Source organism: Mesoplodon bidens, assembly GCF_964165515.1.
Source record: "Mesoplodon bidens genome assembly, contig: HAP1_SCAFFOLD_544, whole genome shotgun sequence".
Taxonomy (NCBI): domain Eukaryota; kingdom Metazoa; phylum Chordata; class Mammalia; order Artiodactyla; family Ziphiidae; genus Mesoplodon; species Mesoplodon bidens.
The window spans coordinates 3,881-148,059 of record NW_027671197.1 but is presented as its reverse complement, the minus strand read 5'-3'; the positions used below and the strand labels follow the sequence as shown (position 1 = coordinate 148,059).

At 39.9% G+C, this 144,179-nt stretch overlaps 1 long non-coding RNA gene across 1 annotated transcript; it reads left to right on the top strand.

The window, feature by feature from the left end:
- The first annotated feature begins 22,724 nt into the window (after positions 1 to 22,724).
- On the top strand, positions 22,725 to 142,520 carry LOC308611701. Its single transcript, XR_014015015.1, has 3 exons — positions 22,725 to 22,993; positions 62,531 to 62,595; positions 142,193 to 142,520. It is a non-coding gene; the product is annotated as an uncharacterized lncRNA (long non-coding RNA).
- The last annotated feature ends 1,659 nt before the right edge of the window (positions 142,521 to 144,179 follow it).

Sequence of the window (144,179 nt, the reverse complement as noted above, 5' to 3'; positions counted from 1 at the left end):
TCAAGGAAATAATATAACTTCCCCAAAGTCACACAGCTATGTTTTTAAAGAAAAACAAAATGACACAAAGGAAATAGTAACAGAGGCATTAAAGAAACCCAGTAAGTTTCTGGAGCAGTCAAAGTAGGGTTTAAAAGTGCATACTTAGCTGTTAGCAGGGTTGAAGCTCTTGATGGTTGGTAAGATCTACCTGCCTGAATTTGGACATTAGCATTTTATGCAATGAATTAAAAGCAAAAAATCATTTCAACGTGTGGCTGCCAGCTCCATATTTTTAGCCACTGCCGTGCTTCCAGATTATGTTTATCACTTTCATATACAGGGCACCAGTGTGAAATGTGATGGTGTATCTGACCCCAGAGAAATCAAGAAATCTTGTGGGGGCTATGGCTATATTTGAAAAGGTTGATTTTTTAAATGCATCATGCAGACTGGCTCTGTTTTAAAAGGGATTCCTGCCATCAAATAATCAAAATGTAAACTCTCTTCTCACCTTGCAAAAGTCAAAGATAGTCCCTGCATCTTTATTATTTCCTTGAAATCCAAATAGTATTTTTCCATTCCCTAACTTGTTTTCCTCACAGTGTGATCAACTATTGCCAAGGAAAGAAAGGTTAGATTTATCAGTCAAAGTTTGCTAAAGGCCCCCTAGGTAATTGAACGCTCAGGAGAAACAATCCTCATGTATTCTTTTTCTGTTGTTTCAATAGCTTTGTAAAGAGTCATTTCAGTATGTTTGGTTCTGTAGCAGAGGTTCGGTGAAGCACTTATCTTCCTCAGAGGTCCAGAAAGCCTGCGAGTCTGCGGGTAAAGATGGGTAAAGAGAGAGAGGGAAGGAGGATAGAGAGTGGCTCAGGGCTGAGATAAGGACAGTGTTCTACAGCCTCCTGGGGTGAGGCTGGGGTGCACAGACACCCACAACTAATCTAGACAGAAACTGAATAAACAAGGGGACGACCACTGTGAAGTCATGTGGTCACCTCTCCCTCTAGAAATAAACATTGCCCTCAGTAAGTCTCCTCCCACCCCAGAAGAGCATTAGGAAGGTCTGGAGAGGGGGATTATTGGCAGAAATGGAAAAAGCAGATTGAAGGGATTAGCCTGGAGCACAGAGACCAAGAAACCCAAGCCAGTAGGTGGAAGGCAGACTTTTCATGGAAGTCTCCAGGCCCAAGTCAAGTTCTGGGACCACCAAGTACAAGTCAAAGAGTGCTCATTTAACCCCAAAGGGCCCCCATGGGAGTGGAGGAAGACTGGACAGAGAGGGAGAAGGGGCCAATGAAGGTACAGTATTTACTATGGGATTTAACTCCTGAAAGGCCTCCCAGTAGCTTCAGATCTGCTCAAGAATCCTTCATGTCCTGCTGGTTTGCAGTGAGTGGCTCACAGCTTCAAGGCCTCCTCTGCCAGCTAGAGAACTATTTCAACCATCCTGCCTCTATTTTGGACTGTAGCAATGCAGACAGGAAACCTGACCCCATTTTCAGGTTCTAAAGAGAAATTCTAAGTACCTGAAAGACTAAGGAACATGGTGGCTTTTATTTAAGATGGGGAGCTAGAGAGCACATACCTGGACTTGGGCCTGCAGCAGCACCAAATTGCACCAAGAGTTCCCTTTAGTTTCTCTCGCATCTCTGTTTCTCCTTTTCTCTCTGCTGGATTAGCCACGGGGACTCCAAGTTCTTCATTGTGTGGTCCCGGTACCAAGATTCTCCTGGGAATTATAAAGCTATTCACCTTCTACACCGAGCACTTCTTATTTTTTCCCCAGCAACGTTAAGTCATCCTTAAGAGGAGTCAGGTGCTAGCTCTTAAATATATTTTAGTCATCCCTTTGTACATTAAGTGCTCTTTCTTGGAGACTGCTCCTGACGTGGCGTTCACCGTGCTCTCAGCTGGCCTCCTGAAGTTCTGCCCTGCCTTCCCCACCAGGTACAGTTCAGGAGCTGCCTACCTCAGGGTGATAGGTTATCTTCTAGTTGCTTTATTCCTGTCCCTTTTACATTTAGAGAATATAATTTGAATACATAAACTTCTCTGTGACCACAGCTTTATTTGCAACCCACAGGTTTTGTTATGGCATATTTTCATTATCATTCAATTAATAAAATTCTAACTCCCATTGCGACTTTACCTTCGACCTACATAATGATCAGAAGTATGTTTTTAATATCCAACTATTTGGTACAATATTGGTTATATATTTTAAAATTTCTTGCTTATTCGGAGTCTTGTTTTTTTTTTTTTTTTTTTTCCTTTTTTTTTAATTTATTTATTTATTTTTGGCTGTGTTGGGTCTTCGTTTCTGTGCGAGGGCTTTCTCTAGTTGTGGCAAGCGGGGGCCACTCTTCATCGCGGTGCGCAGGCCTCTCACTGTCGCGGCCTCTCTTGTTGTGGAGCACAGGCTCCAGACACGCAGGCTCAGTAGTTGTGGCTCATGGGCCCAGTTGCTCTGCGGCATGTGGGATCTTCCCAGACCAGGGCTCGAACCTGTGTCCCCTGCACTGGCAGGCAGATTCTCAACCACTGCGCCACCAGGGAAGCCCCTGGAGTCTTGTTTTATAACTGGAATATAGTCAATTTTATAAATGTGCCATGTGCACCTAAAAATTTCTGCGTAATATATATATTCCATCATTGTTGGTGCAGTGTTTTATGTAAATGTAGGCCAAAGTTTTTAATGATGGTATTCAGATCTTCTCTAATCTGCTGATTTGTTCTTGTGGTTCTACGTTACTGATGTAGGTAATTTAGATTTTTCTATTTCTACTTAGATTTTTGGAATTTCCCTTCATCTATTGCATTGAAGTTTAGATTTATAATATATTCCTTGTAAAGTAACAGTGGGTTTTATTATCCTGCCTTATCACCAGTGATACTTTTTGCTTTCAAATCTATGTTAACATTAAAAAATCTTCTTCAATTTTACTTATTGTTGTTAGGACATAAGTTTTGAATCCTTTAATTTTCAATCTGACTCTTATCTCTTGTAGGTGGCATAGAATTAGGTTTTTTGTTTGTTTCAATAATCCTTGTCCTTTAATTTGAGTATTTACAGTTAATGTATTTTCTTATAGACCGTTTACTCCTCGTTTACTATTTGTCCCACCTTGTTATGTTCTTTTTTCTCTTCTTTCTTCCTTTTAGATTTCTTCAAATTCCATTTTCCCTTGTATTAGCTTGTTATTTTTACATAAGTAGCAGTTACAGATGTACCATGACTTATTAGCTCTTTTACTGCTTCTCAAGCAATGCTGAGATCTTAAATTTCTTTTACTACTTTTCCTCTTCCATTTGTTTTAATGCATTCTAATTTTTGATATATTTTATTATTACTCTTTTGTGCTGTTAGATTTTAGTTAGGTTTATCCACTTATTTATCCTTTCTGTTATACATAATTCTTTATAAATTCCTTATTTTCGTCTGTGATAATCTTCCTTCTACCTGCGGGTCTCCCTTTATAATTTAATTCAGTCAGTTCTGATGAGAACATATTTTCTAAATTTTGTTTGTCTGCAAATTTCTCATTTCATCTTTCCTTCCAAACAACATTTTCTCTGCCTCTAGAATTCCCAATGGGCAGTTCTTTTCTTTAGCACTTAAAAATGTTATTCCATTATCTTCTAGTGTCCAGTTTCATTGAGAAGAAAGCTGTAATCTTAATCCTATTGTTCCTTTGAAAGTAATCTCTCTCTTTTTCCTCGGGCTGCTTTTAAGATGTCATGTTTTTCTTTACTATTCATGAATTGTACTGTGGTGATCTTAGGTGTGCTTTTCTTTGTATTTGTTCTTGTTGCATTCTTTAGTGCTTATTGAATTTATGGCTCCACATATTCTTTTTAGTTTTAGAGAACTCTCAGCTGTTAATATTTCTGAAATATTGTTTTCATCCCAATCTCTCTCTCCTTTTTTCTTTGGACTCCAGTTTACACATATGATAAAAATGTTTACTGTGGCCCATATGTCTCAAATGCGCTTTTGTGTACTTTTTATTCTTTTCGTTTCCCATGTTTTAGTCTTAATATTGTTACTACGCTATCTTCCAGTTCACTTACCTCTCTTTACCTGTGTCCAATCCACTACTGAGTTTGAAATTTCGTATAATTTTTAATTCTATCAGTTCAACTTCAATCAGTTTATAGTTTCTAGTTGTCAAGTTAAGTTCTCCACCTTGTCATCTATTTTCTTGAACTTGATAATATTTACCAAAATATGTATGAACTTTAATGTTTAGGTCATCTATGATTCTGATTCTGTTTTGTTTTTTATTCTAATTCTCCTTTTCTTGGTAGTCTTGGTGGTTCTTCAGTGAATACCAGACTTGGGATATGACAAGTTGTAGGGAACCTGAATGACGTTACAGTTGCCCTTTGAACAACCTGGGTTTGAACTGCACAGATCCACTTATACATGGATTTTTTTCAATAAGTAATACAGTACTACATGATCTGTGGTTGGTTGAATCCTCAGATTCAGAACCACAGATAAGAAGGGCTGACCATAAAGTTATATGTGGATTTTTGACTGTACAGGGAGTCAGTGTCTCTAACCCTTACCTTGTTCACGGGTCAACTATATTTTCTTGAGGAGACAATTTCCTATTCTTAGGTAGGGAGCAGAGGGGAAGATCACCTCAGTCACTGGACCAACTTCATACTCATTTTCCTTCTTTATAAGGTTCAGTGTAGATGTTGCATCAACCTTCCTAACACACAGACACACACACACACACACACACAGAGACACACAGACACACACACACACACACACATATGTAGAGACTTTCAATGTCCTAATTCATATCATTCATTTTCCATTGGGCCACAAATCTTTCATAGGTTCTGAACCCCAATTTTGTCTCTTCAGCATTATGAGCCAACTAAGTCTTTGCTTTGACTTCAGTTAGCTTTTGTTTGACTTCTTAGCATCTTGCCTTATCTACCTATTATACATGGAAAATACTGCAAGGGAACACTGTTGCTGAATCCAGCTCTGTTCTCTGAATCTTTACTCTCTCTGTGATTTTGGTCCTTAAAATTCTAGCTGCCTTGTTATTTCTCAATTCCAACTCTGGTTTCCTTAGTCCTATGACATTGTCCTAAGATCTACTGGCTTTTCTACCTCTTAGGAGCCACATTTGGTTTCTCAGACTTTTGCTCTTCATCAGTAGTTTCTAAATGACTGGGCTAGAAAAGCATGTGCAGAATATTGTTCTCACTTCAGTGAGTTTCTTTCTCTATTTTACTTTTCTAGGTCATGGCTACCTCAGTAGCTTTCTAATGCTCACAGTCCAATGTTGCTTATGATTTATTTGGCCTTTCTAGTACGTTTTCCTAAGGTAAACTGATATAGTTGGAAACAGAAGTTTGTACCCACCATTTAAAAAATTCTGTTTTGTCTTTCTATGAATTCTCTTTTTGTCCCATCTTCTGTCACTTTTTCCTACCCAAACTTCCCATTCTCACAGATAGATTATTTTAAGATTAAAAATTAAGATTTTTAATTTTTAATTATTTTAATTTTTAATCTTATTTTAAGATTAAAAATTAAGGTAATATGATAATTTTGAAAGGAATTAATTTTGCTTTGAACAAGAACACAGATTGGTGAATGGAATACGGAAGGTTCCTTAAGAGCTTTCTCATCTCTAAGAGTAGTATCCAAGCATCGGTACCATTATAAGTTTGTCAACTATGGAATAAAGCAGTCTTTATAAAAGCAGCATTATTCAATAATCTCAAAAACTGCTTCACTTTCCTGCTCACGCCACGAATTTCCAAATGTTCAATAGGAGCAGAGAATCATGGGATGGGACGTGGAGAAATGGCCTGTCATAGTAACTATAAATATTGGAAGAATGAAATTACAAATAAAGAGGTTTTTCTATGAATATATTTGAAGTGTTTGTTCCTAAAGAACTTCTAGAATAAGACTCAGAAGTTTAACATAGAAACACCTCTTGATAAGTATGAAACTCAGTAAAATTTATCTCATCATAGTTTTTTCTTTTGTGTTATGTGACTGTCAGAGTCACACAAAACTGTGTTTTTCTGGACTTCACAGATCTTCTTATTTTTACTATGGGATCAGTGACCCTACATTTTTGAAACGTGGTAAAATCATTAAAATTGGAACATTTCCCCAGAATCCAGGGCATGTGACTTACATTTCTGTAGAAGGCAATATTATATTTCTGTCTAGTTCTGGGGTAAACATTTTCATACCTGCCAAATCCAATTTGACTAATGTATCGTTTTTACAGTGCATTAGTGTAAATTAAATGGTAAATTCAGTCAAACTGTCATTTCATACATCAAAAAGGAAAATCAGTCAACACAACTGTCTGACTGAAATGAACGAAGAAACCAATTCAAGGCAAACAACTGTCCCAGTAGACTTGTATAAATACAGTAGTGGTGTCATGTGCAGAATTAATCTTCCCTCACCCTTAACTGGAGAACACTCTGCCAGCCAATTCAGTCACTCAAATGATACTGAATTATAATATTCCAGTTTCATTTACTCTCAGTTACTGGTGACTGCCCTTCCTTCTCCTTCATCTGTCCATCAGTGGAGAATGTCAGAGCAGGAGAATAGTAATATTGGCCTATTGTAATGTACTGTCTTGAATTCTACAGCTTCAAAATTCTTAGGCTAACTCAATGATCTTAAAGAGTCTGGTGCAGAAAGGATATGTGAATTAAATCGCAGACCTCTGGCTGACCCTTCCAGCACTAACACCCCTTATTCCTGATTCTAATATATCACAGAATACTCAAGAGGAAGGTTTTGAGTGGTCAGCATAAATATGGCTCCAAAGTAGGCACATGGAAAGAAATGTTGTCATCTCTGATCCACTTTAAAGTTGACTTGTCTTTTACTCATAAACCAGATTCAGTGTGAATTCTGTTCTGCTAAAGGTTAGAGAATCTGTTGGAGGAGTGTGGCCAATTCTTTTGAATTTTTTTACTCTCTTACTTATTGTTTTTTTAACATCTTTATTGGAGTATCATTGCTTTACAATGCTGTGTTAGTTTCTGCTTTGTAACAAAGTGAATCAGCTATACATATACATATATCCCCATATCTCCTCCCTCTTGTGTCTCCCTCCCACCCTCCCTACCCCACCCATCTAGGTGGTCACAAAGCACCGAGCTGATCCCCCTGTGCTATGCGGCTGCTTCCCACTGGTATCTATTTTACATTTACATATATGTCCAAGCCATTCTGTTACTTCACCCCAGCTTACCCTCCCCCCTCCCCGTGTCCTCAAGTCCATTGTCTATGTCTGCGTCTTTATTCCGGTCCTGCCCCTAGGTTCTTCAGAACAATTTTTTTTTTAGATTCTATATATCTGTGTTAGCATACGATATTTGTTTTTCTCTTTCTGACTTACTTCATTCTGTATGACAGTCTCTAGGTCCATCCACCTCACTGCAAATAACTCAATTTCATTTCTTTTTATGGCAGTAATATTCCATTGTATATATGTGCCACATCTTTATCATTCATCTGTCGATGGACACTTAGGTTGTTTCCATGTCCTGGCGATTGTAAATACTGCCGCAATGAACATGGTGGTACATGTCTCTTCTAATTACGTTTTTTTAAGGGTATATGCCCAGTAGTGGGATTTCTGGGTCGTACAGTAGTTCTATTTTTAGTTTTTTAGGGAACCTCCATAGTGTACTCCATAGTGGCTGTATCAATGTACATTCCCACCAATAGTGCAAGAGGGTTCCCTTTTCTCCACAGCCTCTCCAGCATTTATTGTTTGTAGATTTTTTGATGATGGCCATTCTGACTGGTCACACAAAGAACTTTGGCATGGTGTTCATCATCTAGCTTATCCTAACATGCAGACATTTCTGAGAGTAAAGTCAGGTCTTTGCCAGAGTGGGTTGCTTATTTGGGCAACTGGGTCCAATCAAGAAGGACAAATGTAGGCTGCCAGAGTAAATAAGGAGAGGAAAAACAAAAAGAATGAGACATATCATTCATCAGTGATTTCCCCCCAGTATTCTTAGCCTCCACCTATCTCCATGTTACTGGTAACACAGGAACTAGACTGAACTATCAGGTAAAAGGTCTCTACAGAAACTGAGGTAATATAGAAAATAAAAAAATAAAATATAAAATTGTAAATTTTCTTCCTAAGGATAATTGAGATGATACTTCAATAATAACATGAGATCAGGGGAAGTCTCAAGAAATTTTAGAAAACTTGGATAAAATAAGAAAACATCTGTTCACCAGCATCCGAATGTTTGAGAGACACCAAGACATGGGGGCCAAGTTCTGGAGAGAAGGGAAACACAGATGCAAGCTTGACATTTGGTGCAGCTTTTCTCCTTGGGGCATTTGCTGATTCAACTCATACAGCCTAGGAGCTGAAAAGCCAAGGAGTTCAAAAGACTGTAACCACAGAAGCCAAACGGCAAGAGCTCAAGCTAAAAGCAACAACTAATGGAATGACGAGCTACACGTATCCTTAGTCTCACGGGGCTGGGGGAACCATTACATTTAAAGCCTAACAAATACAAGGGTAGTTGGGAATAGGGAGAATCCAAACTTTCATATGGTAATCCCAAAGGGCAACACCCGTAGAGGAAGGACAAGACAGAAATAGAGCACCCTTCACACAGACTGAAAAACAGCTTTGAATGAGCTCAAACTGAGAATGGACTAAGGTTTCCAGTCCCTATAGTAACTGTCTGCCATGGGCAAAAGGAAATCTTTTCAAGAGAACAATAACAACATCCAGAATGTGGAGGTATCTTTATAGTTTCCTAAAATAAGTTAAGCCCAATTTTAATATACAAAATAATTGGACATACCAGGAAAAAGACTAAATGATCAAAAGCTCAGAAAAAAATAAAAGAAAGAAAGAAAAAAGACAATATAAATAGACAAGGAGGACAAGAGTTAGTAGGCTTTGGTTAAAAAACAAAAAACTATGATCAAACAAAGAAAATAGACACACGGCAAATATGCATATGAAAAGATGCTACACATTCCATGTCATCAGGGAATTTTAAATTAGAACAATAATGAGATACCACTACACACCTATTCAAATGGCTAAAATCCAAATACTGAAATACCAAAGTTGTTGACGATGCAGAACAACTGAAATTCTCATTTGCTGCTAGCAGGATACTTGTCAGTTTCTTACAAAACTAAACATACTTTTACCATACAGTGATCTAGTAATCATGCTCTTTGGTATTTACCCATAGGAACTGAAAAGTTATGTCCGCATAAATCCTGCACATGGATATTTATAACAGTTTCTTTCATAGTTGCCAAAACTTGAAATCAACCAAATGTTTTTCAATAGGGGAATGGATAAACAAACTATGGTATATCGGTACAAAGGAATAGCATTGAGCAATAAAGAGAAAAGGCTATGAAGCCATGAAAAGGCATGGAAGAAGCTTAAATGCATATTGCTAAGTGAAAAAAAGCCAATCTGCAAAGGCTACATGCATATTATATGATTGCAGCTATATGAACTTTTAGGAAAAGGCCAAAGTGTGGAGACAGTCAAAAGATCAGTGGTTGCCAGAGGTGGTGGGGAGGGAGAAAAGGATGGGTGAAGCACGGAATTTTAAAGGCAAAGAAACTCCTGTGTATGGTTCTGTAATGGTGGATACAGGTTATTGCACATTTGTCAAAAAATCATATAATGTACAAAACAAAGAATGAAGTTTAAAGTAAACCATGGACATTAGTTAGTAATAATGTATCAATATGGGTTCATTAACTATAACAAATGTCTTACGCTAGTGTAAGATGTTAATAATAGGAGAAACTGGGTAGAGAGGTAAGGAGGTATGAGAACTCTGTCCTTTCTGTTTAATTTTTCTGTAAACCAGAAACTGCTCTGAAATAGTCTGTTAATTGAAAAAACAAATTTAGACCTGCATACAAAACTTGCACGTAAATCCAACCACAGCAGCATTATTCATAAGAGCCCCAAAGTGGAAATAACCCAAATGGCCATTTACTGTGAATGGGTAAATGAAACATAGTAATATCCACACCATGGAATATTATTCAGCCATAAAAAGACATCAAGTACTGATGCATGCTACAACATGGATGAACCTTGAAAACGTGCTAAGTAATTGTATGATTCCATTTGTATGCAATGTCCAGTCTAGACAAATCTGTAGAGACAAAGTATATTAGTGGCTGCCTAGGGTTTGGAGAAATGGGGGAGTGAGTGACCTATAATAGATTCTTTTTCTTTTGGGGGGTGGATGAAAGTTCTAAAGTTGATTGTGGTGGTAGATGCATAACACCTTAAACTGTACACTTTAAATAATATGGAAAGTAAATTATATCTCAATGAAAGTATTATTTAAAATTATGATTAATGTATTAAGAAAAGGACAACATGTACAATTTAAGCAAAAATTATCTGTGAAATGCAACCAAAAGAAACTTCTAGAATTAAAAAAGCTGAAATTAAGCACTCAGAAGATCGGTTGAACAGTACCTTAGTCAAACAAAAGAAAGGATTACAAATGTCAATTAAAAAATAACTACACAAAAATTTGGAGGGAAAATGATGGAAAACAGAGAAATAAGTACTTAAGACATATAGAGTATATGTAAAACACTGTGTCTAGCCAGCCCCAAGTCACACAGCCTAGGGAGGAGACACACAGCCTACCTGAATCACAAGGACTTCTCCAAAGTAAAAATGAGGTTCTGATGCCAGAAGTGGAAGGAATGAATTACAAAGAAATATAACAATGGTAAACTATAATGTAGATATACATCGGTAAATACATAGGTTCCCTGGGGTTGTGATCTGGTACAACAATTAAAAAAAAAAAGATAAGACTCATAGTAGAGGCTGCTAGATTCTGCTGAGGAAAATGTCCAGGGAGGGGAGAGTTGATTTATTTCATTATTTTTTTAGAGTCCACATATAAGTGACATCATGCACTATTTGTCTTTGTCTTATTTCACTTAGCATAGTGTCCTCCAGTTTTACCCATGTTGACTTAAATGATAGGATTTTCTTCTTTTCTAAGGTTGAATAATATTCTATTGTATATATATACCATATTTCCTTTATCCATTAATCTACTATGGACACTTAGGTTGTTTCCATACCTTGGTTCTTGTGCATAATGCTACAATGAACATGGGAGTACAGATATCTCTTCAAATCATGATGATGTTTCCTTTGGATATATACTCAGAAGTGGGAGTGAGGAAGAACTTATGACACAAATCGACCATGTGTAAAAGATGTTGTAGGAATGAAAAAGTCTGAACACCTAGGAAGAGTGTGGAGTATTTGGAAAGGTCATTGTTCCAGGTCATACAAAGTTTAAAATTATGACATTTCAGTGAGCCTGTGTGCATGAAGGCTTGCTTATATTTTGGGATTTGAATACAGTGCAAAGAAGTGTTGCTAAATTTTCGATCAACATCAAAAAAAGGGTGGAAATGTTTTTTCTTTGATTATGAAACTACCGGAGAGGCAAGCCTAGAATTCTAGGCCCACTAGAATTTTCCCTGATGATAGTGCTAATTTAGGAGAAGAAGAAGGATCCAAGGCTATAGAACAATTTTGAAAGCAAAATAAGACTGCTGAGTCTTCACCCAGTGTATGAGATTAAGTTTTAATGGCATATGATGAAGTGGCCATGACACAGCCGGCAGAACTCGTTGAGTTGTTGAAAATGGCTCTTGAAGCTATAGGAAATGGACAGTAGACATAGAAAAAGAACAAGGTAAATCCCAAAGAGTGGAAGGACAAAATTAGTCAAGAGAAAAGTCAAAAATAGAGAAGAAAAGCAGTAAACTTGACAAATAAAACCAAAAGCTTGTTCTTTAGAAAGACCAATAAAATAAGCAATATTTGGCAAATATGATAGAGATGGGACTAGCTATAAAACAGAGTGATTTTTTTTTTAAATTACAAAAGAATACTATGGTAGCTTTATACCAACACATTTGAAAATCTGGACAAAATGGCTGATTATTGATTAGTTACATGCAGCCATTATTTACAACTGTTTTGAGTAGAGAATACAAGAAGCTTTATGAAAATAGAAAATATAATCAAAGATATACACCTTAGAAAGACATGAGTTATTTTCCAATGTATATAAAAAATTAGAAGAGTCCTAATACAAAAATCAGATATGGGGCTTCCCTGGTGGCGCAGTGGTTGAGAGTCCGCCTTCCGATGTAGGGGACACGGGTTCGTGCCCCGGTCCGGGAAGATCCCACATGCCGTGGAGTGGCTAGGCCCGTGAGCCATGGCCGCTGAGCCTGCGCGTCCGGAGCCTGTGATCCGCAACGGGAGAGGCCACAACATGGAGAGGCCCGTGTACCGCAAAAAAAAAAAAAAAAAGTGAGTGACAACTTAAATGATATATGGAATATTTTGCTGACTTACAAGAGCATGCAGAATTAACTATGACCCAGTTGAAATGTTAATTTTATTTTAATGTGTATGTTGGGGTGGAGTCTTCAAGGTGCCAGAAAACAAGCATTCACCCATCCTGTTTGGAACTGCAGCACACAGACACCTTCAGTTACCAGTTCTGTTCATTCCACAGAATCATCTTGAGAAAACATACTGTTTTTTATGGACCTGGTATATATCTTAATTAGTTTGAAGAATTTCCCAAATACCTGTTAATATGTAGTTCTCCAATTCCAATCTTGCCACATCCTGTACCAGTGACAGCACATACGAGTTTTATTTCTCTTTCTTTCTCTGGGTTGTTCAGAACCCAACGAAAGAACAGTGGAATGTCATCAAAGAGATCAGGGTTCTTGACTCAGATTTACCATAAAATAATAGTGTCCTCTTGGGAAAATTATAGTTATTCTAGGCCCTTTTCCTTTTCTTTCCTTTGACAGAGCTGCACTAGATGACCCCAAGTAACATTGCACTCTTTGCAGTAGTAGCTTAGATGTTATTGGTTTTCTGAAACAAATGAAGACAATGACACATGAAACTGTGCAACATCTGTGTAACTATGTGTTCTTAGAGTTGCCTCCATTTTACAGATGATAAGATGGCTGAGCACAGAAGTAAATGTTTTGACCAGAGGTTCCAGAGTAGATGGAACTGAACCACAAGTTTCCTTCTTTCCTGAAGCTCACTTAGCCAAAACATAGGCTTCTGAATATTAAGCTGTAAAGCATATTATCAGTATGCTTTAAAAGAAGTGGTTCTTCTGGGATTTCCAATTAATAGCAGGAGGTTTTGAAATTCTTCAAAGATCATCTAATTTTGTGAGATTTACAGCTTTATTTTCCTGTCAAGCAAGTTGTATTAGTGCCAATCATCTGAGCTTCTGGATGCTTCTCTGAACCTCTTGAAGTTTTCTTCTTGCTATCTGAAATTCATGCCAGATAAGCCTTTTTCTAGAGCGTATATACAGACTTGTGTATTTTTATACAGAAAAGCGATGCAGTGAGTCAGGACGGGGGTTAAGCCCTCATTCTCAGAGTGGTATTGAGCTCCTGGTGAAATATAATCATCATTTCCTCAGAATCGAAAAGCAGTTATCTCTAGTTTTCAATCCCCTTAACTATTTATACATTTATGTATGATACATGTATTTATTGTACCTACTAGGTGTGTTCTCTTTGGGAAGTACAAAGATCTTTGAGACATAGGTTGTTCATTTTTTTGTTTTCCCACAAATACTGCAACCTTTTGAGCAGGAAGGTCTATATTTTACTAACATCTAGAACCAGCAGTTAACAAGGTGTCTAAGATGTAGTCAATAAATATGAAATACATAAATGAACACATTTTTAAGGAAGGGCCAGGACATGAACAAATAGAAATTTTTCATTTTCAGTCACAAAGAAACCAGAGACATAAAAATGATACAGACAACAAGTGCTATGGTCATTCAGAGAAGGCATAGAATAGATACAACAAGGATCTCCTCTATGGCACAGGGAACTCTACTCAATATTTTATAATAACTTACAAGGGAAAAGAATGTGAAAAAGGAATCACTGTGCTGTACACCTGAAAGTAACACAACATTGTAAATCAACTATACTTAAATTAAAAAAACAAACAAACAGACAACAACAACAACAAAAAACCAAAGAGGTCTTAGAAGTTTTTATGAGATTCCATAAGAGAAGCCATATGAGGATGGGAGAGACGGCTTTTGAATCAATTCAGAGGAGAAGTCACAGAGAAACTTGTCTTTGACCTGAACTTGAGTTTCCATTAAGACTGCAACTCAGGGATATTACAGATGAAGGTAATCACATAAACTTACTATACTGAAACTTGCAGAGGTTATGAGCATTGTTCAAGATCCCAAAGCAAGGGCATTGTGGAATCAGAATTTTTAAGTGAGGCCTAATGAACTAAAAACAAACAAACAAAAGAACAAGCCCTTTCTGTGATACCATGTTGCCTTTGAAGTCGTTCTATTGGTGGGTTGGTAGAAACTGGTTCCAGTGTTTCTGGCAGGAATGACTAGCTCTGTCCCCCCACTGTCCCCCGCCCCCGAGTTGATCCTCAAAGTTTCCTTTAGAATGGACTTGCTAAAATGCAGACCTGCAAGTCTTCATGACGCCTGTGTCCAAGCATTTCTCCTGCCATTGCCTACTTCACTTCTGGATTATATGAACAATTCACTGTCTTCTTTTATGCTTTTCCCTCCTCCAAGAATTCCTTTCTCCCTATGGGGCACCTGGGAAACCCACTTCAGTTTTCAAACCTCAGTTTACATATTATGTGTTTTGTGCAGTCTTCTTTTTAGTGTTGTGATCACACGCTCCTTTTTGCTACCCTTGCACTTCTGCGTGCCTGACTGCTGCACTCGCTACACTGTATTATAATTGTATTTTTTACAGATCTCTGTCTTCTCCTGGGCAACATTCCTTGGGGCCAGGGACTACCTTTTTTCATCTATTGATGTTGCCTTAGCATGTTATTTGTTGTGAAGTAGTTAGTTATAAAAATGAGATTTGATTAAATTGAAAATTGTTATGTACATATTAGTTATTATCATTTACAGATATAACAGGAAAAAATATTAATGTTGGTGCTGAAAGTTCACTGCTAGTAAATGGTGGTGGTACTTGACTTCACATATTATTTTCCCCACTATTTTATATCTTTCTACCTGATATGTCTTCTTTATTTCCATCTATGTTTCTTTATTACTACACCAAGAAAAACAGGGATAAGGGTAGGGCTAGGCCATACTTGGCTGGAATAGTAAACAAATTGTGTGGGGTTTTGGTGAGAAAATCCTGAAGCATACAGGTCTGCATCTTCCCTTTGCTGCATGTGGAGGGTTCTGCTTCTAAAGACTTTTATTAGCAACTAATTAAGATGGTTTTTTTTTTTTTTTTTTTTTTTTTTTTTGTGGTACGTGGACCTCTCACTGTTGTGGCCTCTCCCATTGCGGAGCACAGGCTCCGGACGTGCAGGCTTAGTAAACATGGCTCATGGGCCCAGCCGCTCCGAGGCACGTGGGATCTTCCCGGACCACTGCGCCACCAGAGAAACCCAATCAAGATGCTTTTGCACAAGGCTCCTGATAAGCTTTTGGTATACTAAGAGTAAATCAGAGTTAACGTAGCTTCTGATTTCTTTTACATTGTCAGTGTGGATGATCATTTTTTACTGCTGGGGGTGGTGGTGGTGGGGAGTGAGGGAATGTTCCTTTCCTGCTCCTGATGTTTTAGTCCTGTCAAGAGAGCTCGTAGGGTCCTATTAGCGCTGCTTCTTTACTGACTCTGCCCCAGGGTGATCAAGTGACTTATATTGAAAGCTTGAAAAGAATTAAGCGTGCATGCTTGCCTTGACTAATTCTGTTCTCTCCCTTGAGAGTGTGAGTAAGTGTCTTCTGTTTCTCTCATTCTGTGTATTACTAGTTAGTAAATCTGCCCCATTCTGGGGTTCAGTTATGTGATCATTTCATTCAAACTGGATTCTCAAGCCAGGGTTATCAACAGTAACAGGAATATTCGGCCCTCCATCTTTTCTCTTATTTTCTAATTTATGCCAAACCAAATGGAATTAAGGCATTGTAGCTGCTGAAAGGTAATTAAAAGACCCTAACATTGGGTGCATTACCTGGGAACACTGAGAAATGAAAAGAAAGGAGCAGACATTTTGGAGAGGAAAATGTCCATGTGGAAAATCTTTTGGTACTGCCAAGGAAGGTATTCCAGTGCCTTGGTCTTTAATGTATGGTGGGATGTTGGGACCTTTGACTGTTTGAAAATATTTAAGTTTGTGCAGTAAACTGCTGAAGCCTAGAAAAGGTTTAAGACATGCTGTATTATTCTCCCGTGCTTATTGTAACAGACTACCACAAACTTGGACGCTTAACACAATAGAAATTTACTATCTCACAGTTGTAGAGGCCAGAAGTCTGATATCAAGGTGTCAACAAGGCTGCTCTCCCTACAGATGCTTTAGGGGAGATTCTATCCCTTGCCTCTTTCAGCTTCTGGTGGTTGCCAGCTTCCTTGGCTTGAGGCCACATCACTCAGTTTTTGTCTCTGTCTTCACATCACCCCCTTTCGGTGTCTGTATCTTCTCTTTGGTGTGTCTCAAATGTCCCTCTGCCCTTCTTATATAATAAGGACAATTGTCATTGTATTTAGGACCCATCCAGACAATATAGGATGGAAATCCCATCTCAAGATGCTTAATGACATTTGCAAAAACCTTTTTTTTTCAAATGAGGTAACCGTCAAGGATGAGGACATGGATATATCCTTTTGGGGGCCACCATCCAACCCACTATACTAGCCGTAAGATACTTTGATTGTGGCTGATGGCTGCAGCTTATGGTGTGGGAAAGTGGCTGTTTCTTTAGAGCCACTTAAGTAAAGGTCTGACATAAAGAAAAGGGGCATTAGGGAGTTGCAGGTGACTGAGCAATACCTGGAGTGGAATGAATAAGGCACCTGGAGGGTCTTTAGTATACCTGGCACTTGACTTGAGAGTGTGCAGGAGTTTACAGGGCAGAAAAGTCTCAGGCAGCTGTCCATCAGCCAGCTGCTGCAATAGCAGCCACAGCCAACTGTACCCTTCAGGTACAGTTTTTCCCAAGCAGGCTTGACTGAGACAAAGACTCAATTGTAAGGAAAACATGTTTTATAGAACTTGTCGGCATTGACACATATGGTCTACCGTAGGCTCAAGTGACTCCCCTTACATGTGGACCCAAGCTGACACTGGATTTGTCAATTATGTTGGAGAAAGAAATGTTCTCTTAAAGGCAGCTGCCTTTGGTCTAGGCAGTTCCATAACAAAAGGCAGTGAACATGGCCATGGCGGCATAGGACTGTCAAATCTACGCCTCAGAACTGGAGGTGTAATGTCACTAGACAGAACCCATAATTAGTTCAGTACTGCAGTATGAACCACAAGGTCATCAAACAGGAAGGATAGCTCAAGAGTCCACGTGTGATAGATGCTCAGGGCTGTGCACTGCACATGGCAAATTCACAGTGACAAATCAACGTCAGGCTAAAAGATTCCTCCTGGTTCGAAGTTCGCAGGTCAGAAATTTCAAAGAAATGGCCTAGACTAATGGACATCCTAGTGAGGCTAAAGCCAAAGAGACTTTCTCTTTCTCTCAAATGCCATTGAGTTTCTGCTATGTTCTTTGGTCAAATTCTGTACTGGATTCTGGGAACAAAAATGTGCCTAGTTTCACTCTTCCAGGAGTGGGGGATTGGCTTGCTTTTGAGATTGTTTTTAAATTTTGGGGATAGTGCTGTAAAATCAAATTGTATCGTAGTAACTCTTCAGACTCAGCATGGTTCATGAGAGGCTTGATAAACTGATAAAACAGCCAAGGCCCTGAGAGACCCAAACCCGTATCAGTCTGTTCTCTGTGTCTGTGAGTCTGTTTTTGTTTCATAGACAAGTTCATTTGTGCCGTATTTTAGATTTCACATATAAGTGAGATCATATATTTGTCTTTCTCTTCTGACTTACTTCACTTAGTGTGATAATCTCTAGGTCCATCCACGACGTTGCTGCAAATAGCATTATTTCATTCTTTTTATGGCTGAATAATATTCCATTGTATATATGTACCACATCTTCTTTATCCATTCATCCATCAGTGGACATTTAGGTAGTTTCCACGTCTTGGCTATTGTAAATAGTGCTGCAGTGAACATTGGGGTGCATGTATCTTTTCTTTCTTTCTTTCTTTCTTTTTCTTTCTTTCTTTCTCTTTCTTTCTTTCTTTTTTTTTTTTGGTCACACGGCATGTGGGATCTTAGTTCCCTGGCCAGAGATGGAACCCATGCTCCCTGCACTGGAAGTACGGAGTCTTAACCACTGGACCACTAGGGAAATCCCAGGGTTGTATGTATATTTTTGAATTAGAGTTTTCTCCGGGTCTATGCCCAGGAGTGGAATTGCAGGACCCTATGGCAGCTGTATCTGTTCTCTGCACGTCTCACATCAACCACCTGCACTGCAATCCTTGCTCTCAATGTCATCTTCGGGGAACCCAACCTGTGACAGGGACCTTGACAAGAAGAAATGGCTCAGGGAAAAGCTACCTGCACAGGGAGGAGATAGAGGCCATCGACCCTGGGGTGTGGCGGGGAGCGTGGGCACAGAGATTTGTCATTTCACCCCTGATACTCAGCCCTCCTGGCTGCCCCACTCTAGGTCACCTCGGGATACAGAGGTGACCTGGTTAGAGTCCCTGCCTGTGCAGGAATCTAGGGGCACCAGCAGGTCTGAATAATATTAGTGCAGGGTCTCCCCCACGGCACTGGGGTTATTTGGGGCGGGTCATCCTCTGCTGGGGGCCCCTCCTGGGCACTGTGTGGGGTTCAGCAGCATCCCTGGCCCCACTCATTTGATTCCAGGGGCCTCTCCACCCCAGTTGTGACCACCACAGATTTTCCCAGACATCACCAAAAAACTGGGGGAGGCGGGGGCAGGATGGCCCTGGGTGAGGACAGCTGTGTTGAAGCAACCAGCCTGGCCCAGGGCAAGGTCTGCCCCAATCCCGTCAGAGCCTGCATTTAGAACTGCCCCTTCCCTCTCCCACCTCCCCTGCCCTGCAGTGGTCTCCGAGACATCATCCCCATGTAATCAATCACACCTTCTCAGTTTACTGTCCCCAGCACCTAGAGGAGTGTCTGATGTGTAGTAGATGCTTCATAAATACTTGCTGAATAAAGGAGTTGAATAAGGGATGAGTGGATGAATGAATGAAGGTTACCATGGAAGGAGGGGGGAGATTCCCTTTCTGGCTCTCGGGGGTTGGGAGATCAAGTGAAAGATCCATCCTAAATAGGCTGACCAGCCTTCTGGGGTTCCCCAGGAATGAGGGTTTCCCCACAGTTCCAGCGCTCAAACCTGAGCGGTCCTGGGCAAGCTGGGGGCGGGTGTTGGTCACCCTATGTAAACAGTAAGAATTCCAACTGCAATAACAATGGCCAAGGACCTCTAGGGTCTTACTGACCAGGCAGAGTTCTTTACCTGGCAGGGAAAGTGACACAGGAGGGAGGGAGGAGTCTAAGGAAGAACATCCCACACGACAATGTGTGCCAATGGCCCTGGGCCCAAGGTCACACCTGACCAGGGTTTGCTTTTTTTTTTTTTTTCTGGTTTACCTTTTCCCACATGGGTATGCAATTGTCCAAATGCCATTTATTGAAAACTCCTTAATTTCCCCACTTTCTGTCATATCAAGTTCTCATATAGCTCTTTCTGGACCTTTATTCTATACCATAGAGCTTTACGTCCCATTCTTGCACCCCTAGGGCTGTTTCATCACTCTAACTTTATTTTTTATTCATTTATTTTTTTGGCCGTGCCGTGCGGCATGTAGGATTTTATTTCCCTGACCAGGGATCGAACCCGCGCCCCCTGCAGTGGAAATTCGGAGTCTTAATCGCTGGACCTCCAAGGAAGTCCCCAGGGCTTGCTTTGACATCCATCGAATGGTGGCGGGTGGACACGGGGAGCAGCTGTCTGTGAGCCATCCTGTGTAGAAATGCAGGGTGGAGAGCAGGACAGCTGGAGCGGGAGGGGAAGAGGCGGAGGAGGGAGGGAGGGTGGGCGGGCGAGAGACAGACAGAGAGTTTCCGGAGACAATAGCTCTGGCCATGTCCTAGGGCATGAAAACTGAAAATAGCTCCTAGTGCCCGGAACCTTGGAGCCGCAGCCTGTGAGCCAGGGTGACTGGCTCTCCTCCCTGGTGTGTGTGTGTGTGGGTAGCTCTGGGTTTCTCAGGCTGGGAATGGGGTGCACGGAGCAGGGACGGAGTAGGGACCCTTCTCTCTGGGACCTCGCGGGCCATCCTTAGCTCACAAAGCTGAGCCACTCCTGGCCCTACGAGTGGGGGGCTTATCCTCCCTGTCCACTGGATCACACCCCCTCACACACAACTTCCCCGTGTGTACTCCCAGCAGCCGAGAGTCTGTTTTTAAAAGATTTGGGGGTGGGGGAGTAAACATACAAACAAGAGCAGAATGCATACTTTTTCAGAATGGGAATGGCTCTGTGTAACCCCACCCCCAGGGTAACCACAGTCCTGACCTCTAACACCCTTGACGAGTCAGCCTTGGTCTGGGCTTGCGGACCCACGGAAGCTTCCTCATCCCCTCCTTCAGACCCCGTCTCTCCCTCGGCGTCTTTGTGAGAAGCACCTGGGGAGGTGGCACTGCTAGGCTGTACTGCTGCTAGAACTCCACCTGGGCTCCACCAGGCTCCAGCCCCCCGCCCTGTGCGCCTCTCTGACCCTGAGGCACCTCAACTGGTAGGAGCGGCATCACCTTCCCTCCCGGGACTTGTGACACTTAAGGGAGACACCGAAAAGACAAGCGTTTGGCTCCCTGGCTGGCAAAGAGCAGGTGCTCAATTGTCATAAGTGTCCGTATCAGTGAGGCTTCTCCAGACAAACAGAATCCATAGGGTGTGTGTGTGTATACACACACACACACATACATATGTACACGCATACAAAAATATACAGCTGTGTATATATGCAGTATGCATACAGACATATACACATATAGTATATGCAATACACACATACATATATACACACGTATATAAAATGCATCGTTTGTATATATACAGTATGTATACACACATACAATACACGTATACATATACACTATACATACACACATATCAAATGCATAGTTTGTATATATACAGTATGTACACATACATATAACATATGCAATAGACACACCTAGGTACATATATATCATACATATATACACACATACAAAGATATTTAGATGTGTATATATACAGTATACATACATATATAATATATGCAATACAAGTACATACATATAGACACATATATACACCTACATCTAAAAGCATGTAGCATAAAAATATATATGTACTGTACATATAAATTCATCGTATATATACATATATATCATATATATAAGATATACACATACATATACACAATGTATACACACACATACACACCTATATGTAAATATGCGCATGTACATACACATCTAAATACATATGCAAGTGTGTCTATATATAGTATATACATATATACATATAATACCTATGCAACATATACACATACAGGTATACAACATATATACACACCTATATATAAATATACACTGTATACATACATACGTACAGTGTACATATACTGTATATATACACACACCCATATATCAATATATGGGTGTGTGTATATACACAGCATGTTCACATTTATAATATGTATACTATATATATACACATACATACATGTATACAATATATACACACAAATATATAGGCTTGTATGTATACTGTATATAGTACTTACACATATAATACAAACGCACGCACATATAAACGTGTATACATATATATAATATGAATACACACATATACAAATTAATAGGCTTGTATATATTCATCATTTTTACATATATAGTTTTGTTTTAAGGAGTTGACTCATGTGACTGTGAGGCAAGCAAGTCCGGGCAGGACTCTGGGCTGGAGACACAGGGAAGAGCTGATGTCCCAAGGCCATTGGAGGAACAGTTCCCTCTTTCTAGGGAACCTCATTTTTCTCTCCAGTCCTTCAACTGATGGACGAGGCCCACCCACGGCGCGGCCTTGACAGTCTCCTTTACGCAAAGTGGACCAATTTCAGTGTTAATCTCTTCTGAAAAATACCTTCCTGGCCACATCTGGAATAAGGTTTGTGGTTGCCGGGGCCCCACGCAGTGCGCACATGAGATTAACCATCCCCGTGGCGATGATGACACTTTATTTTCTCCCTTGAACATTGTCCCTACTATTCCAATTAAAATGGCAGTGCCATGAGGGCAGGGCATTTCCTTTTTTGCCAGTACTGAGCGTCCGCGGTCTGGTGCCTAGCATAGGCTAAATACACGGCATTTTTGTGAACAGAAGCCGGGATTCCAGCTGTCATATTTAATGAGGAATTATAGTCTTCTTATTGGGGGGAGGGGAGGGGTGTGTCACGGTACGTCAAGGGCGGGAGTCGAACCCGCCATCCCAGGCCCCGAGGGGTCTCCTCGGGTCCCCACTTCGGGCCGGTGGGTGTGGCTGGGGGCAGCCGAAGACGTGCGTGCGTGCGTGCGTGCGTGCGTGAGAGCGGGCGTGTCCACAGGGTGGGCCGCGCGCGCCGCGAGTGGTTCGGCCCGGTCCCCGGCTCATTGTGCTCGCCTCACGCAGGCCTGAGTTCTCAGCAGCGCTGGAGGCCCGGGGCCTGTGATCACAAAGAGGGAGCCGGGGGCCGGACGGGAGCGCGGCGGCGGCGGCTGAGGCCCAGGCCAGGCCCCCTCCCCTCACCGCCCGCCTGCCTGTCTGTTTGCCCCGCCCCCGCCGGCGGCGCCGCGCCCCTCCCCCAACCGCCGGACTAGCACGGTGCGGGGGCGGCGCGCGAAGACATGGGGGAGAAGCTGCAGCTGAGGCTGGAATCGCTCGTGGGGGCCGAGCCCGCCGTCTGCCCGTGGCCGCTGCCGGTCTACGTAAGTGCCACCCGTCCCCTCCTCCCGGACCCCCGCCTCTCTTCCCCCACGGCGCGCGCTGAGCCCACCGAGAAACGGAGCGACTCGAGTCGCCAGACCTTCTTTGGAGCCCCCCCTTCCCGCCCCGCCGTGGTTCTCCGCGGCCGTTTCCAGCCCCCGCGCGCAGGGTGGGCAGAGGGGAGCCGGGGCCGGCCGGGGGCGCAGACTCGGCCGCGGGGACCCCGCGCTTCTGAGGGGCGCCCGAGCCGGTCTGCGGTTGGCTCTGCAGGGCTGGGGACCCCGGTCTCCCCGGGCCTGGACTGCCGGCGGGCTTCCCTTCTGTACTTTAGGATTTGACATGTAGGGTTTCTTTTGCCTGGTAGTTTATTCTTATCGCTGTCAACGTGCTTAGGTGTTTTTTTTTTTTTTTTTTTGAGGGCACCCTTTCCTCCCTCTCTCCAGTTTTTTGTGTTTCTGTTTTGTTTTGTTTTAGTTAGGCATTTTGTCTCTCTGATCTTGAGTGGGTGGGCTGGCAGGACACTTGGAGAGGAGGCGTGCTGTCCCCTGATCTTGAGTGGCCTTTGGAAAATGACACGCCAAAGGGAAATTTACACACAAGTCCGGTGATTCCAGAAATGCAGGGTGTCCGGCCAGGTGGGCGTCCGGCCTCTCGTCCCCTGTGGCGGCGTGGTGCGCGTGTACCTTGTCTCAGGGTTTACGCTTGGGCCCCGCAGCCCACCTTCCGGAGGGAAAGCGCAGCGGGCGCCTTGGGCCGGCGCCTTTGGGGCGCCCTTTCGTGCGCTCAGCTTGCGGGGGACCGGCCTCCAGGCGACCCGGCGGGGAAGCCCGCGCGACCCGCGCGTGTGTGTCAGTTTTGTGGAAAATGTGTCGCGGCCGGGGTCGGGACGCTGGGACCGCCTGGAGCCGACGTTGACTCCGAGCCCAGGTTCTCCGCAGTTATCTGAGGTCCGAGGGTTTCCAGCCCTCCACTGCGCACTGGCGCTTTCTATTTTTGCCCTTCCTGTGCCTGGAGGCGCGGCTGAGCCTGGGCTCTGGCTTTTCCGGTTGGGTAACTCCAGGCGGCCCGGGTGGGCGGCCTGAGCAGCAGTGGGCCGGGCGGGGAGACATGCCAGGGGAGGGAAACTGAAAGTGGGGAGAACCTTCAGAACTCCAGCTGATCCACTTGCCTCGCCTCCCCGCCCCTCTTACTGCATTTGTCATGCAGGGGATGGCTGGCCGGCACATTTTTCAAACTGTAATAATTTGTGTCTCCTTAGTAGCCGTGAAGCATAGTTCACTTGTAGTGCACAGTTGTAGGAGTTTTGATCGCCATCAGGCGGCAGAGCAATCCTGTCATGCCATTTGCTGCCCTTTGGCGCCAGGGTGCCTCTAGCCTCTTGGCCACTAATCTCCTCTCCGTCCCTAAGGTTTTGGCTTTTCCAGAAAGTCAGATAAACGGAACAACAGCATGTAGCTTTTTGATTCTGGCTGCTTTGGCTCAGCAAAAGCTTTGTGAGATTCCTCCCGGGTTTGTTTTGTTGTTGTTGTTGTTTTAAATATTTATTTAGTTAGTTATTTACTTGGCTGTGCTGGGTCTTAGTTGCGGCACATGGGATCTTAATTGCCGTGTGCAGTATGTTTTAGTTGCGGCGTGGGGGATCTAGTTCCCTGAGCAGGGATGGACCCCGGGCCCCCTGCATTGGGAGTGTGGAGTCTTAGCCACTGGACCACCAGGGAAGTCCGTCATCCCTGTTGTTGCGGGTATGAGAAGCCACTCCTTTTTCTGGCTGTGTTGTATTCCATTTTCCGTTTGTCCATTCGCCTGCGGGTGGCAGGACTTGTGGGATGTTTCCAGTTTTGAGGGGATCAGGAATAAAGCTGCTGTAAACATCCCAGGGCAGGTTTCCATGTGAACTTGGGTTCTTACCTCACTTGAGAAAATACTCAGGAGTGGGACTGGGGTCTGTGCTAAGTGTATGTTTAATAACCCTTCTGCATCTTAGAAATTGGTATTTTTGAATATTGGAAGAGTTTAGAAATCCACTGTGACCCAGCACCCAGGCACTTGAAACGAAGTTGAAAGTTCCTCTGGAGATGGTCACGTTGTCCCCGTCACTGTCTTTTATTCGAGGCAGAGCGAGGCCACAGATGTGTAACCCTTGTAAGGAAGGCCTCGTGTGTCCAGGTCCTGGCAGGACCTGGCTTTCTGGTGGTGGGCAGTTCTGAAGTGGAGAGCGTCTTTCCCTTGCTGGCCAGACCTCGCTTGGCAGGGTGCGGGGTGTGCTGCCTGCCTGGCCGGGCGCTCTTTCTGCCGGTCAGCAGCCGTTCCTGGTGTGTCTGTCCTACTACCAGGCAGGCGGTCAGGGGCCCTAGTAACGTGCTCAGCGAGCCGCAGCCTTCCTAAAGCTTTGCGGGTAATGTCTGCTACCCTCCCATTTCCCTGCTGAGGAATTTTGCTTTCTCAGGGGAAGTGAGGGGGCCAGTACTTTATAAGAGTTCCTATTTTGTGATGACTCGATGCTGAATACATTAAGAAAATGGGCTCCTTCGAGAAGCTTAACTTCTCAGAAGGTCAGATTTCGCATGTGACTGCACGTTTGAAACGAGTGAGCTTGTTTGTTCATGGATTCATTCATTCTGTAAGCACCTCCTGGATATGTACAGTGAGTGTTCCAGGGGGCGCGGAGGACAGTAGACAGTATTCTTTTTTTTTTTTGATTTTTGAATTTTATTTTATTTTTTTATACAGCATGTTCTTATTAGTCATCAATTTTATACACATCAGTGTATACACGTCAATCCGAGTCGCCCAGTTCAGCACACCACCATCCCCACCCCCCTGCGGCTTTCCTCCCTTGGTGTCCATACGTTTGTTCTCTACATCTGTGTCTCAGCTTCTGCCCTGCAAACTGGTTCATCTGTTTGAGACAGCTGAGACAGCTTTGTACTTCCCGCTTCCAGGGGCTCTCGTGTGGGCGCTGCGAAGCGGGGTTTTAGATGGTGCAAGGTGGAGGGTGGGCACTAGAACCGGTGCCCAGTGCCCGGGTGTGCGTGCGCTAGATGGGGCGTGCGGCCTCGGACTCCTGCCGGCTCGGTGACCCCGGCCGAGTGCTCTAAGGCTTCTAGGTCTCAGTGTTCTCATCTGTAGCATGGGCTGAACAGGACTCACTCTCTCTGGAGGTTACAAGGTCTCACTGTGTTAATGCTTGTAGACCCTACAATGTAGGACTTAGGACAGTTTGGAGCATCGTTAATTGTTCCACAGATATTACCTGGTCTGTTGAACGACTTTGCCTGGTACACGCCAAAGCGATTAGGAAACTGGTATATCCCAGCTTCATTTCCTTTCCATTAAAACAGGGCTCAGGGAAAAAAATTCTGTTTTTCAGTAGTCGTATCATATAGTGGAAAGGGCAGGGGTGTGAAGGCAGCTTAGGATTTGAATTCCAGGGCTTATGCTGTCTGTGGCCTGGGCAGGTTACTTTTGAACTGCAATCCCCACACTTGTAAAATGACATTAAAAACCACTCTTTCTGTGGGTTCTTAGAATTAATTAAGCAGGTTATGTGTGTCAAGTATCCTGGCACTTGAATGAGTTGTCAGAACCAAGGGCTGCTGGAGACGATGCTTCCGCCCTAGGTAATCTCCCCTCCTACTGGGCGGCAGGTAGACACAAGCACAGTAGTCAGTGCTCTGGAAGAAGTGAGTTCTGGTGCTACAGAGCACAGAATCTTTTTTTAAATTTAATTATTATTTTATATTGGAGGTTAGTTGATGTACAATGTTGTGTTAGTTTCAGGTGTACAGCAAAGTGGTTTAGTTATTCATATATCCATTCCTTTTCAGATTCTTATCCCATACAGTTTGTTCCAGGCTATGGAGTAGACTTCCCTGTGCTATGCGGTAGGTCCTTGTTGATTATCTGTTTTATACAGAGTCGTGTGTCTATGTTAATCCCAAACTCCTAATGTATCCCCCCCCCCCACCTTTCCCCTTTGCAGAGCACAGAATCTTGGAAGGGAAAGTTCAGGGTAGGCTTCTTGGAGGAGGTGCCATCCTTTCTAAGGATATGTAGAAGCTCCTGGCGTGGCAGGAGGGAGCAGTGTGTGTCAAAGTTTGAGAAATATAAGAAAATATGGCAAAACTAAGGTATAGGACTAGAACTCAGGGTTTGGGAAAGAAATGAGAGTTGATACTGGAAACCTAGTGGGGCCCAACAGAACGGGGCCTTGTTTGTCCTGTCAGAAGTTTAGATGTTTATCCTGAAGGCTGTGGGAAACCCTAAAGAACGGTGAGATGGACTTCTGGTTTAGAGACTCACTTGGACCTCCATGTGCAAGGCACTTGGTTGGGTGCAGGGTGAATTGTAATCTAAGGTTTCCACTTAAGTTATAAAAGGTTGGACTGGATTTTGCAGATCTGAGAGAGAATGGGTGGGGCCTGGTGACCAGTTAGAAAAGGGAGGGCAGCAAGCGTGGGTGACAGTTTACAGCTGCATCTTTTTGAGAGATATAGAGCACAGTAGGAAGGTATTGGGGGTTGGGAGAGGATCTTACTTCATCTTCAGTGCTTTAGAGGGGCCTGGTAGACAGGTCTGGGCCCAAGGTTCAGATCTGGGCTTTTGGGGAGGAGAGGTGTTTGAAGGCATGGGAGAGACTTAGGTTACCCACAAGAAGATCCAAAGAATCATAGGTCTGAGGGCTTTTTAAGTGGGTATACTGAGGAAGTTTATAAGCTGAAAGAAAGCAGCCAGCAGAGAAAGGGTGTGAAGATCTAGGAGAGGAAATGATTGTTCATTTGTTTTCAAAAAGCTGAATACTTATCGTGTGCCTGGCCCTTTTCTATGATCTGGGGTTCTCACCATGTGTTACCTCTTCTGCAAAGACAGTTCAACTCATTCCTTGGTGAAGAGAAGTCAGATTATTCTTTGCATCCCATTCAGGTGTAGGAACTGTTCTGTACCTCTGAAGGGACTTTACTTAACCAGAGTAATAAGTTAGAAATCAAAAGAAATTAGAGCTGGAAGGGACCTTAAAAGCCACTGTACTTAATTTTGCCTAATATTTTACATTGATTGTAAGAAAAATGCAGAGCCCATTCTCTTCAGAATTCCTTCACTGAACTTTCTTTATGACTTTCATCCAGTGGGTCTAGCTTGTAAATTTTGGCCTCCTCCTAAATTTGCTTCTTCATCCACATTACATTTTGCCCCGACTATGGTAGAAACTCCTGGGTGGTTTCGCGGCCCCTGGTCTCAGTTCCTCTAAGTTCATCTGCCTACCCGGGTTGAGTGATCTTCTAACATGACAGGATATGCCTAAAATAATGCTGCTAATGGCTTGCCCACACAGAGTTAGTGCATACTAGCCGCCCAGCGTGTGCTCTGCACAGAGGCCTGTAGTCTGAACTGTGCTTTGCCAAGCCTCCTGGGGCTCTTTGCCCTGAGGAAGGGGAGCTTTTTGTGATCACTCTCTTTATCTAATTGGTTCTTCAGCTGCGGGGCGCCTTTTTCTCATCAGCGGAGGCACCCTTACTCAGCCAGTGGTAGCCCCAGGCCTCATCACTTGTGGGATACAAGCCATGCTCTCTCCCAGGCTTGCTTGGGCCAACATCTCTATTTTTATTTCTGTCTCTTCTCACACTTGGACCGCTGGTCTTTAGTCATCCCCACCTGCAGTATTTACAGTGCCCAGCAGGTGTCAGGCTTGAGTGTATTTGCACATGCTCCCTGTGCAGTTAATGCACCTCCTACTCCAACTCTGCATAGCCTCATCTTTCTAGACTGTACTCCAGGGTTATCATGAAGCCGTCACTTAGATATAACTTTTGGCCTCCATAGGCACTTCTATGCTTTATGTCATGTGATTGAAATTTTGACTTTATAGATCTTCCTCCTTAATGAGGCTTTAAGGACAGGAGTCATTTCTAATCCTTAGCACAGAGCAGATGCTTTTTAAAGATGATAAAATGTATGGTTTAAATGACTCATTTTACAATACTTTTGCTTTAGCTTCTGTTAGAAATAAAGTTTCCAGATATTGTGTTCCTGCAATAAGAAATAACGATGTGACCTTCCAGTTGTGTAAAGCTCATCAATGCTGTGCAAGTGCGTCAGGTGCGCTAAGGAACGTGGAGCCAAGTGTTCTAGTTGTGAGAGAGACTTAACTATGTTAACAAAGGTAAGCCTTCATTGTGTCCTGCCAACATTTGACAGTTGCTTTTGGGCAAACTAAATTTATAAAATTTTAAACTGTTCCTCCCCTTTAAAGGGATTGAATATTTGGCCACTTTGGTGCACCTGTGTCTTGTGAATTGTCCAATTGGAGATGGAGGTTTAGAAAGTGAATTTTAGTCTTGTTTAAGTCTCTTCCCATCAGACTGGTCTCGTGATTTCCTACACACCATGTTACTTCCTGTCTACCTTTCCTTGGTGTTGTTCATGCCTGGATTGTCTCCTGTACCTGCTCAAACCTTGGTCCATTCTCATTTGTACCATGGAAGTTTGTCATGCCGGATACTGTCAGAACTAATTTTACTTAAGTTTGTGTTAAGGTGCAAAGCACACGTTTTGTATATTATCTGTTTTTTGTGTTTGTTTATATTTTTATGGTTTCTCTTCAAGAAATATTATGAGTAGGGAAATAACAAGATGTAAAGAAAAAAAAGTCATCATTCTCTTTTAAGTTGTTAGAACATCTACCTGCAATCATAATGCACCGTGGTATGTGTTAAAATAGGAAATATGTGTCATGTCCCGTAGGAGCAGGAAAGTCAGTGGTGTTAATGGGGGTGTGTCATGGAAGTAATCACAAAGCAGGTGACTGCTGGTTGGGGTCCTGAAACATTAGTGTGTGTTCCCTGTGTCCAGTAGTGGTGTGGAGGGGTCAGGAAGCGTGTCTTTCAATTTGAGGGAACAGAGGGTTTGAGGTCCTCTCTGTTCTATTGCTCTAGTATAGTATACTGCATAGCAGCTCATAAAATACTGGGTTTATAGTTGATATTTAAATCGCTGATTGATCATCAAGATTGGGATGTATCATTGGAAATGAAAATAGGAAGAGTCTTATGCTTTTTAGGTTTTTCCTTTTTTTCTGATGTCTCAGAAGGCTCTTTGACGGGGGACTTTTTATTCTCCCATACAATTTCATGAATACTTATACCCTGGCACTTATTTTAATGGCATTTTCAATTTATAAATGTCTCTGAAACACATACTGTAAACTATTTGAGGCTAATGACCATGGCCATTGATGGCACATCTTAAATGTGCATCGTGTTAATGTTTGAGTGTCAAGTGGTCTACCATCAGTGCTTCCTTCTTTCACCCAGTTTTCTTCCTCATTTCTTTCTCCAAATTTGTCTCATTTTTCTACTCTCCCTTTTGCTTCTCTATTCTTGCTTTCTCTTTCCCATTGCATGTGTCATTCTTCTTCTTCTTCTCCTCCTTCTGACTTCATTATTACGGCCAACCAAAACCTTTTCTAGGATTGTCTCTATCTTCCTTTCCTCTTCTTTGCCATCCACAAACTCTTACAGAATATTCTTGCTTGACTCCGTTACTTCCTAGCAAACCCATGTACTTCCTGGTCACTTTAGAACATTGAAAAGTGTTGGAATTTTTAAAAATAGGTAATTATAATCAGTCTTCTTTCACCTCTGGCATAAGACTCTTCTTCCTCAATCTGACCATTCTTAAATCTAGAAGTACTCCAGCTCATTGGTCTCCCTTACCCCCATGTTTAGGCCAAAGAACTTGTGAAACCATAGCCCTGTTTAATACTTGAATTTATCAAAACATAAGAGGGCTAATTCTGCCTAAGGGCACCAAAGAAGAATAAAGACGCCACAAATAAACGTTTAGTCCAGATTTATAGTGGACTCTTAAGTGCCTAGTTGAGTGCTAACCGTTAACTCACTTGAACAACAGGGAGGTCATGACACAAACTAACATGTTAATTGTATAGACACTTCACTTCACCATTCCTCAATGTAGCTGATAAACTGCATCCAGTTAGCTTAAATAACATGAATGATGAATTTCCCTGTGTATATAAATGGGGAGTTTCTAAAGTTTTTGTTTTCCCTTTGTACAACTACTGACTGCCACCTCGCTTGGTCAGTGCAATAGAAAATGATGACTAAGAAACACATTGTCTCAGTATCAGTGGACATTATGTCCTAGTAGTGTATAAAAATCTCAAAATTCTTAATCTAAAAGGTAGTTCTGCCAATCTTATATCCTTTTCCTTTGTTAATATATATATCCAATCTATGAAGGTCTCGGTTTCCTTACTTAGAATATGAGGTGGATAGATTTGCTGATATCTAGAGACCTTTCCAATTTTAATATTCCCTAGTTATAAGGGCTGAGCCAAATACAATGGCTCCCTTAATCATTAACCTTGCTCATGTTGAAAGTTATCAGCAAGTTCTACTTGTAAGAGATCAAACATTCATATAGATGTATATTGTAGCACATTGACTTTTACAGAACTCAAAGTAACACAACATAGTTACATTCATAGACTTAAGGTCACTGTGGTATACTTTACAATTTTTCTTTTCCCTAGTAAGGAAATGTAGATCCCTAGGAAGGGATTTCTTTCTCTGCCTTTCAGTAATGTAAGCCTTTTATTATCTCTTGGATCCTAAAAATGGGTAGGGTTTTGGCAGATGGAGCTTAGGACAGACATTCCAGGTGACAGGGACAACACGAGAAAGGGCAGAAGGAAGAATGGATTTTCAGAAAGACTTGATATCTTACATGATGAGAGCAGCGTTTCACAATCTCTGTCCTGCAGAACACTGGTTTTAGATAATGTTAATGTAGTTACAAGACAGAAGCATTTGAGAAGAGCTGTACTCTACATCCCGACATGAAATTCAAGTTTCACTTTGTTACATTACATACTCTGAAAAGTTTTGGAGGAAGGAATTGATTTATTTCTGTTTAATTCAGTCTTACTCACAGTTACTTGACAAACCTATATTCAGCTGATGGGACTGTATTTTGTGAAAGGCCAATCGGAGAAATGGTGAGATGGAGCTTAGGATATTTCTCTGTTGGGACAGGCATGTGATTATTTTTCTTATAATTCTTTACTGTTTGTCGTAACAATTGTTACTTTGCAGGAGTCAGGTTTTGTTTTTTTTTTACATCTTTATTGGAGTTTAATTGCTTTACAGTGTTGTGTTAGTTTCTGCTGTATAACAAAGTGAATCAGCTATATGCATACATATATCCCCAGGATTCAGTTTTAAGCCCTCTGTTTTTTTGTTTGTTTTTTTTTTTTTTTCGGTATGCGGGCCTCTCACTGTTGTGGCCTCTCCCGTTGCGGAGCACAGGCTCCGGATGCGCAGGCTCAGCGGCCATGGCTCACGGGCCCAGCCGCTCCGCGGCATGTGGGATCTTCCCAGACCAGGGCACGAACCCGTGTCTCCTGCACTGGCAGGCGGACTCCCAACCACTGCGCCACCAGGGAAGCCCAAGCCCTCTGTTTTTACCTGAGTTATTGGGACTCTTAGAAAGCTCAACAGTCCTGGAGTCTTCATCTCTGATGTAGTTTCCAGACGCTCCTGGCACTTACCACTATTTTCTCTTGATTCTTTTCCTCCGGCTTCAGACTTCTTACGATTATGAGCTGATGGTTTTCTCAGCCTCTAGTGTCAAAACCAGCTACCTCACTCATCTTCATTGTCTCAGTTACAAGGTGTAATATTTCCCATGTTTATATGTGTCAAAATATACGTCAGGGATTGATACATAGCATATGCATAATAAAAATTGTATTTCTTTTTTTTCTTTGTTCAGAGGTATCCAAACACTGGCCAAGTTTTTAAATTGAAAGTAGAGTGATCTAACTTATTCAGCTCATCCAACCATCAATGTTGAATATTTGTCTTTTTTCTTACACATGTTTCTTGTATTCCAATTGTGACATTCTAGAGCACAGTGAGTACATTTATAACTTATTACTGCATTACTACCTTGGCTATTCCTTGACCAAAATTTACTTCACACAACTGACAGCCTAATTAACCTACTAGATTTTTTTTTAATGTACGCATACATTAAAAAAAATCTAGTAGGTTAACTTCATTGCTAATAACTGAATTTTTACATCTCTATGCACCCATGTATGCAACACCAGATCAAGATATTATAAAATATTTCTAACACCCTACACGGTTCTCTGTTACTTCTTTGTGTTCCATACTCTCCCAGGGCAACACCTAAGCTGACCTCTATCACCATATATGACATACATGGAAAGACACAGTGTGTATTCTTTGGTATCTGGCCTCTGGGTACATATCATTCTATCAGTAGTTTATTGTTTTATTGTGTTTTCCTGATTTTTTAAACCTAGACATTCATACAGTGTCAAAGTACCACTGAGTTCTTCATATTATTATGCTAACCTCCATCTTCAGGGGCTTTCCACAGTCTTCCATGTGTCTTTCCACCTCCTTTCTCTTCCGTCTAATTATGTTTCATTTAACCAACCTCAGCCAGCCTTCCCCCATATTCCCCAACACGTAGCACTCCTGTGTTCAGCCAGTTTTGTCCCCTATTCCATAAGCCCTTTGTGCCATTCCTGACACTGTGCCTGTTCCCTGCCCGGAAGGCCTGTTCCCTACCCTCTATATACTTGTTCAAGACTCAGTTTAAATGCTACCTGTTCTGAGAAGTCTTCTCAGAAGAAGCCAGTACTTTTTGGAATCCTTCTTTAATGAAATCCCATAGCAAGTGTAATCTGTCCTCCCTGATCTGGTATTTAATTATCCATTGTTCCTATCATATAGTGTTTGTTTTCCTTGTGTGCTGTTATTATTTATTGAAGCAGATTACAGTGACTTGAACCAGGAACTGGGTCATTTTCCTCTTCATTTTAGCGCAAGTTTCTGTGATATGAAGTTAAACTCTTTTTCCCTCACTTCCCATTCACCCTCAGCAGTTGTTAAACATGAAGTACAAGTGAAACTTATTGGTTAACAGGTTTTTGTGGTCCTTGTTTCTGGTCCCTAGGTCTAAGCTGCACTTCTGTAGTGCTAATTTGACTGATTTCTTATTGTCACATAACTCAGGAATTAACTAAATCATTACAAATTTAGCTCCATATAAGATAGTATAAGAAAAACCCAGTGGATATCAAAAGTTTTGGCCTGGAGGAGAGTGTTGTATGAGTCCTAGTTTGGTGGGACTCACACTTAATGATCGAGCCTTCCAATATTCCACTGTAAGTAAGAAAGAGGTATGCAAATATATGGTTAATATTTACCAGTGTTGATAGAAAAGAGAAGAGAGAAAGGGACGACAGATACTTTGAGGGCCTTTTGGAATTCATGAACAATTATGATTGGATGGGGAAAAAGAAGAACCGAGGGCTAACCTCCCACAAGTGAGGTCAGGAAAGAGAGAAGGGCTCATCTGGTACGCAGGTAGAGAGGTTTGACCTACAGAATCTTAGAAAACCTCAACAATCTGAGCAGCGTTGGCAAGAGGCAAACTCAAGGGCTAACAAAAGTCTGCAAAAGTCTCACACAAAGAACTCTGGCATGGTGTTCATCATCTAGCTAATCCTAACATGCAGACATTTATGAGAGTAAAGTCAGGTCTTTACCAGAGTGGGTTTCTTATTTGGGCAACTGGGTCAAATGAAGAAAGGCAGGTGTAGGCTGCCAGAGTAATAAATAAGGAGAGGAAAAACAAAAAGAATGAGACATATCATTCATCAGTGATTTCCCCCCAGTATTCTTAGCCTCCACCTTATCTCCATCTTACTGCTAACACAGGAACTGGACCGAGCAGTGAGGTAAAAGGTCTCTACAGAAACTGAGGTAATATAGAAAATAAAACGTAAAATTGTACATTTTCTTCCTGGGGGTAGTTGAGATGACAGTTCAGTAATCGCATAAGGTCAGGCGACGTCTACAGGAATTGTAGCGAAGCTGGACAAAGCAAGGAAACATCTGTTCGCTGGCATCTGAACGTCAGGGAGACACCAAGACGTGTGGGCCAAGTTGTGGAGAGAAGGGAAACACAGACGCAGGCTTGACATTTGGTGCAGCTTTTCTCCTCTGGGCATTTGCTGATTCAGATCTTACAGCCTAGGAACTGAAAAGCCAAGGAGTTCAGAAGACTCTAACCACAGAAGCCAAAGGGCAACAGCTCAAGCTAAAGGCAACAACTAATGGAATGACAAGCTAAGTGTATCTTTAGTCTCACAGGGCTGTGGGAACCATCACATTTAAAGCGTAACAAATACAAGCGTAGTTGGGAATAGGGAGAACCCAAACTTTCACATGGTAATCCCAAAGGGCAACACCCGTAGGGAAGGACAAGACAGAAATAGACCAACCTTCACACAGCCTGAAAAATGGCTTTGAATGAGCTCAAACTGAGAATGGACTAAGGTTACCAGTCCCTATAGTAACTGTCTGCCATGGGCCAAAGTAAATCTTTTCAAGAGAAAGATAACAACATCCAGAATGTGGATGTATCTTTATAGTTTCCTAAAATAAGTTAAGCCCAATTTTAGTATAAAAAATAATTGGACATAACCAGGAAAAAGACTAAATGATCAAAAGTTCAAAAAAAAGAAGAAAGAGAGAAAAAAGACAACATAAATAGACACAGGAGGACAAGAGTTAGCAGGCCTTGGTTAAAAAAAAAACAACAAAACTACTATGGTTAAACAAAGAAAATAGACACATGGCAAATAAGCATATGAAAAGATGCTACACATTCCATGTCATCAGTGAATTTTGAATTAGAACAATAATGAGATACCACTACACACCTATTTAAATGGCTGAAATCCCAAAACCGAAATACTGAAGTTGGTGATGATGCAGAACAATTGGAATTCTCATTTGTGGCTAGCGGGATACTTAGCAGTTTCTTACAAAATAAACGTACTTTTACCATACAGTGACCGAGTAATCCTGCTCTTTGGTATTTACCCATAGGAACGGAAAAGTTCTGAAAAGTTATGAAAGTAAGAGCCTTTACAGTGAGAAAATTCTATGATTCTATGGTTTTTCAACTGATTAATTTGTGTAGTTCATCCATTTTACTCATTGAATACACTTAAGTATATTGTTCCTTGAAATGGCCATTCAAAGTTGTTTCCTGTGCCACACACTATTATTGTTAGGGTTGGTCCTGTGTAAATCTTACCCCCACTGAATTAGTATTAACCCTAAACAAGCAACTTTCTTCCATAAGGAAACAAAAAAGAGGTTCAGAAATGTCCAAACAAAGGTTTTATAAAACTGTGTTATCAAATCTTATTTATCAGAAAACTTCAAACATAGCAGTACGAGTTCCCATATACCCTTTACTCAGCTTCCCCAAATGTTAACATTTTATATTACTAGAGTATAATTATTAAAAGCAGAAAGTTTACATTGTCACAATGCTACTAACGATTTATAGACTCGTATTCAAATATTGCCTATCGTCTTGTGGTCGAGATTCAAATCTAGGATCCCTTATTGCATTTGCTTGTCATATCTCCCCATTCTTCTCTAATCTAGGATAGTTCCTCAGTCTTTTTTTGTCTGTTATGACCTTGAAGTAATGGAAAATCCTAGCCAGTCATTTTGTAGAATTTTTCTCAAATAGGATTTGTTTGATATTTTCTCATGGTTACACTGAGGATATGTATTTCTTGACAAGAACACTTCAGGAGAGATATGCCATTTTCAGTACATATTAGAGGTGCAAACAAATCTGTATGTCTCACTACTGGGGATGCTAACGTTGATGACTTAGTTATAATGATAGCTGCAAAATCACTATTTTTCCCTTTGTAATTATTTGAGATTGTTCAAATATTCTGCTTCTTGTTTAATTTTCCCATACTAATCTTAGCATCCATCAATAATTTTTGACTCCATCCTTTACTGTGGTGTTTGATGATTGTTCATTTTCTATTCCCATCATTCCCTCTACATTTATTAACTATAATTTGAGTATAAGAAAGAGCTGTTCTTCTTCTTCATTTATGTATTTATCTGGTTATTTGTTTATATATATACATACATCAGTGTGAACTTGTGGATATTTATTTTATTCTATGGGTTAAAATTTATTACTATCATTAATAGTTTTGTTTCTCAAAGTGTTCCATATTTGGTCACTGGTACTCCTTCCAGCTGTCTCCTATATTTTTCCTACATGGCCATACAATTTTTGGAGTAATATCTTACTTTCTGACACCACAAAATGCTCCAGACCCATCTTTTACTTTCCTCTGTCTCAGCCTTGAATCAGTCGTTTCTCCATGGAGTTCTTGTTTCTTGCATTAATAATGGTATTCAGAAACCAGAATCTTGGTATGAGGTGGATTTATCGCTGTCCAAGCTACCTCATTGTGTTTTCAGCAGAGAGAGCTAAAAATATATATACGAATACATAAAAATACACAAGTATCTCTATTTTCATATTATCTATCTGGGTGTGTATACGCACACATTATCTATCATCTGTCTACATATATATATATATATATATATATATATATATATATATATATATATATATATAACTTCAAATTGATATATGAATTCAACTTGATACCTTGATTCCAATCTAACACCACAGGGTTTATTCTAGCCTCCCTTACCCTTTCCTTATTTGTAGCTCTTTTCTTTAACAATTAGAAACCTGATTCTCATTATTTGCAGTCTATTTATTCATTTGCTCAATTCTGGAATACACATAAAATATTTTAAAATCGTTAACCTGTACATGTGTGAAAAATAAGTTTACTAACAAGTTCAATATTTGTGTACATTTCTTTTTGTCTTTAGCTTTTCAGTATATATTGTGCATGGTTAATTACAGTATATTAAAATACTATTTTCCAAAGTTACTTAGGTTAGCTCTTTCCCACCTCCTTCAGTGTGTTTTTTTTTCTTCTGCAGTGTGAGAAAATCCAGTACTTTGTGTTCAACTCAGACTACCAAACCAGAAGTTCTAGCAGAAAAGGTGATAATCCATATGTGCACTAAGATCCCCAGGTGATTCTTTTCATTGGAGAAATATGAGGAACACTGCTTGCCGTCTCTACAGCTAAGATGTCTAAAATGAAACTTCAGTTATTCCTTCTTCCAAACTGTCCCATCCTGCAAATCTTTTCTTGCTCAGTGAATGGTGCCATGATTCACACAAAAAGTAACTCAATGCAAAAACCTGGGAATGGTCCTCAATTCCTTCCTTTTCTTCACTTTCTGCATAGACTGCATCATTAGGTCCTCTGGAATCTCATCTCTCTCTCTCTCATCACATTTATAATGTTTCTCTTCATCTTCATTGCCACCATCTTAGCCACTACCATTTCTCCTTTGCTCTACTTGAACAGCCTAGTATCTACACAACTATCTTTTCATTTAATTGCTTTCTCTTGCATCTAAGATAAAGTCAAAATCCTTAGCCTTATAGATTCTGGCCTTGCCTTTTCTTGTAAGTTGTATTTTCATACTTATAAGTACAGGCACACTCACACACATGTATTGTTGGTATTGTTAGTTTAGGTTTTGTTTGCCCTCCCATCCTAGCATGAGAAAATTAAGAAACAAAGTCAAACCAAAAAAAAAACTTTAAAAATAAATTTGAATAATATCCTTTCCCTCCAGAACAGTTCTCTAAAGCAGTATTACCATTAATGGCAGTACAGACCAGAATTTTTTCCCTTAGACATAAAGGCATGGTGAAGAAGTCTCATTAAAAACTGGAATCTAAGCTTTCAATGTCAAAGTCTGTCTCTAATCTTCTGCAGTAAGCCATAATGATTAAAGTATAGGAATCTGAATCAGAGGTCTGGTTTAGTATAATCTTTTTTGTAATAAGCTTTGTACCTTAGACAAGTCATTTACCTCTCCATTCCTTAATTTCTTCATTTATAAACGGAGATGTTAAGAGTATTGATATTCAAGGCTAATGAAAAAAGAATGCATCTGAGTACTGTATCAAACACTTTAAAAAGTAACCAGTTCAGGTTCTCTGCCCATTTTTAAATTGGAATATCTGGGGGGTTTTGATATTAAATTGTATGATTTCTTTAGATAATTTGGATATTAACTCTTTATCAGATATATCATTTGAAAAAATCTTCCATTCAGTAAGTTACCTTTTCATTTTGTGATGGTTTTCTCCTCTCTGCAAAAGCTTTTCAGTTTGATATAATAACACTTGTTTAATTTTACTTCTGTTGGCCATGCCTGAGGAGATAGACCCCCCAAAAATATTGCTAAGATCGATGTCAATGTATTTTTCCTAGGGGTTTTGTGGTTTCAGGTCTTAAATGTGAGTCTTTAATCCATTTTAAATTTATTTTTATGTATGGTATAAGGAAATAATTCAGTTTCACTCTTTTACAAGTAGTTGTCCAATTTTCCTAACACCATTTATTGTCTTTATTTCATTGTATGTTCTTGCCTCCTTTGTTGTAGATTAATTGATCACATAACTGTGGGTTCATTTCTGGGCTCCCTATTCTATTCCACTGACCTGTGTCTGTTGTTATGCTAATACCATAACGTTTTGATTACTATAGCTTTGTAGTATAGTCTGAGATCAGTGCATGTCATACCACCAGCTTTGTTTTCCTTTCTCAATATAGCTTTGGTTATTAGAGGTTGTTTGTTTGTTTGTTTGGATGATTCTATACAAATTTTAGGATTATTTGTTCTAATTCTGTGAAAAATGCCATTGGTATTTTGATAGGGGTTACATTGCTTTGGGAATACATACAAATAACCAAAAGACACATGAAAAGATGCTCAATATCACTAATCATCTGGGAAATGCAAATCAAAACCACAGTGAGATATCACCTTACACCTGTCAGAATGGCCATGATCAAAAAGGGAACCCTTGTGCACTGTTAGTGGGAATGTAAATTGGTGCAGCCACTATGGAAAACAGTACAGAGGTTCCCCCAAATGTTAAAAATAGAATTACCATATGATCCAACAATTCAACTTCTGAGTATCTATCCAAAGAAAACAAAAACACTAATAAGAAAGGATGTATGCACCCCTCTGTTCATTTGAGCATTACTTATAATAGCCAAGATATGGAAGAAACTAGTGTCCATAAATAGATGAATGGATAAAGAAGATGTGGTGTATATATACACATATATATAATGAAATATTACTTAGTCCTAAAAAAGAATGAAATATCTTCACTTGCAACAACATAGATTGACCTAGAGTACTAGGTGTGCTAAGTGAAATAAGGCAGACAGATAAGAACATATACTGTATGATTTCACTTATATGTGAAATCTAAAAAATAAAACAAAAAACCAAAGAGAAACAAACTTGTAGATACAGAGAACAAACTGGTGATTACTAGAGGGGAAGGGGGATAGGGGACTGAGAGAAATAGGTGAAGGGGATTAAGTGGTACAAATTTCCAGTTATAAAATAAATGTCTTGGGGATGCAATCTACCGCCTAAGGAATCTAGTCAATAATACTGAAATAATTTTGTATGGTGATATATGGTTACTAGACTTATCATGGTGACCAATTCAAATGTATTTAGATGTTGGATCACTATGTTGAACACTTGAAACTAACATAATATTGTATGTCAACTCTACTTCAATAAAAAAGTGACCAGTTAACATTAATTGGTATTATAATTACATTTTCTCTGCATCAAGGCACATTTTATTGATTTTTTCATTATAAAGTATAAAAGTACCTTTTACTTTCAAGATGAGTTCTAAGATTACTTGCTAATGTTAATGTGGTAATTTAAAATATGTCTAGATATAATTTAATTTTAATTGCCTAACACAAATATGTCTGATATTCACCATTATGAATTCAAACCTATGAGTAAAGATGTCAAATGAGTCACCAAAACATTTTTGTGTATTGCCTCTCATTGAACCCTAAATGCTAACAAGACTTTTTGTTGGAATGAGGGATCAAAGTTTTATACTCTTTAAGAACTAATGCCATAGCTGTTTTATTTTTATAAATAAAGCTCTTTCCGTTTACTTTTTATTGTACAATTTTTGAATGGCCTGGAAAGAGAAAAATTATTCTTTGGGCTGACAAAAATGAGAAAGAGGCTCATTGCTGATGAAGGGAAGAAGACAGAAGAATAGAGAAAGAAGGATTTGTTCCTCTTCCAAAAGGGGGGCAAGATACTAGAGCTTTCTGCAGGGAAACTGAAGCACACCTTTCTTTCTGAGATTTGAAAGGAAGAGATCCCCTACATTTAAATATCTAGAGTATATCTTCCATTTAAAAATGAACCTAGCTAATCATCCAGTGAGGAAGAAAAGAGTAAAATAGCCTTTGACCAAGTCCTTTCTGTGGTGTTAAATGCAACTAATTATAATGAATATCACATATCTAATGAGTTCAAGAATTCCCCTTGGAAGAATTGGTCTGTCCTTTACAAAAAAGAGAGTTCAAGTGAGTTATTTGCATTTGGTAGGGAAGCTCTACTGTCTAAATCATACTCATTTAAAGGTGAAGTTCAGGGCTTCCCTGGTGGTGCAGTGGCTGAGAGTCCGCCTGCCGATGCAGAGGACACAGGTTCATGCCCCGGTTTGGGAAGATCCCACATGCCGCAGAGCGGCTAGGCCCGTGAGCCATGGCCGCTGAGCCTGCACGTCCGGAGCCTGTGCTCTGCAACAGGAGAGGCCACAACAGTGAGAGGCCCATGTACCAAAAAAAAAAAAAAAAGGTCCTGTTCAAAGTCTGCCATAATTTGTTATTATATATGTAATTTTTGAATGTAATATACAGTTACATATGTATATAACATCAACAAGAAAGTGACCCACTTTAGAGTCAAGAAAACATATAGGTGAAGTGTAAAAGGGTTGGAATAGATATACCATAACAGTAACAACAAAACAAACCAAGACAACAACAACAAAACTGGAGCAGCTAAGAAAATATCAGAAAAAAATATATTTTAAGACGAAAATTTTTACTAGAGACAAAGATATTTTAAACTCATAAAATGATTATACCATCTAGAATGTATAATAATTATAAACTTATATGCACCTAACAACAGAACTTCAAAATACAATGAAGCAAAATCGACACAATGGAAAAGAGAAACAGACAGTTCTACAATAGTAGTTGGATACTTTAATACCTTTCTTTCAATAGCAGAACAGACAGAAAATCAACAAGAAAATAAAAAACTTGCACAACATTATCAATCAACTAGACCTAACAGCCATCTATAAAACATTCCACCCAACAGCATCAGAATATACATTCTTTTCGAATGCACATGGATATACTATATGCTAGGCCATAAAACAAATTTCAGTACATTTTAAAGGATATAAACAATACAAAGAGTGCTCTCAGATGACAACAGAATGCAATAAGGAATCGTTAACAGAAAGAAATTTGTTGAAAATCACAAATGGAAATTAAACAATATATTCCTAAATAATTCATGGGTCAAGTAAGAACTCATAAGGGGAATTAGAAATAATTTGAGATGAATTAAAATGAAAGTATAACATATTAATACTTGATTGGTCACACATAGTCTTTTGAAAAGCAGAAGGGTTAGACAAAGAGATCTAAATTAATTACAAAATCATTTATTATTCTGGGAATAAAAAGAACTGGGCTTAGTCTCAGTTTTGCCTTTCTTTATCTTTGTGTCTGTTGATCATCTTGGAATAGTCATTACATAGTCAGAATACAGTTGCCATCTCAGGAATCAAATACTGTTATCTCTAGGGCTACCATAACAAGATACCACAAACTTGTTAGCTTAAAAGAACAGAAATGTATTTTATCACAGCTCTAGAAGCCAGAAGATCAAACTCAGAGTGTTGAGAGGGCCATGTTCTTTCTGCCTCAAGGGGAGGATCCTTCTTTGTCTTAACCAGATTCTGGTGGTGGCCATCAATCACTGGTGTTGGCATTTTTTGATTTGCAGCTGCATCACTCTGGTCTCTTCCACTGTTGTCACATGGAATTGTCTCTGTGTGTTCCTGTCTCTGGAAACAATTTAAATAGAAATTTCTATTTTTAAAAAACAAACTGTTGATTACTATGCTCTATTTAGATAGTTCCTCTAACCCACACCCACCTCCATTTCCCCATATGTATTTGAGAAGGAAAGAGGAACTCCTGTGAGCTATCCTATTGGAAAAAATCAATGATACATTGTTTTACTAGAGATGTCTCTTACCTAAAATATTTGAATTAAATATAAAATCTGGGGAAATTATCACCCAGTTTCCCTCTTCTAGAGGCATGATCTAAAAGATAGGCAGCAGAATATTTTATACCCATGAGGTTTGCTGACATTATTGATTTGATCCAGAATCTGTATTTTCTCTCTAAAGAAAACAGTATTCTCTCTTTCCTTTCTTTAATTTATAATGTTGATGTCTTAAGATTATTGTCAGAGAGGATGCTTGTAGTTCAAATGATTTGGCTGTATTTCACCAGTATTATTACAAGATAGTCAAACAATGGCTGGGCTCCAGTATAGACCTCAGTCCCTTTGTTCCACTGGGATACGGATGTGAAAGCCAGTGTTTCCTTATATTCCAAAGACCAAATAAATAAAACAAATAAATAAACACACAAAAAAACCAAGTAAATGAAACTATCTTAAAACCAGCTCTCTTTCCTTCCTCATCCATGTTAATTCTCTTCTACCTAAAATTACTTCCTGGAAGTGATTTTTATGTTTCTTAGAGCCTCTTTATGTATATATCCACACTAATGCATATAAAACTGTTCCTTTTAGATCTTTTACTTTTTCCATTTGAAGAATTATTTTCACACGTCATATAGAGTTTATCCATTGTCCTAGATATGCATTTTTCCTGTGTATTTGAGCATCATAGGAAGATAAATTCTACTCTTGAAAATGTTAACTGGTGACTGAGACACAGAAAGCTATTCTTCTTACCATTTTTCAATAGTGAGTAGTAGATTCTGTAGGGGTGGAATTTTAAGATGTAAGTATACTGTTTTTCTACACTCCAATTACGTTCCCCTTATCATAGAAATTGACCAGTGAAGTGTCAGAATCCATGTATATACAATCCATTAAGTTATTAGATATAACGTTGGTCAGAAAAGCATACTGTGAAATGTTGCTTTTATTTAAACTCCCACTATTTTCACTCCATGGTTTCAAGATTTGACTTCTTTATTGCCCTCTGGTGGTGGGCTCTGTGAACTGCATATTTACGGGTCTGGAGCACATATCTTCCCGGAGGTATTCAACTCCTCAGGTACAAGCTAAAGAGTAGATGATAAGAAGCATTCAGATTTATTAAAACTAACTAAGAATATCAGTAGCCTGACTGTTGTTTCTAAAAATATAAAATATTTATCCTTCTGTTGTCAAACAACCATATTTCATGAAAAGAAGTATAAATCCTTTTTTGCTTGCAATAAAAGAACAATAATTGAAGGTATTCTTCATTTGGACCAAATACCTTCTCTGAAAATATAAGTTCAAATAGGAGTTGAACTTTGCAAAATATTCTTTAGTAAATAAAACTCCACATATAATTTCAAATTATCATTTAATTTTACCTTAAATTTAAATATCTATATTGACTTAAATGGTGTACTCTGTAATTTTGGATGATTCCCTCCTTTATATCTTCTTCCTCTCTTCAACAAATAAAATACATATGAATGCCTAACGTGAGGTAGGGTATTCTCTGTGAAATAATGATGTTGGTATACTTGATTTTGACTTAGCAGAGGGATTGAGCCTCTGTGTTGGTAAATTCTCCCCAGGTGGTGCGTGGGGAGAGGGTCAGGCATGTCTCTGTGCTCCTGAAGTTTTCTCTGTGAAACTGTCAACCTCCAATATCAGAAATAACTTCCTTCGTCAGAAGGGATTTTCAGACATTAAAAGTTTTCTATTAAAGTGCAAGTATTTTTAAAATTATAAAATATAGGGCATTATAAATTTTCTTTAGTTACTACAAGCTGAATTTTAACTGAGAAGACTGGGGACTCCATGTATGTGTACATGCATGCATGCGTGCATGTTTGTGTGCTACACACGTGTCTGTGTGTGTGTGTGTGTGTGTGTAGGTCGACTGAGGATACAGAACATATTCTGGACATGAACGAGCAGTGGTGTATCAGAAGGGAAAAGAATATAAAGGACCAGCTTCACCTGCTTAATTTGTCCCCTGACCTGGTGTCATCTTATTTTCCACCATCCTTTGCTGATCTGTATACTAAATACCCAGGGTTCCTGGGTACCCCCAGGTACCTCTGTAAGTTTTACAAGCCTATCAATATCCCATGTACAGTGGATGGAACCTGGACTTTTTGCCCATCTAGTTTTCCTTTCCCTCAGAGTTTTCGTTTGAGTTATGTCATGGGGTAGGTACTGTTGTGAAAATTTGTGCTCACTTGTTAAATAGAAACTACTTATTTAACTGTTTAAACAAATAAACAGTATCTTAAGTCAGTTGCACGGCACCTCCAGTCTCTGCAAAGCAGAGTTACTTTGGGACAGGAAGTTCTTTTAGTTTCCCCTTAAATCAAAATACAAAGTTATTGAGCAATTCTAGGACCAACCCTATAGTTGCAAACTTGGGAAGAGATCACAGGATTCTGTAATCGTCTGCTTATCCCCTTACTGGGACAGCAAATAGCTCAATAGTTCTTATACTGAAGTTAAAAGGAAGAAGAATACCGGAACAAAGTCTGCATTTAAAGTCTGTGTCTTATTTTTATTTTCTCTTGGCACATAGTAGCTAACCATTAAATGTTCTCTTGATAAATATTAAAAACGCACAAGATACTTCATATACTAGGGGTCATAAAATTTCAACTTTTCTTTTGGTGTAGGGGTTGATGATGAAAAGTTTGGAAACTTCTGATCCATGTTAATGTTCCTGCTTTGAGAACTGCAGGGCGCAGCTTTTAGGTGGAAAAAGTTGCCAAGAGGACCAGAAGTAGAATAAAGGCATTTATGTAATTGTTCCTTATAATTTCATTTATTGGTTTTCAGCATCTAACTTTGAAAAGTTGCCTGAGGCTGCCTAGGGTCTGCAATAAGGATCACAGCTGTGCTGTCCTACCCCCTCCCCACACGTGGGAACAGAGCCTCCCCAGCAGTGCTAATAGAGCCCCATGGCTTTCCGCCCACCTCGGTACTGCTCAAGGCAGTGGCTTTTTTCTACCAGCCTCACCCTTCTCCATTTGAATCTTTTTCTTCTTTCCAGTTTTATTGAGATGTAATTGACATATAACACTGTATAAGTTTAAGGTGTACAGCATCATAATTTGATACATGTATATATTGCAAAATGATTACCACAATAAGGTTAGTTAACACATCCATGACCTTACACAATTAATTACGTTTTGTGTGTGTGTGTGTGTGTGTGTGTGTGTGATGAGAACATGTAAGGTCTACTGTCTCAGAAACTTTTGAGTATGCAATAGAGTGTTGTTAACTATAGTCACCATGCTGTACATCAGACTCCCAGGATTTATTCATCTTATAACTGGAAGGTTATACCCTTTGACCAACAACTCCCCATTTCCTCCACTCCCCAGCCCTTGATGGCCACCATTCTACTCGGTTTCTGTGAGAGCAGCTTTTTTAGATTACACGTAAAAGTGAGATTATGCAGTGTTTGTCTTTCTCTGACGTATTTCACTTAGCATAATGCCCTCAAGGTTCATCTAAGTTGTTGCAAATGGCAAGATTCCCTTATTTTTTAAGGCTGAATAACATTCCATTCTACATATGTGCCATATTTTCTTTATTCATTTGTCTGTCAATGGACACTATAGAAACAGAAACCCACTCAGTTCCTACAAGTGTCCAAGGTAACAATAGACAAAATATGGATGTTGGTGGGTGTAGATCCAGGCAGTAGGTTAGACTACATCCCACAGACAGGAAGGCCACTATTTTAGGAGGAGCTGCTTTGAATATGAATCAAATAATAATTGATTTATATGTCACCAGTTCAGAACTAACTCATCTGTTTTAGACACCTCACCATAGATATGAAATGAGAATGAGTGGAAAAGGAGGCTTCTGAAGGCAAACAGTCATAAAACCCATTATTCTTCTGTAAAAAGGAGACTATACAGTCTTACCTTTAGAACCTCAAATCAAACAAAGACATGTAGCAGCCTCAGTAGGATATAATCACCACAGAAAAAATACAAGCAGAAGGCAGAGGAAAAAGAAGTGCCATTTGGTATGGGAATAAATAGCTCTGTATGTCTCAAAAGCCTCCTATAAACATGTCTGGGTGTCAATATAGTGTAATAATTAATATCCATAAACCCTGAGTCTTAAGAAAAAAGAACTGTATCTTTTGCTTTCTTTTAGAAAGGGACAGAAAGGTAACTATATTTGCTTTAAGAAATACAGAGACTTAGTGCACTTAAATATTTGATCAAATAATTTTAAAAATGTTTCTTACAGTATACATCATTTTCTGATGAAACGGGTAAAATAAGGTTCTAGGGTGTGAGGCAGGCATGAGGCATTATACACATTTTCTTTTCTGTCCTTTTGTAGCTGAATATCCTTTTCCAGGCCTAAAGAAGTAGTAAAATTATGCATCTAAGATTGCATAAAAGGTTTCATAGACATATTTTACATATATGCCATTAGATTTCCACAGAGTTATTTCAGGCTGCTGACAGGCTGCTTGCTTGAGCTGAGACCCCTCTAAACAAAGCCCAGGAAGAAACTAACAACCGTGAAAGCCAACTTATTTATTCTGTGAGTAACTTGGCTGCAGAGCAGACTAATTACCCCTTTAACCACACTGTTTGAACTCATTGTACTTATCTGGGAATCACTATTCTGAAAGTAGAGAAGGGGACTAGGGAAGTTAAAAGAGACAAAAGATGTAAATATGGTCTCTTTGCAGAATCTCAAAGGTCAGGCAACAGGCTTATTTCTGATGGTTTTAAAAAGAGAAGATGAGCTGTGGTTTAAAGGTCCACTTTGGAATTCAAGTTCTACCTCAGATGTAGCCTGAATGCTAGTCTCCACCTGGAGTGAATCACTGAAGGATCATTTCTCAGCACATAGTCAGTGTTTTTAAAATTTTCATATGATTTTATCCCAGTGAATAATATTGATGAGGGATTTTGAAACTATTAAATTCCGCCAAAGGACTTAATTTTGTAATGATACCAAACCTTGGAAAATAAAGGAAGTAGAGATTGGTGAATCCTTGACAAATGATTAGAGTTATAACTGATTGTTTCATAAGGAAAGATAGGGAATGGATCATTTAGGAACCTGAATGAATACTTGGAATCTCATCTATTTCTGTTAAAACTACAGGTTAGTTGAGCTCAAAAATTGTAGGTATAAAAATTGTGTTTTTTGGTAATAAAATTTGTTTTAACCCTTCTCTCAATTATGCATTTAAATGTTGACCAGTTCACAAGTAACTGTTTACCGTCAATGGATTGGCAAGTGGCTTTGGGATCATTCATTTTATAGTCTGGGATTTCCAGTGTTATCTTTATTTTCCCATGTATACTCTATTTCATACATTTTATTAGCAGTAGTAGTAGAAATAGTAGTAGTAGTATCATTATTATTTAGTTAGAGTAGAATTGTCTCTATAACTTCTTACGGTCAGACATATACTAAGCAACACACATTTTGAAAGCACTGGTGTTGGAGTAAATTCGATGTTGATGAGACTAGGCACTGCCCTTAAAGGAGCTTGTCTTCTAGTTGGAAAGATGTGACATATACAATAATCTGAGGCATTAAGTAAATACATGGGTCTGAGGGCAGAAGATCCTGAAGGAAGCAAGCTGCAAAGAACTCATTTTGAATCCTGGCATTAATATTGGCAGATCTCCTCACACCTTTTTAGGACAGTTATAGACAAAGCAGGTAGGACTGGAGAATACACTACAATGGCCAAAATAAGATTTAATGTCATTTCAGCCTAGGGGATTCTTTCTAGGCTTTGAGTATATGATAATTTAAATGCCCCCTAAATAGTAAATTTACTTTAATGCTGACAATGTAGAAAAGATATTTTGCTGCAAAAGTATACACAGTAGTAACAAGTGGATTTTGGAAGAAACTAATATTTTGTCTTATACTGATACTACACTATTGCCCTAGACCTAGCAGCAGCCTTTACTCTTTGTTGTTTTCTTCTAAGACTAAAGAGCCTCTTTATTTTTTTCCACCAACAGATCTCAGAGCAATCTGAGTGCACTGGCCAGTTGGGACACAATTATCATTAGAATTCTTGGCTAGAGAAGAAAGCTCCTAATTTAAGAATGGCTTTTTGCCTCCTGAGAGCTCAGAAGAGCAAATTGCAAGCCATCTACATTTATAAAACATGTTTTAGTATGGGAAATTTCAATCATCTACAGAAGTAAAAAGAAAGAAGTAGAAACGTTCCTCAATTGTTCTCATCACATGTCCATTTCAGGCCAATACATTTTCTCTGTACCCTCTCTAACTACTACCACCATAATCCCCAGCAATTTTAAAGCAAATCCCAGGTTTCTTTTTCTCAGTGAAAACGTCAGTATACATATTTCTAAAATGCAAGAACTGCCCTTTTTAAGCTCAACTATGTCATTATCACACATCCGCAAATAATAATAATTCCTTAATATCAACAAATAGCCAGTCAGTTCATGTTTCCTTGATTGTCCTATAAATGTATTTTCATTTTAATAACCATTATTTATTTGATTGCTGATCCAAACACAATTTCTTTCAAAGTATAGGTTTAAAAGAACTCAATTTGCTCATTTTTCTTGCAAGTATTTGTCACTGAATTCAAAGCATTCATCCAGTAGGGTTCCCAACTGTCTGGATTATGCGGATTGCATCCCCTTTATGCTTATATATTTATCATGCTCCTTTGGCCCATGTATTTACTGTCAGTTGGTAGATAGATCTAGAGCACTGACATAATTCAGGTGTGATTTTTTTGTCAAGTTTACTTCATAGATAATATTGATGAATTCCAAAAGGAACTATAAAGTGTCTGTCTTACTGTGACGTTGCAGCCATTAATGATCAATGTCTAGATCCATTAATTTATTAAGGGTACCAAATGGTGATATTCTACTAATTAGATTATTATCCATTTACTAGCTAGAAGATGATTTCATCAACTACTTGGTTGCCCTGAGTTACAGTTTAATTAGGAAAGGAAGAATAAATGTTTCTTTTATTTTATTTACCAGTTTTACAAAAAAAGAAAAAAACAGGAGAGAGAAAGGTTGACTCCAAAGTAGCTTCCGAAGATGACTAATGAGGTATTTTCTTTCTTTGTTGTTGTTTTCAGTGAGGTGGTTATAAATATCGATGCAGAGATTGTCCCCTCTTAGGTTCACGGATCCTGTTCAAGTTGGCTCCTGAGTCCTTTCCACACAACCACAGTAGTCTTTGAACTCTTCCCAGCTCTCTTGTATGACAAGGTGTAACAGGAACATCTTGTTCGTTTCTTATGCTGGATTTGAAATCAGCTATTTCTCCAAGGAGGCATTATCCACTGTGTTTATTCAAACTTGTGTTCCTTCTAGTTTAACCTTCTCTCGGGACATGATTTTTTTTAAACAAATTACTTACTGAATTTTTTCACCTTTTCAAATCTTGCTATTCTCCAATCACTTCATTTCTGAATTTTTCTAATTGCTTTTATGTTTTTCTTAAAACCAGTTTCTATTCCTTTTAAAATTTCTTTTACTTTTTCCGCAATATCAGGCAATAAATTTCATTTGTTCTGTGGACGTGTCTTTCTGTCACGTTTTCAGGATTTGCTGGAACTTTCTTTTCACCCTTCTTTTTTCTTTTCTCACTGATTTTCTACAGGATGTGAGTGGAATACTCTTCTGTCACTCATTTTTAAGTGAAATAAGTTTCCACTTTAGGAGGGAATCATAGATCAGAATATAATTTCTAGCTTCAGAACTCCAGGGCTCACTATCTTCTATTATTTTCACAACATAATTTAAAAAAATGACCTTAAAATTTCTAAAATCTTCCTCCTCGGCCCTCCTCTGCCCATTTACCCAGGGCTCCTCTTTCTTGTCCTTGTTGAGTATGGGGATTTGTTCTGGAATGGTGCTTTGGTTTGCTAGGTGTCAAGGTTTCACAGACCCCAGAACACTTGGCATCCTCAGAACATTTCAAAGTTCTTGCACTCAGCTGCAAAGTGGAGCCTGCAACGTTCACTCCCGGTTTCTGCCGCTGTTCTCAGTGAGTTTTTCAATCTCAGTGAGTTCGTGAACCATAGTAACCTTTGGCTCTCCTGAAAGAGAGAGAGAGTCCTTCCCTCGTCTTCCTCCCACACACCTTGGGATACACATATGTAGGTCTTTTTCCTGTTGTTGATTTGTTCCTACCTGGCTGTATGTTGCAGTTAATGTGGACACCTTGTTGTAGATGTTGTCTGTGGGTTTTTGATCTTGCTATCCTAGATGCTTTTCTTTCTTCTTTGTGGGGGTGGGGGCTTGTGTATTTAGGGGAGGGGTGGCATATTCAGGGATAAAAATCTTCTCTGTAGCCACCATCATTTCCCCAGAATCCTCTGCCATTAATATTTAAAACAAAATCATAGGAATCATTATCTGGATCCTTAGGATAATCATTACATTGTATCTGTCTTTTTTCCAGGCTTCAAGCTGCCTGTGGCTCCCCACGTTAGTATACTGACATGACTGGGCAATGCCTAATTTGACAGGTTCTTTCTGTACTACCTTCCTCCTAATCATGACAGTCTTGTACACTATACGTAGTCTTCTTTACTGATAGGGAATTTAGAAAATACAGGAAGCCATGGGTTTAATAGCTGAAAGTGGAATTAATATATTATTTTTCTCAGGTAAAATATCATAAGACTCCTTAGGCCAAAGTTGTAAAATGAAATCGCAAATTTCCTGGAATCACTTTGCAAACGTGAATGCCCACATAAAGTACACTAGGACTTGAATCCAAGGAATAACACATTTTTAGAGCCTCCAGATTTATAAACTTAGTACAATTCTGCATTACTTCTTAAGGCAACTGAAGAAAATAATTTTGTGATCAAATAAATATTGATTTTATTAACATAGTTATTTTAAAAGTTTATAAAGCTTTTAAAAAATGTTAAGGCTCTATCCGCCTCATCAGTTGTTATTTCTTTTCTAGAATCTTGGATAAAGGAACAGTCATTTGAGGGGAAACATGGTATAAAATGGGAAGAGAATCTAACAGTGAAGATAGTTATATCTCTTCCTGTGTGATGAACTACTGCTATGCTTGGTGGTTTAAAACAGCAGGCACTTTGTCTCCTCACAATTTGTGAATCAGCAGAATGGGCTGGGATCCCCTGGGTGGATCTATCTTGCTTTCACCTGAGGTGACTAGTGAGGCTGCCATCATCTGGTTGCTGGTCTGGGGCTGGTTGCTTTCACATGTCTGGCCATTGGTGCTGGCTCCACTAGGTTAGCCAGGCTTCCTAACATGTCAGGTTTCCATGAGGACGAGCCCTAAAGCACGAGTACTCTCCAAGCTTCAGCTCTTGATATGCCATTGGGCCAAAGCAAGTTATGTGACCAAACCCAGGTCAAGGTGGAACAAAACTACACAGGGTGAGAAAACGGGGGGGGAGGGGCATTTGCGCTGGGGGTCAGTAGTCTAACAAACTGCTGCAATAACTATATAAAGAAAAGCACCCCGGAGGACAACTGGTAAAAAATAAATGCGTGCGGGGTGGGGTGGGGGTTTGGCATGGGGGGGCAAAGGCAGTAAACAGGGGCTACCAAAATCCGAAGATTCTGGAATTTTTGGAAAATCCACTGGGATTAAAGGAGTTACACAACCATGTTCTGACACCAGAAGAAAGGTCCCAGTTGAGCCTCAGGGAAGTCTAGCGCTCTTCCTCCATCGCATCAATTTCCACATTTCTTTGACTCAGCATATTTGTAGAATGAATCATGACTTTCTATAAATTTTTAGTTCAGTTTTTCAAAGAAATAGTGACCTCGCTTCTATCTGCTGTGCCACAAAAATGCCGTAGAAAAAAATTCCTTCTGTTAAATTGCTCACTAGGTGAAATTGTATGTGTAACCTAGTAACAAAGAGGTATTAAGAATCGCCACAGCCGAGCCGGCCCTCCGCACCACGCACCCTATAGCAGCCAGTGGGTGAGCCGGGAGTCGAGGAGGTCACCGTGGGAAGGAGGGGCGCGGGCAACGTGTCAGCCTCCTTCCGTCTCCGTGGAGCCACCTCCGGCCTCTGGTACAGGGAGTCGTCTGCGGCAGCCGTCGGTGGCCAGCCTTGCAGCGCTGTGTTCTAGGTCAGTATCTTCCGAGACTCCAGTTGGATTCACTGGAGTAGGCAACGTGGGGAATCCAATGGCAAAAGAGCTCTTGAAACATGGCTAGCCACTCACTATTGCTGATGTGTTCCCTGATGCATGCAAAGAGCTTCTAGATGCAAGTGAACCCGGTAGTGTCTTCTGCAGCGGATGTAGCCGAAAAAGGTGACAGAATTATTACAGTGCATCAATGCGCTAGAAGCTTATACTCTAGCAAATGGAATTCAAAAAAAAGTGAAGAAAGACTATTAATAGATTCCAGTACTGTTGATCCTATGGTTTTGAGAGAATTGGCCAAAGAAGTTGAGAAAATGGGAGCAGTTTTCTCGGATGCCCCTGTTTCTGGTGGTGTGGGAACGGCTCGGTCTGGCAACCTCACATTTAGGATGGGAGGGGTTGAGCTGCTGTGGTGCATGGGCTCCCATGTGGTGCATCGTGGAGCTGTTGGGACTGGCCAGGCTTCGCAGATCTGCAAACACTTGCTGTTGGGTGTTCGTAGGATTGGAGCTGCTGAAGCTATGAATCTGGGACTCAGGTTAGGGCTTGACCCAGAACTCTTGGCTAAAATCCTAAATACGAGCTTAGGACGATGTTGGTCAAGTGACACTTACAGTCCTGCACCTGGGGTGATGGATGGAGTTCACCTGGCTGGTTACTATCAGGGCGGATTTGGAGCAACACTCATGGCTAAGGATCTGGGATTAGCATGAGGCTCTGCTACCAGCACGAAGAGCCCAATCCTTCTGGGCAGTCAAGCCCATCAGACCTGCAGGGATGTCGTGCGTGAAGGGCTACTCAAAAAAAGACTTCTCATTCGCGGTCCAGTTTTTGCAAGAGGAGGAGACATTCTGAGTTTGCCCTCTGGCTGTGAACACTGAAACATTGAAACCAAACTGTGTCTTGGAGCCCCTTATGGCTCACTCCACAGGAAAATGGGCTTAATCAAAGGTCAACTGTCTGCTTTTGAGTGTCTAGGTCAGGGGTCCCCAACCCCTTGGCCTCGGATGGGTACCAGTCCGCAGCCTCTTAGGAACTGGGCTGCACAGCAGGAGGTGAGTCTCAAGCAAGCCAGCTATAAGCTTCATCTGCCGCTCCCTATGGCTCACATTACCGCCTGAACCCCACACACCCCGCCCCACCTCCCCGGAAAAATTTGCTTCCAGGAGACTGGTCCCTAGTTCCCAAAAGGTTAGGGACCTCTGGTCTAGGTCACAGTAGATCCTGGGATTTTTCACCCATTTTAAACTGCTTATTCTTTTTATCTATTTAAAAAACATATCATCTGTAATTTTTTTTTTCTGCAAGCCACTGATGGTAACTGCTAGCTAGCTAGCTGATTGGCCTTTTTCAAAAGTTTGATTCCTGAGCATCTTCAGCTAAAACGCTGCCTACTTCACTCAGGATATTATTTACTCCACTTTACAAATAAAACTAAAATTGTTTTCAACAGGATAAAATCTATCCTCGAGGAAAGAAAAGAAATTGGTGTGAGAAAAGGTATTAGAGAAAGGGGAAGTATAGTGAATTACTACCTGTGTGCCTCAGAAAATGTGTCCTGTTATCCCAGTGGTGGTATTCTTGCATTGAGATTACTGGTTTATTTTCTAGGAGTTGTTAAAGCAAGAGAACTCCTTGCTGCATGTTATGTAATTTGGACTCTGTTACGATTATCTTGGTGTGCCCATCTTGTAACAACTTCCCATACTCAGCAAACTGTTTTTTTCATATTTTTGCTTCCTTGTACATTTTTACTGCATATTTTTTACTTCAAAAGAATGACATCTTTAGAACTGTTTCAGAGCCAGCGATGATATGTGCTTTAGATAATTATTACACTATGCTAAATATAACCATATTATTATTATTATTATTATTATTTTTTTTTTTTTTTGTAGTACGCGGGCCTCTCACTGTTGTGGCCTCTCCCGTTGCGGAGCACAGGCTCCGGACGCGCAGGCCCAGCGGCCATGGCTCACGGGCCCAGCCGCTCCGCGGCATATGGGATCCTCCCAGACCGGGGCACGAACCCGTATCCCCTGCATCGGCAGGCGGACTCTCAACCACTGCGCCACCAGGGAGGCCCATAACCATATTATTTTGAATTCAAATAAATTTCTATGCTGATAAAAAAAAGAGAGGCACATTTCATCAATGTTTAAATAGTATCCTTCCTCCTCTAAAACTTAAAATAGGATTCAGTCTGATTCCTAAAGGGTTATTTTCTTCAACAACAAGAGCTGACTTAGGCCATTTCTTGGCAGTGGAATCTGAGCATAGAGGTCTCTGACTGCCCTTTGATTCTCACTCACAGTATCCTGGGTGAATGTAATGGATGGGCGTGCCCTTATGACTTAGCCCACTACTACTGCTCCTGATGAGGGTTAATGGTGTGGGCCACTTTAAATCTTGCCCAGCAAAGTGCTGACATCTGGGGTTTCCTATCAAGTTTACCAGATATTCCACAGTAATTTCATAATTTACACAACATAAAAACACTGATCTTGAGCTTAGGAAAGCATTTCATTTAAACAGATACAGAACACTACTCTACAAAATGGTTTAAAATTTGTGAGCAATTACATTCAATAAACTCTAATATAAATTAATCTAATACAAGTAAACTAATAGTTGCAAAGCTACTGGTCGCTTCAGAAGCGGTGGCTACGGATAACTTCAAAGTTGTTTCCTCAATGCATTAAGAGGCGAAACTATTTGCTGTCAACTTCTTCTTGGGGAAGCTTTTTCCCTTAGTTTGATGCTGATTCGCGTTATGAATGTATAGGAACCATTACTGGTTCTTCCTTTCCATATTCAGTGCACCGTTATACTTCTATCCTCTTAAGATCTGGATATCTGTTACTGCTACTGTTGGCTGGAGCCTGGCAGGAGGAAAGCTATCAAGAAAAAAGGTCAACAGGTGTTAAAGAGTTTTAGCATACTACTGAGACTTTTTATCTACCATAATCATAAGAAATAATAATTAAAATTACAGCCTGGTCAGTGAGACCTTGAGTAAATTGTGGAAGCATCCATGTTTCATACAGTTTCAGGGGATGGATATTTCCTGTTATTAACTCTATATCCTCTTCAACTGGAACAGAGAGACCTTTCTCTGTTGAAGCAGTTTTGTCTTTTTCCTGGGCATTTTTAGTTTTCTCTTATGAGAGACTTGTAAAGCTTACATATACAAACTTACACATACACGTATAAAGCAAAGAAGGGATAGAGTAGTCTTGAGAGGACACTGTTTTGTAGCAGGCACACAAGACAGAGATAATACTCCCTGATTGCATTTGCCTGCCTAGCCCCATCTCCTTTGTGGAAAGCATCAGCATTCTGACTGGTCTCTGCACCCCACTAACTGGACAGAACACTGCATTGGCATTCTTAGGGAGCACTGATGGTCGCTCCGGAAACTGTGGTTAGAGCTTGTGCAGCCAAAGTGCACAGGGAAACAAATATACTTCATATAACATGCTTACTCTGTTTTGCTTAATTAGCACTTATTCCCTGTAAAAGGCTGATTTCTGCTTTGACAGGGAGTAATCGAACTCTGTATTCACCCAAACCATAAAATTAAAGTTAACATACCTCAGCTTTTCATCCTACTGGAAGAAATGTATGAAATCTAAAGTTATTTTTTAATTGCTGCTGTTTAGAATGCCTGAGGCCCATTTGATGAACTTGTTAAAGAGCAGTGTTAATGAGGGTATTTTTCGTTTCTTTCTTTTCCAACCACAGCGTGAATTCTCAGCCCAAAGTGTGCCCTGTTACCCACAATAGAGACGGGGAAAAGTGAGAGTCTGTCACCACAAAGCATGAGACAACTACAAATACTTCTCTCCCAGAGTTAACATTGATGACAGTCTTTGTGGAAAAGGACTTCCTCTTTTTGCAGGAATACAGTAGAAATGCAAGTCGTATTCTCCATAATTTCACTACTGGAAAAATAATTTCATAGTACATATATATGTATATGTATATACATATATATACATATATATATATATATATTTTTTTTTTTTTTTTTTTTTGCGGTACGCGTGCCTGTCACTGCTGTAGCACTTCCCGTTGCAGAGCACAGGCTGTGCACGCGCAGGCTCAGCGGCCCTGGCTCATGGGCCCAGCCGCTCCGTGGCATGTGGGATCTTCCTGGACCGGGGCACGAACCCATGTACCCTGCATCGGCAGGCGGACTCTCAACCACTGCGCCACCAGGGAAGCCCCATAGTCCATATTTTTTATTGGTCTTCTTAAAAACATATACAGTGTTTACAGTAAGGAGTAAAAGAGAAGATTTTCAATGTGATATTTCAAGGAGCATTTTGTAAAGGCGGGATCCAGTCCCAACTTTGGAAAATTAACACACACCTATGAGATCAGAGAGTCACCTGCAAAAAAATTTATTATGTTTTTCTTTCATACTAGTTTCCTAAAGGTGCATTGTTACTTCTTGGTAATGTAATAGAAATGACTATATGGTGGCCATTTGAGGAAGAAGTAGCTCTTACATAAGTGTCTAGTGACCTTATCTCTTTTGATACGATACCTCTTGGTTTCAGAGGCTTGCACAGATTTCCTCTAAATGAATAAACTTAGTAAGATTTTCCTAACTATCAATTAATCTAAAAGTAGATTTAGAAATCTACTTCTGAAGCAGTTTTGTTAAGTAATTATTGGTCAGTTCTCTTTCTGATTGGTACTTTTTTCTGCAAAACAAATCCCTGTACTTAGAACAATTAATATCACCATCCCTGGCTCCTTGATTATTACACAGTGATGTTTCTTGAGAAGAAAGCTTACCCTTTTGGGGGGGAAACTTCAGTCCATGAAGTAAAACTTCATTAAAAGTAGATCTGCTTCTAATGCCAGTGTGATGCAGATCAGTATCCCCTTTCTTTTGACTTTCCAGGCTGTGTGAAGAGAATGGTATGGTTTGGTTTAGGAAGGGTTGTAGCTTAAGAGGATTGCATTATGTTTCTGTGTCACTTTGGGGGGTTTTATTTCAATATTATATCCTGTTCTGTAAAAACACCATAGTCATTCTCTTACTTATTATTAAATAATTAAACGCTGCCCTTTGTGTTACTTCCCCTTCTGATCAGAAGACTCCTCTCCACTCTAGGCCTTGATCTGAGTTCCAATTCATCAGCTTGTAGTAGCTACACTTCTGGTTTCTGAAGTCAGACAGATATGGGTCCCATTTCTGTCTTCATCAGTTATAATTTATTCTCTGATATATGCATACCAGAGCTGGCAGTGACAAACATTTTGCTTCTCCTTATTTTCCCAGGGTTCTGTGCATTTTAATAGAGGATCACAATATTTTAAGTAGAGCTGGGATGGGGTAGAAAGAAAGAGCAGGAAAACATGCTTTTAGGAAGGTCTGAAATACAAATCACATGGAGTTAACTGCTTGAGAGAAAACCACCCCTACCTGAGTATTGTCAATAAAGTAGCACAGGGAGGCAAACGAATGAATTGTTCACTAAAAATATTTTTCTTTAGAAGAATAAAATTCACAAGAAAGCCTCATTGCAAATAAAATATATTTGTTTTCCTAAAGGAAGATATTTGAAAAGTCATAGTAAATACCTGCTTTGACCTTCTGTGTCCCTAGTGTTCTATCTCCACTAAGTTTTATGCACACTACATAGAGGAGGAGCCTGAGTCTCAAAGACCATAAGTAAGAGATGGATTCCAGAGCCTTTGCAAGGTCCATTATGCCCCATGACTTCCCATTGCTTGTGCTGTTCATCCAGATAGGTGCTTAGGATACCAGAATGAATACATCTCTTTCGAGAGGTTTTTAACAGACATTAGATACTAAACAAGTACAACACCTAACAAATAAAACAGAATGCTTTATTTAAAGCAGAAACAGAATAAATGCTCACCTAGTATCGTTTAAATCCCCTTTAAATTATTTTTTGAATCAACATGTTTATATTTGAGGGTATTTTCTTATTTTTTCCTAGTTCCTTTTACTTGCACCTCCTTTCTTTTTCTCTTTTCCCAACTGAAATGTTTATGGTTTCAAAAGTAATTACTTCTTGAAGAAAGTTTTCGTGTATACTAAGTGCTACCTAATGGAAGCCATAAGCATAGAGTCTGCTAGCATTTAGAGTGGTATAATACACAGCCAGGTTGAATCAAGTGGGAGAGAAGGTTAATCGTTCTTTTAAACTGGCAGTGTTGCCGGAGGTGGATTAATATGCTTTTTGAATCTCTTACGTGCTGCAAGTCTCCTTGATCACAATCACTATGTTAATGGTTGAGGTTTTGAATTAGAGGTGTCTCCTGGGCTCAGCTGGGCCAAGTCCCTTCATCTCTCTGGCCATATTAGGTGATAGTTTTCTCATTTCAATACACGATCTGTGTTAGAGGGAGTGTTGACTATACCAGGCTTTTAACGTGGGCACCCAGAAAGTGGAAGAATCTCTCTATTGGTGATTAATCATAACTCTTTTCACTGTGAATACAGTCCTTCCCTTAGGTAAGGCAGGAACACCATGAAAAATAGAAAGTTCTCGGGTGTCTGTGGAAGCTGGAGTGCTCTCGACCTGTCAGCTCACTGGCAGAGCAGGCTTCGTCCGGACACTAGAGAACAAAATGTGAAATTGGCACCAGCCAGCCTCTCCATTGCACAGGATATCCCTATTTAAATTTGACAACCAGGATATTTTACAATTTGAAATGCTTGTCATCTGGTTTTCTTTAGTTTTTTCTTTGGGTTGAAAAGACTGAGAAGCTTGTTAAAAAATCTGGAATTCTGATGGTGAGGCTTAACCAGATCTATTGAGTCATCAATCAGCAAACATTGACCAACGCTTACCATTCCCCCAGTTACTATACTGAGGACCCAGACATGTCTCAGATAGTGGCCTTGCTCATTCACTGTATTTACAGTACTTTTTTCTAAATGTAACCAGAGCTCAGGTAAGGACAAGACATTGATTTGAGTCTGAAGTAAACAAAGCTGACTGGTCTGATCCCTTCAGTTTCCAGAATTATTTTGTTTCAGGTAGTAATTTTCCCAGACGAATAGAACAAAGTTCTATCGTCTATTTATTTAATATTTTATCACAATAGTCCTTGCCCCTTTGACCTCTAGTGAGGAAACTTGCATAAGACACTGAAATATGCTTAGGTTCTATGGGTAAGTGCAGATAATGATATGAATGAAATTGAAAATGAAAGCCAAAGGTAGAAAAGGCAGTTCTGAATAGATTAAGTAAGACAGAGGTATTTGAAAAATCAAGTAGAAAAGATACCATAAGGAATGGAGAGCTTCTGGAAGTTTTCTAATAGGTGAGGGGTTGGTACATCTTTTTTTGTTTTTTTTTTCTTAATAACATGTCTGGCAGTTGTATGCCAGAGAAAGTTATAAGGGGGTTGACTATATGCATGCAGTCCAGTGAGAACACTGTTCCTGTAGGCCACTGACCGTGTTCTGAGTGTACATTCTATAGTACTAGAAATTAAGTTAGGAAACAAAGGGTGATCTGCTGTCATTTTAAATGAAATTTCACAAATGATTAGAGCTAAAAGGTGTCTTTTTTCACTCAGCCAACACGTTGAGCACGTACTATGGGGCAAGCACTGTGCTTATGGGTAAGAGATAAAAGAAAAAATAAAGGCCAGAGGAACTCAAAAGAGAGTGTGAGAGATGCATGAACAACTCATTACAATCGAATAGAGATAGGCTATTAAATAAATCATAAAAATATAAATTTGTAAAATAGAACTCGGAGTCAGTAACCCTTCTAGGGGATATTAAAGAGAATGCCAACAATGAGGGGGTCTTGGAATTAGGTTTTGAATGTCAGTAGGTATGTTCCACGTGGAGAGAAGGTCAGGGGCATACCAGGCAGAAGGAACATCCTGGACTTGAGAACCAACACAGTATATTTCAGTGATTGTAAAGGAGATTTTTGTTTGACTAGAGCGTAGGGTATAAGTTGCCAAATGGTAGAAAATAGAGTATAAAAGTTAGGCTGGAATGAAAGTATAAAGTGTCATAATTCTGATGATGGAAGATAGGTGTTTTCTACAAAATGGGTTACTTATAAATATTTTAAAAATAGAGACCCCGAGAGAGGAGCGCGCCCGAGGAGCAGCCCCCGGACCGGAGCCTCGGGAGCCCGGGGCCGGTGAGCGAGTGCCCACGGGGTAGGTGTTGCGTCTGCAGGCCTGCAGGCGGTTGTGGAGCCTGCGGCCCTTGGAGAGCAGGGCTTGGGAGAGCGGGGCTTGGGAGAGCGGGGCTTGGCCCGCCCCGGGGCTTGGCTTTGCCCGCCCCAGGGCCCGCAGTAGAGCCACCGGGAGGGTTTAACTGCTTCCCGGAGGTGGAGGGGCCGGGCTGGAGGACAGGGCTGGCTGCTCCGGATGGGGCTCCCCTGGGACTTGTGAGCTCCGGGTGTCCTGGGGGAGCAGGGTCCACAGGCTCGGCCGGGACGTGCCGCGTCCTCCCCTCCGTCCAACCCCGATCCACCTCCTCCCCCTCCTGTCGCCGTCTCGGCATCTCGCGCATGTGTCTCAAGGCGCGTCAGCACCTTGGCTGTCTAATGTAAGCGTCCGCCGCCCCCCTGGGTTGTGCCCTGTGGAGTCGCCCAGTGTAATCGGTGCAGGATGAGTCTGCAGGGCTGCTGTCCTGCTGCCTCGGGTGAGGAAGGAAGCGATGGGGCCTGAGGAAGGAGATGACTTGTCCTAGATCCTCACCGGGTGTGCACGTGGGGTCGCTCACAGGACTCCAGACTCCTAGGGCAGGTGTTCTGTCCACTTAAAGTCAGTTTTAATAAAAGATGTTTTTGAGCGTCGCACGTAAGTTTGTAAAGTTTGTACAAATCATTGCAAGACTGAAAGGCACCTGAGTGTGTCCCTTTATTCTGGGTATCCTGTGGATGTTCTGATCTAAGTTGTTAACAGACTTGGAAGAGATAAACTATAAGCGCTTTTAAATTTCATATTTAATGACGGAGGTTTATTTTAATAAGATTCAATGTACACTCGCTACGGAAAAATAAAGTATCCCCTTAGGTACTACAGTCACGTGGGAGTTACAGACCTGAGGGTGGTTGCTCCCTCCTTATTCTCACAGGCCCTTCTGAAGGTGAAAGGACGGGTCTCCCACAGGTGTCTCCTGTGGAGCGCGGGGCAGGTGCTTGTGCACCCCGAGCCGCTTCAGTCGTAGCTTCACTGCCTGCGTTTTCCTTCTCCAGGTCCGCCTCCACTGTCACAGTCCTGCACGTTGTTCCAAGAGCAGCGGAAAATGAATCAGCCTCTGGTGAGTTTTGCTGTTTTCGTATTTATCTGCTGCTGTTCCTTTGTGATAGCACCTTGGGAGGCGAATAGTTCAAAAGTTAAAATGGGAAAGTAGGAGTAGGTAAAAGATGTGGTTAGACAAAGCGTAGAGGAGCAGGTCAGCACCAAGTGTTTCTGGCAAGTCCTACGTGTAGATCCCACGATCCTTAGAGCCACAGTACAAGCCTCGTGTTCTTGACATTGGTGGCAAAACACCATCCCTTGCTCGACTTACATGGTCCTGCTGAAGCACTTTTGTTCTCGGGCGTTAAAAGGTTTCCCTGAGGATCCCGCTGTAGGCCGCGAGCCTTCCTGAGCGACAGCCCCTAACGTGTTGACATTGGTGCCTTCCTTGTGCTTCCTGTAAGCCGAGAGCGTGCTGTCCAGGGAGCACTCAGTGCATATAACTTGTCGGTTCAGTAGAACACCGTTGTCACATAGGTACATTGTTTTCAGTGCTCAGTCGAGGGATGCAATGAGGATCATCTGGAAGAACAGCCTTGTCACCCTTCCAGTAAATTTCGCTCTTTGTCTCTTACAATCTCAGAGGTTCGCGTTACACACCATGCAGTGAGGTCTCTGGCAAAGATTCCTTGTTTCCCAGCTGAATTGTATCGTGCAGCCTGCGGTCTTGGTTCTGCCCCTCCACGGAACCTGATCCGGTTGAGGTGACCTGGCATCCAGCATACAAAGCAGTGGAGATTTGCCAGTCGTCACTTCAGACCACTGTCGCCTTGCCATCTGCAGAGTCTGCTCTGTGGGTTTCTGTGACAGATCTCTCCTTGCTGTCTTCCTGACTGATTCTTTCCTCCGCCCTCTGTGTGTGTTGTCTTTTCACCCTTGGTCCATGACTCTCCACCCCGTCTGATCTCACCCTCTGGCGCTTTTCACCTCCAACTCTGTCAGTTCTCCCACCTGGACCAGACAGATGCCTCTGTCCAGCCACTTGCCAGCATCTCTATGGAGTTTGTCCAAAGGGCACCTCGGATGACTAGATCCAGTAGATCCAGAAATGATTATTTACAGCTCCCCTGCCCCTTGCCTTGAGCTGTTGTCCCTGGCGGCTCATGGTTGCATCATCCAGCCTGTCACCTACCCAGAAAAATGAGTTCCTTCTAAAGTCCTTCTCCATCCTCTGTTACCACGTTGTAGTGTGAGGCTTGTTAATGTCGTCTTCTAAATGGTTTTTATTCGTTCTCCTTCATCCCATACTTGCTACCATTAAAACAGCTTATCTGTTCATTCCTGTAGTTACAGAAACTTTTTTTCTGTGCCGCTACCTCTTTCCTCCAGCAGCTCAAGTGTATTCTCCACGCTGAGTATTTCTCCTAAAATATTAATCACAGCGTTTTGTCTGCATGTGGGAAGCACTTTAGAGGTTCCCTGGGTGACTGGACAAACGAGGTTGCCGTTCCGCGGAGCCATTAACCATCGAGCCCAGCACTGGGGGGAGGTCGTACCTCGCCGATGATGCGTTTGGATGGATCTGTGAGGTGAAATCCTGATCGGAGAGGCTTAGGAGAGAGGAGTGGGAGAACTGGGTTTGTTCTGGTCCCAACTTTTTCAAGACATTTTGCTGTGATGGGGAAAATAGAAACTGCACAGTAGCTGGGGTAGGAGCTGAGGTCCGGGGAGGATGTTGTGTTGTGTTGTGTTGTGTTGTGATAGGAGAAATAACAGTGGGAATGATCCAGTAGATGCGTGTGGGGGAGGGGAGAGCTGCGGGCCAGGGTCCTGGAGTGGGGGGGGGATGGCAGAGCTGGGTTGCAGGTGGGGAAGCCCTCCGATGGCTTCTCTGTTCTCAGGGAAGCAGCTCCTCAGCTGAGGGTGAGGGTGAGGTTGGGGGTTTGAGGGGAGAGCAGAGCTCTGGGGCCCAGCTCCATCGTGACCATCAGCACACACAGTCCAGCCAGCTGGGAAGACTGTACTTGCCTTCCCTGCCTGAAAAGCCATCTCCTTTCTTAAATGTGGGAGTAATTACTCTTTGGGGAGCCTATGTAATTACATGGGTGCTTCTCAGTTCAAAGCGAATTGAGTGCCAGTTCTGGCCACGGACATTTTCTGCTCTGCTGATGGAAGGGTCCCCAGAGGAAGTGTCCTGCTTGCCTGGCTCTTGGCCTCGAGGACCCTTCACACCATCTAGTGTTCTGTCTTTTATCTTTGACATAAACATCAAATGTCTTCAGGTTGTGCATGTGATCTTAAGAAGCAATTCCCTACTTCCAGGAGCTTCTGTTCTCCTCGGGAAGGGCACTTCACAGACGTAATTACAGGAGAGGACGGGAATCCTGCCCGTCGATACGTAGGGAACTCCAGAGTGCTGACAAAGCAGAGCCTGCTTTTATTTATTTATTTATTTATTTATTCATTTAATTTTTTTATTTGTTTACATTTAACTTATTCAGTTTTGGCTGTGTTGGGTCTCTGTTGCTGCGTGCGGGCTTTGTTCTCTAGTTGCGGCGAGCAGGCGCTACTCTTCGTGGCGGTGAGCGGGCTTCTCATTGCGGTGGCTTCTCTTATTGCGGAGCATGGCTTCTAGGCATGCGGGCTTCAGTAGTTGCGGGTCCCGGGCTCAGTAGTTGTGGCGCGCGGGCTCTAGAGCGCAGGCTCAGTAGTTGTGGCGCACGAGCTTAGTTGCTCCGCAGCACGTGGGATCTTCCCGGACCAGGGTTCCAACCCGTGTGCCCACCATTGGCAGGCGGATTCTTAACCAGTGTGCCACCAGGGAAGTCCGAGAGCCTGGTTTTAAATGCATTGTCAGAGCACGTGGCTCAGTGACTCGGGGAAGGGGGACGGCCCTGAAGTGACCAGGACTTGGGTAGCTGCAGAGGTTGGCGAGGCTCTCAGAGCAGCGTGAGGTGGACTGGATGAGGCTCCTGAGGTGCTGGTAAGGACCTCCCTCCTTAGGATGTGGGCCTCCCGTCAGGAAGAGCGGGACGTGAAGGCAGGCAGACCCTGAGGTTGACTGAAGAGCCTCCCCTCTGTGCTGGTTTTGGTTTCTTCCTGTGGAGAAACTGAAACCTTGTAATTGGGACAGTGAGTCATCTGATCAAAAGATGTCATGTGTAGAGACTGTGGACGGCATGAAACGTGGGGTGGGGTGCGGTGGGTCAAGTCAGGGGGACTCTGGGCTCCAGCGCGATGCCCGACAGGAAGGGGTGAGGCCGCGGCGTGTTCCCGCTCATCCTAGGCCCCGGTAAGCAGTATGGACGTTCCCTTGGGGCTTTCTGACTCGTGAATGAGGTTGAGAGTATTTTCACGTGCTTAGAAGCTGTTTCTTCTTTTTAATTGGTAGACAGTGTTTAGAGCACTTTTAGGGTTCCAGGAGAGTCGAGCAGACAGCAGTTCCCTACGCCCGTCCCTCTGGGTTCCCTCCCTTGGTAACATGTCTCGCCTGTGTGGCGCGTCATCTCAGTGATGGATCCGCACTGACACCTAATTCTCCCCTGGAGTCTGTAGTTTATATTAAGGCTCACTCTCTGTGTCCTACTGTTCAGGTTTGGACAGGCGTGATGACCTGCAGCCACCACTGCAGTGCCACCCAGGACCATTTCACTGCCCGAAACATCCCTGGGGGCCACCTGTTCACCCGCCGAGTGTCCCCAAGCCCCCGACAGCTGCTGGTCTTGTTACTGTCTGTGTATTTTTGCCCTTTCCAGAATGTCACGTAATTGGGAGTCCTTCATTCTGTGGTCTTTTCAGACTGGTGTCTTTCTGTTTTTATATGAAGGGCCTGTTCATGTCCACTGCCTGTCTTACTGCCCCAATACTTTCTTGTTTTTGTTTTTCTTTTTGTTTTTGTTTTCTGCTGTACGCGGGCCTCTCACTGTTGTGGCCTCTCCCGCCGCGGAGCACAGGCTCCAGACGTGCAGGCTCAGCAGCCATGGCTCAAGGGCCCAGCCGATCCACGGCATGTGGGATCCTCCTGGACCAGAGCACAAACCCGTCTCCCCTGCATCCTTTGGCACTGGAAGGCTTCCAGAAGCCTCCCCCTTCCATTGCAACTGAGGAAGCAGGTCCTCAGCTGAGGGTGAGGGTGAGGTTAGGGGTTTGAGAATAGGCAGTTGGAAGAACTCCTCAGTCTGGAAGACACGATGTGGGAGGGAATCTGAGTAGCTCATGTAACGTGTGTATAGATTATTCACTAAATCTTGAGTTAGCTCTTAAGATTGAGAAGAAGCAGCATTAGGGAAAAATAAAGCAAGCTGTCCTCCACATCCTAAGACACGGTACCAACTGAGACTATAAATCTGCAGGTCCAGATTCATTCACAGATGGTAAGCTGATGGGAAGCTGTTACCAGAGTTAGGGGGGTAGGAAGCAAATCCCCAACTTCAGATGCTGTAGAGGGTAACGACCTGCCTCTCATGCAGGGGGAGATAGAATTCTCAGCTCAATGGCTCAGGACTCTGGTCCATTATCATGGCTGTTCTAATCTGTTTCTGAAGTGTTCTTTTCTACAGCATTTAAAAAAGTGACTGTATTATCCTGAACATTTTTATCAAGTAACAAATCAGCTGATATAAATGATAAAGTTGGCTGAAAGCAGGCCAGGATTTCAAAGGCCCTTCGGGATGTCTAGGTTGGGCACACGTCATGGAGCCTAAGAGTTTATTTAGATGGGGAGTCTTAAAAAGCCGCAACTAAAAGTGACCATAAAATCATCAAACTTTAAAGTTTGAAAAAGGCTCATTCTTTTTCAAATGTAAAAAAGCATTAACTGAGTCATTAAATGAGCTTTTAAAAAAGCCTCCTGGCAAGAGAGTGACAGATATAGAACTTTAAACCCATGCCTCTGAGGCCAATGCTCTTTCTATCATAAAATGTTTCTCCCTAACATTTGATGAATCAAAACACACACACACACACACACACAGACACACACACACACACACACACACTGTTAAGACCCAGGGTTCACTCTTCAACTTGCTTTCAACCATATGGAAACTTTATGGATTGAGTCTTTCAGATATTATTTCAGAGCAGATAAGCCAAATGCTATTTCTCTCACCTGGCTCGAAGCACTGTTTAGTCTTCTCCAACTGGGTATAATTATTCACTAGGGATCTCACTTATTGTTCAACACTCAAACTTGTGATGGCTATGCTGTGGACTCCATTGTCTTGAGAGGAAAGCTTACACACCAAAACATTTGGGTGGGTGAAAGGAACACAGGAGAGGGGACTAGAGGAAAGTTATCAGTGAATATGTAGTGAGTTGTTGCTTTTCTACCTTGATTATGCCTGACTGGCTATTTTTATTAACATGAGCTTGCGCTACATGCTTGATGCATGACACACGCAGACTCCCTTAACTTAGAACATAATTGTGGCACATGTATCTCCAGCTACAAATATAGATACCAAAGAGCCTAAGGAGCTCTGAGAGTCATATACCTTCATTTATTTTTTGAGTTTTTCTTTTTGTGTGAGAATTGAATAGAAATAAAAGCTAAAAAATATCCCTTATTCACCTGGCAATTTCTTTTCATCTTCCTTTTCTCAGGTAACATCTCCTCTAGGAATCCTCCCATACCCAGGAAAAGATAGTTTCTCCTGCTCTTTACAATCAAAACCCCCTGGGCAACCCTTTCTCATACCTTTTATAACAGAGTGTTGAATTGTGGATTTACTTGTCTGAATCTTCTTTAACCTGTGAGAAAATTGAGTGCAGGGGCTGAATCTTCCAACAGTGTATCTTCCAGTGCCAAGCACAAAAGAGTCAACTAACATGTAGCTTTAAAAAAAAGTATCTTGTACATATTGTAAGTGTTCAGTACATTTGTACATCAAATACATGAAGTAATCAATGCTAAGAAATACAATAGGAAAAAAACAATGTTAAGGAGGATTTATAAATGAGTAGAAAGGGGATTTTAGGGAAGAAATCATGATTTAAGATTATTAGGTTTTTTAACCTGGTATAGGTTGAGGATTGCTACAGAAGAAAAGGCAGTTCAGTACTTTGAAAATGTGTGAAGTCTATATTCATTAGTTCATCAGCTAAAATAAGGTGGTATGCCCATAGCTGCTCATCTTTCAATTTTTTTCATAAATTTCAACTTGTTGAAAACATTTTTGAAACTAATTTTCTTTACCTTTGAAATTCTCTTGGAATTAAACATGGTGATTTACCACTAAGACCTTCAAGATGTATTAATTTATTTAGGCCACCGTAATAAATTTCAGAGAGAGTCTTTGTACAGAGATGCATTTTAAAAAACACAGTTAATCACCCAAAAGTAATTTATAAAGGAATTCAAATTGTAACCGTTACTCATTAAAAAAAAGGTGAAAGGAATTAAATTCATAAAAAGTTGAACATTCTTAAATCTTCATCCCCCTACTCAATTTTCTTGTACTTCAGTGCTGCAGAATCTCTAATGCAGAAATCCTCAATTATATCCAGCACTTTCTGGCTTTTCCCTTTTCTTTACAAACCCTCCATTCTTTTCTTTTTCTTTTTTTTAAACATCTTTATTGGCGTATAATTGCTTTACAATGGTGTGTTAGTTTCTGCTGTATAACAAAGTGAATCAGCTATATGTATACATATATCCCCATATCCCCTCCCTCTTGCATCTCCCTCCCACCCTCCCTATTCCACGCCTCTAGGTGGTCACAAAGCACCCAGCTGATCTCCCTGTGCTATGCGGCTGCTTCCCACTAGCTCTCTATTTTTTTATATTTGGTAGTGTATATATGTCCATGCTACTCTCTCACATCGTCCCAGCCTAACCTTCCCCCTTCCTTGTGTCCTCAAGTCCATTCTCTATGTCTTTGTGTGTATTCCTGTCCTGCTCCTAGGTTCATCAGAACCTTTTTTTTTTTTTAGATTCCATGTATATGTGTTAGCATACAGTATTTGTTTTTCTCTTTCTGACTTACTTCACTCTGTATGACAGACTCTAGGTCCATCCACCTCACTACAAATAACTCAATTTCGTTTCTTTTTATGGCTGAGTAATATTCCATTGTATATATGTGCCACATCTTCTTTATCCATTTCATCTGTTGATGGACATTTAGGTTGCTTCCATGTCCTGGCTATTGTAAATACAGCTGCAATGAACATTGTGGTCCGTGATTCTTTTTGAATTATGGCTTTCTCAGTGTATATGTCCAGTAGTGGGATTGCTGGGTCGTATGGTAGTTCTCTTTTTTAGTTTTTTAAGGAACCTCCATACTGTTCTCCATAGTGGCTATACCAATTTACAGTCCCACCAACAGTGTAGGAGGTTCCCTTTTCTCCACACCCTCTCCAGCATTTATTGTCTGTAGATTTTTTGATGATGGCCATTCTGACCGGTGTGAGGTGATACCTCACTGTGGTTTTGATTTGCATTTCTCTAATGATTAGTCATGCTGAACATCCTTTCATGTGTTTGTTGGCAATCTGTATGTCTTCTTTGGAGAAACGTCTATTTAGGTCTTCTGCCCATTTTTGGATTGGGTTGTTTGTTTCTTTGATATTGAGCTGCGTGAGCTACTTGCAAATTTTGGAGATGAATCCTTTGTCAGTTGCTTCATTTGCAAATATTTTCTCCCATTCTGAGGGTTGTCTTTTCGTCTTGTTTATGGTTTCCATTGCTGTGCAAAAGCCCCATAGCAGTACCGTGAGTGTCACTGAAGCAAACTTGGGTCCACTTATCCACATGCAGTAAACCCAATCTACTGACACTGGGTTGTGGTGAAAGAAAGTGCAGTGTTTTATTGTAAGGCGCCATACAAAGAGTCCAGGACAGCTAGTACTCAAAAAGCCTCATTTTCCTGATGGGTTTCAGCAAAGTGTTTTTAAAGGCAAGGTGAGGGATGGGAGTCCCAAGGTATGTGATCAGTTAGTGCACAGTTCTCTGGTTGATGGTGAGGTTACAGGACAGTGTCCCAGGGGTTAAGGTCATCAATTCTTTGGCTCCAGTAGGCCTGGGGGCTATGTGCTCATGGTCAGTAAGTAGTTAACCTTCCATTTGGTGGGGGTTTTAGCATCTGTAAAGCAGGAAATGTGCATCAAATACTGTGATCTATGTACTTCAGAGAGGAGCTAAAGTAGAGGATATGGGGGAGGGGTCTATCCTAGGAAGGCCCCATAGGGTTCTCCTCTGTTACATGAGCCCTGATGTTTTTTCCAAAATCCTCTTAAAGTTGAGGACAGACAGATTTGGTTTCCATTTTTTGCTACCAAAAGCATCCTAACTTACACACTTGGCATAAAAATACTCTACTAATTTGGTACCTGCTCAGAGGTCTTGCTCAGGGCTGTACACAACTCCAGCATGTGTCATTCACATTGACATTATTATGAATGGTACCCCCTGGAATTGTGCAGCCCCCAACCTTCATAGTTGTAAAAGGCTGTGCTGCTTTGTATCTGCTCATCTTTCCAGCTCCCCTTCAGTTGTCTTACATATGTGAGCTACAGTTGAGTCAGTTCCAACTACTTTTGCTCTCCAGAGGAACCATGGTATTACTTGGGCTTTTTGTGATCACTTTGTTCCCAATGCCAAATACAGATTCTTCACAGTTTGTTCGTCTGACAAAGTCGTGTTTATTCTTTGATGCTCTTCTCAGATACCACCTTTACTATAAAACTTTTCTGGTCATATCATTTTCCTGCCATAGGCCCTAGGCACTCATAGTAAATGACTTTATCAAATGTAAACATAGCACTTTGTGTACATTTCTATCAGTGCATCTCATGATGGTTTTATGTTAGTCTTCTGTACTGACCTATGTGCTTTTTGAGCAAACAGATTTTTCTAATTGTGGCCTAGTAGAGGAAACCCTAGCACACAGCAGATGCTTAAAGGACTCTCTCTTTGTGGACTGTTTAATGTATTCATTAACACTCACAATTCACTGAATGAACCAAATCATTTAATATTTACAGTTTTCCACAGCAAGATCTTTTTCGACCCACCACCTAAAGTAATGAAAATAAAAACAAAAATAAATAAATGGGACCTAATGAAACTTAAAAGCTTTTGCACAGCAAAGGAAACCATAAACAAAATGAAAAGACAACCCTCGGAATGGGAGAAAATATTTGCAAACAAAGCAACTGACAAGGGATTAATCTCCAAAATATACAAACAGCTCATTCAGCTCAATATCAAAAAGTCAAACAACCCAATCAAAAAATGGGTGGAAGACCTAAATAGACATTTCTCCAAAGAAGACATACAGGTGGCCAACAAACACATGAAAAGATGCTCAACATCACTAAGCATTAGAGAAATGCAAATCAAAATGACAGTGAGGTATCACCTCATACCAGTCAGAATGGCCATCATCAAAAAATCTACAGACAATAAATGCTGGAGAGGGTGTGGAGAAAAGGGAACCCTCCTACACTGCTGGTGGAACTGTAAATTGGTATAGCCACTATGGAGAACAGTATGGAGGTTCCTTAAAAAACTAAAGATAGAGCTACCATATGACCTAGCAATCCCACTCCTAGGCATATATCCGGAGAAAACCATAATTCTAAAGGATGGATGCACCCCAGTGTTCACTGCAGCACTCTTTATAATAGCCAGCACATGGAAGGAACCTAAATGTCCATCAGCAGAAGAATGGATAAAGAAGATGTGGTACATATATACAATGGAATATTACTCAGCCATAAAAAGGAATGAAATAGTGCCATTTGCAGAGATGTGGTTGGAGCTAGAGATTGTCATACAGAGTGAAGTAAGTCAGACAGAGAAAAACAAATATTGTATATAGTTACATTTATGTGTGGAATCTAGAAAAATGGTAGAGATTAACTTATTTGCAAAGCAGAAATAGAGTCACAGATGTAGAGAACAACCTTACGGTTACCAAGGGGGGAAGGGGTGGGTGGGATGAATTGGGAGATTGGGACTGACATATATAACTACTATGTATAAAATAGGTAACTAATGAGAACCTACTGTATATCACAGGGAACTCTACTCAGTGCTCTGTGGTGACCTAAATGGGAAGGAAATCTAAAAAAGAGCAGATATATGTATATGTATGACTGATTCACTTTGCTGTACAGCAAGAAACTAACACAACATTGTAAAAGAACTATACTCCAATAAAAATCAATTAAAAATTTTAGAGTTTTCAATCCCCCATTATCACATATATCCAGATGCAGCAATATTTACTTCTTCTCTCAGTTGCCAATGTGAACTAAAAAAAAACCAAACAATACCAGCATAATAAGGAGAAACTTTACTCTAAAGGGTAAGTGTGAGGAGGGGTGTATTGCAATTGGGGGAGGAGAACTATTGCATTAGGGAGAATGCTGTGACCCTACGATCTGCAAGCCTCTCAGTGGTTAATCAAAAGGGGTTTTTCTTCTCTTGAGAGGAAGTAACAGGGGTATTAAGGGTAGGGTGAGGGAAAATGGGATAAAAGAGTAGCTTGAGTGGATGGTAGATCAGAGAATATTTTACCCTGAGGTCAGCCTGTTCTTAGGAGAGATTATATGTTGACTCAGTCTGACAGTGAGTCAGAGTTCTGGAGCCTGGAGGAAGGAGTGAAACTTTACAGTTTGATTAATAAGCAGTTTGTTCCAATTGATTAGTAGGAATAAACACTTCAGATGATAATTTATGAGACAAAAAAAATGGCAATTTGGAATATCTTTGTCTAGCATTGCCATAGGTAAACAAGAGGAGGCATCTGTGGTGGTTCTTAGGAATAAGCTGTTTTCCACAAACAAAGGGCAGAGAGATATCTTAACTTTTGCTGTTTTCCAGGATTCGAGGGCTCAGGTAAAATTCAACATTGTCACTAATAATAGTTTTCAGTATCGAAGGACACAATTAGACTATATAAAACTTTATTTTCGGGGCTTCCCTGGAGGCGCAGTGGTTGAGAGTCCGCCTGCTGATGCAGAGGACGTGGGTTCGTGCCCCGGTCCGGGAGGATCCCACATGCCGCGGAGTGGCTGGGCCTGTGAGCCACGGCAGCTGAGCCTGCGCGTCCGGAGCCTGTGCCCCGCAACGGGAGAGGCCACAACAGTGAGAGGCCCGTGTACCGCAAAAAAAAAAAATAAATAAATAAATAATGTTACTGTAAGCTAAGGCAAGGAAGTCAAAGATAGAAGATTAAGAGAAAACTGCTGGGGAAATGAGCAAGCATTATTAAAAACAAGTGACAGGTTTGTATTACTCTATTGGAAGTAGCATATAGTAGTGGAAAGACTAAGGAATTAGTTGGGCTATCCGTAAGCTATTTGAAGCACAGCTTTTCCAAAGCTAAGTAAAGTTTTCTCTAATCATCAGCTGATTTGTGGTTTCAAAATCCTGTAGTGTTCTTGATGCAGTTACCACCAAAATGAAGCATGCCCTTCTTCCTAATGGTCTACTCCTCCCCTTCCTTGTACTATATGTGCAAAACAAATGACATATACGAACTCTTTATGTTCTCTTTTCACCCTGCTTTCATTCCACATTGCACCAAGATTTTATTTTCCACATCAGTAGTGGCTTTATAATTTCCAAATTCAAAGGTTTTTCTTGTCTCATTTACTTTAAAATCTCAATTGCTTTTGATTTTTTGCTCCTCACAGATGACTCTTATCTTTTTGCTGTAATTGTGTTGACTACGTACTACCTGTTACTCTTTTTACATATTTAGCAAATCAGTTTGTTACTTTGAGTGCTTCTTTTTGATTTTTCCCATTCCATTATTTTGGGAATTCACCATACTTCTGTATTTTGTGTGCTGGTTCTCCTCTATCAGACTATTGATTCAATTTTATGGTTCCAGCTAAAACCTACCATTGGATTGGCTATTACCTCAGTGGGAAATGGCTATGGTATCCATGTAATGTACTCTCACTAAAGCCCCAACTTTGTATTGCTAATTGCCTTCTAAATATTCATAAATGGATGTCTTGCTATTCCTTGAAAGATAGCTATTCAAAATCATTTTTCTCTCCAAACCTAGTCCCGCTTTCTGATTTTCTCATTCTTCTATCTCTGCCATAGCCTTTAGATACAAAAAAATTTGAATGTTTTTTCAACTAACACTCTGTAGGCTCCTTGCTATCCTCCTAGGCCAGGTCTTTGGGCCAAGGTAACTAGTCTCTGGATCCATTAGAAAGTCCAAGGGGGCAGAATTTTCTTTATGCTTTGTTCATTAATGTAGCCTAATCACAAAGGATGATAACTAGCTCAATTAATATTCATTAATAAATGAATGATTCCAAATACCCAAAGTTATCTCCTGTTATTTATTTTACTTTAATTACCAGATGAATATTTTTAATACCACTTTTGTATTGCTGCTTTTCTGATCAGAAACTTCATTTAGTCTATTTTGTCTCTTTTTTTCTGACTTTTAAGATTGTCCATTTTTCTATTCTAAGGAGGTCCTAAGAAAGTGAATTAGTGTTGTGGGTAAGAGTGAACGTACTGGAGTTAAACAGCCTGAGTTTGATTATTGTTCTTTCATTTACTAACTGGGACAGATATTTAATGTTTCTGTGCCTTGATTTCTACGTCTGTAAAATTGAGATAATGATCATTGGATTGATGTTAGGATGAAATAACTTAGTTCCTCTTAAGCACTCAAACAGTGCCTGGTATTTAATGAATGCTCAATGTGCATTATTACTATTATTATTAACCTCTACATTTGAAAAGCGTCTGTATAGTCAGTGACATCCAGATGTTTAATAGAACATATCCCATCTTTCAAACAAAATTTTACATGTAATCCCAATAACTTTATGAAATACAAAATAAGTGTGGCTTTGATTATTTGTATCCTCCGCTCTTTCATAAACTCTAAGTGTCCTTGACAAAATCCCCAAACTCCAAGAACTACAATTTAAAAACCACTGGTCTCAGTAACTTTTTTGTTAATATTTATTTATTTGGCTGCACTGGGTCTTAGTTGTGGCATGCAGACTACTTAGTTGTGGCATGCGGAATCTTAGTTGCAGCATGTGGACTCTTAGTTGCAGCATGCATGCAGGATCTAGTTCCCTGACCAGGTATTGAACCCGGACCCCCTGCATGGGGAGCACAGAATGTTACCCACTGGACCAGCAGGGAAGTCCCTGGTCTCAGTAACTTTTGATATAAGTATTTACTGATTGACTAAGTCATTTTGAAAACCATTAGATTGTAGAAAGAGCAGGCATTTTAATAATGCATCTATTATATTCCTGTCTCAAATGAGGTTATTGTAAGACAAGGAAGTTACATTTGAAAATATTATCTAGCACAGAGAATTTATATCTATTTTAGTAAATTAATTTAGATCAAAGGAATAAACTTTTTTAATAATAAATGAGGGGTAAGTTTGAATTAGAAATCATATTTAAGGAATCAAAGTATTGTGTTATGATGGTTGTCATATATAGAATAGATTATTTGCCCTTTGAGCATTTGGAGATGACTTAAAACATTATTTGTTTCTGAAGTAAGCCTATAAGATGTAAAAACCATTTTCTAAATGATAATATTGATATTAACAATACTTATCCTTTTACTTTCAACTCTGTAAGCTTAGTAAAACTTCAGACTTTATTGATATCCCCATATCTAAAAGATATTTATCTCTACTGCTTAACTGGAAATTTTTGAGAAAAAAATTAATTGATGTTATTAAAAGAAAGGTGTCATCTAAAATTATACTGTCTTATTCTTACAAAGAATTTCCGGAGTAATCCAATGAACATGTGACTAAGAGTCATGTACCCTTAAAGAGGTTGAGGACACGTTGTTCATGAGATATTTTAGTCCCTTCATTTTACAAATGAGAAAACTATGAGCCTGCTTAGCTAAGCAATTTACCAAAGATAGATGATTGCATATTAAATATTAAGAAGTATTAAAATCTCTGTTCTCAATCCAATACTCTTTCCACCATTTGGAAAATTAATCATACAGTCTCAAACATCAAAATATTTTTTCCTGTATCCAAAAGAGAACAGAATGTCATGTTTTAGAACCCAGATGTCATATCAACTTAAAAAGCAACATAAAAAACAATTTTAAAATAAAACTTTGGATTAAGCAGATGATGACTGCTTGATTGGTAGTGGCTTATAGTGGAATATAAAGTAAATCAATAAGCAGAAATACTGCAGTCATCTGTTTTTCTGAATGTCAATAAACAGAGCTGTTCTAAGAAGGATTGAGAAATAGCGAAAGGCTGGTCTTTCTCCAATCTGTGGTTGTCTTTATTGAACTCCTTTTCTTTTTTCTTTGCCCTTTTAGGTGCCTCTTATCTCTGTTCTCTCCTCCTCCTACCAAAACTTCTTCTAGGAAACTTATACCAAACTTGTACTGAAATGTAAATGGCTTACAAGCCTTAAGGTGCTGCCTCTCCCAGGGAAGTGTGAGGAGTGAGATTTAAGAGGGGCAAAGAAAGGTAAAGTTATAGAATATATATCTAAATATGAAATTTTAAGCATCAATGAGGAAGAGAGTAGCAGTATTAAATTGTAGAAGAACACACTTCCCAGTGATTTTAAAACCATTGTTAATCTCCACAAAGAAACAAAAGCCAAACAAACAAATATGCAACAAATATAACAGCCAAACACAAAAACAAAAATAAAAAAACCCAAATTAATGGGACTTGACTATGTTGAAACTGAGATTAATATGTGAAGTATTGATTTCTCTAATAAGTTGATTCCCTCAGTCCATGAACATGCTATATCCCTTTATTTAGGTATTCTTTAATTTTTCTCAGTAGTGTTTCATAATTTTGCATATAGAAATCTCCATATCTCTCATTAGATTTATTTTTATGTGTTTCGCTTTTTAGATATTACCATCAAGAGCATCGTTTTCTGAATATCCTATTTGTTGTTGGTCTGTACAAATACAATTGATTTTTAAAAATACTGACCTTGGATTCAGCAACCTTGTTAAATTATCTTATTCAAATGGCTTACCTGTAGAATTTGTTTCAAATACCATAATGATTAAAAGATCAATTCTCTAAAACAATGTAATAAATCTAAGATTTCATACAAACAATAATGTTTTTAAAAATTCATACAGCAAAAATTGACAGGAAAAGAAGAATAAATATGTAAATCCACAATCATCGTGGGAGATTTTAACACAACTCTCTCAGTAGTAGGTAGAACAACCAGCCAAAAGTCCATGGAAGATTTTTAACACAAATACCAAACTTGATCAATTTGAAATATATAAAACGCTCTACGCAACAATGATGGAAATCACAGTTTTAACAAGTATATATAGACTATATTACAAAATTAATTATATGGTTGTACATAAAGCAAGTCTCAACATATTTCAAAGACTGAAATACAATAAAATATGCTTTCTGACCATTGAGATGTTGAATTAGAAATCAGTAACCAAAATTATTTAAAAATAGATCCAAATGTTCAGGAATTAAACATTTTACTTAAATAATCCACAAAGTAGAAATCACAATTAGCATAAGAAAAGCAAAATTTTAGGTATACTCCCATGGTTTATTATATATGTGTGTACTCTAACACCATCACAGTTTCCCCCACAAGCATATGCACTAACAGAGTTTGTATCCTATTTATCTAGTTTCCTTTAGGGTCTGATAAGGCCAGTTGAAGATGCTTACTAAATGCTAATTGGTGTATCAGCAGAACTCTTGGTTTTAAGCAACATGATATAACTTAGATAACTTTAAGAAAATGAATTTATTACAATGATATAGAGTAGCTCACAGAATGGTTTGGAGAGTCAGAGAACCGTGGGTGTAAACTATCAGCCAGGATAAATGTCTCAACTTATTTCATGGTCTGATGTGGTGAAGATGAGATTGCCACTACTGCTGGATTACTTGATTACCCTGAAGATTGTAATGCTGAGCTCACAAACACAGAACGTTAGATGCTGCTGGAAAGAGGATATTGCTTCCACTAGGGTTCTTTTGTGTGACCAGTATAGACTCTACAATTGCTGTTTTCCACTCACTCACTGGCAGCTTTTAATTGCAAATCTGGGACATATGCATCCAACTGATAGAATTCCGTTTTTGTGCTAATGCCCTAGTTTCAAAGGAGGCTGAGAAAACAAGTACTTGAGATCTTTAGCTTCTATGGTGAAAGGTGGATTTGCCTCATAAAGAGGGAGATTCCTAAAACATAGGGAATGGACAAGGTTCATGCAATTTATCTCTGACTTTCAGGCAGACATGGGTCTTGCCAAGACACTTTGGATAGTCTATTTACTGATCTGTAGGTTCTCTGAGCATGATGTCAATAAAATAGAGGATAAGTGTGATGCCAGAAGGTCAAGGTCCCTATGAGCTAAGCTGTGATATAGAATGAAAAAGTTGAGACAATACAGTGAAATTAATACTGCTGCCTTGTGATTTGCAAGCAAATTGTTCTGATGTTCTCAGCTTTTTAGAGTAAAGGAATAAAAGCATGTGCCTAATCAATAGCTATCGATTACTTAGAAAGCAAAGCAGTTTCCTTAGAACCTTATTGATTTGTTCTAGTGAAGAGACCACATATAGAATAACGGCCTCAATTTGCTGTCTCTAGCTGATCAAATTTATAACAGTCTTCTGTTTTACTCCTGAATACTCTGACTTCTACACTAGACAAATTGAAATTTTAAAAGGGAATATGATAGAAATCACCAACCCTGAATTTGTAAAATCTTTAGTAGTGAAACTAATCACTGTGATTCTCTTAGGGATTTAATCATGCTTTTGATATATTATTATAATAAATAGAGGAAGCTCTTGGGGCTTTTAGTGGGCTTCCTAATAAAAATATTATTCCCTGAGACATGCAGCCAAGATGGTGATTCTGCTTGTGGCTGAGTGTACTACTTTAATGATATACTAAGAAACTAATGAAATATTTATGGACATTTGGGGCATCCTACTAGTCCTACTGGGAGGCAGACTTAAGTCTAACTTGCATTTATCATTTCATCTTCATGTCTCCACCCTGACTAGTGGAGAATAGTGGTATTGCAAGTACCAAGAATCAATACAGTGAAGGCTAAAGAGGTTGGGATGGGAAAAATTGACTTCCATTTTCTAGGTAACTCTTCTTGGCTAAGTCATTACATGTCTCCAATCATGGCGAAAAAAATGTTACTATATATTGTAAACTTGACTTCTCCTTAGAAAGATGGCAAGTGAGGGTTGGAGAGTCCTTTCTTTATTGGAAGCTACCATTATATCCTCATCCCACTACAAAGAAGTCCAGTTCTTTTTCAGTCAATGCCCCATTCCAAGATGCCAATTAAACTCTCATAATAAAGCAGTCATCAGAATTAAATGTTTACTGTTATTCTATCTCAACCTGTGGATGCAAGAAGTAAGACTTTTATCACATTCACAGAAAGTTAATGATATTTTGGCATTACCTTGAGCTGGGAATTTAAGACTGGAACATTACATTCTTATTACATTGGTGTATCCTGTTGTCTTTATTTTTAATTTATTTTATTAATTTATGAAAAACTTTATTGTGGTAAGAAAGCAATATGCGATCTACTCTCAAATTTTTAAGTGTATAATACAGCCTCTGGCAACTATCATTCTATTCTTTGTTTCTATAAGTTTGACTATCTTAGATATCTCATGTAAGTGGAAATATGCAGTATTTGTTCTTCTGTGACTGGCATATTTCACTTAGCATAACGTCTTCAGATATATCTACATTACTGCACATGGCAGATTTTCCTTCTTTTTTAAGGCTGGACAATATTCTATTGTATGTATATATTACATTTTTAAAATGTATTCATCCATCAATGGAAATTTAGGTTTTGTCCATATCTTGGCTATCATGAATAATGCTGCAGTGAGCATGGTAGGGCAGAAATATCTTCTAGATCTTGGTTTCAAATCTTTAGGCTATCTACACAGAAGTGGCATTGCTGGGTCATGTGATAATTCTATTTTTAAGGTTTTGAAGACCCTCCATACTATTTTCCGTAGCAACTGTACCATGTTACGTTCTTACCAACAGTATACTGTAGTTCCAATTTCTCCACATCCTTACCAATACTTTATTTTTTTTTATTTTTATAATAGCCATCCTAACAGGTTCAGGATGATATCTCATTGTGTGGGGTTTTTTTGTTTGTTTGTTTTTTGGGGGATTTTTTGGTCTGCACTGTGCGGTATGTGGGATCTTAGTTCCCTGACCAGAGCTTGAACCTGCACCCTCAGCAGTGAAAGCACAGAGTCTTAACCACTGGACCACCAGGGAATTCCCTCATTGTGGTTTTGATTTACATTTTTCTGATGATTAGTGATGTCGAGCACAGGGTTTGCAAATGTTTTCTTCTATTCCATAGGCTGCCTTTTCATTTTGTTGATTGTTTCCTTTGCTGTTCAGAAGGTTTTTAGTTTGATGTAGTTCTACTTGTCCATTTTTGCTTTGTTGCCTGTGCTTCTGGTGTCATATAGATAGGACATCATTGCCAAAATTAGTGTCAAGGATCTTTTCCCCTATGTTTTCTTCTAGGAGTTTTACAGTTTCAGATCTTATGTTTAAGTCTTTAATCCATTTAGAGTTGATTTTTGTGTATGATACAAGAGTCCAGTTTCATTCTTTTGCATGTGGATATCCAATTTCACCAACACCATTTGTCAGTTCTGAGAAAGTGCAAATTTGGAGGCATAACAGTTTCTGATTTCAAAAAATAAATTACAAACCTACAGTACTCAAAAGAGCATGGTACTGGCAAAGAGACAGACTAATGGAACAGAATAAAGAGACTAGAAATAAACATATGCATATACAGCCAACTGATCATTGACAAGGGAGCTAAGAATACACAATTGGGAAAGGATGCTCTCCCAGTGCCCTTAGAAGTAACCATGACACCCTACAGATTTCGAATACCCAGGGCCTTCATACTTTTTTAAAAGATAAATTTATGTATTTATTTTTGGCTCCATTGGGTCTTCATTGCTGTGCACAGGGTTTCTCTAGTTGTGGCGAGTGAGGGCTACTCTTCATTGCAGTGTGTGGGCTTCTCATTGCCGTGGCTTCTCTTGTTGCAGAGCACAGGCTCTAGGCTCATAGGCTTCAGTAGTTGTGGCACACGGGCTCAGTAGTTGTGGCTCGTGGGCTTAGTTGCTTCCCAGACCAGGGCTCGAACCCATGTCCCTTGCACTGTCAGGTGGATTCCTAACCACTGCACCACCAGGGAAGTCCCAGGACCTTCATACTTTTATATGTGAGTTATTACTTGATTTTCCCTAGTTAGGTCACTAGTAGGCTTTCAGTTGCAGGAGACTCGAAGGATAATTTTTTCTCAATTTGTTTCTTATTGCCAACTAGAGATTTACTGTCTTCAGTGCCAACCAGGCTAGATAAGTGATGACAATTTCCCCTATATCCTCAATGATCTGTTGTCTGTGATCTCTCCTGGTATCAATTTTTATGTTAGAGCAATCGGTGACTTACTCTGGGTTAATTACGTAGAAAATAAACTATTAAAAAGATATTGGACAGTTTATGGAATCTCTAAATAAAAGATTCAACAACCAGGTTTGGTGTTTGGAAGTTTAAACTTATGCCTAGGAATCATGCTGTAGAATTGGTCCAGGGAACAACCTAGTGCAAGAGTCACTGGGCAGAGACACTTCAGCTAGAACTACAAATATCAATGATAGGGGATGCTAAATACAGTAATATGAATCACTGATACATTTGTTCTGGATACTGAAAACAGTGTGTGCTTTCCACTTCCAGAATATATTCTAAGCAGTCTTTTCTTCTTGTCAGTAGCTTCTAGTCCAGTCTCCAGAATGGATATAACTGATTGTCAGAGCTAAGGTCATATGCTAGCCTATGGGTTTAAAGGATACTGAGAGATTAAGTAGCTGGCATTTTCAATCTCTATAACGAGAGACAGATTCTTCCTCATAAGATGGGGATTTCCATAACTTATACATGGGTTCACACACTGGACAAAAACGAGGAGTAGAACTCTCCATTAGAGTTTATTCATGAATAAATACCACAGAAGTCATAATTTTCTTTACAATAATATTTTGGAAACAAGAATAAGGAAGTTATCTATCTATCTATCTATCTATCTATACACACACACACACACACACACACATCCATATATGTATATATGGGTGTGTGTGTCTTTATAAATCCTGACTTTATATAAAGTAGGCCTTTGTTTTTTACTGTTACTGTTCTGAATGCAGAATGAGGATCCTTTTAGTTACAGAGAGGAAAATGAAAACTTTTTTCTGAACTAAACTACATGAAATGTGAACATGAAGATTAACATCATCTCTGAGGCAGGAACCTCAAAATTATACTCCTTCTCAATCAATGCTATTGTCAGTTCTTAGTTTTATTACTTATTAAAGGAAAATATATATCCAAGACATTACTGCAAATAAATATTTTAGAATATGTCTGGCTTTTCCTGTACAGTGAAAACATTTTTATAATATGAAATGTAAGAATAGATATTTTTCCAACGTAAGTTCTCATTGCATATTCTCACATATTATAACCATATATAATTACTGTTAATTGAAAAACCTGAATTAGATGAGTAAATTGTTACAGCCAGTGGTAAGAAAATTATTATATTGTTTTTTAGCACAGTATTTACATTTGATATTTAAGAAACTTTTGAGGGACTTTTCATCTAGCTAATAAGTGAGTTAATTAAAAACAGAGGAACGTTGTGAAGAGTGGCACCATGGTGTTTTTAGAATCCGAGGGATATGAATTCAAATTATTCAATGATAATTTTTGAGATCCTACCACAGCCAGGTACATGGCTTTTACATTTTCTCTAGGAATATCATTTTCATCATCTAAACAATAGATCTAAAACATTGAACTAATGAAGTTTTTGAGAGCAGAACAAATCTTAAAGGCAAGACACAAAAAGGTGAAAACCTTTCCAAGTAACTTGACTATGTTCCAGAGCAAAACTCAATAATATTTATAGAAATACAAAAATATTCATCACTACTACAAGGCAAAATTAATAAGTATGGCATCCAACCAAAGATTACCAGGCATACAAAAGGACAGGAAAAGATGAACTATAATAAGAATAATCACTTGAAAGTGACCCAAAACTGGCACAGATGTTAGAATGAGAAGATAAGGAAGTCAAAATAGCTTTTATAATTGTACCACACATGTTAAAAAAAATTATGTCGAAATATAGAAGATATATAAAAGAACCAAATTTAACATCTAGAGATGAAAGGTGCAGTTATTGAGATTAAAACAAAGCAACAAACAAATCATTTGATAGGTTTTGTGAGTTTGAAACTTTGTTGTTTGAAAATTTGTTTCATTTGTTCTACCAGTCAGACCTGGTAGAAGAAACAGTGTTTCTGGGTAAGAGATGGTGAAAATACCAGTCCTCCAGTTAGTTCACTGTCACTCTCAGAGAGCTTAAAAGAGAACTCAGTGTGGTCAAACAGTAGCCCAGAGAATAAGTTGGAGGGGGTTATTGCTGGAAGTGACAAAAATAAGACATGGCTTCCACTTTGGGGTGTCTTCCGTTGTAAAAGAGGCAAGAATGAGGATGAACCATAAACTCTTCCCATGCTGAAGCCACAGAGTGAACCCATCCCATGTTATTAGAGGCCACTGATATCAGAGGCAGAAGACCAGGATCGTAATTGCTAATGGGCAGCTAATTGTGCTTGTAGTCAGAGGAGGGTCTCCCTCTTTTCCCCTTTTTCTTTTTAATTCTAAACTCAGGGTTATAATTAAACAAAACAGGAATTTAGAGAAGAGCATGTGGGAAGCTTTTTGGCTATTTGGAGTTGTTGCTTTGAACAAATATCCCCCCAATAAAAATAATAACATAATAATAGTAGTACATGAAATGTCCATATATTTACTTAAATGAATTCTTTAAAATTAGATGTAATTTTTGGTCTAGACTGCAAAAGCATTAAATTTCCCTTGTAGTAGTTACTGAAAAAAAATTAAACATTTAAATTTTTTTACTTCATCAAGATTGAATTTCTCAATCAAACCACATATGATTAACCTGGTTTTCCAATGTATCTTTTATAACAGACACATAATCTGATAATAAACATGGCATTGTTTTCTAAATTTTTTTAAATTAATTTATTTATTTTTGGCTGCGTTGGGTCTTCGTTGCTGCACGCGGGCTTTCTCTGGTTGCGGCGAGTGGGGGCTACTCTTAATTGCAGTGCACGGGTTTCTCATTGTGGTGGCTTCTCTTGCTGCAGAGCACGGGCTCTAGGAGCGCGGGCTTCAGTAGTTGTGGCTTGCGGGATCTAGAGCGCAGGCTCAGTAGTTGTGGCACACGGGCCTAGTTGCTCCATGGCATATGGGATCTTCCCGGACCAGGGCTCGAACCCATGTTCACTGCATTGGCAGGCGGATTCTTAACCACTGCACCACCAGGGAAGCCCTTCTAAATTATTTTTAATGACATACATGATAGAACACGAGAGGATCTTGGCCCATTTAGCAACCCCCATACTTTTATTTTAATGGAACATATAGTTTAGGTAGAAAATATAGCCTAGTGGATTTAAAAAAAAATGATCTTTGGAAATGAAAAATAATGGAACTGAAAGATTATGTATAAATTAGAGACTATAAGGATTTGATTTATTTGAAGTACAGAGTCCTTAAATTGTGCTTCTGGTTAATAAACTGGCTTTAGACATTGGAGAAAGGTCTGTAATTTCTTCTACTACAGTCTGGTATTTCAAGAGCTACCAAGAAAACACTGCTGAATGGCTTTAGGTCTCAGAAGTTAAGACACAAGAGAAGTCAGATATCACCACTATGGTGGTAAATTCCCTCTATGCAAAACAATTTTAAAAAATTCCACTTCTCTCATTAGAATACCACAGTGCAGAACTTCCGTGGTGGCGCAGTGGTTAAGAATCCGCCTGCCAAGGCAGAGGACATGGGTTCGAGCCCTGGTCCAGGAAGATCCCACATGCCCAGAGCAACTAAGCCCGTGTGCCATAACTACTGAGCCTGCATGGCACAACTACTGAAGCCCACGTGCCTAGAGCCCGTGCTCCGCAGCAAGCGAAGACACCGCAGTGAGAAACCCACACACCGCAATGAAGAGTAACCCCGACTCGCCGCAACTGGAGAAAGCCCACGTGCAGCAATAAAGATCCAACGCAGCCAAAAATAAATAAAAATTAATTAATTAAAGAAGAAAAAAAGAATACCACAGTGCAATGTCATTATCTCCTCAAGAAAAAGTGCCATATAATTGTGTTCTCTGTCTTCAGTGTTACGCAGTAAGACAAGATCTGTTTTCTCCAAGTCCCCCCTCCCTTTTTTTGGTCATTTCCCCCTACTAGAAGAGAGCCTTAGCTTAGATGAGAAAAGAAAGTTTCTATTATCATAACACCAAATAAAGGCTATCAACATTTGAAAGAGAAATTTTGATTGTAGATGTTTAACTGAAAGATTAAAACATATTTCCGTAGGACCTTCAAGGTACCTGACCTCTCCCACAGCCTATCTTGCTGAGAAGATGAAAGGAGCCTATTGACTGCTAATCAAGCCTTGCAGAGTAAGAAGAAAGCTAAAAAAAACCAAGGTCATGGTGAAGAGGAGAAAAGTTAGGGAGAACCTACAGAGATGCAGCTTTAAGCTGAAACCTGTATAGACTTTAAATGGAAGAGGAAAACACTATCCATGCTCTCCACTGTTCTCTATGTGTTTTGTATTGTAAAGTAGGCTTTTCTTCTAGTAACAGACCCACTTTCATGCTCTTCCAGATATTCAAGTCTACATAAATAAGGATTTATATACTTGTGGTCTTGTCTGAGATTACTGTACTGTGACATAACATATGGCTGTGCCTCCATCTAAGACTACCATAGAAATTAGCCAAGAAATACTCCACCGTTTATCTAAACTACCAGATTGTTGCTGAGGAAGGGGAGTGCTCACAGCTTTTGTATATTGATGTAATGAATGCTCTTTCAGCAGGGGAGTAACTTGAGAAAAGTAGTAATCTTGGCCTGGAAGCACTGGCTGAGTGTCAAGTTTGAGAATGCATGGTTTAACATGAATGCCTAGGTTAATACTTTCTAGTGAGTTTATTAGTTTCCCATAGGAAAAATTCACAAGCTGTTATCAGGCTCTGAAGAGAGGGAAGAAGTCTGGGGAAGGTCATTTGTGTATCTGCATCATCCAAAATGGATGATAGAAGGGAAATTAGATCGTTTCTGAAGACAGAGGAAAAGTCCCTGAATGATATGGCAATATTGATGGGGGCAATGCAGTTGATACAGTATTTGGCTCCAGCTACATTTGAAACAGGGCTTGAAACTAGTGAAAAGACAGCCAGTAGGTACGTGAGAAGAAGAATGCATTATTTAGGAATTCATGATTCTCTGCCATAATCAAATAATTCATTGAATAGTTAATTGAGAGGATGGGTAAGGGAAATTGATTAAATAAGCTTTAGAGGAACTGATATAAATTATTTAGTGGTCAGTGTATATTATGATGGATTTAAGAGATTTTCAAGGGTAATTTTGACTTTACTCCCTTAAACAATATTTTCCACTGATTTTAGCACCTAATCAAATATCAGAGTAATATTTGACTCCAATTTATGGACAGATTTGAATATACAAAATGTTAAGTAACCTAAGAATGGAAGGCAAGTTTAAAGAGAAGTTATAAGGTATGAATACAAATTTTTCCTCTCAATAAGCAGTGCAAAAGGAGAACTACAGCTGTAGAACCCTAGAGTTTGTAGAGCTTTTCAGTGTGATTGAGCCATCAGAGATCAATGTTTTATGGTACCATAGTAGGAAATCCTATATTATGATATCTTAGTATCGAAGTTAGTAATCTTATTCAATTGTGATGGTACTGTAAAAGACTAAGAAAGTTAGGATGTGTGTGTGTTTGTACTAAAGGAAGTTGAAGAAGAAACTATTAATCATTAATTTACTCTATCCCAAATTCAGAATTCAGAAGTTGGCATGGTATAGATTCAGGAATTTTTTTGTCTGTGTTAGATTTAAGGAAGGAGTGAATATTATTTGATACCCATAGGAAGACTAAACCTAAAGAGAATATAAATACTTTTTTCTAGTGAGATTTTTTTTTCCTTTGAAAAAATGCTTCAGGGCAACACTAGAGTCTAAACTCTTTGGGGACAGTGGCTACTGGTGAGAGTATTTGGAAGTGTAGGTATAGTTAAATAATAAACTTGATTCTTGGAGTTAAGGACTCTGAAAAAGCAAGAAAAGTTACTTCTCTAAGGGCAAGATCACCTTAAGGAAGTTAATTTGAAAATGTCATTTAACAGGTGTGAGTTTTGAGACACTTCAGTGAATATGTGCACCATGTTGTTTATTGACAAGGGGAAAAAGAATTACTTATGTCATTAACAAGACCACTTCTTACCAATCTTAAAGAACTAAAGATATTTGGAGAGTTCAGATGGTATTATAATTGGTTCATCCAAGGTTACTCCTAGAGTGAAATAAGTGGATTGGCATTCAGTATCTATTTGATCTATAGTCATTTCCCTTTATTCGAGGTTTCATTTTCTGCTGTTTCAGTTACCCACGGTCAACCGAAGTCCAAAAATATTAAATGGAAACTCCCAGAAATAAACAATTCATAAATTTCTGAGTAGTGTGATGAAATCTTGTATCATCCATCCACCCACCGGGGTATGGACCATCCCTTTCTCTGGTGTATCTCACTCCTTAGTCACCTAGTAGCCATCTTGATTATAGAACTGACTGTCTCCGTATCACAGTGCTTGTGTCCAAGTCACCCTTATTTTATTTAATAATGGCCCCAAAGAAAAGAGGAGTGATGCTGGCAATTTGGATATGCCAAAGAGAAGCTGTAAAGTACTTTCTTTAGGTGAAAAGGTGAAAGTTCTTGGTTTAATAAGGAAAGAAAAAATCACATGCTGAGGTTGCTAAGATCTATGGTAAGAATGAATCTTCTGTATGTGAAATTGTGAAGAAGGAAAAATAAATTCATGCTAGGTTTGCGGTCACACCTCAAATTGCAAAAGTTATGGCCACAGTGCATGATAAGTGCTTAGTTAAGATGGAAGAGGCATTAAATTTGTACAATAAGCTATTTTGAGAGAGGAAGGGACCACATTCACATAACTTTTATTATAGTATATTGCTATAATTTTTACATTTTATTATTAGTTGTTGTTAACCTCTTACTGTGCCTATCTTATAAATTTTATCATAGGTATGTAAGTATAGGAAAAAAACACAGTACATATAGGATTCGATGCTTTCTGCTGTTTCATGCAACCACTGGGGTCTTGGAACGTATACCCTGAGGATAAGGGGGCTACTGCATTTTCTAGTGTACCTTCCTAAGGCAGAGGTTAGAAGTTAAGAAAAAAATATCCGAGACCCTCTTTCAGCTTGGGATCTTTATGTAAAAGAAATTCCACAAACTCAGTGCATTTATGTGAGACTTGGAATTTGAAAATAAGGAAAGGCAGTTATCCTGGTGCTTTAACTTTTGTGGCCAGCAAGCATCTCTATGGAGACATAAGTATTCATCTGTAGCATCATTCCTGTGTACTTAACTCCGTAGGTGGTAAGCACAATAGCTGCTTTTCTTTGTGAGTTTAGATGGAAAATGTATAGACTCTATGTACATTTAATGACAATTATGAAGCAATAACAATTGTTACAATCACACAGGTCAAGAAATGGAACATTGGCAACAACCAAGAATCCCCTCCATGCCTTGCATCATCACAAAACCCTCCTCCCATAGCACAAACAATAACCACTTACCTAACTTTTATGTTAACCCATTCATTGTTTTTCTTTGTAGATTTATTACTTATGTGCACATTCCTATAATACTGTTGATAGATATTTGTGTTGTTTTCTATTTATGGCTGTCATGAGCAGTGCTGAACAAGATACATGTTTATATATGTATCCTAGTACACAGGAGAACACATTTCTCTAGGGAGTGAAATACTGGGTTACAGGGAAGTTTCAGGAATGAGATGCTGAGTCACAGAGAAAATATGTCCTTAAACCACAAGATAATGACAAGTGGTCAAATCAACTTACACTTCCAACAGTGGTGGTGATTCATATTTAAATTCCTTGACATTAGTTGTTATCATTCATTTTAATATTTCCTATCTAATCTGTGTGTAGTGGTACCTCATTATGGTGTGAATTTTAGTTTTCATGATTACTAGTGAAAATATAAATATTTTACAATTTTAAATATAGTTATTGGCTTTTGGGATTTGCTGTTTTTTGAAGGGTCTATTGAATTTTTGGCCTATTTTTCTATTGGGTTATTTGCTTTTGTATTCTTGCTTTTAAGAGTTTATTTCATTTTTGTAATTGAAGTATAGTTGATTTACAATATTATATTATGTTCAGGTGTAGAACATAGTGATTCAATATTTTTATAGATTATACTCTATTTAAAGTTATTATAAAATATTGGCCATATTTCCTGAACTGTAAATATATCTTTGTAGCTAATTTATTTTACACATTTTATACCTCTTTATCCCCTACCCCTATCTTGCCCCTTCCTCCTTCTCTTTCCCCACTGGTAAGCACGAGTCTGTTCTCTATAACTGTGAGTCTATTTCAGTTTTGTTATATTCATTCATTTTATTTTTTAGATTCCACATAGAAATGATAACATACAGTATTTGTCTTTCTGTGTCTGACTTATTTCACTAATCATAATACCCTCCATGTCCACCCACATTGTTGCAAATGGCAGGATTTCTTTCTTTTTCATGGCTGAGTAATATTTGTGTGTGTGTGTGTGTGTGTGTGTGTGTATCATACCACATGTTATTTATTCATTTGGCTGGTAGCAGGCACTTAGGTTTCTTCCATATCTTGGCTATTGTAAGTAATGTACATAATGCTGCTGTGAACATTGGGTGCATTCATCTTTTTGGATTAGTATTTTCGTTTTCTTTGTATATATACCCAGGAGTGGAATTGCTGGATCTTATGGTAGTTCTAATTTTAGTTTTTGAGAAACCTTCATACTGTTTTCCATAGTGGCTGCACCAATTCATATTCCTACCAGCAGTGTACTAGGGTTCCCTCTTCTCCACATCCTTGCCAACATTTGTTATTTGTAGTCTTTTTGATGATAGCCATTCTGACAGGTATGAAGTGATGTCTCATTGTGGTTTTGATTTGCATTTCTTTGTTGATTAGTGATGTGCATCTTTTCATGTGCCTATTGGCCACCTGTATGTATTCTTTGGAAACATGTCTATTCAGGTCTTCTGCCCATTTTTAATTGTTTTTTTTTTAATATTGAGTTTTATGAGCTGTTTATATATTTTAGATATTAACCCCTTATAGGTCATATCATTTGCAAATATTTTCTGCCATTTAGTAGGTTGTCTTTTCATTTTGTCAATGGTTTCCTTTTCAGTGCGAAAGCTTTTAAGTTTATTTAGGTCCCATTTGTTTACTTTTGTTTTGGTTTCCTTTGTCTTAGGAGACAGATCCAAAAAAATATTGCTATTATTTATGTCAGAGTGTTTTGCCTATGTTTTCTTCAAGGAGTTTTATGGTTTCTGATCTTGTATTTAGGTCTTTAATCCACTTTGAATTTATTTTTGTATATGATGTGAGAAAGTGTTCTAATTTAATTGTTTCACAAGTAGCTGTCCAGTTTTCCCATCACCACTTATTGAAGAGACCTTTTTCCTATTGAACATTCTTGCCTCCTTTGTCTTAGATTAATGGACCATAAGTGTATAGGTTTATTTCTGGTCTCTCTATTCTGTTCCATATGTCTGTTTTGGTGTCAGTACCATACTGTTTTGATTACTGTAGGTTTGTACTATAGTCTGAAGTCAGGGTGTGAGATACCTCCAGCTTTATTCTTTTTAAGTTCTTTTCACGTTTGGAATAGTAGTCTCTCTATTGGTTTTATATGTTGCAGTGATCTTTTCAAACTCTGTGGCATGACCTTTCTTTTAACTATCTTTGTGTTTTCTTTTGTTGGAAAATATTTCTTAATTTAATGTGGGTAAATACATCAATCTTTTCCTTTAAAGCTTATACTTTTTTCCATCTTTCTACTTTGTGGCTTAAAGATAGCCTCCTATATTGTCTTTTAAAATATATTTGGTACCGTTTCACATTTAGGTCATTAATCCATCTGGAAATAATTTTGTTTACAATATGAAACAATTTTAATTATTTTTTCTTCATGGATACCCTAGTGCTCAGCATTTTTTAATCGAAAAGTTTGTTATGTCTTTGTTGAGGTGCTGTGATACCTCTGTTATGCAGAGTTGCCATGTGTGTGTGTGTGTGTGTGTGTGTGTACATATACATATATATATGGTTTTGTTTTAATAATACATGTTTTGGTTTGTTTTTCTGTGTCTCTATTAAGTCTTCTTTTGGTTCATTTGTTTGTCTCTATATCAAAACTGCACTCTCTTTGTTACTATAGCTTTATAAGAACACTAAATATTCAGTAGAACAAGTTTTCCCACATTTATATTATTCTTCAAGTGTGTGGTGGGCTTTTGTAATCCGTATAAATTTTTAAAGAAGTTTTTCAGGTCCAAAACAAAATCTTTGGCATTTTCACTTAGATTTTGCTTACTCTATAACTTAATCTTTAGAGACTTAACATCTTTTCACTATTAAGATATCCAACTTATAAACACAAAATGTATCTCTATTCATTTCTGATTTCTTCAAGGTCTTTGAAAAAGTATTATAATGTTGTCTGTAAAGGTTTTGTATATCTTATTGGATTTATTGCTACTTCAGCTTTTTGGTGCTATCTAAAAGGATTTTTTAATATCACTTTCTGTTTGATGCTATTATATAAAAATACAATTTATTTTTATTGATTTTTATCTAGAAATCTTATGAAACTCTCTTACAAATCCTAGCAATTTCCTGTACATTATTTTGTGTTTTCTCTGTACACAACAATATCATATATAAATAGAACAAGTTGTGTGTTTTCTTTTCTAATCCTTAGACATCTTAGTTCTTTTTCTTGACTTTCTCCACTGGCTAAACTCTCAAGTACAATACTGAATAGAGTGGTGACAGGGGGCATTCTTGTCTTGTTCCTGATCTTTAAATCTTTCATCATCTCACCTGTATCTATAATGTTACTCTATGGTAGATAGCTAATTTTCATTTAAGAAAGTTTCTGTTTCTACTTTGATAAGATTAGCTGCGGGTTTTTGTAAAATCACACACGACTGCTGAAATTATAAGAAACTTTTGATTTAATTTTTTTGTATGTTTAATTTTATTATTAATTTTGTTGTCTAAAATAATTTTGGTTGTCTGTCATGAAATTAGCCTTTTATGTTGGACTCAGTTTGCTTATATTATATTTATCATCTGTTTTCCTGGGTAAGGTCACCTCTAATTATCCTTTCTTATCCTGTCCTTTCCTGTCTTGAAATGAAGAAAATATTAAAAAGTAGTTGAATAGTGTTCCCTCTTTCTATTCTCAAAGAGTTTGTGTACTACTGGAATTCTTCCTTTCTTTAGAACACACTAGTGAAAAATCTTGGATTTCAGCTCTCTTCATGGTGAGAGTAGTGAGTGCTGATTCAATGTCTGTAATGTATAAACATATGTATAAATTTCTATTTGTGTTTGAATCTATTTTGATGTTATATTTTTCTAGAGGACTGTGATTTTTATAAAATTTAAAATTTATTTGAAAACTCTTTGTTCACTTTTTCCTTTGTAAAGTCTGTAACATGTATGTGATATATGACCCTTTTACCTTTCTGATATTGGTTTCTTGTGCTTTCTATCTTTTTTTTTTTTCTTTTTTGGTCTTGAGAAGTCCCTCAAGTAGATAGCCATTTTTATTAGTATTTTCAACAGCCAAATGTTAGCTTTTGAATTTGTATTGTTTATTTTCTATGTCATTAATTTCTGCTCTTGCATTTATTATTTACTTCTTCCACTTTCTTTGGGTATGTCTCTTGAAGATAGCACATAGTTACATGTAATTTTATACAATCTGACACTTATTTTCTTTTCATTTGGAGCAGCCAATCCATTTGCATTAAATGTAGTTACTAATTTGGTTTAAATCTTCCTTTTTTTCCTACTTGTCTAAATTCGTTCATATTTTTCTTTTTCTTCTGGAATCATGAAATATTTATAGCAGTCTACTTTTACTCTATTAAGTTTGAAACTGTAAGCTCTATTTTATTATTTAATGACAATTTCTGTCAGAATTTACTAAATATTTAGAACTGAAAAAAAAAAACCCTTGCTGGGAACCTGTAAATCAATACTTGTAATCTGTGTCACACACACACACACACACATATTTGAAAGGAAACTTATTAGAAATTAATTAGCTAAGTTTGCAACATAAGAATTAAATAGATTGTGCCATAGAAGAAGAGATAATTAATAAAACAAGTAGGACAAACAGAAAACAAACTATAGAGGGTATCAATAATCACCAACTTGTAGGAGGACTCACACTTCACACTATTTAAAAAAATAGTGGTAGGACAGCAAAATGGCATCACTCAATTGAAAACCATCTAAGCAGTTCCTCCAACAATTAAACATGAACTTACCATATGACCCAGCAATTCTACTCCTAGATGTATACCCAAGAGAAATGAAAACATATGTTCACACCAACTGAACAAGAATGTTTATAGCAACATTTTTCATAGTAGCAAACAAGTGGAAACAGTCAAAATGTCCATCCACTGAGGAATGGATGAACAGAATTGGTATATCCATACAATGAAATATTACTTGGCTATAAAAAGGAATGAAATACTGATGCATGCTATCACCTAGATGAACCTTCAAAATATTATGCTAAGTAAAAAAGTCAGTCACAAAAGACCTTATATTGTATGATTCTCTTTCTATGCAATGTCCAGAATAGTGAAATCTACAGAGACAGAAAATAGATTAGTGGTTGCTTAGAGCTTGTGAGAAGTAGCGTGGGAATATAGGGAGGTGATGCCTAAAGAATATTAGATTTGTTTTTTGAAGTGATAAAAATGTTCAAAATTGACTGTAATGATGGTTGCACTTATATGAGAATATACTCAAAATCACTGAAATCTATAAATAGGTGAATTCTATGGTATGTGAATTATATGTCAGTAAAAAATGGGATCTAAATAGACAGTAGAGAGGATCAGTAAACTTCAAATTGTTTCTTTGAAAATATAAAGAATGGTATTTTTTTATGTTCATAGAAGAGGAAGGCACAAACAAAACTATGAAAGAAAAGGGGTTTTATTTACATATATTTGGAGTTTTACTAATTATAGGAATAAAGTAAAGAGTATTATGCCATTAATATGAAAATTTATAAAAAATTGAATTAAAAAGTAAAATTAGCACCATTGTCTTAAGAGGAAATAGAGAAACATAGTATACTAACAACTTTTACATGAATAGGATAGTCTGGTCAAATGTCTACAAATCAGCAAACAAAAACACCAGGACCAGACATTTTAAAAGTGACTTTGCAAATCCTTCAGGAGTCAAATTAACCTTTATCTTTTATAAAATTTTTCAGAGAGTGAAACAAGAGGGTATACTCACTTTTTCAGTATACAATAGCCAAACCAAAATAAATAAATTAAATATACAACACATCTGTTTATAGAGATCAATAAAACTATTCCAAATAAAATATTAACACAAGATTAATTTATATGTACAGAAGCAAAAGCCAGTGGAAAATACATTTGAAAACAAAAAAAGAAGTGGAAAATGTCTGCGTACAAAATACAAGAAAATCTGTAATCTCTGAACTTGATGGATACAAGACTGATGTACAAAAACCAATAAGAATTTAAAATATTAGCAACAACCAGTAAGAAAATGTACTACTATTACTAAATACTATTCCATTAATACGTTTACTATTAAGTAAAAATATCATTCACAATAAAATAATAAATATCAGGTATTTGAGAATAAATATAATAATGTGAGTCAAATATTCATGGAGAAAATGATGCTTTCTTAAAGGATGTAAAAAATTAAATGGAACACTTTATAATATTCTTTGAAAACATGAATCAATATCTTATAATTGACCATGCCACTAACTTGTGTATGCATTGCTATTACAATGAAAATTGCAATAGATATTTTCATAAGCCATGACAAGCTAAATCTAAAGTTTATATGGGAGAGAAGTGTATTAGGCAGAGTTCTCCAGAGAAACGGAAGCAGAGCCAATAGGACATGTGTATGTGCAAAAACTCTGCAGGGCAGGGCAACAGGCTGGAGACCCAGAGAAGAGCTGATATTGCAGTGTGAGTCCAAAGGCAGTCTGCTGGCAGAATTCCCTCTTTTTGAGGGGACGTCAGTCTTCTTTCTATTAAGACTTTCAATTGATTGGGTTAAATGTTAATCTCATCTAAAAAAAATTCTTCACACAAATATCATGAATCCTGTTCGACCAAATGTCTGGTTACCATGTCTTAGCCAAGGTGACCATTAGGTATAAGTAGGGAGTTGAAAGTAGCCAAAAATTTTTGAAGAAGATATGAAAACATTAAGAAACATGAAGAAAGGGCAACCTATGCTACCTGATATAAACACTTAAAGTCATATTAATTAAAACAGTGTGGTACTGGCACAGCAAAGGTATAGACAAACAAAATTGAACAGAATATAGGGCCCAGGAACATAGATAGATTAAAAAAAAGACTAATGTGGTAACATTACAGATTTGTGGAGAAAGGATGAACCTTTTAATAAATGGTGTTGAGATTATTGGGAATTCATATGGACAAAGGGTTAGACCCCTATCTTAAAGAAATGAGAAAATAAATTCCAGTTCAAATCAAACATTAAATATGAAAGAAAAAACATTAATACTTTAAAAGCAAAATATGGATATAGCTTTATGAAATCAGGTTAGGGAAAGGTGTCTTAAACACAACATTTAAACAATCACAAAGTATGAAGAAAAGCTGAACAGATTATTTGACATTAATATTGAAACATTTCCACAGCAGTATAGACAAATGGACAAATAAAAACACAAAAGAATAAATCTGGGTGGCCACGAAACTTAGAAAAGAAAGGTCAGCCTCTCTATCATTAAGGAAATTCTTATTTATCTACATTAGAAGCTATGTGCATTGGAATCTTAATGTAGTGCTGTTTATAATAAGGTGGATGTTACCTAAATTCCCTTCTTAAAGGTAATTGATAAATTATGGTTTGTTCTCAAAAGTAATATTATACAGTAGGTAAATTGAATGAAATGTTTTTGTCTGTATTAACATGGGTGGATCATAATAACATAATGTGGATTTAAAAAATAAATTGCAGTTACAAAAAGAGTATGTAGGTTTACAAATATATGAACTGAAGGGATGGGTGTGTGTGTGTTTGTGTATGTATGTGAGAGAGAGAGCGAGAGACAGTGTGTGCATGAGTTTTTGTGTGTGTTAAATAAGAATATATATGTAGTCAGATATGGCAACATGAACATAGAAGATTCACATAGCTTTTGGATAGAGATCTCTCTAATGATTGGGGATAATCTGAAGTGAAATGCAGGAATCAGATCTTAGGAAATACGGTCAGGCTCCATATGAAGTTTTGAAAAATTTACCACTTTAAATAAACATTTTCTTCTCTGAGTCTGTTAAGATTTATTGCAAGTTCTATCTAATGAGCTGTATAGTAGAATGAACTTTTCAAAGTATGCTTGGTAAGGGATAGATTTCAGATCATTGATTGTTCCCCTAAGGACTAAGGTGAGGAGGTTCCAAAGCAAGGATTTTGTCGATATATAAATCTGCTTTCTTGAAGAGCTAATTATTTGTAGTTATGGCAGTATAATTTATTGAAACTTTAATTTGTGTTTGTTTTCCCCAACAACTCTATTACCACCACTTCAAGATGGTAGTCAACATTTGCTGTTAATTACTTCAGGGGAGATTTGTGTTAGGGTGAAAAGCTGGTGATTCCTGGAATTGACAGAATTTCCTTTGTTCTTTGAAAAGCACAAATACTTTGAAAGAATAATGTTAGGTGAGAGAGAGAGAGAGAGGAAAAAGAGGAGAGCCATTGAGACTCCAAAGGAAGAGGGATAGATGTCCCTGAGGCTGGAGAGAGGGACATATCTTCATGTAGCAGAAGACTTAAACATTCACTATGGCAGTGTGAAAATAGGGCATGTCTCCAGAGATAGAGAAAGATTTCAGAAACAGTGGTTATGCACTTCATGCAAGTAATATGGGTTCAGGCACCAACTTTCCTGTTATTCCAGTTTATCAGGGAAGCAGTAGAGTCAGCAGATTTAAAGCCACCATGAAAGTTCAACAAGATATATCTTTTGTTTAAGGCCCAAATACAGAGCCTCTACCACACTTTCTAGGGTTATTTTAAGCCTCTAGAATGTTCATGTGACCTAATGAAAGAAATGGATTCTTGAATGATGACAAAACTGGTAGAGTTTCTTCTTTGCCTGATGGGATGAGGGCTTACATTATTATTAAATTTGAAATAAAAGAAGTAAATAAATGAGCCTCTTCTTGACCAAACACTTGAAATTCACTTTAATGAGAATACCAATATGGTGTTGTAGAATAACAAAATCTCATGCAAGAAGGGAGCCTAGAGATCACTCCATCCAGCCAACCATTTTGTAAATAAGGAACCTGAAATTGATCAAATGTGGACAACTTGCCCGAACTTAATATTCTGGTAATTAAACAAGCTGCGATTCAAACTCAGGTCTTTTGATTCCAGGTCTAGTTTATTTTTCCCATTATATTAGGCTTTGTTTAAATAAATATAATTTTAAAAGTACATGATACCTTTACTCACTGTGGGACAGTATTCCAACATGAAGGTTTTATTTCTATTTGCCTTTCCTTGAGCCTAGGACAGTTGAGGACGACACACACACACACACACACACACACACACACACACACACCACTCAGTAAATCTTCATTGCTTGGACTATCAATCCATTGGTATTTTAGCATTTCCTTCAGAGATATGATGCATCCTAAGAAACTATATTTTCAAATAGCGTATTTCAGATGAATTATCTAAATGTGTGGGGTTAGTTCCTGAAAATCTATTTCTCAGTTAATTGCTAGTTAATGTTTTTCTCTTTTTACCACCTTAATCTGCTATCCTTTACCTGGACTCTTAAAAAGGGCCTTCTAAAGTTTCTTCTTGAATCCTTGTTTATTTGTCTATAGGAAACTCCCCATAGATAATCTTTTTTTTTTTTTTTTTTTTTTTTTTGTGGTATGCAGGCCTCTCACTGCTGTGGCCTCTCCCATTGCTGAGCACAGGCTCTGGACCCACAGGCTCAGCAGCCATGGCTCGCGGGCCCAGCCGCTGCGCAGCATGTGGGATCTTCCCGGACCGGGGCACGAACCTGTGAACCCTGCATCGGCAGGCGGACTCTCAACCACTGTGCCACCAGGGAAGCCCCCCCCGCAGATAATCTTTAAAAAATAAATTAGGTCATTTTTCTCCCATGTTTAAGCCTCCAAACCCAGCTCTGCATTGCACTATCCTATTGTAATTGAATAAAATCAAGATTTCTCACCATTGACTAAAAAGCTTACATGATATGGCATCTCCCAAATACTCCTTTGTTTGGTCTGCTATGACAAAAATACCATAGACTGTCTTTTTCTGTCTTATATCACTTATATATGGAATCTAAAAAAGCCAAAATCATAAAAGCAAAGAGTAGAATGGTGGTTTCCAGGACTGGGGGTGGGGAAATTGGAAAAATGTTGGTCAAATGATATAAACTTGCAACTGGTATTGATAGGTAAATAAGCCCTGGAGATTTAATGCACAGCATGGTGATTACAGTCAACAGTACTGTACTATAAACTTCAAAGTTGCTAAGAGACTAGATCATAATTATTCTCACCACAAAAAAATGATAATTGCGGGACATGATAGAGGTGTTAGCTAATGCTACTGGTGGTAATCATACTGCAATATACAAATGTATCAAACCAACAAGTGTACACCTTGCACTTACATAATGTTATATTTCAACTATATCTCAAGAAAAAATACTATAGGCTGGGTGGCTTAAACACAAATATTTGTTTCTTATAATTCTGAAGTCGTATTTCCCCCAAATACTACTTCACTATTGAGTTGTAAGATCATCTTACATATCCTGGATGCCAGTCTATGTTATGTATATATCTATATCTATATCTATATCTATATCTCATGAATATTTTCTCCAATCTTTGGCTTTCCCTTTCATTTTCTAATGGTGTCTTTAAAAGTGCAGAAATTTACAATTTTGATGTAGTTATAATTTTTTCTTTTATAATTATCAAAATGCTATTTTTAAAATTCTGCAGTAACATGGTTTTAATTATAAATTGGAAAGCAGATAGTATGGGTATGTGATTTTGTATCTCACGCAGAATTTGGCAGTCTGGTAGCTTGTGAATATTTTCTATTTGTGCTATTATTGCATGTATGAATTTATTTACGATAAATATACTTCTGTGATACATAGAGAATATTTAAATTGTCAGGATTTGCTATTTCCCCATAACTTTTTCCTCTCAATACTCTGAGGACTTGAAATGTTTCCTTTCTTAGTTGGTACAAGGCCTTTGTTGAGGTGGGGGGTGGACGGGAGAGAGATATAAAGAATGTAAAGAATACAAATAATAGCCCAGGTTATTCTCTATGAGGAAGAATGAAAGAGGGCAGAGGGGAAGAAGGATAGGGAACAATAAAGGAAGGGTGAGGACAGGAGAGAAGGGGTAAAAGGAAAGAGCAGTCACTATCAGGAATGGGATTTAGGAAAGGGAGTGTGTAATAAATCGTTCGGAATCCTAGCTGTGTGCTGCCTCCATCTTTAAAACAAATCAACACGATGTTCAGTGCTTTCTGGAGGTTGGTTTCCGTTTGTGTGCATTATCATACCTAGGCTGTGATATATTTGACATCCTAAATTTTCATGGAGTTTATTTCCCACTCTTTGACATCTGTGTATCTTACTGACACAACTTGAGTACTTCCTACTTTTTCTCATGTCCAATCACCATAAACTCATCAATACAAGGGACTATCATAATGCTTTTGTGATATCCAGATGACTAATCTCCCTATGGGCTATAATCTTATAGACATCGGGAGACTTGGCATAGCACTCAAGTAAGACAGAGTTTGAGTGTACTTCTGTCTCTGTCAGATAGAAGTAAACTGCTCCATTATCTTTGCTGTTTGATGTGGAGACAACTATTCGCCAGATCAATAGCTGTATATCAGGAGTTAGAGATGTTTTGATTTGTTCCAGGAAAAAAAGGCCCATAAAATCCAGCAGCTTTGATTAGAATTAGTACCTCACTATCTTATGATAATCAACAATCATTGTCCATGACTTATTTGCCTTTTTTCCAGGCCAAACAGATTATTTAAATGGGGCAGGTGATGGAGATTACCATCTGCATGGTTATTTTAGTCTCTGCAAATTCCCCAGATATGTGCTATTGCTATTTTTTTGGTATTGTTTGCATGTAGGGACAGTTCCAGGAGCTTCCACTTGGCCCTTCCTATGTATTTTTTTCCAGTTGTGGCAAAATATGCATGACATAAAAGTTACCATCTTAACCATGTTTAGGTGTACCATTTAGTGGCATCAAGTACATTCACGTTGTTGTGCAACCATCATTACCATTCATCTCCAGGACTTTGTTCATCTTCCCAAACTGAAACTCTCTACCCATTAAACAACACCTCTCCATTCATCACTGCACCCAGACCCTGGCAATCACCATTCTATTATCTGTCTATATAAATTTGATTACTCTAGTACCTCATAGGACTGGAATCACAGTATTTGTGTTTTCGGTTCTGGCTTATTTCATTTAGCATAATGTCTTCAAAGTTCATCCGTATCGTAGTGTGTGTCAGAATTTTTACCTTTTAAAGGTCATTTAATATTCCATTGTATGTATATACTACATTTTGTTTATCCATTCCTCTGTTGATGGACATTTAGGTTGTTTCCATCTTTTGGCTATTGTGAATAATGCTGCTAAGAACATGAAATTACAAACATCTGTTCAAGTCCCTGCTTTTAATTCCTTTGGATATATACTCTGAAGTAGAATAGCTAGATCGTATGGTAATTCTGTTTAATTTTTTGAGGAACTGCAATGGAGAAGGGTTCAGATTTCTACACATCCATGCCAATACTTGTTATTTATTATTGTTTTTAATAATAGCTATCCTAATGGATGTCAGGCAGTAGCCGTTCTTAATAGCACTTACGTTGTTTGAGAGTTCTGTCATTTTCCAAGTATGTGTACTCCAAAAATATATTCAGATATGGGGAAATATAGTGTAGGTCACTGCACAGGATTTCTAGTGAGGTGAACTTGTGTCAAAATTCCAATTATCACATGGCTTCCATAAGCCCTATTATGACCTGAAGACCACAGTGATGTTTTGGAACCTCAGGTGTGTAAATTTATCTTAATAATCTCTGAAAAATTCTGAGTTTTCCACTTTTCTTTCTAAACATTCCCCCTGGAAAATTGTAAACCCCTTTGAGGTAGACCTGGAGAAAGAAAAAATCACACTCTATACTTTTGACAGTGTTGCAGCAAAGTTTCTGAAGCTGTTGTAGCCACCTGATCTCTGGTTTAGGTCTGGGCGAGGCTGTAATTTTCATTCCTGGAAAATCAATGCAGGTTTCTGCTCATTGTGCTTGAATTTTATTTTCATTCATACAGTTCAAGCCTGCTCATCAATGTAATTCCCAGTGTAAATGTGATTAATCTGTTACTGCTGGAAGTCACTTTGGGTCAAAATACTGCCACTCTGCCCTGCTGACCTTTATGATAATTGCACTCACCTTGTTTCTCATATTAAATGCTACCACTTAACCTCTGCTACTGTGTAACCCCATATTCCTGTTAAAAGCACGGGGGCGGGGCTTCCCTGGTGGCGCAGTGTTTGAGAGTCCGCCTGCCGATGGAGGGGACACGGGTTCGTGCCCCGGTCTGGGAGGATCCCACATGCCGCGGAGTGGCTTGAGCCCGTGGGCCATGGCCGCTGGGCCTGCGTGTCCGGAGCCTGTGCTCCACAACGGGAGAGGCCACAGCAGGGAGAGGCCCGCGTACCGCAAAAAAAAAAAAAAAAAAAAAAAAAAAAAAAAGCACGGGGGCCATTTCATTGGTGCTATCCCGCATTGTCATCTTTAGCCCCCAGAAGACAGATGCCACAGAGGTTTTCAAGGATGCTTGTATTTCTCTCATCAATGAATGTCTTAATGTCTTGAAGAAGAATGTTATCGATGACCTCTGTGGGGGCATAACTGTGGGATAGTTGAGTGGGTTTCACATACTTAATCCACTCCAACATTCTCATTTTAAGTACATGGATTCCTTTGTCTACATTCTGTCAGATAAATTATGGCATCTTGCCCTCTTTGAACGTTGCTGACTATTGAATCTATGTTTCAGTCAGCCAAACAAGCCAACGATTAGAGCCAATTCCATCAGCTAGAGCTAATACTTTGAATCTCAGGTAAGTTCTTTATAATAAATTCAACCCCTTCCAACTTTATATTCCATCTTTCTCAGTCTAGCACTTATAAAACATAAGCCAGGGCTTCCCTGGTGGCACAGTGGTTGAGAGTCCACCTGCCGATGCAGGGGACACGGGTTCGTGCCCCGGTCCAGGAGGATCCCACATGCCACGGAGTGGCTGGGCCCGTGAGCCATGGCCACTGAGCCTGCGCGTCCAGAGCCTGTGCTCCGCAACGGGAGAGGCCACAACAGTGAGAGCCCCGCGTACTGCAAAACAACAAACAAAAAAACCCAAAAAACCATATGCCACACACACATTCTACAGGTTTCTGCTGATACACATTAGCAGGATATAGCATTTCTTTTGATGTATATGCTAACTCCTACCAGGGTGGACATTATACTTGCCTCCTGGGGCCTGGTGGAATCTGACTGTAGTTATTAGGATGCAGTAAGTGCTGATGTGGATGGGTCTTGAGAAAAGTAGAAATTTCCTTGAAAACTAACCTATTTAGATGAGGTCTTTAGAGATATGTTAAGTAAGGGAAGGTTAGTTTCCTCAAATGGGGAGGAAGAAGGGTGGCTTCCATTGGCGAGGAAACCACAGGAAGATTTGGGTTAAAAATTTTCATATTAATCTGAGTCTGCCTACCTGCACTTATCCTAAATACTCAATATATCCTTATCTTAATACCCAGCTCTTCCTGATCAATGTCCTGATATTAATCTGTGAGACTTAGCACAGATGTACGTTGAACTTGGATTTTAATTCTGCAACTCACACTTTTAGATTTGAAACTTGATCCTCAGCCATGTCTGCTGTGTGGCTATAAGACATGAGAAAATTTTAAGGCCCTCAGTGTGGCTCTCTGTGTCTTCCCATGCCTCGATCTGAGAGTTTAAACACCTAACACCTTTTAACATTAAGTGTAAACATTTTCATTTTGTAAGCTCTCTGGTGCTATAAGAAGCAGCTAATGGTCCCCGTGGAGCTTGTAGTTACTACTGCTGTAATAGACAAAATCAGCTGCCGCTTGAGATGTAAAAGTATTGTCTTCAACTGGCAGTATGTTCAAAGCAAATATTGCTGGTAATTTATTTATTGCTTCCACTACTCGGAAGAAACACTTGTCTTTGCATTGGCAGTGGAGTCACTACTACATTCAAGCTCAAAACCTTATTCCAGAGTCCCATCTTGAGCATCTTTTTCCTGGGATTACTCATGCAGGACAGGAAATCTGCTTCAGGAAGTTTAGAAAGTAGATTTTAATAAAAGGAGCTTGTTTCAAAAGTTATAAAAGCTGGAGTCAAATGAAATAGGAAGGCAACCTAGAGTTTGGAAAGACTGAATCCCGTAAGCAGAACGGTCATGAATGTAGAGACTGCTGGTGGGTGCTGGGAACATGGAGGGAGAAGCCCTTGAGCAGGAATTGGACGCATGAGGGAGACGAAGCCTCAGTTGTACGTACAACTCAAAGAAAGAGGGCATTCTGGGTTCTCCCCTATCCCCTTCTTCCAAACTCTCACCAGTCCTTCCTTTACTCAAAATTAATTGGAAGCTAGTTGCCAGTGAATCCTGGGAAACCGAGTTTTCAGGAGTCCGTCCTCTAAAATAAAAATCAGAGCTGGAAAAAGAGAAATAGTCTTTAAAAATTATTCACACATATATGCCATCCCTTTACAATAACTTCTCACATTCCAGTTCACTTGTTCAAATACCCCACCACTATGATAGTACTTTGACGCAAAGTCTGTTTACTCCCTTGCTTTCTCCTGATACTGCCTTTGTATCTCTCCTTACTCTCTTACATTCCAGTGTCCATTATCTAATAGTGTGTTTGTCCCTAGCCCTGTTCCAGTGTCTTTTAGTTATGCTGGATCAACCCAAACCATTGCTTTCTCTTTTCTTGATCTCCAGCTTTCAAAGTCTTCCCAAGTAAAGTGTATAATAGTTTAGATGGTTTCCTTTATAAATTCATGATCACTAACCTAAAAGGTCCTTTAATATTGCCCTTTAATTCTGCTACATTAATCTGGACCCATCATTTCCCACTCTTTACAGTTTGTTCTCTCTTTCTGCACTATTCTTTTTTTTTTTTTTAAAATCTTTATTGGAGTATAATTGCTTTACAATGTTGTGTTAGTTTCTGCTGTATAACAAAGTGATTCAGCTATTGCACTCTTCTTAAATGGCATGTCCCCACCATTTGCTATAATATCAGGAAATAATCTCTTTTAATTCACAGAAAAGAAAAGAAAAAACATTAGGAGAACTTTCCTGTTCATTAACATAATAGAGTTACTACATCTGCTGCCATCTTTATCTCCTTTGGTAATTTAACAGAACAGAAGCTCTATTCCTACTAAACCCAATTCCCTTACTCCTGATTTGGATTGCATCACCTTGCACTCTCTAAGGATCCTTATTTTGTTCACTACCTTCTCTAATCTGGATCTTTTCCACTATCTTTTTGAAACATTCTAAAATCTTCCAAATTGGGAAAAATAATAAAGAAGAGTAAAGCAAAAAAGAAAAGCAAAACCAAAGTCACCTTTCTCCACCTGACTTCTATTACTAATTACCACACTATCTCTTCTTCAAAGGCACAGTTTTTAAAATAATTCTTGAAAATGTTTTTCTATATCTTGGCAATTGTGAATAATGCTTCAATGAACATGAGAGTGCAATCTTTTTGAGATCCTGATTTCAGTTCTCTTATACATATACACACACACACACACACACACACACATATATATACATATATATATACATATATCCATTCAGAAGTGGGATTGCTAAATCATATGATAGTTCTATTTTTAATTTTTCGAGAAGCCTCCATACTGTTTTCCATAGTGACTATATACCATTTTGTATTCCCACCAACAGTGTACAAGAGATCCAATTTCTCCATATTCTCTCCGGTGCTTGTTACCTTTGTATTTTTGAAACTAAGCATCCTAACAGGTGTGAGGTGATATCTCTTTGTGATTTTGATTTGCATTGCCCTGATGATTAGCGATGCTGAGTACCTTTTCATATACATTTTGGCCATTCATATGTGTTCTTTGGAAAATGTATATTCAAGTTCTTGGCCCATTTCTTAATCGAGTTATTTGGTTTATTTGCTACTTAGTTGTGGGAATTCCTTATAAATTTTGGATATTTACCTCTTACCAGATATATGATTTTCAAATATTTTCTCCCATTCCATTGGTTACCTTTCCATTCTGTTGGTTGTTTCCTTTGTTGTGCAGGAGCTTTTTATTTTGATGTAGTTCTACTTGTCTATTTTTGCTTCTGTGGTCTGTGCTTTTGGTGTCATAGCCAATAAATCATTGCCAAGATCAATGTCAAGAAGCTTTTCCCAAACTGTCCATCGACAGATGAATGGTTCAAAACATGTAGTATATATTTACAATGGAATATTTTCAACTTTAAAAGAAGAAGGAGGTTCTACCATTGTGGCAACAGGGATGAACCTGGAGGACAATAAGCTAAGTAAACAAGCCAGTCACAGAAGGACACATACTGCATAATTCCATTTATATGAGGTACCTAAAATAATCAGACTTCATGGAAGCAGAGAATAGAATGTTGGTTGCCAGGGGCTGGGGAAAGGGAGAAATGGGGAGCTGTTGTGCAGCAGGTATGAATTTTCAGTTATACAAGATGAATAAATTCGAGAAATCTGCTGTACAAATAGTGTCTGTAGTTAACAATAGTGTTAAGCACTTAAAATTAGTTAAGAGGGTCAGTTTCATGTTAAGTGTTCTTACCACACACAGAAAAAATGGGACACAAGCTTTTGGAGGGGACAGATATGTCTATTACCTTGATTGTGTTAATTGTCTCATGGGTTTATGCATATGTCCAAACTCATCAAATAGTATACATTAAACATGTGCCATTTTTTGTGCATCAGTTGTGCCTCCATAAAGCTGTTTAAAAATGTTTATCTATATTTGATACCTTCACTTTATTACTTCCTTCTCATGCTTCAACCCACTCCCAATAGAATCCATCTTTTATTACTCCAATAAAAAGGTACTTCATAAGTTATTTCCAAATCCATGGATGCGATGTGAAAATTTTATCTCCTACTTACTTGACCTTTAAGTAGGATTTGCTTCTGTCTTTGAGACTTGATTTTCCTTGACCCAAAAACTCCTCTGGTTTTCCTTTAATCTCTGCGGCAGTTCATTCTCTATCTTCTTTGCAGGTACGTATCCTTCTTCTCAGACATTAAATGTTGAAATTCTTCAAAATTCAGTTCTAGGCCATTATGTCCTCTCACTCTAGAACTCATAATATGATTTCACAGAAACACACAGCTTCAGTTACCAACTCCATAAAGTTTGGACATTTGTGTACCTGAGCCCTCTAATCTGAATTCTGTAAATCCAGTTGCCTATTTAACATCTAAATCTGTTCATTTAAAATATACATAAAGCTAAATACTCATGGTCTCCCTAAACTGCCGAATCTCTCCTCCTTCATTTCCATTTGTCTTAGTGTGTAGTGACACCATTCACCCAGTTGTATAAACCAGGCACCTAACAATAATCCTTGAGTTCAGCCTCTCACATCAGCCACTATATCCTATCCATTATCCATCTTATCCATTTTACCTCATAGATACTTCCTTAATCTATCTAATGTTCTCTATCTACTCATCGTTGTAAGTGGTCAATTAATGCATGAATATAAATTTCCCTGATTGCTTTGCTTGGTACCTATAGTTTTTATGGCAGAAAAATTTATATAAAAAAAATCCGTTCATCTTCCCTATATCTTCCCTTCTGTTCCTCCATCCTCCTGTCCCCATTTCAAGCAAGTATCCAGGACTCCCTAGAAACCTCTTCCTCAGGAAATATGCCATTTCTAAGCATCAAGGTGTGAAGGAGGAGATTACAAGGCAGTTGGAGGATTAAAAGCCAGTGAGTACAACAAGCACTGCCTGACACTACCTTGTTACTGGATAGAGCCTTGGAGCTGCACCAACTCATTAGAGGGATGTAGTTGAGAGAGATATAGGGAAGGCATGTAATAGGCATGGTGTATCTATCTCATCGAATATTTCAGCATCCCAGACATTATACAGGAACATTTATAAATGGGACATAAAGGTACAGGTGTCCTGGTCTCAGAAGACCAGAAGGACCTCCACAACACTTTCATGTTACAGGGTTTTTATACCACTTTGGTTGTATAAGGTACCTCTAATAATGGCTGAGTCTAAATTCTCTACCTGCTCAGTTATTTAAAGAATTAAATTCATTTAAATCAAGTAAAGAAACAGTAGGTTTATAGCAGCTAATAACTGCTTACTTTTTAAAAAATTTTTATTTATTTATTATTTTTGGCTCTGTGTTGGGTCTTTGTTGCTGCGCGCGAGCTTTATCTAGTTGCGGAGAGTGGGGGCTACTCTTTGTTGCAGTGTGCGGGCTTCTCATCGCGGTGGCTTCTCATTGCGGAGCATGGGCTCTAGGTGCGCGACCTTCAGTAGTTGTGGCACACAGGCTCTAGAGCGTAGGCTCAGTAGTTGCGGCACACGGGCTTAGTTGCTCCGCGGTATGTGGGATCTTCCGGAACCAATAGAACTTTATGTTCCTTCCTTTTATCAATTTTAAAGGTTTAAAATGCTTTCGATTTTTTTCTTCTTTGACAAACTCAAAGAAGGACTTTTATCTATGACGTCCACACTTGATATTCTCAGTCAGAAGTCATCTGCCCAAGGAGGGCCTAGCATCTGAGGCCAACAGTCACATCCATGTCCCTCAGATAGGACCCTGTATCCTGGAGCTCAGGCTCCAGGCTCTGCTCAGAGGCTCTCAGAGGCTCAGCATTGCTGCTCTGATCAGCCCAGCATAAAGGAAGGCTCTGTCAAGTGAGGCCTGACGTGAGAACGTGAGGCATGATCAAGCAATGGAGAACTCTGTCCTCCTGCAGAGATCCCAAACTCTCTAAATAACCCAACCCAGGGCCGCAAAGTTATGCTTTGGATTTTATCCTGGAATCTCCAAACACTCAGATGGGCCATGGGCTTCAACTGGAAGCCTTAGTCCCCCCAGAACGAGTGGCCCTGCCTGGCCTATGATGTTCTATCCTCTCCTTGAACTTCCTATCTTAGGTGTCTCTCTGACCCAACCAATCTCACTGAGAAATGTGAGCAGGGGAACAAGAAAATAAAGAATCATTCTTTGAGAGGCAACTTTTGGTTCCAGCTCCAACACTTAAAGAGCTTGAGGGTCATTACTCCAGTCTTTAGAAGAAGCGAAATCTGAACCAATTGAAAGTCAGTGACTTTTCTTGTAGCATTAGAGAATTAAGGTCACAGGGCAAATCACTCCAAAATCTTCATAGAGGGTGAATGCAGAGAATCATAGTTGAGGTCAGCTTACCTCAAGCAGAGGCCACTGGAGCCATAAATTGATAGGAACACTTAAAAGGACACTTTGACAAATTGCTAGAGGATGCACATGGGCTAACATGAGAGCGAGAAACTCCTAGGGTCATTATGTTAGGGGGGCCTCCACCTATTCATGGGTTTCGCCTATGGGAACCCCACCAGGTTCTCACGGTGAAGAGCCATGAAAAATTCTGATGTTTCTGGTGGAGGAGTGTGGGAATGGGAAGAAAAGTAACAATTTTGAAAACATTCTGAAATATCCCCTGAATGTTCTCCATAACAGAAGCTTACTCCGCAGAGGAAAAGACTACCAGAGACTTATCCCACATGGGAGAAGGGAAGTTATCCAACTCCAGTTCCCTCTAGCTTTCTTATCTCTTCTAAAAAGTGAAAAGAAAGAAAGAGAGAAAAGAGTTAGAAACATCTGTGAATAACCCAGGGACACAGGACCACTAAACGACAGATTTAATCATATCCCCTCCCCCCCAGCACCTTAGTACCACATCAACAGGGCTCCAGTATGGTAACAGAGGATCATAGCCGAAAGAGCTGCAAGGCATAGGCTCTATATAAGGAGGAGACTTAGGGGAATCTGAAGACACCAAGGGAGATGAAAACAAGGACACTATAGGAAATTGAAGTCTCTGACATATACAGCTACAGTAAATATTAAACACAACCAACACCTACCTGGATTAACATAAAACTTCACACTAAGGTCTATTTACTTCAGTTCCTATTACCCAATACATTATGTCTGGCTTTTCAACAAAAAATTACAAGGTATGATAAAAAGGCAAGAAAAAACAGTCTGAATAGATAAAGCAAGCATCAGATCCACATTTAGATATGACAGAGATTTTTGAATTGTCATACATGGAATCCAAAATAACCATCGTTTCATGTTAAGGGCTCTAATGGAAAAAGCAGAAACATGCAAGAACAGATGAGCAATAAGCAGAGAGAGGGAAACTCTAAGAAAAAATCAAAAGGAAATGTTGGAAACCAAAAACACTATAACAGAAATGAAGAATGCTTTTAATTGGCTCATCTGTATATTGCCTATGGCCAGGGAAAGAGTAAGTGAGTTTGAAAATATGTCTGTCAGTAGAAACTTTGCAAACTGAAATGCAAAGAGAAAAAGAATTTTTAAAAAAACCTTTAACTCAGAATATCCAAGAACTGTGAGACAGTTTCAAAATGTGTAATATACATGTATTTGAAATACCAAAAGGAGAAGAAAGAGAGAAGAGAGAATAAGAAATATTTGAAGAAATAACAGCCCAGGATTTTCCAAAATTAATGACGGATTAACCATAGATTGTGGGAGCTCAGAGAACACCAAGCATATAAATACGAAGAACGTCTATACCTGGACATATTTTATTTAAACTGTAGGAAGCTGAAAGATAAAATCTTGAAAGAATACAGAAGAAAGTAATATCCTGCCTCTAAAGGAACAAGGATAAGAATTATGGGCTTATCACAAACCATGCAAGCAAGAAGAGAATTGAGTGAAATATTTAAAGTGTTGCAAGAAAAAAAAATCACCCTAGAACTTTGTGTCTAGTGAAATTATCCTTCAAAAGTGAAGGAGAAATAAAAACTTTCTCAAACAAAAACTGAGTTACTCATCAGCAGCAGATTTGCCCTGGAATAAATGTTTAAAAAGTTCTTCAAGGAGAAGGAAAAGGACAACTCAGATCTACATAAAGGAAGGGCAAAGAAGGAATAAATGAAGGTAAAACAAAACTTTTATTTTTCTTATTCTCAGTTGACCTAATAATACTAATGATAGTGTATGGGGTGATTATAGTATATGGATAAGTGAAATAAATGACATCAGTGTTACAAGGGACAGGAGGGAGGAATTGGGAACTCTGTTATAATGGAACCTGCACTACCTATGAAGTGGTATAATGTTCTATATAAAAGTGGCCTTAGATTAGTTGTAAATGTATATTACAAATTCATGGGCAACCATGAAAATATTTTTAAAGAAGAATACTTGACATGCTAAGAGAAGAGAGAAATGGAATCATATAAAGTGCTTGTTTAAAATCAGAAAAGGCAGAAAAAGAGAAGAAGAAAAAAAGAATACACATAATAAATACTAAACAGTTACAGATATGGCAGATATTAATCCAACTATATAAAAAAAATCACTAAATGTAAGTGTTCTAAATTCACCAATTAAAAGACAGACTGTCAGTGGATAAACCAAGATCCAATTATTTGTTGTCTACAAAACACCCACTTTAAATATAAAGACACAGATGATTAAAAGTAAAGGGAAAGAGAAAACTGTACCATGGTAACACAGATGAAAGAAAGCAGGAGGAACTATATTAATTTCAGACAAAGCAGGCTTCAGAACAAGGAAAGTTATGAGGGATAAAGCGGGGCAGTACATAACAACAAAGGGGTCAACTCTCCAAGAAGACACAACAATCCTTAACGTGTACAGTCTAACAACAGACTGTCAAAATATGTGAGGCAAAAACTGGTCCAACTGCAAGGAGAATTAGGTGAATCCACTGTTATTTTTGGAGACTTCAACACCCCTCTATGAGAAATGGACAAGTTCAGCAGGTGGAAAATCAGTAAGGATATAGTTGACCTAAACAGCACCATCAATCAACTTGATCTAATTGACATTTGTAGAATACTTCATCCAACAACAGAATATGCATTCTTCTCAAGCACACATGGAGCACTGACCAAAATAAACCACATCTTGGGCCACAAAACACACCTTAACAAATATAAAATAGAAATCATACAAAGTATATTTTCAGACCATAATGGACTTAAACTAGAAATCAATTACAGAAAAATAGCTGGCAATGCCAAAATGTTTGGAGAGTAAACAACATGCTACTAAAACATGGGTCAAGGAAGAAATATCAAGAGAAAAATATTTTAAACTAAATGAAAATTAAAATACAACTTGTCAAAATTTGTGAGCTGCAGAAAAAGCAGTACTTAGAGGGAAACTGATACCATTGAATGCATCTATTTGAAAAGATTTAATATCTTTGAGGGACTCTGGTTTGCTGACCTGATCGATTTCTCCCTGTTTCCAAAATATTGGGAAACATGAATTCCTCCTTAGGTAGCACAGTGCCAGAAGAAGGAGCCCCACCCAATACACAAAGGCAAGGATGGGAAAACCTAGGAAGTTGAGCTGGAGCTCAGCCATGGTGCAGTAAGGCTCCTCAGACAAAGAAGATGGTCCAGATCATCAGAAGTGCGTTGCTGCCTCAAGCATCTGGGCATTGAAAGTGCACATTCTAGACTAGAGTTCTAGGCCCACATTACAGAGGTTAAGCGTAAACACCAAAGGTTCTTGAGGGTGAGGGAGGGGACAACACAAGAGAGAGAAACCCACAATCCTTCCCCCACCATCCAACCCAGCAGATCTATCCATCCCTCCAGGGCCCTTTAGATACCTCTAACCCACCTTCCAACCCACACATTTACATACCATATATTACCTTAGTGAAAATTTCTATTTATTCCACACGTTACCCAGATATTACCTGAGACTCTTTTACTGCTTGGTGATCTACCTTTGGACCCCACATAATATTTAAAACTCTTCTATGCCAAGGGATTTTTACCTCCAAGCCTTCAACTACAGCTTCCCCTCATACATAATGTGTTCTCACCTGTATGAAGCCAGAAACATAGTCAGAAGAAATATACGCCCCCATATCTCCTCAAAAGAATTCACATTCACCAAAAAGTGTAAGAGTGCAGAGTAGCCTGTACCAGTGAACAGGAAGCATGACAAAAAGGGAAACAAGGGCATGGCACACCCATGAACCTATGGCAAACAACTTAAAAAGCTTTAGTAGTTCTTTTTTTCCTAAAATCCCTCTTCGGCTATTTAGCCCCCTAAGGTTCTCAAATCTAGCCTCCTCCAGCCATACAGTGTCTCATCCTGCTGCTTGCTCCCTCTTCTGAAAAATCCCTCTCAAAACATTTAAAATTTTTTTCTTTTTTTTACAGAACACAACCCGAAGGACCAAACACACCCTGATTTAAGGAGTGGGCTTCTCTTTAACATAACTTCTAATGAGCACAATATTTAGCAATACGTTTTAGCTTTTTGGAATCACACTCATGGTTACTTCTTCTATGAAAAGTTTTATGATTTTTTTCCCCATCTACTTTCTTACTTGCCACCAAAATTCCTGTTGGCATCTCCATACCTTTTTAAACAATGATGTCATTTTTGTCGATGTGTATATGTATTTATTTCATCTCCCCATGCTAGTCATTTAATAGTTGTAGCCCTTGTGCCTTCATTATTTAGATTATAAACTGCTGAAATTAAGCTGTGTCATTTCCTTACTTTGCTTGCCTGTATTCCCTCGTTGAGTCTGATGAATCAGTCTTGACCCCAGATACCTAATTCTCTCCCTCCCCTATGAGGAGGATACTAGTAATGACAGCTCCTTTCTTTACCTGTCTTCTCCTGCATCCACAGCTCCACTGTTGTCTGTACCCAAAAGGAGGGTCCATTTCAAGCCCACTCCATCTCACATACCTTCCTCCCTTGACTGCAGGAGGTGTATCTGTTCAGAAAAACCCCTCCACATATCTTTGTATCTCTGGTATTGTTTTTTTTTATAGAAAGTTTGGTCCTGACTGTCCCTGAGGTCCCTAGGATTCACAACTGTAAAAACATCCTCTAAAGTCTGAGCAATATAAGCTCCACCAAAAGAATTTCCAGGATAGAAGGGGTCATAAAAATGACACATCAAATATATTCTTCAAAAAGTGGCCTTGTCATAAAAAAGGAAAGACTGAGAAACACTGATCCAGATTAAAGGAGACTAAAAACACATGGCAACTAAATGCAGTCTGTGATTCTGAATCCTGTAATGGAGGTTTTGAAAAAAAGCCACAAAGGACATTACTCAATAAATTGACAAAAATGGAATATGAATGGGAGATTAGTTAAAAGTTTTATGTCATTGTTAAATTTACTGAAGGGGAAAACTAACTGTACTGTATGTAAGAGAATCTTCTTTTTCTTAAATACACAATGAAATATTCAAGGAGAAGGTGCATGGTGCATGAAATGTATTTTCAAATATTCAGAAATGTATGCATATTTTTCATATATGTGTGTGTGTGTGTGTGTATTCATATATAGAGAGAGTGGAGGCAGGAAGGGAAGGAGACAGAAACAGAGACAGAGAGAGGAGAGAGATCTCAAATGGGTCAAAATGTTAGTAGGTAAGTCTGGATAAAGGGTACATAGTTTTTACCATCCATGCATCTTTTCCACAAGTTTAGTTATTTTCAAATAAATACATTTAAAAAATGGACCATTGCCTGCTGTCCTGGATTTTACCTAAACTTTGGGATTTCTGCCTTTGATTCTTGCAGCTACCACCATCACCATACCCAAACCCCAGAAATGTGTAATGCCAGCTTCAAAAGTTTTCTCACATTCTGTCCCAGGCAAGAAACCTGGGACCCTCTGCACATTTCAACAGGATTTTACAAAATGCTGAAGAAGAGCACCACACCCTCCCCACCAACAAATGTTTTTAAATTAAACACAATACAAAAAAAAAAAAAGAAGGAAAAAAATCAACGTGTTTACAGCATGGAACCCCTAGCTTTTCTGATCTGGTGCCACCAGGTCATCCGTCTTCTGGCGTTTTGTGGTGTGAATTGGTTTGCCAGCACTTCGTCTGCTCTGCTCACCAGTTACCATTCCTCCACCAGATTTCCATCTTCCAAAAATGTGTTGACATCTTTTGTTGTATCCTCTCTCCTTCTAGTCATCCTTAAGCACTTATTCTTTTTAAATCCTTTGTTTGAATAGTTTTATTGAGATATAGTTCACATACCATGCAATTTACTCATTTAAAGTCTGTAATTCCAGGATTTTTAGTATACTCACAGATATGTGCATCACAATTTTAAAAACATTTTCATGATTTCAGAAAGAACCCCGTAACCTTTAGCTATTACCCGCCACCCTTCATCTCCCAGCTCTAAGCAACCATTAATCTACTTTCTGTCCTCTCTTGGCTTCCCTATTCTGAATATTTCACATGAATGGAATCATACGTGGTTATTTGTGACTGGCTTCTTTCACTTAGCATGTTTTCAAGGTTCAGCCATGTTGTAGCATGTATCAGTGCTTTTTAACGCCAAAAGTATTACACTGCATGGATATACCATATTTTATTTACCCATTCATCAGTTGATGGACATTTGGGTTGTTTCTGCCTTTTAACTCATGAATAATACTGCTTTGAACATTTGTTTACAAGTTTTTGTGTGGACATATGTTTTCATTTCTCTTGAGTACATACCTAGAAGTGGAGTTGCTGGGTCACATAGTAATTCTATGTTGAACATTTTGAAGCGCTGCCAGACTGTTTTCCAAAACAGCTGCACCATTTTTCATTCCCACAAGCAGTGTATCAGGGTTCCAGTTTCTCCGCATTCTCACCAACACTTGTTTTAATCTGACTTTGTGTTTCTCGTCATTCTTGTGTGTGTGAAGTGTTATATCATAGTGGCTTTGGTTTTCATTTCCCTGATGGCTAGAGATGTTGAACCTCTTTTCACCTACTCTTACTTTTTTTTTTTTCATCTACTCTTGCTTTTAATGGCATTTGGGGAAAGAGAGAAGATAAACAAGTGTGTTTTATCTACTGTGTTTAACTCGGAACACAATAGCTCATTTTAACTATGTGACAGGAAAAATATTTTCTTGTAAATATTTGAAAACACATATAGTAATGTCAAGTCTTTATCAACATGCCCAGTTTACTACTTCTATGCTCTCTGCATGTTATAGTTACTGTGTGATTAAGGGAAAGCAATATTGTGCACTGAATTTGACCTGTAAGATTACTTCTTATATGGGGTTGAGGGAGGAATTCATTCAAATGACTCCTTAGGGTTGACTAAAAGGCAGAGCAGAACTGATTGCCAGAGCCTCTAAAGCACAATGCTTTTTTGTCACCAATGCTGTGTACATCTGTTGTGAATAACTGTGTACCACAGGTGATAAGTATCAAAGAAATGTGAGAGCTCTGACATGGGCACATAGCATATGTCTTAAGAGATAGATGACAAGGTGTTTAAATGGGCTTTTGCACTTTAATCATAGTGTAAAAGATGGGATGTATCACACATGCCAAATGATACCTGTGAAAGCTGGGTGAGGGGTGTATGGGAGGTTACATTGTTCTGTCTGCTTTCGTGCATGTTTAAACATTTTTTACTAAAAAGCTTTAAAAATAATAAAAGATGTAGAGTGACTCATAAGGAGAGGGAGGGAGCAAAAGGATACCTGGCCAGGGTGATCAGTCCATCAAGACTAGAGTTTAGCTATCTCTCAATAAGGAAATTTCAGGAAGTGTAATTCCTTTGACGTTGGGAAAGAAACTTCTTTCCATATAACAGGAAGGAAGAAGGAAAGGAGGAATGGGAAATTTTTTTTTAAGGATTTTGATGAAAATTTCCCATCTCATGACTTCTAGTTCCTCTGTGAATGGTGGTTTGGCACATCTGCTGAGCAAGTGGAGATGGCCTAAATTTGAGAAAAGTGAAGGAGATTTGAAATAGATTTGAGTAGCACTGGAGAGAAAATGGACTAAGGAAACAGTGACCTAAGTTCCATTTGTTTTGTTCACATGTTAGTAAGCATGGAATAAGAATTTGTGGAATGGCTGCATTATTTCCAGGTAGCATGAGGGCTGAATTTATCATGGCATCAGTAGACTTGATTGTGAGATTTAATCCAATAGTCATCAGCTACTTATGGGAAGGTATTTCTGGAAAAGGCAGAGATAGGGGATTTTGCCAGACGGGAAGGATTAAAGGTGATTGGATGGGACCTATTTGTAGTGGAGCTTTTTAAATGTTGCTTACCTGATAGACCACCAAGCCTACCTTGGAGAGAGAGAAAAAGAAAACAAGAGCTTGGTGGATAGAGGAAGAGTAAGTGGAAAAACGACCTAAAGTTGAAAAATTAACAAGTAGTATATAAGCTGGGAGGATGGAGGATGAGGCCAAAGGGTGGAATGTCAGACTGTATTATTCCAGATGGCAGAAGTGTTCCTGGTAATAAGCTCTACAGTGTGGCAGTGACTGCACTGGAATGGAAGTAAAAATGAGATGATGTAGGAACAGGGAAGCTGGGTTACTGATAGGTCTATCCACATGGAGGTTAGAGCCCTCCACCACTCCTCACCTCTTCATGTTCCCCACCCTGGGCCCCCTCCCACCTTTTGTCCCTCTCCCGGGGGCTCCACGGAATCTGCCTTCTCTGTGTGACCATAAGCTTCAGATATTGTAGGATCAATGTCATAACTCTGGATAAGAAAATAAAAGTAGTGAGAGAAGGCTGTAGTGGACATCTATTTTTCTTTTTTTGTTTTAACACCCAGTATCCATAAGTCTTTCTGGAAAAAACTACCTCAGGTGCTCTCTAGGATACTCACCCTATTTTTGAGTCCCAGTCTGTACAAGTAGAGTTGCCTTCCCTCTAGACCTCACTGTAACGGTGGGTATGTGTGCAGCCTTGGCCAAAAACAGGAGGTCCATGGTAAGCCCCCAAATGTCTGATAACCCCAGTGCATAGTCTAGGACTCACCTCTGGTTCCTGAGCTGCAGGTATCCTGGGGAGGTGTACCACGGCTCCACCAAGGCTACTAATATCAGTGGTGGCACCTTCATCTTGATTGGTGAACTGTACACACTAAGGGCAATATCTTGTATATTCCCATCAAGCATAGATGGAAGGAAAGCACCATGATCACCTTCCCCAAAGAGGGGGATGCCATCTTGATGACATCCTTGGAGATACTGTTTTAGTACTCAAAGACACCCCCATGCCTTTTTGATATAAGGCATCAGTGTGCCGTGCAGTTCTCTGGTCAGCCTCAAGGACATGGTGCTTGGATCAGATTGAGGAATGGGGGAGCAGGACAGGGTCAGAATATGGGAATGATGAGGCATGAACTTTGTTCCACCAGTAAGGACATTCTTTCCCTTCACTTTTTCTTTCTTTCCCACTCACTTTAAGACATCTTTTGCTTACTCTCAGCTGTATTTTACCCTGGGAGGTAGGTGGCTGCCTGGTCAACATTCCTACCACTGACAGCTGAGTGGTGTTTTTCCTCTGCAAAAAAAAACCAGTCATCAACTGAGCAGCCTGAAAAAATATCCCGGGAGGGGAACCACTTCCCCAGGGTGCCTTTCTAGTAAGGAAACCTCCATGTCAAGTTTAAAGTATGCTCTCCAGATACATTAACATGACCCACATAACAGATTCTTAAGCAGCTGCTGTGCTGTTCCTGGACCCTACGGCAAGTAGCCCAGGGTCCAGTAGAGCAGCACCTCCGCCCAAATAGTGCCATTCAGGGTTCAGCCCCCTCTAGGAGCCTCTGGTCACTGAGTTCTAAATAATGATTAAGCTGTTATTTCTTCTTCAGCATTATTTTCAGAAAGTATACCTGTACTTAACGCTCCTCAGGTATAAAAGACCTATCTCCCCTACTTCTCTAAAGGATATAAAACATTCAGTGAGGGGGGATATGTGGGCTGCTATACATTTTCAGTAAGGCTAAGCTAAGCGGCAGAAGACAAAGCCCACCTCCTCAAATTGCATCAGGGAGGAAATGGGCTTTGGGGTGGGGCGGGGGTGGTGGCCGGGGTGGAAGGGGCACAATATCTATTTCTTAGCAAGAACTCCAGAGGACTGGTCACCTTTTAGCCAAAGCCAAAGGAAGCAGTCAGTAAGAGCTGAACTATCTCCTTCCTTTCCCTTACACATAAGCCCTGAGTTACCCAAAACCCATGCCCCCAACACAGTACACAGTACACAGAAAAGATACACTATTATTAGATAAATATTTATTGGGGAGAATCAATCATCTCTACAAGGAAGGAGTTATTTCTGGATGGGAAGTCTTCATCCCTGGAAATTCTGGGGCAGTGTTTTCTGTCTAGACAGTAGAGACAGATGTCTGAACACAGGGCCTTCAGCAGTGCTGAGCGCAGTGGTGGGTGCCTGGCCAGCTTGACGCCTGCGGGTGGGGCTTGGATGGGGCACAGGCTCCCTGTGGGACACTGGTGGGGGATGTTTGTGACACAGTCGCTGGTCCTTGAATGCCACAACTTTCTGGGGGTGTCTCTTCTTATCTCTGATCTGTCTTGTACTACTTGGAGGATAACTCTGGCCAGCAAAGATAGCTTCTTGATGGCAGGACTTGATATTTGTCAGTTTACAGGAGGGAGCCCTGTGGTTGAAAGGATGCCCCTGGACAGGCTCTGTCCAGACCTGCACTTGCACCTTTTGCTGAGTTTTCCTAATCTGCACTGGGGAAGGAAGGGGCTCTTGAGAGTAGGTGACATCCATTGCATACTGACACCCCGGTTTCTCATCTAGGAACTTCCTGATGCCTGTCGCGATTTTCTGAGCTTCAGTTGTCCCAGTCAAGGCAGCTCTACTTTTAACTAGGCCTCTGTTCTGCACAGTTGATATGGGGCTGCCCTTTTCCTGGGCATCTTCTTGCCTTTTGTATTTTATCCCAGAAAAAAGCCATTGCAAGAAGTGCTTCATTCTTTTTCTGATATGGCCTTCAGGAAGAGGCTGTCCCTTCTGTGATAGGATCTGGGAAGACTTGCTCGCAAGTGTCTTCTCTAGTACCATCTCCTGAGTAGGGAAACTCTTCCTCCTAAGTTGGGATGTCCCGAACCCTTCATCCCTTCGATCAAGCTCTTCTGCCTTGGGCTCCAGAGGGCTCACTCTCTTTGCAGTTGGTGGGAAATTCTTATCCTGGCACCTCCTTAAGGCATGCTTAGGGACCCAAGGTTCCTGCTGCTGCTGCATCCTGATTCCTCTGTCCTCCAAATGGACATGCAGCACCTGGGAAGCTCCCATGTCCCCACCTGAGACGCCCTGGGCATGAGTCAGTGAGGCCTCGTAAGTCAAGTTATCTGAAGCAAGGGATGTGTCAGTGGGTTGGCCTTGAGCCTGGCTATGCTCCCTGTTCTCCAGTTTAAAGTTCAACTCACTGAACAGTTGTTCTTTAAGGTCTAATGATTTAGGATCTTGGGGAACTGGTAATTTGGGTGGGGGGCTTCCAGTGGTCACGGTAGTTTCTACTTTATTCTCATTCACATTTATCATTTGGGAGCTCCCTGGATTGCTAGTTGCCAACATGTCACTAGTTTTTAATTGAAGAGTATCAAGCTCCTCAGCCGTGAATACCTCGCTAGACCATCTGGGCATTGAAACAGGTTCTGACTTCTCCACCTTTTTGCCCCGTTGCATTTCTCCTTTATCACTGGAACGCACACTCTTATGCTTCCGCTCATATCTGGCCCCAGCTTGCTTTGCAAGCAGCTTTTGGGGATATCTGTTGGCTAGTTGAGTCTGTCTATGACCTGCTTTCCCTGTGATGCAGAGGGAGACAGGGAGACGAGTCTGTCTGGCATCCTTAATTCTCTGAACACCCTCTGCCAGCCCACGGTTGACATCAGAGCGTGGTTGTCTCAGGACCCTCTGTCCTCCTTTGCCCACAGGTGAGGTGGCAGGGAGAGAACGATCCAGGTCAGGGGCTGAATTTGTTGTTCCCACTTTGTCTCCATGGAGAGATGCAGAGCTTCCTCTCAAGGACTTGAAGCTCCCAGATTTGGAGTCTGCCTCAGAAATCACATTGGTTGAGGAGGGCAAGTTGGCTTGAGACAAGGACTGGCATGAGGCATCTTTCAATTTAAAGATCTGTATGGATTCAAGGACCTTGCGGGGAAGGGCCCACAACATCCTCATATGAAACCTTTTAATATGGGCTTCCAGCATCTGTTGTGGACTGGAATCAACAAAAGTCAGGTCCTGGAAGGTATTCAGGGGGTAGGCCTCACCCACTGATGATGGCAAACTTCTCTGTTTTGTTCGGGTGTGGGATTTCACAGAAAGAAGCAATGTTTGCTTGATAGCATGCCATGAATTACGCACAGTCTCAGGGAGCCGACCCTCATGTATGTCCTCCAACTTCTTGCTCAAATGTACTTTTAGGACATTTTCAAGTTGTCTCCGACTTAGACTCTTTGCTGACACCCTTGAATTTTTCTCTGAGAGACTCACCATCTGACTGTTTAGGTCTTTCTCAGAGTCATACACCAGATCCTTACCTAAAGAGCTCTTTGGGTCATTCAACAGGTGATCTTTTGGGCCATTCTCTAGGCTGTGTCCCAGATCTTTCCCCACATCTTCCTCTAGCTGGAACATTACACCAGGGCTTTTTGGAAGTGAGTTCTCAGCAACAGGCTTCAGTAAGATGGCAATTGATTTAGATTGAGTGACAGATAAAGTGCAGTCTGGCTGTGGTGAAACAGACAGAGCTGGTGGTGCATGATGACAAGCAAAAGAATCGGGGTGATTCATTGCCTGGGACAAATCTGATAAGGGGTTGATATCTTGGGAAAGGGTGGGGTCAAGAGAAAAAACTGTATCCGGAGACAAAGTGGCCTCTCGTGGGAGAACAGGACCTGCTGTCTGAGTGTCACGTGGTAGGAGACGGGGAAAGGCAAGGGGTTGGGGTGGGGAGTAGTCCACAGGGAATTTGGAATCCAAGGAAGGAAAAGGCTCTGGTGCCAGAGAATGACCCAATGCGGAGGGTGAAAAAGAGTCAGCTAAGGGGGTCATTGGGTTAGGGGAGAGAACGGAGGTGGGCAGTGTGGTAGGCTCAAGCAGAGAGGCTGGTGTTAGGTCCCTTGGAGGGACTGTTGAGAAGGCAGGGGACAGAGTAAACGATGACTCAGTCACAGAAGCTGTGGAAGCCAACGGGGACACAGAGGAAGTAGAATCTTCCAGGGCCTCTGGGAGTAGCAGCCGACTGACCTCAGCAGTTGCATTATTACACACCTCACAGAAGGGGTCTGGACATAAGAGTTGACGCAAGCGGGTGGTGTCATCGTGCCGGCCCAGGGTGCTGCAGAAGACAGGAAGTACAAAGGTGCAACCAGGACCAGAACAAGGAAAGGGGGACCTGCTGGCCTGGCAGGGGTGGGGTCACTGGAAGCCTGCTGCCCCTTCACATTGCTCCACATCCATGAGTTCACAACATGCTCAGTAGCCCTCACCTCAAGGCCTTCATCACATACTCATTCCTATGCTACCCCCTGCCATGACTACAGCAGGTTGCACTGAATCCCTGGAATTGCATAGAACATGCTAAGGGGGGATCAGGAAAGAAGGGGAAAGAGTCACCTTTTCAGAATAGAAATCAGCTGCGTTTTCTCCTCTGTTTCTGTCTGGTGACATCTCCAACCTGAGAAACCAGGAGAGTGGGTTATATGTAATGAAGGTAGAAGCATAGGGATAATAAAGGAGTCCCCTTATGGGAAACCCTTGGGATATTAGACTCTGAAAGACCCAAGAATTAGTAGATGAGGTCAAATGGTCAATGATATTAACATGTGTATGTTGCTTCTTGTAAAGTACTTTCACATGCATTTTATCTCATGTGATGCTCAAAACCACCATGTGAAGCCCAGAGATCAGTGTTGCCTTAGAGAGGGATCTGATCATCCAGGAAGTCAAAGGACTTTTACAAAGTCAGGACACAGAAGTTCTGACTCTTGACATCTCACCTGGCCACCTGTTGGGAAACACCCATTGCCCAGGTCCATCACTGCTTCATGCCCAGCGATGAGCAGAGCAGGGAATCTGAGAAGTGTCTCAGGCTCTGACTGCCTTCCCACAAGCCTCTCCTCTGAGAACTCTGGTCTCTGAGAGAAACTGTACCTAGCAGTTGACATCCTCAGAGATCAGAGACCTTGGATCTCCTGGAAAAGGCAGGAAGGGTCACCCTTGGAGAGTTCAGGTGGGATAGGCAGAACCTTACCTTTTGGTGTTCCACCTTTCCTTCTCCTCTTGGCTCTGCCCTGATGCTGAGAACAAAAGAAAAGAATGAAGGGCTGGGGCTCATTTCTCTCACTCTTCTCTAGGAAACTCAGATATTCATTATCCATGAATAATATGACTCTCTTTTAATTAACAGAACTTTATGTTCCTTCTTTTTATCAATTTTAAAGGTTTAAAATGCTTTCAATTTTTTTCTTCTTTGACAAACTCAAAGAAGGACTTTCGACTATGAGGTCCACACTTGATATTCTCAGTCAGAAGTCATCTGCCCAAGGAGGGCCTAGCATCTGAGGCCAACAGTTACGTCCATGTCCCTCAGATAGGACCCTGTATCCTGGAGCTCAGGCTCCAGCCTATGGTCAGAGGCTCAGCATTGCTGCTCTGATCAGCCCAGCACAAAGGAAGGCTTTGTCGAGTGATGCCTGACATGAGAATGTGAGGCATGATCAAGCAATGGGGAACTCTGTTCTCCTGCAGAGATCCCAAACTCTCTAAATAACCCAACCCAGGGCCACAGAATTACTGTTTGGGATTTTATCCTGGAGTCCTCCAAACACTCAGATGGGACATGGGCTTCCACTGGAAGCAGCCGCAGAGCACAGGGAGACCAGGTCGGTGCTTTGTGACCGCCTGGAGGGGTGGGATGGAGAGGGTGGGAGGGAGGGAGATGCTTGAGGGAAGGGATGTGGGAACAGATGTATATGTATGACTGATTCACTTTGTTATAAAGCAGAAACTAATAAAAAAAATGCACACACACACACACAAAATGTGGGAATAGAAATGGAAACAACAATAAAGAATCTCCGTTGGGGGCTGCCCCAGGGCTGCTTACCTTTCGGATGTCTTTGGTTTTACTAAAGATAGATGAAAATGGCAAGCGCACCAGGTACCACAGGAACAGAAGAAGCAACCCCAACCCGCACAGGACGACGAGGTTTTGGTCAGTATCCAAGGATGTTGAGTCACAGCTCGGACATGGGTCAGTAAGCTGTTCAAAAATGAGAGAGCGTTCCATTTTCTGAATTCCGTTTTCTGAATCACAAGGCTGCTTGAAGTTACTGAAGTTATTGAGCAGTCCCAGGCCTGCATCACAGAGCACTGAAGAGTCACAAAGGGTTTCTGAGTGTGGGGGAGGGGACAACATGGAGAGGGTGTGTCCACGGCCCCTCCCCCACCCACCAGTCCAGCAACCCCTTCCGCCCCTGCTGGGCCTTCCAGGTCCCTCTGCCCTACCCTGCCATCCTATTTTCCAACTCCATCCTTTCATGGTTTCATATATTTACAGTAATGAAATTTTCTGCTTGTCCCATCGGTAACCCAGATACTACCTGGGTCCCCTCTACTGTTTGATAGAAACTTGACTTGGGTCTCACCAATTCCACTGCCTTAAGTGTCTGAAATACTGTCTGGAATTTTTGCTTGTACCCACACATTTATACTCAGGATCATATATGTCCTTAAATCCATCTTTCCTATAGAATCTTTTCACTACGCAAACCCAGTTCTAAAGAACTTAAAAGTTCTTTTATCCAGTTTTGTGAATGTTGAATAGGGAATTTTGCTTTTTGTTGCAGTCAGCCGTTACCATCTTCAGTCAGAGGGGCTGACTCAAATAATTAAAATGAAGAATTCATTGTTCAACATTCACAAAACTAAAGTTACTATAAAATAAATGTAAATAATTAAACTTTCACGAGATCTTGAGGATAAGTCTGTAGCACTTATTTTTCTGAAGTTAGTGAAGCTTAAACTGCATAAAGACTTTTAGGACATGCTACACACACACACACACACACACACGCACCCTTTGACAAACCCATCTGGTATTTTCAAATCTAAGAATAAAGTGTTTTCTCATTTTATTCCAATCTTCCATCTTTTGTTTTGACCCTACTTCTTCCTACTCTACCTAAAATACAGACAGTCCCTGACTAGGGGACATCAATTTTCTAACATGTGCACAAATCCCTGTCCTAGTCAGTTTGGGCTGCCGTAAGAAAACACCATAGACTGGGTGCTTAAACAACAAACACGTATTTCTCATAGTCCTGGAGGCTGGGAAGTCCGAAATGAAGGCAACAGCAGATTCTGTGTCTGGTGAGACCTACTTCCTGGTTCGTCAACAGCTGTCCTCTCCCAGCAACCCTGCAGAAAAAGTGGGTGAGAGAGCTCTGTGAGGTCTCTTCTATAAGAGCATTAATTCCATCACCTCCCAAAGGCCCCATCTCCTAATACTATGATATCATATTGGCCTTAGGGTTTCAACATATGAGTTTGGTAGGACACAAATATTCTGTCCATAACACTACCCAAAGGCTGTGCTAAGTCCTCTGGTGGCACGGTGGGACCCAGGAATGTCAAAGCCTTAGAGAAGAATCGAGTCTTGAGCAGCCTTACCTGATTATCCTTGTGGGCCCTGTAAATATCATCTTTTCTTAAGTGTGCCTTGCCACAAAGGTTGAGAAGCTCTGCTCTATATAATCATCCCCATAAATGTTTGAAAATCAACTACCTGCCATGCTTTTGTTCAGGCTCCTCTTGTCAGGTTTAAATAATCCCAGTATTTCCCTCCCCTCTTCCTACATCTTCCTTTCTAAACTCTTTATCTTCATGATAGCTGTTCTCTGAACTGTCTCCTAATTTCTCATGTCTTTCTTAAAGTGTGATGCCCTTTATTTGACACCCATGGCCTAGCACAGTTACTTGATCTCCTGTGAAAGGGTTAGACAGCCTTCAAACCCACAGAGTCTTCTTTCAATTATGCAGGAACAGGTAACCTACCCTGAGGATAAAATCTGCCAAGAGGCACCACTTCCTCCTGACCTTGATATGCAGCCTCAGCCAAGTTTTCATTTAATAAATATTTCCTGCTGGAAACTAGGAGACACCAGTACCTGTAAGTCGCAGGCTCTGTCCTTAAGGACCTCATGGTGCAGTTTTAGGGGCAAGCCCTACACAGGTCAAGAGTTACATAACCGCACAGGAGAGGTCCCCCATGGCATTTGTGAATTGGCAAGTGATCTCTGGAATAGATCAGAGAAGGGACAGATGCTATGGGTGATAACTGCTCAGACATTTTATGCTCCTTAGGAAGGTATCCCTGCATGCCTCTCCAATTTTCTGATACAAATTAACGATCCTTGGAGAAGATGGTTATAGAAGAGCTTTTCTCTTTTAAAAGGGCACATGTTGGCTAGATATTCTTACATACATGTGTGTGCCTTGCGTGTAAAACTTACAAGAAGTTTCAATAAAAAGGCTTTTCCCAAAATGTTAATAAGATTCCTTTTCAGAACCTGGTAGAGCTCCTTCAAAATTGAAAGAAACAAAGGACTAAATGTACAGCACTTTTTTTTTCTTTCTTTTTTTTTTTGTACCAACCACAAATAAACTCCATTGGTATTTAGTAGGAGAAGTTCACAGCACTTATCCTTCCTAGACTAACATCAATGATAAATTATAAATTTATTTGTCTAATTTATAGAACATTTTGCTTTCAGCAATCTCAGTGGATTTTCACAAACATCCTGTGATGTAAACAGTACAGGTATTATTGTGCCCATTTTATCAGTAAATAAAAATGAAGCTCAGAGACGGGAAGAAACTTCCTTAGATCGTTCAGCAAGTAAGTAGTAGAGCCCTGCCTACTAAATTCCCCACATTCTCAATGCTACTACTTTAAACAATATAAATAAGTGACTTCTTAAAAAGTATGCCCTGGTACTAAAATTAAAGTGGTTATGTGATTGAGAATATTCACTTTATCCATTAAGTGAGGCCAAATTTGGGAAGTAAAGAAAAGCTATTTTTGGCATCCTATCACCTCTTAGGTACCTTTTCCTTTTCATTCTTAGCACCAGTATCTTGGTAAGTTTTCTCTATTGCCCTCTTAAAACCTACTTTCAAGAACTCTATTACATATGATTCTCAGTAAGGTATAAATGAATAATAAAAGCTTAAAATGTCATCCCTCCCAGGAACACATGTCACACATTTTACATATATCTAACCCCAAAGCCTTGTAATAAAGCTCTCACCAGAGCATTTCAGGCAGCCATCCTGAGGTGGCAGTGGTGGCTTTCAGTAGAGTGAGAGCTTCTCCTCTCCACCCAATGACATCTTCCCAGTTGACCTTCATCACTACACAGAAGTCTGGTTCCAGATTTCAGGCTGCACATGGTTAGATTATCCCCAAGAAAGAGTATTTTCCAAAAGCTCTACTAGAATAGTACGCTGCCTATTGGAGGAGACTCAGTAGGGATAAGTCGTTCGTCTAGGATTGTCACATGTCCTCAGTGCTCTCGCTCACATCCTGGCCACGGTCCCAGGGATGAGCCACATAGAGGGAGCTTTTTTTAGGTTACCAAAGATCCTGAAGAACAACAGATTCTAGAGTAGAATCCTTTAAAGCTGAACTGAACACTGCCGCTTTAAGATGTTCTTCGTTCATACACACACCACACTTTCATTGAACTCTACCATGTAGTATTTCTAGTAGAAATATCAAGAAAATAAGGCATTGCCTCTGCCCTCAGGCAGGTCATAGTTCAGTAAGTAAGGCCTGCAAACAAGTATAATAAAGTGATATGAACTATAAAAGAAGTAGGAATAAGAACACAATGAAAATACAGATGAAAGAGCAATTAATTCTTCCACCAGGAGGGAGATGAGAGAGAGGCAGGGAAAATTTCAGACGTGGTGCCAACTGAGATGGGCCTTGTGAGGTCACCTCCTCCTCCTCTCCGTCCTTGCCCTGGCCCTCTTCCTGTTCCTCACCCCCTTCCTCCTCACCCTCCTTTGCTTCTTTCTTTAGACTTTAATTTTTAGAGCAGTTTAAGGTTCACAACAAAACTGAGCAGAAAACACAGAGCTCCCATATGCCATCTGACCCCCCCCAACACCCCTCCACACACACACACAACCTCTCCCACTATCAACATCCAGCACCAGGACTTCCCTGGTGGTGCAGTGGTTACGCCTGCCAATGCAGGGGACATGGGTTCGATCCCTGGACCAAGAAGACCCTACATGCCACGGAGCAGCTAAGCCTGTGCATCACAACTACTGAGGCAGTGCTCTAGAGCCTGTGAGCCACAACTACTGAGCCCGCAAGCCATAACTACTGGAGCCCACACACCTAGAGCCCGTGCTCTGCAACAAGAGAAGCCACTGCAATGAGAAGCCCATGCACCGCAACGAAGGGTAGCCCCCGCTCACTGCAACTAGAGAAAGCCTGCACGCAGCAAAGAAGACCCAACACAGCAGAAAGGAAGGAAAGGAAAGGAAAGGAAAGGAAAGAAGGGAGGGAGGGAAGGAGGGAGGGAGGGAGGAAGGAAATTTAAAAAAAAAATGCAGCACCAGAGTGGGACATTTGTTACAGTCATACCTACATGGACACATTATCACCCAGAGCCCATAGTTTACGTGAGTTAGACAAGTGTATAGTGACATGTCTCCACCATTGTAGTATCACACAGAGTAGTTTCGCTGCCCTGGAAATCCTCTGTGCTCTGCCTCTTCACTGCATCCTCCACCCTAACCCCTGGCAACCACCAATCTTTTTACTGTCTCCAGTGTTTTGCCTTTTCCAGAATGTCATATAGTTGAAATGATACAGTGTGTAGGTAGCCTTTTCAGATTGGCTTCTTTCACTTAGTGATATGCATTTAAGGTTCCTGCATGTATTTTCATGGCTTAATAGCTCATTTTTTCAGTGCTGAATAAATACTATTCAGTTGTCTGGATGTACCACAGTTGATTTATCCATTCACCTTAGACATCTTCTTGCTTCCCAGTTTTGGCACCTATGAATAAAGCTACTATAAACTCTTTTTCTTAAAAAAAACACGTTGTTGAGGCATAATTCACATACCATATAATTCACCCATTAAAAGTGTACAGTTCAATGGCTTTTAGTATATTCACAATGTTGTGCATCCATCACTACAGTCAATTTGGGAACATTTTCATCACTCTAGAAAAGAAACTCTGTTCCCCCTAGCCTTCACCCTTCAATCTCATCACTCTCCCCAGCCCTAGCTTACCACAAATCGACTTTCTCTATAGATTTGTCAATTCCAGACATTCATATAAATGGAATTATACAATATGTGGCCTTTTCTATCTGGCTTCTTTCACTTAGCATAATGTTTTCAAGGTTAGTCCATGTTGTTACATGTATCAGCACTTCTTTTCATGGCAAGTAATATTTCATTTTATGGATATACCACATTTTGTTTATACACTGATCAGCTGATGAACATTTGGTTTGTTTCCACTTTCAGCTATTATGAATAAAGCTGCTATGAACATCTGTGTACACATTTTGGTGCACACATATGTTTTCATTTCTTGCTTATTCGTTTTTGCAATAACTTAAAGTCACACTTTGTCTAAGTTTGTTGTTTTCTGAGATTTTGGTAATATAACCATATCAGACTCCCTATGAAATGAAAGCTTTGGAGTCTAAATGCAGTTTTTGTCAAATGTCTGGGTGCATCAATTTGCCCTCCTGCCAACACTCTCAAAATTAGCCCTTGAGTCAGCAGGAATGATGGTGATGCATAATGCTTAACATTTAAAAGTAATGAACACCTTATGTTCTCAAGTTCCTATTCTTAGAAAATCAGAGGAGGGTGTGGGAAGAGAAAGTGCAATCCAGCCAAAGTGAACATGAGCAAACCTATTACATATATAAAAGTGCATGTGTGGTCACACTAAAGCATTGGGCATGTGTCTGAGGATGAGAGTAGCCAAAAAAATGAGGCTGAGAAAGAAGGGGACTCAACTGTGAATGACTTTGAATGACAGTTTAAGAAGCCTGAACTCTGGACCAAGGGAGTGGGAAGCTAAGGTTTTCATAACCAGAAGAATGGCCTTCCCAGATCTCTGTTTTGGAAAGATGACTGGCAAGGTGACTGAGAGTTAGGGGGAAACATGCAAATTATATCACATAGGACTCTTTCTCTTGCAGATGATAGAAAACCTAATGAATTCTAGCTTGAGCAAAATTTTTAATTTATTGGCTTCTATTTCTCTATAACACAGGAGCAGATTCAGTTTCTGACTTGCTACCTCTTGGTTCTGCTTTCTTGGTGTTGACTCATTCTCAAGCCACTTCTCTTATAGTCCCAAGGTGGCATCCAGCCAGGAAAAACAGAATTGTTGTCCCAGTTTCTCAACCAAAGTCCCAACATTCAAGTGACTGGGACCAGCTCAGGTCATAAGAACACCCATGAAATAATTACTGGGAACCAGAGAATACTACTGGCCTAGTCTAGGTCAGTGCTACTCAAAGTGTGGTCCGTGGACCAATGCCTGTTTCCACATGTTTGTTACCATCTACAACAAGATAAGTTTAGACAATCAGCCATAAAAATAAACGAAATTGAGTTCTTTGTAGTGAGGTGGGTGGACCTAGAGTCTGTCATACGGAGTGAAGTAAGTCAGAAAAACAAATACCATATGCTAACACATAGATATGGAATCTAAACAAACAAAAATGGTTCTGAACAACCTAGGGGCAGGACAGGAATAAAGACACAGAGAATGGACTTGAGGACACGGGGAGGGGGAAGGGTAAGCTGGAATGAAGTGAGAGAGTGGCATGGACATATATACACCACCAAATGTAAAACAGATAGCTAGTGGGAAACAGCCGCATAGCACAGGGAGATCAGCTTGGTGCTTTGCGGCCACCTAGAGGGTTGGGATAGGGAGGGTGGGAGGGAGATGCCAGAGGCAGGAGATATGGGGATATATGTATATGTATAGCTGATTCACTTTGTTATACAGCAGAAACTAACACGCCATTGTAAAGCAATTATACTCCAATAAAGATGTTAAAAAAAAAAGATAAGTATAGAAACTGAGGATGGTTAGAAACTTGTACTGCAATTTGAGAGAGTCATTAAATTTAATAATAAAAACTGAGGCTTATATTTTGTATGTCATAGTTCGTGTGTCATTTTTCCAGGGATTCATTTTTACTATATTTTATACAAGTACCAGTCCACAGTGGATGGGGGTGTGGGAGATGAAGCAAACTGGTCCTTCACCACAGATAGTCTGAGAAACCGTGGTCTCATATACATGGTCCACTGTGAAGCCTGCGGGTGAATCAACATCCTGGAAGCACACAGGGAGACTTTGGGGAGCTCTTCTCCCCTCGCCATGAAAGAAGGCAAAAATAAATGTCCACTATAATCGGGATCTTAGTTGGAGAGAGGAAGGACATTCGCAGACTTACTTTAGCTCTCTTATTTTCTCAAGCTTTTGTCCACGTTGATCTGCCCTTATTCAGAGTCCCTAGTAAGAATTTACTCTGCATAAGCTTTGGATATGGCCAGTTTAATAGGCTAAACATTACATGGGCATTCACCTGCCTTGCCCATTAAAACTTGTATTACTAGAATCAAAGCATTTGAATGGCTCTCTTAAGCCATTAAGAGAAAAACAACTTTGAGCTAGACTAACACAAGGTAATTACTAAGCTGAGCGAAATTCCTCTGCCATGCTCTTGGCACTGAGGTATGGAAACTCTACAGCCCTATAAGAAGTCTGAAGGAAAAAAATGTTTTATACAAATTTCAGGGGTCTAAGTTTCTCATTAAAAGTACATTTTAGAAAGTTGTTTTAAGTTAACTTGCTAGGGCAGTTGTACGGCAAGCAGACGGATGTAGCAATTTGTCAAACTGCAGCTTTCATCTCTCTTTTAAAATGATATGGAAACAATAAAAACACAATTAAAACTAAAATTAAAAAAGCATAATCTGAAAGAGTATTTTGATTTTTTTCTAATTAAAGCTCTGCAATTAAAGTTTTGCTGGAGAACAACCTGTGTTTTTCATCTCACAAAGGGCTAATAAATGCACAGAATTTGAGATGTCTGCTAAAACTCAGAGCTGGAAGTGACCTTGGAGAACCTTCTAGTCTGGCTTTCTCATTTTACAAATTGGAAACTGAGGCCAGAGCAGGTTTATTTCTTTTTCCCTTAATCCTTTCTTTCATGTGTGTGCATGTGTGTGTTTTCTCTTGGTGTCTGCACCTAATTTAGTCACTCAATATAGGACTTTCTTCTTTCCAGTATGAAGACAAGTACTCAACAAACACCAAAGTTTATGCAGTACTACCTCGAAATCTGCAATTTTTGCCTAAGTGAACTTCACAAACCATTGAGATAGTAATGCATTTTTGTGAAAACCAAATGGAAATACAGCATGTGCCTTCATCCCCTCTGCAATAAAATAAGCTGAATGTAACTTCAGTATTCTTTGGTGACCCCAGCTTAGTCTAATAAACAGCTGTGATACTGCAGATGAGCAGGTGTAGGCGGTCTGGGACATGGACACAAATGTGCATTGTCTCCAGCAGTGCCCCACAAACCTGCTATCATTTTAAAAATCCATCACCTGTATTTTAGGAGTTTACCTCTTTTTCATAAAAACACAAGAATTGTTTGCCAAATGTACATATGCAGTGCAAAACTGACCTATGACAGAACTGCCTTTAGCAGGTCACGGGGCTACCCTAAAGAGTTAATGTAGTTTGGATCACTTTTATCCCCTCAGGGGGTGAGGGAAGGACAGGAAGGAAATGGAATATAACAAATAATATAAGATTTGGTGAGTACTTAATTTGTGCCCCAAACTTTCACTCATTTCATTTCTTAACTATCTTGTGAGAGAAGAAATAGTTCTCTCACTCACAGATAACAAGACTGAGCCCCAGAAAGATTAAATAACTTGCCCAAGGCCATAAGCGCTAAAAAGTGAAAAAGTAAGGATTTGAACCAAGCTTGCTTTGGTCCCAGACGTGCATCTTCAGTCCACACAATACTGTCTCAGAGAGTAGAGTCACTGCGTCTTGATCACTGACTTCATTTTAACATGCCAGGAGCTATATTTTGCTGTATAAGAAACCACCCCAAAAATTAGTGGCTTAAAACAATGAACATTTTATTTGCTCATAATTCTGCAATCTGGGTTGGGCTTGGCTGGGTGACCCTTCTGTTGATCTTACTGATGGCTACTCACGTGGATTCATCCAGCTGGCAGGTCAGCAGGGGCCTGGGCTTGACTGAGACACTGGGATGGCCAGGCTTGTCTCTCAGGGCCTCTCCCTCTTATGTGGCTTTTCTGACAGCCTCTCCACATAGCTGTAGCAGGCTAACAGCATTCTTATAAAGCAGATCATGGCTCTGAAGAGAACAAAAGCAGAACTTCTTAAGGCTTGGAACAAGAACTGATAGAGCATCACTCTGCCACTTCCAGTTAATTAAAATAAGTCATACTCCCAACTCAGGTTCTAAGAAAGAGGACTACACAGAGGCAAATACTGGGAGATCACGGGGGGCCAACAATGTAACAGTGGTCGCTATACTCTTCTTGAACTGTGGCACAATCAACTGTAAAAGTTGCTGTTTCTTCTATACCTTCCATTTTTCTTATGTGCAGTTTTTCACTCTTTTCCTGTTTGTTTCTCCACTTTCTCCTACCGTTTCTTAGCTTTTCTGCATTGTAACTGGCCTTCCCTAGGCAGCCACAAATAAAGGATGCCTCTCCTTCAGAGCAGTGAACTGACCAATCGCATCTTGTCAACCCTATTCTTCAGGTCATCAGTCTTTGTTAAAGTGTTCTACTGACAGAGGTTGCTTTGTCTAGGTTTTTGTTTCATCTTGTTTTGCTTTATAAACTGCGTTCAAAGCTGGAAGTCTAATGTAAAGGAAATAGGACATTACTGCCTCAAGAAGCAACTTAAGTGAGTACATTTAAAAGCTTCACCCTTATAAATAAAAGTTAGAATCTATCATACTCCTCTTCAGTTTTACCTGCAAGAAGGCAAGATGTCCAGTTCAATGGCCAAGGCAAGAAATCAATGTTTATCATGTTTTACATGCTTTAACTTCCTTTAGCAGTCATTCACCAGGGCAGAGAAGGAAGAGAGGCCTGTAGGAATCAGATAACTTCCAGCATTACAATTCTAGTTCACAGCAGGTTGCTTCTTACACGTAGCTAAAATGAGATCCGATTAAATTTCCATTGAATCATTCAACCTATCTGATCACTGCTTTCTGCTGTCAGGAGAGTTTCAAGAGTACTAAGAATTAGGGCCAGGAGAACTTGCTGTACAGATACCACAAGCATGAAGAGGGCAAAGGAAATAAGAGAAAAGAATTGCAAACACCCAAGGTGAAAATTCTTGCAGAAGGGGATCATGGGTTTCCATTTGAAATACTGACGAATTCAAATGAAAGTTAAAAGTTGAAACGTGAATTACCCTTCAAGTGTTTCCAAATCCATTCACTGACAATGTTGATCATTGTGTCTTTTATTCTGCACCCTGAGGCCAGTCACTGGATCCTTGATTGTTGCATTACGTCTCCACCAGACATTTAGGTGCAAAAATGAAAGGGGATTAAATTTAATTTGGCTATGAATTGCTCAAGTGAAGGAGGCAACTGAGATAAAATGTCTTTGTTACTATTTTAGACTAATTCATTGACTCGAATCTGTGTTCTGTCGTCACAAACATCAAAAGTTGATTGAAAATGGGTGTAAATTCATACATAAATAATACACAAACTCATGACAACCCTCATAATGATTTACAAAGTCCAATAAATATTCTAAGAAAATTTGGAGAATCTGACTAGATTCTGATGTTCTCAGGAAGAAAAAATTGATAAGTTTATCAAAGAAATTTTTGAACGAAGAATATGAACGGCAGCCACACTAGATATTTAAGTACAGCATAAAGCTGAGCTGGAGGGAGTGGTGCCCACCAGCACCAGTGTCCACATGGTGGGGAGAGCGCCAACGGTGGCTGCCGCCAGTTGACTCTGTCCCCAGGGTGAACAGCAGTCGTCACCATCCCTCACCCCATGCCTCTCTGGGAAACTCTCCAAGACCAGTAAGCATTTTTTGTGAGAAGTCTCTTTTAAAACTGCTTTTGCTATATCCCATAAATTTTGGCATCAACATGTCTCATGGTCTGCCTGAAGGACAGGGCCTGGATCTGACCCCATCTCTTCATCCCAACCTCCAATTCTCCCCCTGGACCAGCCTTCACCACCCTCAGCCTCAAGTCACCTGTCATGGTCTCCCACACGAGCTCCACGCTTTTTACCCTTTTGCTCACATGTTAGCTTCTGCCCTTTTATATGGAAAATAAACACTCTATGGTGAAAAAAAATAAGGCTATGATAATTAAAATAAGACACTACAGAAAGAAGGAAAAATATAAAGATATAGAACACACACTAGACAGTCCAGAATTGATTTTTTTCCATACAAGAATTGGCTAGGAAACAAAAGTGACATCACCAGAAAGGAAGAACTATTCATTAACTTGTGCAGGAATAACTGGGTAGGAATTTAAGGGAAATAAAATTAATTTAGACCCATCTTTCATAGTGTATAACAAAATAAATCCCAGATATATTAAAAAGTTAAATATTTTTAAAACATCCTTTTCCAAATGCCTGCTCAAACAAGGTATTAGATCTGTGAATTTAAAACCAAGGATGACTTCCTAAGCTTAAAATCCTTTTAAGAAATCATAAAACAAAAGACCAACTGTTCAGACTACATAAAATTTGAAACTTCTATTTGTAAAAAAAAAAAAAAAAAGAGTAGCAAAACCAACTTTTTAAAAAGAACAACAGCAGATTGAGAAAATGCATTATTTTACTATTATAGCAAAAGAAAACATTTTCACATTTATTTTTGATTTTTAAAAAAATGTTTATCTTTGGCTGCGTTGGGTCTCCATTGCTGCGTGCGGGCTTTTCTTTAGTTGCGGCGAGTGGGGGCTACTCTTCATTGTGGTACATGGGCTTCTCATTGTGGTGGCTTCTCTTGTTGCAGAGCACAGGCTCTAGGCGTGCGGGCTTCATTAGTTGCAGCACGCAGGCTCAGTAGTTGTGGCTCACGGGCTCTAGAGTACAAGCTCAGCAGTTATGACACACGGGCTTAGTTGCTCCGTGGCATGTGGGATCTTCCTGGACCAGGGCTCGAGCCCATGTACCCTGCATTGGCAGGTGGATTCTTAAACACTGTGCCACCAGGGAAGTCCCAGAAGTTCATCTTCTTTAGCAATTTATTTTCATATATGGAAAGGAAAAGAAAAATGGTTAAAAAAACCTCTAGGTCCTTACTGCATAGTTAATTCATGAAACCCTGCTGCGCCTTACTGTACTCCTTGCTCCACAGTATTCCAGTCATTTTATTTTCACATTGTCTGAAGACAAGTGTATTTATGGAGCAGACTACTTGAAATAGGAACTGTCCACTAAACCTTGAAAACGTAGTCGCTGCGTCTATAGCTGACTTACCATTCTGGTGCTCTCTCTCAACCCTGAAGCTCTTAGAAGAGACCTTTTATCCACTTTATAAGTATCAGGCCCAACATGACATATAAGCATTTCACAAAATAGTTTGAATTTTGGAATAATTTTGATTCAAATACTTGGATGCAGAGATGGAGAAATGAAGGAGGCAAGAAGGTATTATTCCTCTGTTCAGCCCCTTGCACTAGGTTTGTGTCCCAAGGAAAGAGGAGCATCTCTGTGTTTCTACATGGAGCACGGCCCTAAGGAGAGTGAAAGGCGCACAGGGCTGCCCTGCCATCTTCAGGGTGTGAACCACTCTTCCAGGTTTCCTGGCAGACTAGAAAATATGGCTCTTTCATGGAGGGCACACAGCAGTGTCAGTGTGACAGAGCCATCCTCGGATACCTTAGCTGACACCTGACATTCCACTGGCTGCCAAAGTGGAAGAACAAATGGAACATGTTTTTGAAACCCATGCAAACACCTCTGAGGATGCTCAGTGTGTGTGTACTTAGGGACCAAAATGCTACAACAAGACAGAACTATAAACCAGGAAATTTTTGCTTGATACCATTTCTCGAACTCTATTTACGCCCACAAATAGGTGAAACCCAAGGCAATTCAGGTCACACTGACAGATGCATTTGGCCAAGTTGGTACGTTGAATACCAACCGTTGAGTTTCTTGACCTCATCTGAACAGTTCTCTGATGTGTGTGGTCAAAGGAAGGTCACGGATCTCAGGAAAGCATCTCCCTACCACACCTGCTCTGTCTCTGTGTTCTTTGTTCCTCTAAGTCCCCAGTTTACTGCCATCTCCTGCCCCCGCTCTCCTTGCTGGCACAGGCTTTTTTGAATATGATGTGTCTCTTTCCTGGCTCATTCTTTGGCATTTCACTGAAACACCTGCTATCAGACCTCAGGAATAGGGAGAGTTATTTTTTGCCTGGTCAGGAATGAGCATTTGGTGGGAGTCATTTCTTTAGTGTGCAGTGCTCTGAACCCAGTGCTTTGGGTGTGGAGGTCCAAGGCATTTCCTTGGGGAATCTGGTCAGCTTCCTGGTATAGAAGACTTAAGTTAGCCACAATCCTTAAAGCAGTCCTATGAGAACATATAAAATACACTTCTATGTTAGAAATGTCCTAGCATTTTTGGAATTAGGTACTTTTGAGTGTTTTTATTCCATAGACATCACGGATGCCATATCTCAACTGCATTTCAATTACTGACTTATACTTCCGCAGTATAAACTTTGTAACTTCTTGACCACGAACTAGGCTGAGCACTGAGCTTGCTTCCTTTCTTTCCCTCCCTCCCTCCCCCTTTCCCCTTCCTTCTTCACTCCCTCCCTCCTCTCCTTCCTCCTTCCTTCTTTCCTCCCTCCCTCCATCTCCCTCCTTCTTCCTTCTCTCTCTCTCTCTCTTTCCCTCTCTGGCTTGGGTGATTGTTGATGCCATTCAGAAACAGAGAAGATGATCTGTTCAGTTTCTAATATGTCAAATTTGAATTATCTAAACAGGTAGAGATATGCTCTACCCAGTTATGTCATACATAGTAGAAACTTTATAAACACCTGTGATTAAATATATTTGGGGTCCAGTTCTGGAGCTCAGCAGAGAGGGCAGCCTGAAGATGTAAGTAGGGGTCTTCAACATACAGGGTGGACGACATGGGCGTCTTGGGTTTAGAAGATGTCCCTTGGGGAATCTGCACAATGGAAGAGTGAAGGACAAAGCTCTGGGGAAACAGACCAGGGGCCGGCAGAGGACCTGAGAAAGAGCAGTTAGAGAAAAGTGAAGATAACCAGGAAAGAGAGAGGTAATGGAAACTGAGGGAAGAGAAGATGCAAGAGAGGCTGTGTGACAAAGAAGAAAAGGCCTGCAGTGCCCTGAATCCTGCAGCCCCCAACCCTGGCACCTGGGGGCAGGGAGCAATCACTATATAGTCACAAAGTTTGTTGCTTTTTATAGAGAGGAAGGACTCATTCAGAACCAGAATGAGCAACATTGCCCCCTTTAAACATTATTTTTTATTAATAAACCTCCACAGAATTAACAGTATTTTATTTTTAAAAAATTTGTCTCTTCTTTTTTTTTTTTAACCATTATTCATCATCTCTTTGATTACTTGCTCAAACCCAGTACACGTGTATAGGGGTATCAGAATTGAGAAGTGAGGGAAACCACTTTATTAACAAGAGAAGAGTGCTTATTCATATAGTTCCTTTAGTCCTCAGTCTTATAATGTCTACTCATTTTCAGATAAATTTCCCCCCTTTCCTTTAATGAAGTTATGTCGTAGACCTGTAACACAGATTCTTTGCTTAAATGTAAAAACATTTAAAAATAAATGTGTACTCCCTTCACTCATTTCTCCTACCACCCCACCCCCTGCCTCTGGCAATCACTAATCTGTTTCCTGTGTCTGAGCTTGTTTTGTGTTTTGTTTGTTTGTTTTAGGGTCCACATATAAGAGAGGTCAAATGGTATTTGTCATTCTCTTTCTGACTTATTTCACTTAGCATCATGCTGCCCACCCATGTTGTTGCAAATGGCAAGATTTTTTTTTTTTTTTGTGGTACGGGGGCCTCTCACCGTTGTGGCCTCTCCCGTTGCAGACCACAGGCTCCGGATGCACAGGCCCAGCAGCCGTGGCCCACGGGCCCAGCCGCTCTGCGGCATGTGGGATCTTCCCGGACCGGGGCATGAACCCATGTCCCCTGCATCGGCAGGCAGACTCTCAACCACTTCACCACCAGGGAAGCCCAAGATTTCATTCTTTTTATGGCTGAGTAATATTCCATCGTGTGTGTATGTGTGTGTGTGTATATATAATGTATATAAAATTCTTCATTCATTCATCCATTGATAGACACTTCTGTTGTTTCCATATCTTGGCTATTGTAAAATAATGCTGTAGTGAATATGGGGGTGCATATGTATTTTTGAGTTAGTGTTTTTGTTTTCTTTGGATAAATACCCAGAAGTAGAATTACTGGGTCATATGGTAGTTATAGTTTTCATTTTTTGCAGAACCTCCATAATGTTTTCCACAGTGGCTGCACCAGTCTATATTCTTACCCACAGTGCACAAGGGTTCCCTTTTCTCCACATCCTCACCAATACTTGTTACTTCTTGGCTTGTTGATAATAGCCATCCTAACAGGTGTGAAGTGTTATCACATTGTGGTTTTGATTTGCGTTTCCCTGATGACTAATGATGTTGACCTCCTTTTAGATTACTGATTCAGTCTTCTTACTAGTAATTGGTCTGTTCCTATTTTCTACTTAATCATGATTCTCTCCTCATAGTTGTATATTTCTGGGAATTTTTATTTCTTCTAGGTTGTCCAATTTCTTGGTGTATAATTTTTCATAGTAGTCTCTTATGATCCTTTGTATTTATGTTGTACCATTTGTGATATTTCCTCTTCTACTTCTGTTTTATTTATTTGAGTCCTCCCTTTTTTTCTTGGTAACTCTAGCTAAAGACTTGTCAATTTTGTTTATCGTTTCAAAGAACCAGCTCTAAGTTTCACTGAACTTCTGTATTGTCTTTTTGGTCTCTGTTTCTGCTGTAATCTTTGTGATTTCCTTACTTCTACTAACTTTGAGCTTCATTTGTTCTTCTTTTTCTACTTCCTTGAAGTGTAAAGTTTCTTGAGGTAGGTATTTATTGTTATGAACTTCTCTCTTACAACTGCTTTTACTGCATCCCCCAAATTTTGGCATATTTCCATTTTTGTTTGTCTCGAGGTATTTTTAAATTTCTCTCTTGATTTCTTCTTTGACCCATTGGTTGTTTTGTTCTTTTTTTCCCATGTTCACTCTTGATTTAATTATATACAGCAGAGACCCTGACATTCAGAGTACCAAAAAAATCCCGTAACTACTGTTCCTACCCAATAGATATTTAACATATGATGCTTATTGAGAACCTACTGTGTACATGGGGCTCTGCTAAGTACGGGAGGGGTGGTTACAAAGAAGTATAAGGCTTGCTCTCTGCCCTCAAAGAACTTACAACAAAAGGCTGATGAACTAAGGGACACGTGGGCAGGCAATATACAAGGTGTGATACATGTACAGGAAGGTGAGGCCGCTGTGATGTGATGGAGTTTGAAATCCAGACTTTGCTGCTTATTAGCTGTGTCAGCTTGAAAAGTTACTGAACCCCTCTGAGCTTCACTTTCCTCATTTGTAAAACGGACTACGAAGCCTACCTCGAAAGCTTATCATGATGTAAGGAGCTAAGGCACATGGAAATCTTAAGGTGTCGTTATTATGGTTTCTCTGTGCTAGATACTCAAGAACGGCTCCTGGATCTGTGGGATTTGGGTTTGGCTTTGAAGAATGGATAGGACTGAGAAAGCAGAGAGTTAGGGAAGGAAGCCATTCACCCAGAGCTCTCCGTAGGCAACAGCGTGACCTAAGTCGTGTTTGTCTTCCCGCTCTAGTATTTCATTACCACATCCTTACCCGAAAACCCCCTTTTCAGGATCCTGTTTTGCAGAGACACGTTGCTGCCACGACCTGAAACTTTCCTATGCGCCCCCCTCAGAGTCAGTCCCTCTGTGCCTTCCAAGGAAGCTGCTGTCTCGTCCAATAAGCCAGACAAAGTGGCAGTAGGTCTCAATTTACTGATCTGTACAGTGGGGGTAACATTACCTCCCTTCCCTTCCTTAAGGTTTACTGTGAGAAGCAAACGATATCACTGATGTGGAAGCACTTTGTAATTGTGAGCTTCTAACTCCACAGGATGTTGTTAGGATGACAAACTCGGCTGCTGATTGAATCCAATTCGACGCTACGTGGAAAGATAGGCCTGACACAATACCTGGTCTGTAGGCTCTTTCTTGAGAAATGTCAAAAGGTATATATGATTAAATCAAAAGAGTGAAAAGAGATCATCTTTAAGGTCTGTTGTTCTCTCTTAGGGGAAAGTTTTTAACGTTTAAAAATCTAGAATCCATGACGTGTGCTTTGTAATCAACCCCCCAAAATGACCGTTGAGAGAAACGGGGTTCAGTCAGGCCAAGCAGGAGGGAGGAGAAGCACCTTGCCTGCTGCGGGTGTTGGGGGAGAGACCTGTGGACTGATGGAGTCTGGTAGCACTTGCCCGACATCTCAGCTGGTGGCCTCCTCTCTCACTAGCACTAGGCTAGTTTTCGCAACTCTAAAAAGAGCCGATTTTTACAAGCGTTTCCCAGTAGGTGGATTTTTTAGTTGTCCTTCTCTTTTCTGTGTGTAATGCTGTCTCCTTTGGGCAGTTTCCCCAGCACCTCCACTGGGTTTTATGACTGGATGGACATTGAGACTTTTATTCCTGTGGGTGTTGGGTTTCATTTTTATTCCTAAACCTTTATGGTCTTCTGGTCCCTTGCAGGCTGAAGCATAAGGAGGGGCTGATTTTCCTAAAGCAGAGGCCGGTGGAGGCTCTTTGGGCTGAGCAGGAGCTGGAGCTGAAGCGGGAGGCGGAGCCGGAGCCCCGACCCATTGGTGTTTTAGTAGCATGTTGTTTAATCGCCACATAGTTTTGAATTTTCCAGCTTCCTTCATGTAATTAATTTTGGTTTCATACCATTGTACCTGGAAAAAAGGTACTTGATATGATTCCAGTCCTCTTAAATTTATTAAGACTTGTTTTTGGGGGGCTTCCCTGGTGGCACAGTGGTTGAGAATCTGCCTGCCAATGCAGGGGACACGGGTTCGAGCCCTGGTCTGGGAAGATCCCACATGCCGCGGAGCAACTAGGCCCGTGAGCCACAACTACCGAGCCTGCGTGTATGGAGCCTGTGCTCCGCAACAAGAGGGGCCGCGACAGTGAGAGGCCTGTGCACCGCGATGAAGAGTGGGCCCTGCTCGCCGCAACTAGAGAAAGCCCTCGCACAGAAACGAAGACCCAACACAGCCAAAAATAAATAAATAAATAAAATAAAATAAAATAAATAAATTAAAAAAGACTTGTTTTTTGGCCTAACATATTCTCTATCCTGGAAAATGTTTCATGTGTACTTGAGAAGAGTGTGTATTTGTGTTGCTTTTGTATGGAATTTTCTATATATACCTGTTAAGTTCATTTGGTCTAATGTGTCATTTAAGGCTGATGTTCCCTTATCGATTTTCTGTGTGAATGATCTATCCATTGATGTAAGTGGGGTTTTAAAATTCCCTACTATGGTATTGCTGTCTGTTTCTCTCTTTAGGTCTGTTAATGTTTGCTTTATATATTTAAGTGCTTCTGTGTTGGGTGCATATATATTTACATATGTTATATCCTCTTGTTGGAGTGACTCCTTTATCGTTATAAAACTCCCCTCCACTCCGCCTTATGACACACCTGGCTCTCCTTTGTGGAAGCCAGAGGGCCCCCAGGAAAGCAGACCAGATGATACCTCAAGCTGGTCTCAAAGAAGTAGAAGTTTGATCGGGGTTTTTCATTGTCCCAGGATCCTCCCTTATAATCCTGTCCCAGGTCCAGTTCTCTCCCAGGACATTGACTACCCACATTCCAGATGGGGATAAAGAGGAAATTGTCAGGAAGGATGGTTCTTATCAGCTGGCCACTGTCACTTTCACCCCTTATTTGGAGATGCTAATCCTGTTGTTCTTCTCCTATTACCTCCATTTCATTAAGGCTTTTTTTTTTTCCTGAGGTTTTATCTTGTTCTTTCATTTGGAACATACACCTCTGTTTCTTCATTTTCTTGACCCTCTGTTTTGGTTTCTGTACAGTAGATGAAACAATCGCCTCTCTCAGCCTTGAAGGAGTGGCCTTGTGTAGGAGATGAAGCTTGTTGTTCAACCCTGCCCCAATGCTTTTTTGTCTCTCAAACCTTTGTGCTTATGCAAGCAGCCCATTACATTTTAAATAACTCCCAGTAATTGAGAATGTGCCAAGACCTGTCAGCATCCCTAATGGGAGGATCTCAGCCCCTAGATTCAGGCTGTTTAGAAGCCAGACCCTCAGGCAGTGGCTTTTTAAAGTATGAAAACGTACACAGATACATGTTTTGTAGGACCATAAGTGTAAGCTCTGCTGGCCAGGTGACCTGGCAGTCACAAAAATCAGGGCTCCAAACAAGTATATAAGCTCTTTCTGGGAGATACTGGTGAACTGGAACGAGGCAGAGGGAGAGTGCCAAGATGGCATCCACAGCCTGCATTCCTCATTCCGTAATTACGGAGAGCAGCTCCGTAATCCACTACATGTGTGCTGAACCTGAAGCCTGCCCCTCAGGCTGGAGCTCCAGGATAAGCCAAGCAGCCTCCTTCACAGATGACTGGGGTATGTGCATCAGTCTGCCTCCGGCTCAGTCCCTGGGCTGGCAGCCTGCCAAGAACCATCTCTCTGATTTGCTACAATCCCGTAG